The sequence below is a fragment of the Pseudonaja textilis genome, chromosome 3, assembly GCF_049901715.1.
Source record: "Pseudonaja textilis isolate UNSWEBS1 chromosome 3, rPseTex1.2, whole genome shotgun sequence".
NCBI classification, from domain to species: domain Eukaryota; kingdom Metazoa; phylum Chordata; class Lepidosauria; order Squamata; family Elapidae; genus Pseudonaja; species Pseudonaja textilis.
In genome coordinates, this window is record NC_141992.1 from 46991879 (window position 1) to 47136057 (window position 144179).

General features: G+C 37.6%; 4 protein-coding genes across 16 annotated transcripts; 3 read left to right on the forward strand and 1 right to left on the reverse strand.

The window, feature by feature from the left end:
• Positions 1–8284: 8284 nt before the first annotated feature.
• Positions 8285–60249, forward strand: LOC113446154 (uncharacterized). Of its 10 annotated transcripts, XM_087929522.1 has the most exons (24): positions 8303–8423; positions 8753–8781; positions 15860–15941; positions 22993–23099; positions 25026–25123; positions 26032–26084; positions 28621–28686; positions 29258–29401; positions 34355–34507; positions 34596–34877; positions 42425–42547; positions 43316–43459; positions 43632–43778; positions 43951–44094; positions 44267–44413; positions 47089–47235; positions 47400–47543; positions 47945–48049; positions 48568–49037; positions 49521–49672; positions 50652–50707; positions 55747–55854; positions 58050–58178; positions 59172–60249. In XM_087929522.1, exons 3-24 carry the CDS (start codon positions 15870–15872, stop codon positions 59343–59345), a joined length of 3165 nt encoding a protein of 1054 aa, XP_087785648.1. In that variant the 5' UTR covers positions 8303–8423; positions 8753–8781; positions 15860–15869; the 3' UTR covers positions 59346–60249. The 10 variants fall into 10 exon arrangements, with proteins under 10 accessions (XP_087785647.1, XP_087785649.1, XP_087785650.1 ...); XM_087929521.1 differs by lacking the exon at positions 8753–8781 and having other exon boundaries at positions 8285–8423; XM_087929523.1 differs by lacking the exon at positions 8753–8781 and having other exon boundaries at positions 8285–8423; positions 34596–34850.
• A 1956-nt stretch (positions 60250–62205) lies between these two features.
• Positions 62206–87276, reverse strand: PRICKLE4 (prickle planar cell polarity protein 4). 2 transcript variants are annotated; one of them, XM_087929531.1, is made up of 10 exons: positions 87076–87276; positions 86750–86968; positions 74819–74909; positions 73331–73502; positions 71846–71953; positions 69660–69797; positions 68472–68675; positions 67583–67769; positions 65425–65748; positions 62206–63694 (listed from the first exon to the last, which is right to left on the reverse strand). In XM_087929531.1, exons 4-10 carry the CDS (start codon positions 73484–73486, stop codon positions 63129–63131), a joined length of 1683 nt encoding a protein of 560 aa, XP_087785657.1. In that variant the 5' UTR covers positions 73487–73502; positions 74819–74909; positions 86750–86968; positions 87076–87276; the 3' UTR covers positions 62206–63128. The 2 variants fall into 2 exon arrangements, with proteins under 2 accessions (XP_087785657.1, XP_087785659.1); XM_087929533.1 differs by lacking the exons at positions 74819–74909; positions 87076–87276 and having other exon boundaries at positions 86750–87066.
• An 8142-nt stretch (positions 87277–95418) lies between these two features.
• FRS3 (fibroblast growth factor receptor substrate 3) lies at positions 95419–121384 on the forward strand. 3 transcript variants are annotated; one of them, XM_087929534.1, is made up of 9 exons: positions 95419–97833; positions 98374–98464; positions 100865–100979; positions 102005–102136; positions 102263–102357; positions 105217–105403; positions 110888–111043; positions 112340–112482; positions 113561–121384. In XM_087929534.1, exons 5-9 carry the CDS (start codon positions 102292–102294, stop codon positions 114500–114502), a joined length of 1494 nt encoding a protein of 497 aa, XP_087785660.1. In that variant the 5' UTR covers positions 95419–97833; positions 98374–98464; positions 100865–100979; positions 102005–102136; positions 102263–102291; the 3' UTR covers positions 114503–121384. The 3 variants fall into 3 exon arrangements, with proteins under 3 accessions (XP_087785660.1, XP_026571406.2, XP_087785661.1); XM_026715621.2 differs by having other exon boundaries at positions 95419–98464; XM_087929535.1 differs by lacking the exon at positions 98374–98464 and having other exon boundaries at positions 97315–97433.
• A 12250-nt stretch (positions 121385–133634) lies between these two features.
• Positions 133635–142084, forward strand: LOC113446110 (gastricsin). The gene is made up of 9 exons (XM_026715592.2): positions 133635–133744; positions 135062–135209; positions 136274–136391; positions 136546–136664; positions 138051–138250; positions 139563–139685; positions 140386–140533; positions 141094–141192; positions 141809–142084. Exons 1-9 carry the CDS (start codon positions 133689–133691, stop codon positions 141962–141964), a joined length of 1167 nt encoding a protein of 388 aa, XP_026571377.2. The 5' UTR covers positions 133635–133688; the 3' UTR covers positions 141965–142084.
• The last annotated feature ends 2095 nt before the right edge of the window (positions 142085–144179 follow it).

Here is a 144179-nt window from a genome sequence, read left to right on the forward strand (position 1 = left end):
GCAGAACCAAACCAGACAGTTATTAGAGGTGCAGATGACACTCAATAATTGCTCTGTAGAACTGTATCAGCAGCTCCTTGCTCACCTTTCCAAAATAAAAACCCCCTTTCTTGCAGCTCACTTCTTATTTCATTCATTGGTGCTGATCACATTGTCCCAGTTGGAAGGAACAAATGGAGACTTGTTTTCTTCCTACACTAGTATGGGAAGCAGCTTTGCATATGTGAGGAAACAAAGGATGAGCAGAGAAAATTTGAAAATGATGTGGCCAGTTTCCTTTCCACTGATCTTACCCACACTATTTCCAGAAAAGTGGTGGAAGAAAAACAACCCCTTACACAAGCTATTCAGAACTTGTTTCCAAATATCTACTTTGTGTAACTGCTGCTCTGTCACTTCCCTTCAGCATGGTAACTCCAACCTCTTAATGACAGGTTTGCTGAAGAAATAGATTTTTAACTTGCTAGTGTCTTCCAAATAAAACCAAATAATAGCTGTTTATGAGGCATGTCCAGTACTGTTTATATTTATTCCATTGATAAGATCTTTAACTAGTGCTATCATCAAGGGAAAATCACTAACTAAAAGAAGTATGCTGTTTTTGAAAGGAGACACATGAGAAGACGTATTTCCCGTTGGAGGGCTTTAGTTGTGCAATAGTCTATAGGTTGTTTCTGTGAATGGATATTAGGGCTTTGAACCAATTTCTTTTGGTTTTTTAGGTGTACAGAGGATAGCAGTGTTAATTAAAGTTCAGTGGAGTACCAGATGTTTCCTTTTTCTACAAGGGATTGCAAAACTGACAGAAAGCATGCTAGTTTTTAAAAATCTTGATTCAGAGGCAGAATTTGCAGCTGAGTTTGAGATAAATTAAAAAAACAACCTTCAGCTGCAGGGTCTCCTTCTTAATCTAGATTTAATTAGATTGCCCACATTTTGTGAATCTATGACCAGAAACACATCAAACAAAGAAAAAAAAAAGACTTAAACAGCTTTATAAGAATAACGACACGTACTTTTCACAGAAAAACAGTTGTTCAGTTTCTCATTGTGATAAGAAATTAGTGACCTATCACACCCTACAAACCTCAGAATGAAAATTGACAGCCTGTCAATTGCTTATGTCCTGAGTTCTTGGTGCTGAGTTGTTTCCCAGCAGACATTTCATTATCACTCTAGCTATCATAATCAGTGCAGGGGAGAGGGGAGTTTGCTGGCTATTTATAGTAGATTGTGTTATCACTCTTGGTGAGGGTATAACTTCATCTTGATGGTTCCTTGATAGGGTACTGTTTCTTCTAATTGTTTATTTGGTGCTGTGCCCTGGTTATCTGGGTATAGACTATTAGAAGGGATGTTCTAGAGCAGTGGTCCCCAACCTTTTTTATGCCATGGCCCGGTACCGGCATCACAAAATGATCTGCGGCCAGGTACCGGCATCAGCACACATGACAAGGTGAGCCGAGCGATCCCAAAGCAAGAGTCCCCCTTTTCGGCTTCATTTATTCAACTAGAACCCATCCAACAAAGTGGAAAACTTGTCCTTCCACTAAATCCAAATTAAATTTGTTTTCACTCAGTTTTTTTTTTTAACAGCGGCACCCCATCTGGCCCCACCCACCTCACGGCGCTTACCCACCCGCTTGCCTTGCAACAAAAAGATTCTCCCGCAGAAGCGGCGCAACCGACTCCCTGATATCCTCCTACATGGCCGTTTGAATTTAATCTCGCTCCTGGAGGTCACGTGAGCGACACGGCGCTGCCCGATTAGTGCAGCCAGGAGCTTGAAATTAGTCAATCAGGAAGCAACAAAACATTACTCGGCTCACTCTTTCTGTCCAGGGCTCAGCAGCCTGTGTGGTTCTTTTGAAAAATGCATGCCGGCTGTTACCATTCCCCGCCGCCCCACACTTTCCTCAGGCCTAACCGCCCAGATTGGCTATTTTTTGCATATAAAGTTTTGCGTCTGCCTATATCCTGGTCCTACCTCTCTCTTTTTTTTTTGTTCTGTAATTTGTGAGTTCCTTTTTGGGGGAACGAATGCCTGCTGTAGCAGAACTTTATGCAGTTCATTTTTCGTATTTTCATTTTGGGAGAAAGGAAAGAAGAAAAATTGGAGTCTTTAAAAAAAACTTTCTCATCGAAACAAGATGGCGGCGCTCAGCAAACCGGCGGCCTGGTAGAAAATGTTCCACGGACCGGTACCGGTCCGGGGACCGGTGGTTGGGGACCCCTGTTCTAGAGGATATAGGACAAAAGAAATATAAGGCATGTTTTATTAAATTAAATACATAGCATTGTCTTTAAAAATGTCTGATATAGGTAAAAGTTAAGTGATAGAAATAATATTATAGAACATAGAATACCCACTAAAAAAGGAAATAAAAAACTCCAAAATAACAGTGTGAAGCTTAAAAAGTGATTCACAATTTAAAAAAGTTTTCCAAAGAAAATCAGAATAGAATGTGGGAAGCCCCACCCTCCTCCTAGAAGAATGAAATATTTTGGGAAATATTAAAAAAGCAGAACGTAATATTTCCCCAAAGGGAGAAATTGAGAAACATGTTTTTAGAGGCAGGAAGCAGCCCCCAGGTTTTTCTTAATAGTCCACAGCAGATACTAGCACTTAAGGAGATAAAGACCTTATTGAAAGAAACCAACTATCTAGATGTCTCTATTCATAAGCAAAGCAAATACTGCAGGTAGAAATCTATTCAAGACAGGATATTTTGAAACTCCTTGCAGCACAACAAAGGCATAATGATAGCCCCTCATCCAAGATCCAACACAGGACAAAAGCCATTAGCATCAATTGGAATTGCCCAACACTCTTTCCGAACACAAGCCCCTTCATTGCACCATCCCCAGAGCAGTCAAAACTTCAAAGTCACAGAAACATGGGAGCTCAGATAAGCCAGAGGTTGACCAGATTAGCTAAGACAAGCACCTAGGATTTATATTTCCTCTTTTGCCTATAGAACCAGTTATGACCCTTACATGATCCCATGGGAATCTGAAAACAGCCAATAGCATATTAAGGGACATGTTCTTGAACAGGAAGCTCGAATATAAAGGCCAAAAGAAGGTATAAAAACCCACTCAATTTCAACTCCATTTTGTTCAGCTGCCCAGAATCACATGTGGTTCTCCTTCATCAATAAACCATCTTTCAATAAGCCTCCATGTTTCCAGTGTCTTTCTCCCAACTTAGAACTGAAGATGGATATTTGAATGAAAAGAATTTGAATGAAAAAATAGGTCCAGATGAACAACCCTTAGAAAGGCATTTCAGAGGCCTTAAGGATCAATATTTAATACTTAAGGAATTCTAAATACTTAGAGATTCTAAATACTTAAGAGGAGCAACTATATTTAGTCATTTTTATTGTAGGTAAAACATACATCTCTTTCCTCCTTTTGGTCCTCCCTCCTTAAGAACAATAAAACAATTGGATTCACATGTCTTATATTAAGTCTTAATGCTCAATTACTGGTTAAAATCAGTGACTTTGTAGCAGGAAAGCTGTATTAATTAATGGTAGCAAAATATCATAAAGAGTCTGCTCTCATTCTTCCTTTATCTAACCTAAATTGCTTAGTCTGAGGACCACACAAGATGGACTTTGTAGTACCAAAAACTTTGAATTTGTAGTATTGTTATACTTGCTAACAAACATAGTTATTTTGTATTTTAATCTGACTTATTTTTCTCTCTTTTAAATGAAGTTTTCAAACCATTACAGACTGCATTGATTGATAGCTTCTAAAATTCCTAAACTGAAAAGATAAGATATAGGATGGGATACCTGGACAATGTCTCCTGATAAGAGAAAGCTTGTTAGCACTAATTATTATCTGGTCTGTCGTGAACTCCAAACAAACATTTTCCTTATTAACATCTTAAAATTTATGCCCCTTCTGTCATCAGACTTCATTTTAATGAATGTGTGGAAATATATGACCACATGTAACCGATTTTCCACAAAAAGGGGAAGTTACTTTTGTCCTGTCCAATCACCTTTTCTCTTGCATTTTCTTTGATGTCTTGCCTATAACAAGGAATATAAGATGGGTCTTTTTGAATGAGAGGAATCCATTTATCAGAATGTTCATTTATCACTTTCTGGAAAGAAGACACAAATTTATAGCTGATGTAACTTTTTGCACACTCCTTAGATGAAGTCATTGAGCTAACAGGCTGCATCTAGCACTAGTATCCCCTATTTTTAAGGCAGACTCACAGGTCCTTCACGTCTAACAGAACAGTTTTGCAATTCTCTCCACAATTTCCTTCTGTCTCTTTGAGATGTAATCCACTTAGTGCTGGATAGGTTTAAATTAGCAATATAATCTTTCCTTATCTATTAAAAAAAAATGAAGTTTCCTAATTGCCCCAGCAGTGTAGCAATTACCTGAGTGTGAGAGAGTGAAGGAGGGAGGGAGGGAGGGAGTCAGTCAGTCAGGCTAACTAGCTGTCTGCTGCCATCTTGCTGCATCTGTTTCTGTTGAGTTTCTGAAAGAGGTGGAAAAAATGTAAGTTCTGCTTTTTCACTACTGTATTACAAATTGGCTATTTTCTCCTCACAACAGACCTACATTTTCCATTTCTACCATAGCTGAACTATTCCCTTAGTGCAATGTTTCTCAACCTCAGCAACTTTAAGATGTATCAACTTCACCTTCCAGATGCTGGCTAGGCAATTCTGGGAACTGAAGTCCACACTCCAAGACGGGTGCCAAACTAGCGGCCTGTGGAGTGGATGCGTCATGCGCAGGTCACGCTCACCCCAGCTCCACAAAGGGAAAAAAATGCTGTGATACCTCATGTGATGGCAACGTGGCGAGTTTGACACCCGTGATTTAAGATAAAAATTGAGAAACAACATCTTAGTGTTTCTTTATCCGGGTCTGAGATATAATATAGTAAATTGTAATTTTCCATAATGTAGACTAACATATAGTTTATATACCATTTATATAAGGTTTATTCTTTATTCAAATTACTTAGAACAGTATTTTGAAGTATAGCCACATGACTACATATCCAAGGCCAGACATGTTTGCCCAATGTATGAATCCTGCTAAGGAATATATGAACAGCTTCTGGCTTGAGATATGTGCCAGGTACTGCATAGTATAGAAAAACAAGAGGGGCTGAGTGCTTGTGACAGTATGGGCATAATTAATTTTAACCATTTAGGTATGGTAATAACTTATAGGCAGTTAGCATGTGACTGACCTGGGCCTATCAACTGGGCCTGGGAAGGATGGTCAAGAGGTCGGTGATAGGAATGTATAAAATATGCTGAGATCTGTAACTGGTGTCGTCTCTTGCCTGTAAGTATTGAAATCCACCTATCTTTGCAAACGCTCCAATAAAATTGTTTTGTATTCTGACAACTTTGGAGTTGAGATTTTACTCCTCACAAGGCTCTTCCTGTTCTGAGCTTCTGACATTCCTTAGTTTCTAGAAACTACCTCGAGTTCTTGTTGGGTTGTTAGGCCTGAATGATAATGTACATTGTAAGTGTGTGGTAAAGTATTATTACTGTGTTGAAAGGCTGACAAAATGCCTTTCTTCTGAGGATTCGATTTCCCCGCTGGGAGAGCTCCGGTGCAAGGATACAGACAACTGCTTGAAAGCTGGATCTTTTTTATTTTTCAGGAAGGCGAGAGATAGCAAGAAGTCTGCGTTCCTGGGCTAGCTAGCTTTGTATGATAAGTCCCTGATTTTTTATACCTTTTCTCCTTTTGTGTGTGTGTACTTGTGCTTGTATTTCTTAATGTTTTAAATCCTGTCAGGGGTTGTCTTCATGTCTGCTGGAGGGTAAACTCAGTGGGGTGCAGAAGGCAAACTTTGCGGGGTGGTTTGATTGGATTATCGGTTTCGTCCTAATCTTTTTTTATTGCTTAATGGTTTCTTATATTTGTTTTGTGGCAATCTCCTGTCTGTCTCCTTTGCAATATATTTTGTGTCTTTTGTCTGTTTGGTTTGCTGATTTGGCATGTCTTGTGTTTGTAAGGGTTTTCTTTTCTTGTTTCCTTAGTTTTCTTAATTATTTGGGCTTTTGTTTAAGGGGCTTCTTTAATACCTTTTATTTGATTCCTTTTCCTATGCAAGTTTGTTTTATGGCTGGCTTGATGTTCCCTTTGGGCTTTTCCTGCTTGGATGACACCACTGTCCTCGTGAAGTTCCCTTTCCACAACTGCAAAAGGCTGACCTTTCCCTGACACTGGCAAAATCTTTTCACTGAGAGATCAAACATTTCTCTCCAAAGTTCCAATTCAAATGATTCCCTTTTTTATACAGCCCTGTACCAGTCTCCACATCCCTCCTCATTCCCCATTGGCTGAGGTACTATAAGGTTACACTCTCTTCTACTGCCTTCTACATATTTGTTTCTACATACTAAATCATACAATGCATGTGCATTTAAATTAACAGACAATATATGCAAAATGTGTCAAATAATATTCAGTAGGATTTTGAGCATGTTCTGTTGCCTTATTTTTGAGTTCCTGGTTATTTGATGTTTTTTTTAATTCAATTCAGTTTTGTCTTTCCTGTTTTTCAATTGGTTTTGTTTTCCTTTAAGATAGTTTATTCCTCTCACAGCTACCTCCTCTTACAATTTTTAATTTTGAAGACCATTTGTTTACTCCAGGGGTGTCAAACTTGTTGGCCACATCAACGTGTGGCAAACAGCTTAGCAAAGTGTAGAGCTGTAATTGCAGGAATGTTCCTATCTTGGATGGCAAACCTCAGATAAAGAATATTTCCAAGCAGATACAACTCAGACAAATGAAGTCACTAATCTAAAGGAGGATTAGAGAGAGGAAGTAAATATATGTTAGACTTTAACTAGAGATAATTAATTGTGTTATTTACTATGCTAAACAGTAACGGAAGTTAAGCAGTGACCAAAGTTAACCAATGATTGAAGCTAACTAAAAATGTGTACAAATGCAAGACTAAACTCCAATAAAGTTCATCATGATTCAGTTGATCATGATCAAACAACTCGACTGCCTCGTCATTACAACAGCAAAGGGGGGAAAAGTTGTGATACGTTACATGATGATGCTGTGACAACATGAGTTTGATACTCTTGGTTTACTCCTATCATACCCAAAACGATATACTTGAATATTGTTTTAAAACATTTGAGGATAAACTGCAAAGAGCTTGAATGACTTGTCGTAATTTTCATCTCCCATTCCTAATTTATTGTAATTTTTTTAAAAGCCTCCATGCCTGTGTGGGAAGTCCCCCACCCCAGAAGCATGAAATATTTTGGGAAATATTTAAAAAGGCAGAATATTATATTTCCCTAAAGGAGAAATGGAGAAACATGTTTTAGAGGCAGGAAGCAGCCCCCAAGTCTTAATAGCCCACAACACATGCCAGCACTTAAGAGATAAAGAGCTTATTGAAAGAAGCCAACTATCTAGATGGCTCCATTCATAAGCAAATACTTTAATAATCATCCTACACCCCTCAGCTTACACCACATCATTCCTTTACAGGCCCAGTTGATAGGCCCAATCTGATCACATGCTTTCCAACTGCCTATAAACTACTATCACACTTAAATGTTTAAAATCAGTCAAGCCCTTAACCTAACCTTGCTAAGCATTCACTCCTCTCATGTCTCACTTCTTTGATACATTTCTCAAGAATTGCAACATAGTCATATAAAAGAATGATGCTCAAGTGAAATAAACATTTGAGGAAGAAAAATATCGAAGTGGGAACCGGGTTGGATATATTCTCAGCCTTCTCAAGGTTAGACTTAATCATTTTCTTTGTTCATGGAAACTTAAGAACAGCTAAAGTGGTGTCTACCAATGTATACAATTGAAAAGCAAAGGACAAACCCCATATAAATTATATAGTATTAAAATGGACAATTACAACATATCATATCATAACCCACACACCCCTTTATGCATTTGGCATAATGCGTAATACTAGATTATATTGAATTAATGGGCTAAAATTTTTACATGCATTTTGTTATAAAAGAGAAAGAAACACACTTGGTCCTTCTGGTTCTTTTTCATCATAGCCCGTTAACTCACAAGTCTCATTTTCCTGGGCCAATTGCCAAAGGAAACGTCTGCAATGAATGTTAGGTCCCTCCTTGCTCTCGAAAATGCGGGAGTTCTTGTGCGCCGTCTTCTTGCTTGCAACTGCAGAGCTTGAAAAGAAGCGCGTCTTAAGAAGGTTGTTGCGTGGTCCGATATCTTTATTTTCCGCGTTGCTCGACTGCGCTTTCCCTTTGAGTCCGCAGCGCGGAGACTTCAACGTTATTAGCGCGCATCTCAAATCTGGTCTTTAGTAAAACTCCAGTCAGCCCTTAACATTTATTGTGAGCGGTCGAATTAGACTTTAAAGAAAAGCCGAAGTAGACGCGGGCTTGGTAAGTTTTCCAGGACTGGTTTGCTTACGTATCTGGACAAAGGATGGGCATGCAAGCCTGCCCTGAAATGAAACTAACTGCTATGGAATATTGGCATTATTTAAAACTATGACTACAAGATTCTGAAACAAGGTGAATCTGTTGACTTTGTGCAATACAAGCCGGGAGGGGAGAAGGGAGAGCAGGCTTTCTCAAGAGTGGTTTAATTATATTTATGGTTAAATAAATGTTCTAGAATGTTTTATATTTTTTATGAGTTGCTATAATAGCCTTGTTATCAGTGTAATTATTTATTGATTTCTCTTTTCCTTCTTCCAACTATTTTGAAGATACTTTTTCACTTTGGTGATCAGAAAGGGTAAGTTATGGGTCTACTCGTGTGCAAGTAGTGCTGCTTATTCCTTCAGCCCTATTTCAAAATGTGTTTAACAGAAACCATGGTGGTGGGGAAGATTGATATTTGTTTATGCCTCTTTTTTCTCGTGTATCCCCTCGACAGTTGCTACATCCAACTATTGTCAGCATTATTAATTTTAGTCTCTTGACCTGCCCACTAAATTTTTTACTGGAACTTTGCTAAGATTTTATAGCCTTGTTTACTTCCTTACTTCCTTTACTTCCAGCTAACATTCTCGCACAATTCTACATACTTTCCCATCAGGGGTTTTTAGGTTATACAGAAGATAAATGTGGCCTTACATTTGCTCTTTTCTTTACAGGAATAATTTTCATTTCTCTCATTTGTAAACAGCTTCCATTATTTAGAGTCCTTAAGATGGAAGGTATGAATGTAAATCCTCAGTTGTAGCTCGTAGAGAGATTTGAGAGCACTGAGGTAGAGAAAACTATTTAAAGTCATCCTCAGAGCATAATCCTGAGAAGAAGTGTGTTAGAGTTAGTCTATGCTGTTATTCATGCTGTTAGTTTTCTTTGGGTTTTAGTATTATCTCCTCCCCTTTTCTCTTCCACCATTTGCCTCGCTTTTTAAAATTTTTATTAAAATTTAAAATGAAAGGATAAAAAACTAATACAAACTAATAAAAAAGAAGTGCAGAGAAAAAAAGTGAGGGATAAATTAAAAATATATAAAGAAAGCAGTATAAAACTTTATCTTTGTATTTTTACACTACTTCCCTCCCTTTAAAGGCTGATTGTGCTGCTTTTGCTTTTGAAAATACACTTTTAGCCTTCTAGTGTAAATCTTTTTTTAAAGGTCTTGAAAAACAATGTGCTCCTAGAAAGATAACTGAGTAACTTTTGTGCTGAAACTTTAATATTGATATTTCTACTCCTGAGTATTGTGTCAGTTTTATTTGCAAGATCTTCATCAGATGGTGGCATATTACAGTTTTTCTTTTGTAAATGAGATGTGTGGCAATGCACTTGATTTCTATAGCTGTTAGCCTATAGTAGTGACTTTTTTTTCTAAGAGGACTCCTCATCTTTTGTCAATTTTTATTTTGCCATCTTTTTAATAGATTTTCTAAATCTAAATAGTTCAGGTTGAAAAGTTTTTGGAATTGTCTTAAGAACCCTTGCTGCTGTAGAATATGATGAAAACAAGCTTTCTGTTCTAAGTCAATTTTACATTTCTATTTGTAATTTCAAATTCAAGCATTTAATTCTCCAATGTAGTCTGTTTTAAAATATTTCTAGTCCATTTAGGCAAGCCTTCCATTGCCCTCCTAAATACCATAGTAAAATCTGCTCAGCAGAGTGATAAAACTTGTTCATGGAATTCTTGAGTAAGCTATACTCTATACTACTCTATACTGTAGAATAATAACTACTTTTGCAAATAGTTTTTACTTAGCTTGCCTAAACTTTGCATATTTAGTCAAGGCATGACATCTTTTCAGTGTTGGTCCTTTCATAAAACTTCCTCCATAGGCAGGAATATTTCTATAGTTACAGTTTGGTTTATTAACTAGGAAATTTAGCTTGATAGTATCAGGGAGGAGCATCAATTCTGGTCTATGTTGTCATCAGGGACATTTGGAACATTAATTAGCTAGTCCCGAAACCCAAATTCAGGTTGTTAGGTAGCAGATTGAAGTCTGGACTACCTAGGTGGTATTTTCAGAAAAGCTGCATTTTCCTTAGTCTTAACTGGTTAGATGAACAGATAGAGCTTAGAGCTTTCAAGGCATGGAAGAAATAGGAAAGTTGTTGTAATGACAAGGCAGTCGAGGTGTTTGATCATGATCAACTGAATCATGATGAACTTTATTGGAATCTAGTCTTGCATTTATACACATTTTTAGTTATCCTCCAACATTGGTTAACTTTGGTTTCTGCTTAACTTTCATTACTGTTTAGCATAGCAACCAACACAATTAATTATCTCTAGTTAAAGTCTAACATATGTTTACTTCTTCTCTCTAATCCTCCTTTACATTAGTGACTTTGTTTGCCTGAGTTGTATTTGCTTGTAAACATTCTTAATCTGAGGTTTGCCATCCAAGATAAGAATATTCCTGCAATTACAACTCTACAGAAAGTAATCCTCAATTTACAACCACAACTGGGACCAGAATTTTCACTGCTATGACCTTTTCTGACATAGTTGGTAAGAAAATCACTGCTGTCATTAAGTGAATCCCACAGCCATTAAACAAATCCGGCTTCCGCCATTGACTTTGCTTGTTGGAAGCCAGCCAGGAAGCTCACAAATGGTGATCTCACAACCCAGGCACATTGCAACTACCATAAATACATGCCAGTTTCCAAACACCTGAATTTGATGATCATGGAGATACTGCAATGGTTGTAACTGTGAAGACCCATCATAAGTCACTCTTTTGATTGCCATTGTAACTTTGAATGGCCACTAAACAAACAGTTGTAAGCTGAAGACTACCTGTAGGTAGAGGACTTTAGATTTGTTAGAAACTGGGAACTTTGGGGACAAGAAGAAAACTGTTGAACTTGAACTTAAATGCAAACAGTTGCTTGTGCATAACATCAAAGTGCTAGGCAGCATCCAGTTTGGGTTGTGTAGATATTTTGGAAATTACCATAAGGGAAAAAGCTAATATTTGAAGTAGGTTAATGGATGTCAGGCTTCCTGACCAGGAATTGTCAGAAAAACTCAGACCTGGTCTTATACAAGTCTGAAGACAGGATTTGACAGAACATCCACAGAGATAGTTTTGACTAGAATATATTATCTAGCTGTTAGATAATAAATGTTACAGCAAATAAAAATGAAGCCAAATGTAATAGTTGATTGTGAGCATAGAAGGAGCTATTTCTTTGCATGGTAACCTTGAACTTTAGCAGCTGAGTGTTTCACTATCTAATTCGGTACAGAAAACAATTGGTTTTCAGTGCACAGGGCAATGTAGCAAGGGCTGTATAGAAAACTCAACACCAGCAATATTTGAAAACGTGCACAGTGTACATATGTGAGAGGGTCAATGCTAAGTAATTACAGAATTAGGCTATGACCAGGAATATATGATGGAAAACTGATGGTATGGAAATTACCAGTAGGACATAATCATTTCTGGATACAAGCATTGGGTCATGCTTGACTCGCTATGCGCACACACACATACTCCCTCACAAGCAAACAACAGAAAACGGAGGGGGATGGGTAGATTTGGAATGCAAGGTGGGGTGGAATTGTGGAATGAAAACAAAAGGCTTGTACGGAGAAAGTTTGCTATTTATTTCAAAGAGATTATAAACTCTAACTTATTTGAAACTTTGGAGGACCAAATTCCTTCATTCTGCCACAAATGTAAAATAGATTTAAGGAAGTTCTATTGCACTTGATTAAAATGATAATAGTGATCCTGACAGGATCCTGACAAGAGACCTGTTAAAGGCTCAGGAACCCTTTGCAGGTGTTATGGCTTAATTAGCTGATTGTGGGAGTGGGACACTTGGAGCCTGGAATTTTGAACCTTTTCACAATCTTCTAATTTTTTGAGATTGTGGATCTGGGGTTTTAATAAGCTGTAAGCCATACTCATCTCAATTATGACAAATCACGGCTTGAACTATCTTGCTTTGCATGTAATGAGTCTATCTCATATATTAGGTTCACGTTTTAAGTTGCATTACTGAAATAAATGAACTTTTGCACGATATTCTAATTTTTTGAGTTTCGCATGTATGTGACCCTCCTGAGACTGTTGGTTGTTTTGGGAAACTTTGAAGCCATCAGTCAAGATTTACTTCTGGTTAGATGTGAAGATTGGGAGGGAGAGGGCATGGTATTACAACATTCTTTTTTCTAAGTGGCTTATTTCAGTTGTGTTGATTGCTGAGATAGATCAATTTCTTGGTTGCTCTAGTAAGGGGTGCTATGGGGCTCATTCCTTTCTTCTTGCTGTTTAATATCTAAATGAAGGTCTATTAGCATGAAGTAAGGTATCCAGTAATGCTGTAGAAGACATTCCCAGACTGGATAAGAGATAAAGTGAAGGTCCTAACATAGTGGGACCTTCCTAAGACTTAATGGGAAAAATAGGGTTTCTACATTCCAGATTTATCACTGATGAACTTGGGAGTAAGAAGGGATGTTTGCAGTATGTGAGATGTTTTATCTCACAATACAGAGACAAGTCTGATTCATAATTCAAGGTTTATTTCAAAAAGTGTTTGCAAAGGCGGCCTCCAAGTCTCTTCCCAAGTGGATTGAGTACGAGGAAAGCAAAATCCAATATTCAAGCAATACATTTTATACTCTCGATATAAGGCAAGCCAGGCCTAAGAAGCCTTCCCCACTCCCCTTATTATCTCTAAGTCATAAGTCAACTAAGGGGTTGACTTGACAATTTCTTCAAGACAACAGATACCTTATCTTGTTTTGTTGTTGCTTTGCCTGGGGCGGATGCTTCCTATCTTATTTGCTTGTGACCTTGTTTCCGGTGAATATTCCTGTTTTCCAAGAAGATTGTAGCAAGGCACCACCTAATATTTACCTGAATATACTATGGAGTTAATATACAATAAGAACAGCATAGCTTAATAATACACTAGATACTTTTATAAAAGAGTAACTTATTATTTATTTCCTTCAAGAACAACACTTGATGGACATTTGTGTTATCTATGGGGAACAGTCTCTACTAATTAAAAAGAGTGAAGAAGAACACAGATTAAGACAGTGCACCTGAATGTATTTGCTAATAAAGGTATTTCCTTTATCTAGATTTTGTTTAAGATTTTGTCACCTAACCCCTCTGAGAACTTAATTTTCTTACTGCTTGGAGTGACAGATTGCTTGCCCAGTTAGCTGGACATTCCCCTGTTGTGCATCCTGGAGGATTAAGGAAATTGTCAGGAAATTGTGTGGTATTCTTAGCTGTTATTGCTCTATTGTGACAAGGATTGTGTTTAACCCTTGATGGTATTGGGGAACTGAGTGGCATAAAATCTGTGCTAAATAAATAAAGATAATTGAACTAACAGCAGCATTATTCTTGGACAACTTGAAAGACCTCAAAGTCACTTTAGGTAGTATTGGTTAGTATTGAAAATAACCAGGTGTCAGAAATCTTTGCAACTGAAATATATAAAGTGGAATATAAGGATAAGTTGATGCAAAATTGAGGAATTGTTGCATGCCAGTGTGTGATATATATATATAGGCAGCTTTTGAATTACATAATCAAATGAAAAATGACCAGCAATATGCACTACCATGAAACTCATAGAAAAAAATTGTATTGCCACTGTGGTTTTTCTTAAGGATAAACTCAGTTGTGGCCATTGTATGCATTTATAATCTCTATGGACAATTAGGTGTAGCTATGCTCTGGAGTTTTAGTAATTCTCATTGAAAGCTGTTTGTGGTTATGTCTTCGTTCTCATTGAAAGCTGTTTGTGGTTATGTCTTCGTTCTCATACCAAAATTGTAAAACGTGAAGTGGGTTATTCCATTCAGGAATACATATGTCCATTAGACAAACAGTGTCATTTCCTGCATATATTTGTACTTCTCTGCAAATTATGATAAAAATCTGTATTTGGCAACCCCCAGTCAAAAGGGATTACACAACTGGAAAACTTTTATACTTTTTGGGGTGCTAACAGTGGGGCCAGCTTAATAATACAAAATGTGTATGCAGTAGTTACAATGCCTTTGCATTTTTATTGTTTTCTGGTTTTACCACATTTTTCTGTTTGGTGTTATAAGCTATTGTTGGAAGGAAAATCCATCTGGTTCAGTTCCAACCCTGGAGAAAGACGCTGGAGATAAAATGGAGGCTGGAAGTTGATTAGAAAGAAGGTCCGTTTATTGATGAACAGAACCACCGGGGTTTGTGATTCTGGGGCAGCTGACCAAATGGTTGAATGAGTGGATGGATCTTTATAGGTTTCTGTGACTTTGAAGTTTGAACTGCTCTGTGGGTTGTACAATGAAGGGAAAATGAAAGGGGGTTGGGCAATTCCTATTGTGGCTAATGTCTTTTGTCCTGTGTTGGATCTTGGGTGATGGGCTGCTTGTTCGAATCCTACCATTCTGCTTTGGTGAGCTGCCAAACTTTGCTGCAAGGAGTTTTGAAATATCCTGTCTTGAATGGATTTCTACATGCAATATTTGCTTTGCTTATGAATGGAGCCATCTAGATAGTTGGCTTCCTCTTTCAATAAGCTCTTTATCTCCTTAAGTGCTGGCATTTGCTGTGGGCTATTAAGAAAGACTGGGGGCTGCTTTCTGCCTCTAAAACATGTTTCTCCATTTCTCTTTTAGGGAAATATAATATTCTCCCTTTTTAATATTTAATATTTTTAATATTCTTCGGGGCGGGGGGCTTCCCACAATATCATGAATACTGTCAAAGTGTGGTGTTAGTTGAGCACAAAATAATAGATACATTAAATGTGTGGGTATGTGCATATAATGAGCTAAAGTTATTGCACGATGATAAATACATTTGATTATAATTCCTGTGTGAAGCTTCTTATGTACCTTGGTAGGGGCTCCAAGCTCTTGACATCTGAATTCACCAATGATTAATTATCAAGAGCAGAGCCCACTATCTGTCTCAGTCCCCACCTTTCCTTACCTGTCTAACTGAGCTAGCACTCACTCTCTGCTATCAGGTTTCCTCAAGAGGCAGAAATGTAATTTTGAATTGACTGTTTTGATACAAACATTTAATTTAAAAAAGCTTTTTAAGATGGAGAAGGTGGCAGGGCATGCTGCACACAAGTAAACATTATTTGCCAGAAAGTATAACCCCTGCTCTTGAGGACAATATGTGGGGAGATGGATGATTGTTTAATTTGGGGATTCTCCATTTTTTAAAAGTTTATTGGGCCATGATTGCAGAATGTTTGAGAAACACTGGTGTAGAAAGAAATTTGCATAATGACATCGGCCATACATTCCTATGCATTTCTATTTAGAAGACTTCTAAAGAGAATGTATCTAAATATAATGCTGATACACTTTATTGTTTTTTAATTCCGCACAGGCCTTGAAATATGGACAGGGGCTTTTTCCCACGAAGGCAGAGGTTCCCCAGAAGACACCATGATCAGTGGTTTCAGCAGAATGTAAGTTTTTCTGTTTAATTCTTCCCAACTCTCAACTAGTTTCTTATTCAGACATTAGATACACACACACACACGCACATACACACACGGGATGTCAAACTTGATTTAATTGAGGACTGCATCAGGGTTGTGTTTGACCTCAGCGGACTGGAGGGGAATTGGTCTGGGGGTGGGGGTGGCCATGGTGGGTGTGGCCAGCTCAACATCACTCGTGTCAAGGACACCTGTGGTGGCCAAGTGCTAAAGCAGGACTTCCCTAAGACCCTCCCTCACTCTCATTATAATCTCATTCCTTCATTTCTTCTCTTCTTCTTCCTTCCCTCTTCCTTCTCCTTTCTTCTTCCTTCCCCTCTTTCCTTATTTTTCCTTCCTTGCTCTCTTCCCACCTTTTTCTTTATCTTTCCTCTTTCCCTTTCTCCTTTCCTGTCCCTTCTTGCATGCTCAAATGGAAAAGAGGAAACATTTCTCATTGTGTTTTGCTTTTAGTTTGTTTTGATAGCCCTCCTGACAGCAAAAATGGAGCCCCCCCCCCACACATGGTCCCCCCAGGGCCCCATTTTTGGCCATGATGTCCTCCAGCAGTCCTCTGCCAGAAAAAAACAGAGGGGACAGCGCGGCCTCCCAAGCTCTATTTTCGCTTGTAGAGAGCTTCAGGACGCCATTGTGGCTCAAAACAGGGCATGGGGGTGCCACACATGCACCCCACACTGCTGGGCAGTCCTTTGCTGTTTCCAGGTCGGCCCCATGGGTCAGAAATAAGCACCCTGTGGGCCGAATCCAGTCCACGAGCCTTGAGTTTGATACCCCTGTTACACACAAACAACACAAAATTGATTCTTGGAGAATAAAGGTTATTTTTCTTCAGAAAATAACCTGGTTCAAAAATTCCACTGTTTTATAAAATTATTTTTTATGAATGAAATGAAAAGAATTCTATCTAGAACCTCAATACTGTGGCTGATAATTTGAGGAAATTAATGTGATGTTGGAAGAATGTTTTTAAAAGTGCCCATTACCTCTTACTATTGATTGGAATGGTAATGGCCTAATACTCAGACAAGGACGACTACACTGGCAGATAATTTCAGTAGCCCAGCAGCATACTGAATCTAAACAACAGAACATCTACACATTTTTTATCATAAAGTTCTTTTTATTCTTACTGCTGGTAGGTATACATATAACCTCACTATGTTTGGCATTAAAATTTGAAAATTTCTTCCACTGGTAAACAAAAATTCTTAAAAGTGAAAGGCTTTTGCTGATAGAGAAGAGAAGAGAAGAGGAAGCACATGTGAGAACAAAGCCAGAAGAAGAAAGAAAACACCCTGCAGGTGTAAATGAACTGTGGTCAGGAGAGGAATGGATGAGTACATAAGAAGATCCAACACTAGAAGAGGGGTAACTGCCGGAATCCTGACACTTACAACTTTTCGTTTAGTGACTTTTTGAAGTTACAAGAGCATTGAAAGAATTTACTTACAACTGGCCCTCTCACAAACATTGCAGCTTTCCCATTTGGATCCTTGGCAACCAACTATGTACCAGTATTTACAATGGTTGCATCATCTCTGGTCATATGATGGCCATTTGAAACCTTTCCAGCCAGCTTCTGACAAGCAAATGAACATATACACTGAACAAGTGCAACAATTTACAATTAAGGCAAAAAAAGTTGTAAAATTGGGCATGACTGGTTTAACAACTGCCTTGCTTAGACATGGACAAAATGGACATTCTAATCTCAGTTGTGGTCATAAATTGAGGACTACTTTTATGTGAGAGCAGTCAGTGTCAAAAGATATGAAACTTGTTGTTCTTCTGCCATGGAGAAGGCTTCTGGTGTTTGAAATGGCAGAAGTCCGAGATGAATGCATTGTTTTCTTGGGCTTCATCTTTAAGAGGGAGAGGAGGAAGTAAAGGAAACAGAGAGGTACAGCGAGAAAAGAGAAGAGAAGAGAAGAGAAGAGAAGAGAAGAGAAGAGAAGAGAAGAGAAGAGGATATAGTTGAGGCTCAAAGACTCCCTATCACTGTTCTAACATTTGGTGGAATACAGGGCATTTGTTCAACATTTTAAGATGCTTTCTTCCCCCAACTTTCAGAACAGGCATGAAAATAACCTCAAATCCGTTTATTTTGAATCTGACATATTTTGTTGATGTTGGCTTCTGAAGTTCAACCTGCTAGAGGAGAAAGTTCTCAGAATCTAAGCTGAGATGTAGCATGAAAACTGTATATTTTTGATATATTATAATTTATTTCAGGTGTACCAGTTTTTGTAGAACGCACCAACATAATTGTTCAGTAGTTCCAAGCCATTATTTCCAGAAATTCTGGCTTATTATTATATGTAAGCCAGCTTTATTATTATTATATGACTTTGGGCCAGTCACTCTCTCAGCTCAACTCTCTTCACAGGTTGTATATTAGAGAATGTATAATGTATCCACTTGAGTTATACAAATTAATGATGATGTACAGTATAAATCTGTAATAATACTGCTATTTTGTGATACCAAGTGCTTTTTTATTTAATGTTTGGAGTGCTGTTGGCTCCTTTTAAAAACACTGTGGGAGTGGGCAGCAACATAAGATAAACATTACCTCTTCTCAAGGTTCTTTTAGATTTAGATAAATATTTGGGTGTACCACCCTGCGTCAAGCTGTGCTGTTGATAAAAACTATAGCCAAAACAGCTCCACTGCTGTTTTCTCACTACTTAGCAAAGAGAAAATTATTTCTGGAATTCAACTTGCTTTTATATTAGTATGAAGACAGCTGTACATCTATGCATTCCTCTCTTTTGTGTTTTCTTTCTCCTGTTAGTAAGTCCTATCTTTTTGAGATAGTGAGAGTAGAGAATATGCTTCTTGTTATGCCACATAGGCTTCAGATATGAAATGGGATTTCAGTTACGTTCTAACATACACAAAGCAAGGGAATCTTCTGGCAATTTTTCCGAGCAAATGACACATAACTACAATGTCTTCTGAACAGTGGATCAATTTATTTCAAATTCATCAACAGATCTATATGATTAAAGTTCTGGGGAAATTTAAGAAATCCAAACTAGGTTTTTGGTTTAATTGCTTAAACTATGTTCTCTTTGCTTATAGTGACCAAATGCTTGATTGGAGGCCACATTAAGACGTATAGTTTTCTAGGATTAAGAATTTTTTTTACTTGTCCAGTGCTCTGATAAGTGGAGAGGAAAACCATTCCCTATATCAGTTCAGAATTACCAACGTTTTCTAGGCAGGGCTTCCTTGGTTTTACAAAAATCCAGAGTCTAACCAAACAATGTTTGTGTCTTGAACAGAAATCAGCCTTCAGTAACATAGCCCAGTGACTGTTTATTACATAACTAATGGTCAGGTAAATGAAAAAGACTAACACAAAGATAGAAATTACAGAATGATTCCATTCCAAGACCAGTGACTTAATTATTGGCATGAAGTTACTGAGAAGATAGGAGAAATGAGATGCAGTAATAAAAAAAAAAAAAAACCCTCATCCTCATAGATGATGACGTAATGGGATATTGTTATTGGAAGACATTATTATGGAGAACTAAAGAAAATTACCGTTTCAGTGTCTCCTTCCCCAGTACAGTACGGTAATGACAAATACACAGTTGGAAAAATTAAAAGACCAAATTAGGGGCAGATTATGACGGATAAAATTTGTATGGTAACTAAAAATCGTCCCCAAATTGATGGCATGATCTTTTAGTCAGTTATGAGCCTCCAGAAGTTACAAAATTTAAATGGAACAAAGCATCCTTTGCTTTTACTTTTCCTCATGCTCATTCTTCTGCTCACTCACTTGACTCTTATAACTCGAGTTGGCCACTATCTGACAGAGGTCCTCTATCTGACAGAGAATCTCTACTGGAATGTTTTGTTTCACATCTTTTTTAGTTTTCCAGTTATTTGGTTAAATTGCCCTACACAACACTAATTTAAAAGCTGTCACTTTAAATGTTTGTCTTTCCAGTCAGCTTCCTCATTTTACAAGGGTCTGTTTTTCTAACTCCAGGAGTTTGTTTTCCTGTTTGCAGGAGTTTGATATGCCAGTGATAAGATGTGAATGTCCAAAAAATTGTTTCTTGAGTTCTTTCATTGATGTTGGTTTTGTTTTCTACCCTTATTTTCTAACATTATATATTATAAAATATTAACCATTCAGTATGACTGTGCAGCAGGGAATATTATGAGTAATTTTAATAAAATTATACAGTGCTAATATTGATGATACCATGCTTAATTAAATTGCTAATGGCACTGTATCCTGTTGGAAGTTAATTAAAATATAAATTGTTCATTAAATTTTGCAAACATATCCAGACAAGCAACAGTATTCTCTCTTATTACTATATGCACAATACAGGTGACACTCAAAAAATTAGAATAGCGTGCAAAAGTTCATTTATTTCAGTAATGCAACTTAAAAGGTGAAACTGATATACGAGATACTCATTACATACAAAGCAAGATAGTTCAAGCTGTGATGTGTCATAATTGAGATGATTATGGCTTACAGCTCATGAAAACTCCAAACCCACAATCTCAGAAAATTAGAATATTGTGAAAAGTGTTCTATTCTAATCAGCTAATTAAGCCATAACACCTGCAAAAGGTTCCTGAGCCTTTAAATGGTCTCTCAGTCTGGTTCAGTAGGAATCACAATCATGGGAAAGACTGCTGACCTGACAGTTGTGCAGAAACCCATCCTTGACACCCTCCATAAGGAGGGAAATCCTCAAAACGTAATTGTAAAAGACGTTGGATGTTCCCAAAGTGCTGTATCAAAGAGCATTAATAGAAAGTTATGTGGAAGGGAAAAGCGTGGAAGAAAAAGGTGCACAAGCAGCAGGGATGACCACAACTGGAGAGGATTGTCAGGAAAAGGCCATTCAAAAGTGTTGGGGACTTTCACAAGGAGTGGACTGAGGCTGGAGTCAGTGCATCAAGAGCCGCCACACACAGACGGATCCTGGACATGGGCTTCAAATGTTGTATTCCTCTTGTCAAGCTGCTCCTGAACAACAAACAACGTCAGAAGCATCTTACCTGTGTAGAGTTGTAATTGCAGGAATGTTCCAATCTCAGATGGCAAACCTCAGATAAAGAATGTTTCCAAGCAAATACAACTCAGGCAAACAAAGTCACTAATCTATGGATAAAGGAGGATTAGAGAGGGGAAGTAGACATATGTTAGACCTTAACTAGAGATAATTAATTGTATGGATTACTGTACTAAACAGTAACGACAGTTAAGCAGTAACCAAAGTTAATCAATGATGGAGGATAACTAAAATGTATATAAATGCAAGACTATACTCCAATAAAGATCATCATAATTCAGTTGTTCATGATCAAACAACTCGATTGCCTCGACATTACAATATACCTGGGCTACAGAAAAACAGAACTGGTCTGTTGCTCAGTGGTCCAAAGTCCTCTTTTCTGACGAGAGCAACTTTTGCATCTCATTTGGAAACCAAGGATCCAGAGTCTGGACAAAGAATGGAGAGGCACATACTGCAAGATGCTTGAAGTCCAGTGTGAAGTTTCCACAGTCTGTGTTGATTAGGGGAGCCATGTCATCTGCTGGTGTTGGTCCACTGTGCTTCATTAAGTCCAGTGTCAACGCAGCCGTCTACCAGAAGATTTTGGAGCACTTCATGCTTCCTTCCGCAGATGAGCTTTATGAGGATGCTGACTTCACTTTCCAGCAGGACTTGGCACCTGCCCACACTGCCAAAAGCACCCAAACCTGGTTCAATGACCCTGGGATTACTGTGCTTGATTGGCCAGCAAACTCGCCTGATCTGAACCCCATAGGGAATCTATGGGGCATTGCCAAGAGAAAGATGAGACATGAGACTGAACAATGCAGAAGAGCTGAAGGCCGCTATTGAAGCATCCTGGTCTTCCATAACACCTCAGCAGTGCCACAGGCTGATAGCTTCCATGCCACATCACACTGAGGCAGTAATTGTTGCAAAAGGGGCCCAAACCAAGTACTGAGTACATATGCATGCTTATACTATTCAGAGGTCCAATATTGTTCTATGTACAAGCCTTGTTTTATTGATTGCTTGTAATATTCTAATTTTCTGATATTGTGGATTTGGGGTTTTCCTGAGCTGTAAGCCATAATCATCACAATTTTGACATATCATGGCTTGAACTATCTTGCTTTGCATGTAATGAGTCTATCTCATATATTAGTTTCACCTTTTAAGTTGCATTACTGAAATACATGAACTTTTGCACAATATTCTAATTTTTCAAGTTTCACCTGTATATCCTAATAGTTTATTTCAGCCCAATAAACACTTTTCTGAGAACATGTTCCTGCTGTTAGTTCATTCTCTTTTCTGTTACAAAAGTTTATCACTTACACTGTTAAGTTTGTAATTTTTCCTAAATGAAGAAATAAGATTCCTTATACAATATGGCATCTTTTAGCACTGATTTGGAGAGGAAATATTAGAAATTCAAGAAATTCTACTGGCAGCCAGAAGCTATTTTGGGAAAGAAATAGAAGTTTGCCTAATTTTTTAAAAAAGCTCTCAACCCACCAATTTCTCTTCAAAATTTGTACATCACTTCCTCAGTTGTGTACTTTTAGTTAATATTGTAATTGATGGCCCTCAAGTAGCAATATGATTTTGGGGGTTAGCTATTCAAACCAGTTAATTTAATACATTAAGCCTGATCCATAAGCATTGCTTATTGAATATTTGCATTGTGCCACAACACTGTCAAGCAAATAAGAAACTGCTACTTTGTTGGACAACCAGAAATAATGATCCGCCTTTCTCTCAATAATATGACTTTTGTTAACTGTTTAAAGCAGGGGTGTCCAACCTTGACAACTTTGAGACTTGTGGACTTCAACTTCCAGAATTCCTCAGCCAGCTGAGGAATTCTGGAAGTTGAAGTCCACAAGTCTCAAAGTTGTCAAGGTTGGACACCCCTGCTTTAAAGGATTTCTAGATTAGTCACAATTGTGAATAATACTTATTTTTTAATTACCCAGTATATACCAAATGAAAACTTTTGGATGGATCCTTGGGACATGCCACAGAATCAGTTTCCAGAGAGACCCCCTCCATGGTGGAACCATCACTATCCAGAGCAAGAGAGGTATGTTACTTCCTCAGCTTACATTATTTAGTCACATCTTTTATTTGCTAGGTAGCTTTGCTTATTGTTGTTTTTAAAAAAGCAGGAAGCTACTTTCAATTTCTTAAAATAGCAGAATAAAAAAAGAAATAAAGCATGAATAAATAAAAGCCATATAACACTATTTATTGAACAAGCATGGGCAAATAATTTTTCACCTAGGGAGTATCTATGGAGATTCTCAGTCATCCAGGTCATGGTTGTCCCAGAGGAGCTTTTTCAAGAGGCAGCTAGACTTTCTGAATTTCTTTGAGGACATTTCACTTCTCATCCAAGAAACTTCTTCAGCTCTGACTGGATGGTGGGGAATGGAAGGATTTATACTTCTTGCAGACAACTGGCAATTTGGATTTTCAGCAGTTCATTAAGGTCACCTGGAGGTTTATCTGTGTCATCAGTGTCACCTGAGTGGTGCAAATGGGTGTGGAGCCTTCTTGGAGCTGTTGAAAGGACTATGTTGTAGATTGGAGATAGATGATGTTGTATCCCTCCCTCCCTCTCTGTTGAGAGAGAACTGTTCAATTTTGACATAGATGGCCTCTTTGACCCTTCTTTCAAACCAGCAGTCCTCTCTGTCCAAAATATGGATTTTGTTGTCTTCGAAAGGGTGGGCCTGTATCTTTTAAATGCAGATGGACTGCTGAATCTAGTCCTGATGTGTGTGTTCTCCTAAGTTGTGCCATGCATTTACGAAGTGGTTGTTTCGTTTCCCCAATGTACAGATCTGCACATGGCTCACTGCATTGTACTGCATATACCACATTGCTCAGTTTTACCACATATACCACGTTACTCAAACACCCAGACAGAAACTGAGCAGTGTAGAAACTAAGTTCAAGAAACATCATCTCTACCATATAGAGAGAAAACCATCAATCTGGTATAAGTATCATTATGTGTCAAGTGGAAAGGCATTATTTAGTGAGTCTCCCAGGAAAAGACGTTTAGTTAACATTTATGAACTTCTAGTTTTTACTTAGTAGCATACAAACTTGAGAATAGCAGTAAAAGTTTGGGCACAAAGTACAAAAATGATAAAAGAGAAATTGTAAGGAATTTTAATAATTAATATAAGAGGAACTGTGAACCAAGTCATCTACACGGAGAAGATCCTGTAGTTCAAAGGCTTCACAAACTCTACAAACAGGAGACTCCCTAAAAAGGAATCCCCTATAGGCTCACCAAAGTACTACAACCAAAGTACCTGCTTGTAGAATAGCACAAAGTTACCATGAGGAAGGTGGCATCTGTGATAAAGCTGAGCCTTGCACCACATCAGCTGGGCGCCTTGGTAAAAAACAGAAAGAAAAGTTGCTTCTGAGCCCTGGAGCTAGCTGAGCAGTAGGCCAAATCCTGCAAATATTTGGCTGGCTGGCTGGAAAGTAGACCAAAGTTTATGAGCTGCAACTGCCCTTTGTTTCATTAGAGTCTGCTGCCTGGCTTTAGGCTCCCTTGGAAGCTAAGTGTCCAGGTCGGGAGAAGCCTGAAGTCTGTGGGGAATCTGAGGGACAGAAGGAGACCCTTGGATGGCTGGATCAGAAGTATGCTGAGGCCTTTAAGCTACAACTGTGGGCTGGGAGCACTGTGTGCTGGTAGCGCCTGCTGCCCAGCTTTGGTCTTCCTTGTTGGCAACAGACCAAGGCCTGGAGGAATCAGTTGGGATGGATGGGTGAGATAGATGGGGGGACGCTTCAGTGTCCCTGAGGTCAGTCATATGAGTGAACAACTGCGGAAGAACTGCAGTGGTCATAACTTTGAAACTGGTTTATAAGTCACTTTTAGTGGATCTGTCATAACTTCAAACAGTTGCTAAGCGACTGGTTATAAGTCAAGGACTACCAGTATTTTCAACAGAAATGAAGCCTATGTTTGTTTGTACTTCTGCAGGCCCTACAACGTCGGTTTTGATAATAACACCCGGGGTTCCTACCATAGCCATCCTTACCGTGGTCGTTTTTGTACAAGATCTAAAAAGACCTTGAAAGGTTTGTGAGAGTAAAAGACTGGTATGTACTCCAAGCAAAAGAGAATGAAAGAGCAGAAAGCCTCCAAATGGTACAGAAGAAAAGTAGCTGATGAATAAGTGTAATCATGTAACAAAACATATAGTTTTATTTGGATTTTTGGATTTCGGTAAGAACCCTTGGTTTGAAAGGTTGGTAACCCATTGTAAAGAACGTAATTTTCTCGTGAACTGATTCCAAACCAACTTAGCTAGAAAGATTCATTTGCCTGACTGAAACTTCAAAATATAAATTATATAAACTATGATACTGAACCCCAGATAAAGCAATCACATTTTAGTTAGCATATTGCCTGCCTGCCTGCCTGCCTGCCTGCCTGCCTATCTATCTATCTATCTATCTATCTATCTATCTATCTATCTATCTATCTATCTATCATCTATCTATCTATCTATCTATCTATCTATCTATCTATCTATCTATCTATCTATCTATCTATCTATATCTCGCGCCTTAAAACTGGCAGGTGTTACAGCACATGCTCTAATGGACAGTCCATTATTATTATTACTTCCATGATTTCTCAATCCAGCACTGAATTTTTAAAAAGTGCCATCAATCTTCTGTTCAGGGAAGCAGCATTTACATTTTAAAGGAGGAACTTTCCTTTTCCTGGTTCCAGTATAGTAGCCAAAACCAACAGCAAAATTTAAATCTGTTTCTTTTAACTTTTTGGATGGTTCCTCTCCTGTACTATATTTAACTTTCAGCACAAGAATATACATGTGCATGATTGAATCCCCAATATTCTTTCAGGTACTCTGAAAAGAATAATACCGTAAAACAAAGCTTTTCCAAATTTTTGTCTCCTATCTCATGGAATTCATTGGAAACTTCTTATTTTCATTAAACTGTTTCTCTTTCTGCAGGAAGAGGTAATTTTCAAAACCAATCAAGTTCTTCCTTCTCAATCAATGTGCCGGTAAGAAAAAAAAAATCTTAAGGAACAGTGGGTATTTTTTACAACAAATATATTCAGACAATTTCTCATATGTACATTCATGGATATTCGGGTGAAGCAGTTGAAAAAGAGCATATAAAGCACTTTTCATATAGAGTATATAAAGCACTTTTCATATAGAGCATATAAAGCACTTTTTGTATATTTAGCACAGGTCAACAAGTCATATTTAGCAAAGGTCCCTTCCCATTACGTTGCTTAACATAACATTGTGTAAACCCACAAAACTGCTGAACTCAGGAACTTGAACTAACCATGTTGCTGTAAACAAGAGTGAACATGGAAAATAACTGATGGTGTAAGATACGTGAGTAATCAAAAATATACTTGTTATCTCTTTCTTAATAGACATGTATACAGTATTATCTTCCTTAATAGACATGTATACAGTATTATCCTTATTTGGTAAAATGTAGTGAAAGGAACGCCCAGGTCGGAACTGAGGTCATAAAGAGTATAGAACTATTGTCTCAGGAAGAACTGGGGGTTCAGAATTTGCCATGTTAATGCTCTGAACGCTTTGCGCAAATAAAACCTGTATTCTCCAACCTTTTGTGGTCTTGTGTACTGATTTGGAAGCAAGATTTGCTGCAACATGGGGAGGTATGGGGTGGAAATACTGAGATATGCATGATAATACCACACTTTTGGCATGATTTATATACATATCTCAAGTCTCATTAAGCAATTATATAATTGCAGTATTTGTACCTCATTTTGATCTAGTGCAGTTTGTTGTGGATCGTTGTATGCCAGTTGGAAAACAAACACAATCTTTTGCTCTTACATGAAAGGAAATACAATGCTGGTGTTTCAGTGGGAAATACTCAAAAAGCTACAAATGAAGAAAAATGCAGCTTAAAGATACATACAGTATTATAATGGTAGCTTGTGACCATTAAATAATTGTTTAGAGCAGTTACTATTGCTTTCTTAACTACTTCCCTGTTTCTGTGCTCCAAATAATTATGTGTCTTAAATGTTTGGAAATTACAAGCAAAGCCAAATAGCTATTTCACTTAATGAAGCTAGACATAAAGGCCTAAGCAAAATAGAGTACAGGTAGTCCTTGACTTACAACAATTCATTTAGTGACTGTGCAAAATTACAATAGCACTGAAAAAAAATGACTCGGATCAGTCTTTGTACTTATTACCTTTTCTCACCTGTTTTGCACTCTTATAATTGTTGCAGTATCCCTGGAGTCACATGATCAGAATTCATTCACTTGGCAACTAGCATGTATTTAGGATGGTTGTGGTGTCCCAGGATTATGCGATCACCCTTCTTTTGCAACCTTCCGACAAACAAAGTCAATGGGAAAGCCAGGTTCACTTAACGATCATCTTACTAACTTAACAACCGCAGTGATTCACTTAACAGCTGTGGCAAGAAAGGTCATAAAGTGGGACAAAATTCTTTTAACAACTGTTTTAACTATGGACATTTTGGGCTCAGTTGTGGTCATAAGACATACAACCATTCATTTAGTGACTGTTGGAAGTTACAGTGATCCTGAAAAAATATGACCTGTGATTGGTCCTTGTACTTATGACATGACAGCATCCCCATGGGCAAGTGATGAAAATTTGAGGACTTGGCAACTGGCAAGGATTCATTGACAGTTGTATCCTTAAGGGGTTGTGCCACCTGCAACCTTCCCAGCTGGTTTGCAACAAGCAAAGTCAATGGGGGAAAACCAGATTTTGTTTAATGATCATGCAATTCACTTAATTGTAGTGATTCATTTAACAACTGTGGCAAAAAAGGTCATAAAATCGGATGGGCTTCACTTAACCTCCTGGTTTAGTAATGGAAATTTTAGTCCCAATTGTCATAAGTCAAAGACTACCTCTATAGTTGTAGTGTTTACGAGAAAGTAATAGTGTGGAGGCATAGTGGTGCGACCTACTTTTTCTCTGATACCTTATATAAGCTCTGTATTATCCTATATCACCCATTATTGTTTGCCTTTGCACTCTGTATTTCCTTTGCCTACCTTTCAGTAGCCTTACCTTGTACTGACCTTGATACATATGTACCTTATGTCCTAGATTTATGTTGCTTATCTTGTCCTTATTGTTATGAACACATGTGTGACTCCAAAAGGAAGGATGAGTTGATAGATGCAAAGAAAAAAAAAAAGGAATGTTCTTGGCAGACATTTCCAGATGTAAATCAGATTAATCTCCCTCACTTACAAAAACATTTGTAAGCCAAGAGAAGCTAAGATGGGATGGGAATTCCATTGTAGAACTACCTGGGAAGTGCAGTGTTCCAGCTAGTATGAAAAGGGGGCTTTTCTGCAATCTTTTTTACAGTTCCTGTTAGCAGAAAGGACATACGGGTATACATTATCTTTAATCAACTTTTAAGCACTTTGTTCTATGACTGTGTTTATTGTCTTGAAACCTAAATAACCTGTCTGGTCATTAGGTGCCAAGGCAGAATGCCTATATATAATAAATGTCCATCATGTGAAACTCTTCTGTTACAGCCAAAGAAAACATTTGAGAAGGTGAAAGAACAGCCAGAAGATTCCAAGGAATTTAAACAGGACAAGGTAAATACTGCAACTTCACTGAATAATAGGAAAGGATTTAGAATATTTGTATAATAAGATGATGAGCTTCCAAACCATAAAAGGGTGTTGGCAATGCTACCTTAAATGCCTTGTTCTAAAACAATGTTTCTCAACCTTGGCAATTTAAGATGTGTGGATTTCACATTTTAAATGCCCGGGCAAAGTAGACTTCTGTGCATATTATAAGCTTCTGGGATTTCCAGGTACAGTCATAGGAATAACATGATGAAGAAAGAGGAGGGGGGAAAGAGGAGGGGGAAAGGATTCAGTTTAAATCATAGTTCATATTTAACTATATGTAAAGTTGATCAGCTTCCATTTTTTGAACACTTTTAGCATATTAATGACAGGTTGATGATATAATTTCCATAGAAGATTTCTCAAAAATTGGTCATACATCTTGAAGTTTTCTGCACTAGTGATTTCAGTTTTAATTTGTTTGATTTGTTTGATCCACTCTCTTTTCCTAGTAAAAGGATAGCATTTTGTTCTTGGGGTGGGGGAATGGTTTGCTTTTAAAATCTTTCTATGTTCTAAATAAACGTTGCAGGTCAAACCAAAAGATAGTCAGCCTGACGAAGAATCTCTTAGCCAGACTGACTCTGTTGTTTCTGCTGAAGTTGTTGCAAAAGAAGAATCACCATCTGGAATTACAAAAATCCCTCTTCACACCCAGAATGAAGATATTGTATTGGTATGAACCATTTCTTCATTTTATATGTTCTTTTGATGAGATTCCCTGTGATAACACTGTCATTGTGTGTCACTAAATATGGTTGCATGCTTTTTTTTATTTTGTGCTGAGTATTTGTATTTTGCTTTATTTCCTCAGTGTTTCTGACAGAGTTATTTAACTTCTTGCAGATATAGATTAGAATAAACATTAGAACTTTCTGATTCTCAAAAACTTATTTGATTTTTAGCAGTTACTATTGTGGCATACATCTTCATTTTCTTTAGAAGAAGATTTCTGATCTGCAGGTGTAGTTTAATTAAGCATAAACTGTCTAAAATTTAAACAACAATAGTCATTAATATTGGATTAGTCATTGTTTAATTTGTATTAAGCATAATACTTTCATTTTCCAAAGGTATAAAAATGTCTGAAATATAGAATTTAAATAATACAAAATGTAAATCATGTTGCTATTATCTAGTGATACTTAAGATTCATGGTATTTATTTTCTTCCATGATTACCTCAAACAATATTGTGTGTAATTGTGTAGCAAAGAATCTTATATGAAGACAGATCATAAGTTTTATAATTAAGTGAAGAAAAGGAATACATAATCAATTTTCTCAATTCATAAGGCTCCCTAAATTTTAAAACACGTCAAGTTTATGTTGGATATTATGGGTCAGGGTTTGCTAATGATATCCTTATTTAGAATAACTATAAAATATAAATGTGGCAGTTGTTTTATTTGAGTTCAGAATAGTCTTCTAAATGATGATGATGAATTAGTAGGGTTTAAGAAAGTAATTGGTCTGGTTTTTTTTAAAAAAGGTCATAACAGATATAGTATACTGAAAATAATGAGCTACAAGAATTTTAGGTACTACTAAAATATCGTAGTCATTTCAATGTATACATTCAGTAATCATATAATTCTTTAGTATTAAACACTTTAGTATTTCCCAGTCAAGGTCTTCTATTCCAGCACTGAATAGCCAGCCTCTTTGTGAAAAATTTTCAGATTAAAATAGCCTCTTAAGGCAGCAGCAAAAAGAAAAGCTGAGTTTCACGAACAACGACAAAAAAAAAGAGGAAGAGGAAAGGGGGCTGCTTTGGAGGGAGAAAGAAGGAAAAATAGGCTGACACAGGAAATGAATGAGAGGGAGGCAAGAAGAGAAGAGTTTAGGTGGCTGATAGATTTACTTAAAGAAATACAGTCTCCAGAAGACATTCATTCAATTCTAAAGTTTTCAGACCATGTGGAGCATGGAGGTGGTCCTAAAGACATAAAAACTCCCAAGTTGTCAGAGGAAGAAGACCCAGAAGCCTATTTTATCATGTTCAAAGAGTGGTTACCTTTTTTAAGTGGCCTGAGAGTGAATGAGTGGGTCAGGCTAGCCCCATGTTTGTAGCATCCTGCAACTAGGTGACCACTATTTATGATGGACATTCTGGGCTCCATTACAATCATAAGTTGAGGACTAACTGTAAATGCTGATTGATACGGATGTATAATTCTGTCTATAATTAATCATAGACATTTGGCTAATAATTTCAAATCATTTGTATTGTCTGTGTTTAATAATGAGGTAGACTATATAAACTGAGTGTCAACTCTGAGGCTAAGACACAACCTTCTCCCGATGAACTTCCAAATTCTCCAAGTCCTGGACTTAACAATTTTTGCTGTCATCATAGCCTTGGTCCCATCACAAATCTCTGGTTTTCACTGCCATTTAAAAACTCTCATTGTTTAGACAGCGCTGGATGTACAGTGTCTTGTACATAGACTATTCTGGAGACTTCAGGCAAACAGCTGCTGTACAAATAGAGTTGCTTATTGAAGTATTTTGGAGCATGTCATGGGAATGAAGTTCTTCCTAATAGCAAAGTAAAGTTCCTGTCCTCCTATGTTCAACAGTCTTAGTTTCTTTGAGAAAAGTATTTTCCTGTATGATTTATACATGCATAATGCTTGGATAGGGAGACACTCCACTCAGTCATTCATGCCGTGGTCATCTCATTTGGATTATTACAATACACTGTATATGTGGCTACCCTTGAAAAGTAGCCATAAGCCCAAGGAAGGATATTGTAACACCTGTGCTCTGCATTGAGTGCCAGTCTGCTTCCGAGTCCAATTCAAAATGTTGGTTGTGACTATGTGGCATAGGGCTAGGCTACCTAAAAAAGATCCCACTCCCATTACACCTTCCTATCCCATCTGATCAGGCAAGAATAGTATGTTGCAGACCCCATCAGTTAAAGAACTCTGAGTGGCTGGATGTAGGAAGAGACTTTCTCTACCATTGCCCCCTGTGGAATATTCTTTCCCCAGAGATGAAGCAGGCCTCCACTCTCCTGGCCTTCTGAAAAGGAGTTCAAACACGTGAGAAGTCCAGAGGAATACACAGCCATGAAATTAGACCTTCCTTTGCCATTGATTTTAATAGTTTTTAATCACTCTTTCCTCCTTCTAAATTTTTAACTTTTACATACTGTGTTTTGTATTTTATTGTATATTGTCCAAAGTCCCTCTGGGCATTTTAGAAATGCAAAAACCAAAGAAATAATGTATTGAAATTAAAACTGATCTCAAACTCCAACTGTGCTTAGTTGACAAGCAAAATAATCCATTACTTCATACGAAAATCTCAAACACAGCTTGCCTCTGTTGTTCCTTGCTGCCCATTTTATGCCATCCTCCAAGCAATAGCCCCCTCCCCCCATGGCTGCTGCTGTTACGTGAGCCCTCTTGAGCTCTTCCATCACCAGATGCTCTTATTTCATTGTTTCTAAAGCCCATAGGCTTCCCAATTAAACAGTTTTTCCCTCCTTCTTAAGATATAAGCTGAGGCAATACTCCTGAGTTTATTTCTTCTGTTTTTGTTTTGACATCTCTTCTTAAATCTCTACAGGATTTCTCTCTTCTCAGTTTTTGTTGTCTGCTCTATCTTCTTTCTCTCTTCAAATCAAATCCTTCTTGAGAATGAACATTCCATTCAGATACGTTTTAATTTGATAGTAAAGTTGATTTACCAAAGAAGTAAAAAAAAGTAATGGTGGTAATGGTGAGACAAAGGTGTTTTGCTTTTCCATTCTGTTTGTATATTTGTAACAGAAACTTAGCTCTATAAGCTTAGTTTACAGGATATGCCCATTTAAAGCCATGGAGATTGAGAATGTGAAGAACTGAAATCTTTCAATAATACATATAGCTTTCTGTTTAGAAATCTCCAAGCACATACTAACAGCTCTGGGTATGGGGATTTGCAATCCTAATCTATCAAGTAATGAGAGCAGGTGCATTTACCAGCATATTAAATGCTGATTGGGTAAGGTGTGATGTATCCTCTTCTTTGCTACAGCTGGCTTAAATCATATTTTTCTCAGTAACATTTCTTGAAGAATTACTTAACCATTTTATCCCATTCAAAACATTTTTGGCATCTTCACTTAGGGGTTTAGATGATTGTTTTAAAGAGTTAGAAAAACTGCAGTATGGCTAGTGATGGAGTTATAGCTTCAGGAAACCCTAATAAAAGTTAAATTAGCTCCTCCCTGTTTTTTTAATATTATGAGAGCATAATATACCAAACTGAGTTGTATATTTCTTTTATTAGGGAGATGCTAGTATAATGTTCTCCAGATTATGAACATCTCATTCAGGAAAATATTCTTTATTAAGTTATGATTTTTGACTATTGAGGATATATAATGAGTCTATCTTCTTTCTTACTTCTGTCTCAATCCTTGGCGGGCAAAAGCTAACATAGTGAGGTAAGCGAATGCTGGCAAATGGGAATTCCACAGGCTCCTGTTTACTCTTAATGCTAATGGCAACACTAGGAAGGAGGGAGGAGACTTGCTAACTGTTCTTATATGCCAATCTCTACCCTACAAATTGTTTCTTCTCCCCTCTTTCCTGTTCTGACTCAGCCTAAACAGAATCACGAAACAGACTCCTTGTCCCCCCCAAATTCCTGGCATTCACATCCAGAAAAGTCCCAGCAATAATCCTTCCAAGGTTTAAGTGCAAGAACAGACCTTATCGGTCCTTAGATAGTTGCCAGGCTGAGTCACAATGCTGTAAAAGAAAATACTTGGCAAGGAGTCTCTGTGAGGCATAAACTCAGATAATCAAATCTTCACAATAATAAGCAAACTGGTTGTCTCCTGCAAACACCCCTCCCCTTTTGCTTCTATTTATTCCCTGGGGGTGGGGGGCATTCAGCATCCACTTGTGCTTTTTCTTCCGAGTTGGCCTCTGTTCCTTAGTTGTTCCCTTCTCCTGACAGCTCTGTGCATACGTACCTCTGGAACAGGCTCCAGCTGTTCTTCTTCCCCACTTATCTCTAACTATGAAGGCATCTGATAAATGTTGGATTGCCCTGGCCCCATCTCTGCCTGCAACACAGAGCATCCATCAGAGTTGTCATAGCTTTGAATGGTCACTAAAAACTGGTCATAAATCAGTGATTCCTTGAATTCCACAAGGTGAGGGCTGCCACAAAGGAAGACCTGCTGACTCACCCACATCCTATGAATTTCATTAAGGGAGACCTCTTTCAACACATTTGCTTCTGATATTATATACAGGCTGCTTGTATTCTGACAAAACATTATGTCCTGGTGCTGTGACATTTAGGGCTTTAAAGAAACAACCAACACCTTAGCTCCATATAGAGTAGACTAGAGCATTCTGATCCAAGTGGCATCATAGTTAGAATACCAGCTAAACCTGAAGAAAGGTTTCCCTTAACCATAACTTCTAGTTACTGTTCAAGCAAGATTTTTACATCCAGGAGTGCCTCCAAGTCTGCATTAAAGGGTAAAAAGAAAAAAAAAGAATTTCCAGATAGTAAATGTACCCCGTGGTATTGAAATAGTTTTTCTTCAAGTCTTCTATGTTAAACTTGGTTAGCATTAAACTGGTTCTTATTTTTTTCCTTTTAAAAAACAACAACAGCAACTTCAAGATAAACAGAAAGATTGTGAGGTCACTGAAGATCATCTCAGTCAGGCTGTCTCTATATTGTCTCCTGGAGTATCCACAGAAGATAAAACATCATCTTGTAGCACAGAAGTCTTTCAAAACATTGAGGAGAAAGATTCTATATTGGTATGGATGCTTCCTTTATTTTGCTAAGGAATTGTTTTTTCATGACATATTAGTCTAAATAAGTAACATAACTTTTCTTTGTTGTCAGAGATCATTTTCATTCAGACTTCCAGTTGACATTGCAGCAACATCAGTGGCAGGAATCGCAGATCTGCGATCCCATGCTGAACTCTCCCCATCGAAGGGTTTTGTAAGGAGCCAAAACCACCCTGTAGGGGAGGTGAAGGACACAACTCTCCTGCTTGACCCGGGGAAAGCCCTCTATCCCAAAGGCGAAGAGCAGCAGTGGCCACCATGCCTGCCACAAAGCTGGAACAGCCAAAGCAACAAAGGCAGTGCAGGAGTGAGTAGAGGAACAGTGTGTGACTGGGTGGGATTAAGCCTGATTTCTGCCTAAAAATTATCCTCAAAGAAATGATCTTGGAAAAAAAGACTTTCAAAAGATTAGTTTTAGTGGCTAATGGGCACTTTGAACTATTGATTCAGCCCTGGAAAAAACTGGAATAGGAAAGAAATAAGAGTTTTTATTTGAAAGCATTGAATATTGGATTTTGAATTGGCTTGGGGTTATTCTGAAAAGGCATTCTAAACGCTAGAACTAGTTATTGGCTAATTTAAATGCTGGACCTGGCTCATCTAAATAATTGACTGTGTTTTGAAATAAATGGATTCTAACGGTAATTAACATCTGCTGGAAAAAAAGGCAGCATTAAAATTTGAGACAGGAGCGCTATCTGCTGACAATTGAAAGATAAACCATACTCCTGAGCTCCATTTCAGTGGGGGTGGAGCTGGAGTCTCAGCGGTACAGTGTGCGATCTTGAAGCTCCAAGATCTCCACTGATATCTCCGTTGCAGGACGGTCCCACCAGACCTAAACCATCCCGTAGAGACGGTGATTGAGGAGGGCACATCCTGTCGATCCCAGGGACATCGCAAAGTCCCTGGTTGATCCAGGAAAAGCCCTTTTTGCCAGTGGCAGAGGTGCAGCCTTCCAAGCTGCTGAAGCTGGGACAGCTCCGGAATGGAAGAGATTGGAAAGAAAGTGTGTCAGTTTGGTGAGATGAACTTTTACTTATTATTTCTTGGAGAGAACACCCTGAAAAAAATTAAAGTGGACTAAAAGTGAAGAGAAAAAGAATTTAAGCGGCGTGATTAATTGTCAAAGTGAAAGTTTTTTTTTCTTTTTTCCCTTTTTATTGCAACTTTGAATCTGACAAAGCTGTTTAACCTTTAGCTAGCTGGACTGGTACTTTTTAATCTTTTAATCTTTATTTGTATTTCTTTGTCCCTTTTTTTAACAACCCTTTTGAAAATCCCTTTTTGACTAAGATTCATCTGCTTGACTCAAGATTTATTTTTCTCCTTCAAAAAAAGGGGGAAAGACTTTACTTTTTTTTTTAGTTCCTGGTTGTAGATTGAGGAGGGGGAAGTGAAAGTGAAGGAAAGTAAGTAGCATTGCCACCCAGAGGCTTGGATACATTGTTTCTTTTTTCTTTCACTAGTTTGTGTTACAATCAAGGACTCTGAGCTGTGTATTGGAAAAGATAGAGATGAGCATGGCAGTTTGTTTATTCAGGTACTCATTTCTGAACAGATAGCTGGAGTTGAAGTTGAAAGAAAGAAGATTGAAGTGACCTTGAAAAACTCTGAGTTGACTTATCAAAGAGCCTTGGATATTTGGTGGCAGAGGCTTGTTTTATATTAGAATTGCTTTTTACCTTTTGCCTCCCTTTCTCTCCCCCCCCCCCACTAGTGGGGCTCTTTTTTTCCTCTTTAATTGGATTTTAACTTTTTAAACCAGGAACTAGAATGTAAACCTTTTATTTTGGTTTTCTTTTTGTTTATTAAGAGGAAGATATAGAATATTTTTCTTCTTTCTTTTTTCCTTTTTTATTTTTTACTTTTTACATCTACCATTGCAGCTAATTGTATTAAGGTATACAAGTGCCTGAAGATTTACTTTTTCCTTTTTTCCTTTGGAGTGGCAATTGCTTGCCTTCGTTTTTTTTTTCTTTTTTCCTCTTTTTTCCTCTTTTTTTCCTCTTTTTTCTCTCTCTTTCTTTACAGATAAGCATTACAAGATGAGTGGAAAGACAACAGCCCCAGCTTCTTTGATACCAACTCCCTCACCATCTGGAGGACAACGATCTATACAGACAATATTACAACAGGAAAAAGAGAAAGAGAAGGAAGTGACATTATAGATAATTGTGCAAGGAATTCAGAAAATTGAGCAAAAAATTGAAAAGGCAGATGAAAAAGTGGAAAATATTCAACAGATGATGATGAAATATGAAGACAGATTCAAAAAAATTGAAGAAGAAGATATTCAAAGAAATAAGAAAATTGGAGATAGTGATATTCGTTTGAGTGATGTCAAGAAGGGCAGATTTGAACCACTAGGATGGGAAATAGACAAATCAGAATTTTATCTAGATTTTCAAGATATAGAAGAAGGAAAAGGTGAAAATCTTGCTGAAATAATGGCAGAAATATTGGCAGAAGCGCTGAAAATAACCAAAGAAAAGATGATGGATGGGATGGATGAAGTGTTTCGTGTCTACACAAGATATGCAGTGAGGAATAAATTACCAAGAGAAGTTCACATTAGATTTACTAAGATGATTATTAAGACACAGATACTCCAGGTGGCAAGAGAGAAAACACTAAAATATAAAGATGAAATTGTGGTGCTGAAACAGATACCAAGAAGAGTAAGAGAGATGAGAAGAGAATATTTATTCTTGACTAAAAGAGGAGTAAACTACAGATGGCTAATGCCAGAAGGCCTCTTGTTCACTTGGCAGGAACAAACACACAGAATTGACACAGTTGGAAAAGCTGAGCTATTCTACTTAGAATACTTTAGAGAAAAGGAGGAAGAAGAAAGAAAGGAAGAGTCACTAATTGAGTTCCAAGAGGAGTATATAGCAGTAATTGAAAAAGAAAAAGAAGAAGGTGCAGGAGGCGGTGAACCAAGAGAACAACGAGAATTGAGATCTATAAGAGCAATAAAACCCTCTTATAAAGCGTAACATGGATGAAAGAAAATTGATTATGATTAACATAAATGGACTTAATTTGGCTACTAAAAGAAGGAAAGTATTTCATAACTTAAAAAAATTAAAATTTGATATAATCTGCTTAGAGATACATATTAAAAAACAACACGAATATATACTAAAACAAGGAAAACTAGGGAAATAACATCACTGGCACAATCTTAAACAAGAAGCGTGGTATTATATATTAAAGAAACAATTTTGGCAGAACTAATTTACACAAATGATGATGGAAGGATTTTGATGGTGGAAATAATGGATAACAGCGTTAAAACACTTTTAATTGCAATTTATGCCCCGAATGATAAACAAGAAGAATTCTATAGAAAATTACATACAAAAATAATTGAATTGGACTATGTTAATATTTGTATGATGGGAGATTTTAATGGAATAATTAATGACCGGTTGGACTATAAAACACAGAAAACAACAAAGAAAGTTAGAAAGATACTACCAAAATACTTCCTTCACATAACAGAAGAATTTAATTTAAAAGATGCATGGAGAGAGAGAAATCCTGAAAGTAAGCAATATACTTTTTATTCAAACAGGCACACATCCTGGTCTAGAATAGATATGATATGGATGTCAGCAGAATTATTGACTAATGTAAGACAGATTGAAATAGAAACAAGAACTTGGGCAGATCATAATCCAGTGTCAGTTATTTGGAAAGGACACAAGAGGAGATCCAGATGGACTTTAAATAATATGATACTGAAAGAGAAAGACTTTAAACAGAAAATAGAAAAAGAACTTGTTTTCTTCTTCAAAGAAAAGAGAAAAGAGGATACATCTTTACAGAATGTCTGGGACATGATGGCCTACAGCAGAGGTTTGGTAATAGATTATACTAGGAGAAGAAACATAAAACAGAAAAAGACATTTAAGACATTAGAGGATGACTATAAAAGACTGGAAAAAACTTTACAGATGTTCCTACGAAAAAGGACATTAAAAATAAAATGGATATAATTAAACATAAAATGGGACTAATGGAAAAAGAGGAATTAGCACAAAAATTAAAAAAGCTAAACAGAATTACTTTGAAGATGCAAATAAACCAGGCAGATGGCTAACTTATAAACTGAGAAAGGAAAGAGAAGCAAGAAGAATTATTCAATTGATAAATAAAGAAGGACAGGTCTACTATGGAAATGAGAAGAAAAAAATTATACAAGACTACTATGGAAAACTGTACTTTCAAGAGAATATTCAAGAAGAAAAAGTTAAACAATATCTTCAGAAAGCGGACCCACCTCAGATACTCAAAAACATTGAAACAATGTTAGAAGGAAGTATAACAATGATGGTATCAACAGAAGTCTTAAAAAAACAGAATGCTGGGAAAGCACCAGGTCCAGATGGTTTGCCAGCAGAATTTTACAAGACTTTTCAGGAAATATTTAATTTTCATCTTTTAGAAGTTATGAATGAAGTTATGTTAAAGAAAAGAATACCAAAAACATGATCAGAAGCATACATTACACTTATACCGAAGGAAGGTGCAGACCTACAGCAAATTAAAAATTATAGACCTATATCTTTATTGCACTCAGACTATAAAATCTTTGCTTCAATTTTGTCAGAAAGACTAAAAAGATACTTAAATAATTTTATTCATACTGATCAAAATGGATTTCTGCCAAAGAGACAAATCAAAGACAATGTGAGAATCATTTTGGATACTCTGGAATATTATGAAGCTCATCCTGAGAAGCAAATGGCCTTGATGTTTCTAGATGCTCAAAAAGCCTTTGACAATGTGAGTTGGCAATTTATTTTACTGCAATTGATACAAATGGGCTTTGGTAAGAAATTTATCCAAACCATTGAAACAATATACCATGAACCAACTGCAAAGGTGATGATGAATGGAGAATTAACAGAATCCACAGATATAAGAAAAGGGACAAGGCAAGGCTGTCCATTGTTGCCTCTGCTGTTTGTGTTAACATTGGAAGTCTTGAATCGGAATATCAGAGAAGAAAAAGAAATAAAAGGAATGAAAATTAAAAAGGAGGAGTATAAATTGCAAGCTTTTGCAGATGACCTGGTATTTATATTAGAAGACCCATTAGAAACAGCACCCAAATTAATAGAAAAAATAGAAGAATATGGAAAAGTAGCAGGTTTTAGAATAAACAAAGACAAAACAAAGATATTAACAAAGAATATGTTAGCAAGACGAGAGAAAGAGTTTGAAGAAATTTTAAATATTTAGTGATTCATATTACACCAAGATGTAGCACACTGAAGGAAGATAACTATGTTAAACTCAAACAGCAGATTGTGACAGATTTGATGAAATGGGAAAAACTGCAACTATCATTGATTGGGAGAATATCTACAATTAAGATGAATATATTGCCTAAAGTTTTATATTTATTCCAGACAATTCCTATTTGATTAGGGAAAGAGTTTTTTGAAGATTTAAATAGAATTGTGTTGAAATATATTTGGCAGGGTAAAAAAGCAAGAATAAAATTAAAACTGTTACAAGATGCAAGAATAAGAGGAGGGTTTGCCCAATTGGGAGCTGTATTACCAGGCAACAAATTTGATGTGGGTAAAGGAATGGATAACACCAAGGAACAGTAGATTATTGACTTTAGAAGGCCATGACTTGTTGCTGGGATAGCATGCCTTTCTCTGGTATAACTAAAACTAAAACACAGGGGTACTTCAGAAGACATATTCGTGAGGCATTGTTTTTGAACTGGGAGAAGATAAAAAGACAATATTACTTAAAAATTCCAACATACAGGTCATGGTCTCGTCACCTGTATGGTCGGGCTCTCTCCTCTTGCTCCAGCTGACTGAAACCTCCCCCCCCATGGACCTTTCCCCACTCTTTAAGTTTTCTTTATTCTCATTCCCTCCATCAGGTCCCTAAGAATACAGACTGGCTGGGCAGCTTCCTCTTCTCGGGTGGGGGATGGTTGATGATTCCTCCCCCCCTCCCAGTAGTTTTAAAAAGGGAATTATCTATCCATTTTGCCCTTCGAGCAGAGGCAAACCTTCCAATCCAAACATAAGAGAAAAGGAATCATCATGGGATTTGCCAGGAGAAATCCAGAAGGTGGATTTCCATCCTATTTCTATCCTTCAAGGAGATGAAGATGAGGAATGCATTTAAGGGGGTGCTACGGGTCTGTAGGATGATTCTCTTTCTATTATGTTTGGATTGGAAGTTTTGCCTCTGCTCAAAGGTCAAAATGGATAGATAATTCCCTTTTTAAAACTACTGGGAGGGGGGGAGGAATCATCAACCATCCCCCACCTGAGAAGTGGCTGAAACGCTGCTGGCTGTGGTGTGATGTCCAGCAGGGACTCTGGGCTCTGTGTCTTGCCCACTGGCAGCACTCCGAACGCGGCATAAGTTGCGGCGAAGGCAGAAGGGAAAGCAGCAGCGGCAGGTGATGAAGTTCCTGCAACGTAAAGTGCCCTGCCACCACTGGGGCCAGCATCCACGCCGCTGCCGCCCGCCTGATGACCCAGCCTGCAGCCAGCACCATACCCGGGTCTGCAGCAAAGGCGCTTGGCAGGGCTAGGGAACTCTCCATGCTCTGTCATGATTGGCCGTTAGGAGTGGCTGCTGACGAGGCGTGGCTGCCTGAAGGCCACTCCTAATGGCAAGTTTCCCCCCCCCTGCCCTTCCCCCTATTTCATAAGTTTAAATAGGCCCAAATTTAGGGGGAGGGACTTAATTTCACCTCATGACTATAAAACATGCTGGGCCTTCCTATTGGTGGGCGTGTTGGAGAAACACGGTATCTATTTTTTTAAGTATGCATCCATATTATGTGTGAACAGTATAATTCATATTAATCCAATTTACCACAATATTAGTATTCTTTATCAGATTTATCAAATTCAAATAATCCTCTTATATTATTTAAACATACATTTTAAAAATGCCTAACATCTATAAACCTTTAATCTTTATATTTTTTTATTCTATAGAAAAAAAAAAATCTCCTGTCTGTCTGTGTCTGTCTGTCTGTCTGTCTGTCTGTCTGTCTGTCTGTCTGTCTATCTATCTATCTATCTATCTATCTATCTATCTATCTATCTATCTATCTATCTATCTATCTATCTATCTATCTATCTATCTATCTATCTATCAGGAGCTGCTGATCCAGTTCTACAGAGGAATTATTGAGTCTATCATCTGCACCTCTACAACTATCTGGTTTGGTTCTGCAACCCAGCAGGACAGACACAGACTTCAGAGGATAATTAGGACTGAAGAAAAAACAATTACTATCCACCTGTCTTCAATCGAGGACCTGTATACTGCACAAGTCAAAAAGAGGGCTGTGAAAATATTTACAGACCCCTCACATCCCGGACTTAAGCTGTTTCAACTCCTTCCCTCAAAACAACGTTATAGAGTACTGCACACCAGAACAACAACAGTTTTATTCTGAAAGCCATCACTCTGCTAAACAAATAATTCCCTCAACACTGTCCAACTATTTACAAAGTCTGCACTTCTATTACTGTTAATCTTCTCACCACTTCTTATCACTCATCCCTTCCCACTTGCGACTGTATGACTGTAACTTTGTCACTTGTAATTCTTATGATTTATACTGACTGTTTCCTAGTATGATTTGATTGCTTATTGTACTCTATGACTATCATTAAGTGTTGTACCTTATGATTCTCGATTCTTGACGAATGTATCTTTTCTTTTATGTATACTGAGAGTAGTTACACCAAGACAAATTCCTTGTGTGTCCAATCACACTTGGCCAATAAAGTATTCTATTTTATTCTGTTCTATTTGGTCAATGCCTATGTTATCCCAATTCTCAAACTTCAACCTTTCTTTTTCCTGCAGCTGCAAGCCAGCCAGTCGGCACAAGATTCCAGCCATGGTTTTTCAACCACAGCTGTAGAAATATCATTCCTGTCAGAGAATGCTAATGATGATCAGTGTGAGAGAAGAGAAGAAATTGAGCTGGTATTAAATTATTGTTTTCTTCTTGCTGCATAAATATTAATTTTAAAAATGAATAAGAAATTACATTCTACAGCTGTAGCGTTTCTGCATTACTTGTAGCTAGATTTCTGAGTGAGGGATCTCCCTTGAACTATGCCAATGAATACTGTATTTGTTGAATCAGAATAAATCTGGAAGGGACCTTGGAGGTCTTCTAGTCCAGCCTCCTGCTCAAGCAGGACATCCTAAACCATTTCAGACAATAGTCTGTCCAGTCTCTTCTTAAAAACCTCCAGTGATGAAGCACCCACAAGGTCTGAAGGCAAGCTAAGCTGTTCCATTGGTAAATGTTCTCACTTAATTGTTAGAATGTTTCTCCTCAATTCCAGGTTGCTTCTGTCCTTCATTAGTTTCCACCCATTGTTTCTTGTCTGCCCTCTAATGCTTTGGTTGACCCCCTCTTCTTTGTGGAAGCCTCTCAAATACTGGAATACTGCTATCATGTCCCCCCAGTCCTTTTCTCTACCGGTAGATTAGCTAAATATAAATCCTTCAACCGTTCTTCAGAATGCACCCAAACTTGATGCTTCACTCTAGAGAAGAAAGATATGTAGTTGAGGTTGAAAGCATTAAGGAATTGAAAGAACATACAAAAAAGAAAATTCTTAAAGGGATTGAACAATGATCCTCAAAATGAGCAAACTGATGATCCAGGTCTGTGTAGTAACAGATCTATTCATTCTGCTTCCGAAAATGCTCTAATCTCCATTTTGTTTTAAATTGTCATAGACTGAAACTTCAGCCAAGCAGAATGATACAGATGACTCTCAAGCTTATGTTGTTGCTCCAGCTCTTGATTCTTCCAGCCTTCCAGGCACCCTCAATGATATTTCCCATGAGTCTGTGCTGGTCAGAGAAAAAGATAATGAATTGGTAAGTATGGAAAAAATCTTTCTATATATTTTCCTTGGAAATATAAGTACATTCCATTTGGAATCTGGAATTTATGTGTGACTACAGGAATTTTGATTGTTCAATTCCATTTATGTCTAAAAATCTACTTCCAAAAATGTTCTAATCTCCATTTTGTTTTAAATTGGCGTAGACTGAAATTTCAGCCAAGCACCAGAATGATGCAGACGATTCTCAAGCTTATGTTGTTGCTCCAGCTCTTGATTCTTCCAGCCTTCCAAATACCCTCAATGATATTCCCCGTGAGTCTGTGCAAGTGAGAGAAAAAGATACTGGATTGGTAAGAATGGGAAAGCCCTCTGTATATATTTTCCTTGGAATTAGAAGTATGTTCAATTTGGAATCTGGAATTTATTTATGATTATAGGAATTTTGGTTATTCGATTCCTCTTGTGTCTGAAAATCTGCTTCCGAAAATGTTCTAATCTCTATTTTGTTTTAAATTGTCATAGACTGAAACTTCAGCCAAGCAGAATGATACAGATGACTCTCAAGCTTATGTTGTTGCTCCAGCTCTTGATTCGTCCAGCCTTCTGAGTACCGTCAATGATATTCCCTGTGAGCCTGTGCTAGTGAGAGAAACAGATCCTGGACTGGTAAGAATGGCAAAAATCTTTGTATATATTTTCCTTGGAAATAAAAGTAAATTCAATTTGAAATCTGGAATGTATTTGGGACTGCAGGAATTTTGGTTATTCAATTCCTCTTATGTTTGAAAATCTGCTTCCCAAAATGTTCTAATCTCCATTTTGTTTTAAATTGACATAGGCCGAAACTTCAGCCAAGCACCAGAATGATACAGACGGTTCTCAAGCTTATCTTGCTGCACCAGCTCTTGGTTTTTCCAGTCTTCCAAGTACCCTCAATGATATTCCCTGTAAGCCTGTGCTACTGAGGGAAAAAGATACTGGACTGGTAAGAATGGGAAAGCTTTCTGCATATTTTCCTTGGAAATATTGGTTGACTTCTGGTAGCACTTCCGTTAAAGATGGATCAGAGTGCGCAATTGTGCCCCACTTTGATTCGTGCTCTACCCATTAGAGTGCCGCAAACGGGGCCAGAGCCACCTTGTAGGGATGGTTAAAAACGGGGAGACTGCCTGCCAGGTCGAGGGAAGAGCTGCATCTCCCCTCCCTAGCTAGGAACTCTCCCTCCTAAGATGGGCTGTAGCAGTGGTCTAAAATGGCCACCCTGAAGACGGAAGGCTGTCTGCGAAATAAGGTTGGGCTGGAGCGGTGAAGCTGTGAACAGTGTGTGGACCAGGGCAAATATCTGGATATTAAAAGGTAACCCCGGAATTATAGGGAAGAGTTATTATTAAAGACTGTAGAAGTGGTGACTGAAGAGAGAGAGGAAAATTGGAAATTCAAGAAATTGGACTTTGGACTTGAAAAGAATTAAATTGGATGTGGAATAAACTTACAAGGAAAGCGTGTAACTATAACAGACTTGGAAATTGAATTGGATAACTATTTGGATTTTGGCACTAAATAGGTATTTTAAATGCTGGAATTGACTGTATTAAAAAGAAATAATAGCTAATAATTGGAATTAGTGAAATTAATAAAAGCTTAAAAAAGGAAAAAGTGAAAAATAAAAGGTGGAAAGTGGAACTGAACTAAGAGCACTACCTAATGGTAAAGGAAAAATTTCATTGACTTTTTGAAAAGTGCTTGGTCTATTTAAGACTAGAGCTTGAAATGAAATAAGAAGGATTTTATTGTAACAAAAATCCAGAAAAGTGGAACGTTAAAACATTACTGTAAAGGGATGTATGAAGATTTTACTCTGGAATTGATTGTTGGCTTTGAAAAGGAGCTTGAAAAGAAGCAAATTGAATAGAACTGAGAAATAAAGACTTATAGACATTGACTGTTCGAGTTAAATATAAAAGATGCTGATTGAAATAAACTACCGGATGATTGGATTGGATACCAACATTAAAGAAGGAAAAGAAGAAGTGCACAAAATGAATGGAATATATATATAAATAAGGTCAAAATTGCAAAGCGTGAAGAAAATGATGAAAGAAAACTCGGAACTATGGAGTACTATATTAGAAAAACTGGAAATGGTGATGCAAATCAAAAAAGAAAAAGAGAGCTACAGGGGGAGGAGTTAAGCAAAGAAGAAATCAGCCTTTAAGAACAAGTGGAGCAACAAACATTAAGACAAGATAAAAAAAGAATTAAAATTAAAATTTTAAGGTTTGATGTGATAAACAAAGGGGGAATTGCTTGGAAGGTTAAACAAAGGAAGAGGAAACAACTCTTGAAGAGGGAATTGCAGAATAGAGAATTACAGAGGAAAGATCAGAAGAGGGAGGGGGAACAAAACAAATAGCTGGAGCAAGAAATTAAGGGAAATAATAGGGAAAAGAAGGGAAATTAAGGGAAAGGACCAAAAAACAATAGAAAATAGAAAGCAAGCTAAGATGAGGAGAAATTATATAGTCGGGGGGGTTAGAGACGATGGGTAGTAGACGATTAGGAAAGAAGATTCTGCATGGAAATGTATTGTGGTATTTATGAATATAGATATAAAAATGGAAAATATTGGAATTGACATTACATTAAGAATTATTGATAAACTAGATAAAAATCTAACATGAAATAGATATGGAAATGAGAATTTACTATAAGAATATTAATTAATATTTAATAATGTGATGAATAAAGTAAAAAGAGAATATGTGAATTGAAATTGATAAACTACTATTAGCCTTTAAATATAATTGAATGGATTAAAATGGCTAAAGTAAATTTGTTATGTAAAGGTTTTTTGGAATAAATATATGACAGAATGTAATAGAGTAAAGGAAATACCATGTGGAACCTGATATATGCATATGTATATGATTTATAGTAGTTAAGGGACTATTATTAATGTAGAATGTAGTAATTAAAAATGTCTATATTATAAATTTTCATAATGGATCAAAGAGAGTAAAATGGGGAAAATGTATAAGGTAAAGGGGTGGCAAGCTTGAATTGACAATAAAAGGGGAAAGCTTTTGGATAATAAGAATTAACATAAACATTATCGAACAAGGAATGGAATAATAGCATTTGATAAAACTTGCAAATGTGACAGATATAAGAAAATGTGTGTAACTAATAGAAATTGAATAAGAATATAGATAATATTGTAAAATAAGGCATGAGAATATTTAAAGAAAAATGAAATAAGCTATAATATGAAATGGAATTGGATAAAACGAGAGTAATGAATATATAGAAATTGAAGAAGAATATTGACAATATTGTAAAACAATGTATGAGAATATTTAAAAAAATGAAACAAGTAATAATATGATATGAATTTGGATATGAAAGCTGAATATGTAATCGTGGTCATGTTTGTATTGAAATGTAAAAACCTGGAACCAACTTGTTCACCTAAAGAGATGTTTTTTAAAATATAAACATAAAAAAATTACTGCAAAAACTAAAAAGGAAATATAAATATGTTCCATTTGGAATCTGGAATTTATTTGTGACTACAGGAATTTTGGTTGTTCGATTCCTCTTATGTCTGAAAATCTGCTTCCCAAAACGTTCTAATCTCCATTTTGTTTTAAATTGGCGTAGACTGAAATTTCAGCCAAGCACCAGAATGATGCAGACGATTCTCAAGCTTATGTTGTTGCTCCAGCTCTTGATTCTTCCAGCCTTCCAAGTACCCTCAGTGATATTCCCCATGAGTTTGTGCTAGTGAGAGAAAAAGATCCTGGACTGGTAAGAATGGGAAAGCCCTCTGTATATATTTTCCTTGGAAATATAAGTATGTTCAATTTGGAATCTGGAATTTATTTGTGACTACAGGGATTTTGGTTATTCTTATGTCTGAAAATCTGCTTCCCAAAATGCTCTAATCTCCATTTTGTTTTAAATTGTCATAGACTGAAACTTCAGCCAAGCAGAATGATACAGATGACTCTCAAGCTTATGTTGTTGCTCCAGCTCTTGATTCTTCCAGCCTTCCAAGTACCCTCAATGATATTCGCTGTGTACCTGTGCTAATGAGAAGAAAAGTTATCGAATTGGTAAGAATGGGAATATTTTGATATATTTTCCTTGAAAATATAGGCAGATCCAATTTTGAAATATAGGCAGATCCACAATCCAATTGTGACTACACAAACATTGGTTATTCAGGTCCTTTTATGTCAGAAAGTCCCCAAGAAAGCTAATTCCCTGGGAAAAGTTGAAGTTTAAACATATTTGGAAGGCAGCAAGCTGTGAAAGATTATTCTGTGTGTCCTCCACTTCCATTTTTTTGTCCTAATCCGTGTGTTTTATTTCATTTATCTCTATTTGTTTACTTGGGAAAGTTCTCCTTTTCGTTCATTTGTTCAATCATTCATTCATACCCTGTCAAATACAAATAACTCAAGGCAGTGAACATATCCAACACAACTTCTTCCTATTTTCCCCACAACAACAGGCTGAAAACCAGAAAGCATGGGCACCTGAAGATTATCAGGAGCCATCCTGGAATGTGAACCAAGCTGACCAGTATCTCAATGTCTCTGAATGTTACAAAGACTCAGTAAGTTGATTCTGGTCATAATGAAAATAATTGTTAGTTTGGCGGGGGGGTGGGTGGACAACGACTAGGATATGAGTGAAGAGTGAATGAGGGTTATAGAGAGGAGGAGAAAAAGTTACTTCCAAGAAAAACAAAGTCCTGTTTTGACACTTTAAAGCATCTCCAACTTGGTTCCCCATAGATATAGCTATAAATATAACTCCTATAGTTCACATAGTCTGTTATTTGGAAAAATTAGAGGATGATCTCAGTATGTTTCAGAATAGAAAAAGAGAGAATTCTTACATTCTTAAACTTGAGGTATGGGTGGCGGGAGGGGAGAAACATAATGTGTCACAATTATATAGTAGAATTAGATAACGTAGCATTCAGAGGCCAGGATGCTGAGAGATTAACATTTTAGCCTAGAGTTTAGTATTAATGACATTTTGAATTTTTATGAGTGGTTCTGAATTTGAAATTGGAAAAAGATGGATTTCTCTTGATTTTTTTATTAGATGGTTTCATTCTCTTTTCAGGTGTCTACTTCTATTTCTTCTAATGGAAATCGTAATATTGAAAGCCTGGTAAAATCCAAGTCTTGTTCTCCAAGGATTCGTCACAGCATCAATTCCAAGCATTCTAGTACAAATCAGACCTCAAGAGACTTATGTTGTCAAAGTCCAAAATCCTACGTCAGGCAAGAGTGTAGCTCAAGATCTTTTGGCAAGCGAGAGCTGTCCACTGAAAGACAGGACAGAAGTTCAAAATTATCCTGTAGGCGAGAACGTAATTCAGGATCTTCCCACAAACAAGAAGTCTCTCCTCAAAGAAAAAAGCATACATCAAAATCTCCTTACAGTCAAGAACATTCTTCTCAGAAATGGGACCGTAACCCAAAAACCTCTCTCATGCAAGAACATAGTGTGAAATCAACGCACAAGCAAAAGCATAGTTCAAGTTCTCCTCCAAAAATGAAAGAAAATTCAAAATCTCAGAAGCTGGATAGGTACTTTGGATAGCTAATTGTGTGTATTTTTTAAGGAATCAGGCAAGTAAGAAAAAGTAGGGCCACACAGGTAGGACAAATTAAGAAAAGGACCATGAAAAAACAGAAATTATCATAATAAAAAGGAAATAATAGGTGGATATACTCAGCTCATAAAGAATGTTCTAATGGACATCAGACTGAGGTACAGACATTTCCACATAAGCACTAGCTTTGCCCTCAGACTTTTTTTCTTTCTTTTACTTCATTGCTGCATCTTCACTGCATTTTGACCTCTCAATTGAGCTATTAGTACTTCATTCAGGTGGCATATGTCTTTAACCAATGCATATGTACATTTTAATTTGTGAGAGTAAGACTTAATCTTACATTCTTAATCAGTACTTTGAATTTTAAGTGTGATATATTAGTTGAGTCAGATTCCTGACGTTGAATTGAGGCAGAAGGTTTCTGCCACTCAAGTGAGTCCTTGTCTCCCTTCAGGTGGAAAGAGAAAAAGTCTGGAAGAAGTTGTTGCTGCCATTGTAATTACCATTGTCAACAGAGCTGCAGTCCATCCCGAGAGAGTTTGTGGCATAGATGTTGCTCTCCTTCTTACTTAACTTGCAAAATAGAACACCTCAATGTTTCCAAAGGTAACAATAGCAAATTCCTGAGGATTTATGTCAGAAATAGCTCAGAATGTGACCTATTCTGTTCTTCAAAGGACTGAGTTTTAGTACCTTTAGGATAGTTACTTAACAAATTATTGCGACTTAGCTTTTTCTCTTAAGCTTCAACCAGAGGTTATAATTGAATGCGTTTTTCTGGATAATGTGATTTCCAGAAGGAAAACTATGGTGGAGCTTAGTATTCACTTAATGGAAGTGGCCAATAAGATGCCTATGGGAAGCCCAAAAATTATCAAGCAAACCGAAAGGCATGTGCCATGAGTTTATTGAAGTGCCTTTCAATGTTGGCAGGAATAACTATATCTTGTAATGAATTCAATAGATTGAGTAAACTTTTTATACTTCCTTCCATGAGAATATGATTATATTTTGGAAAAGAATGTTTCCTAAATTAAGAACAAAGCTAATAGTTGGGCCCTCTTGAATATCTTTTTGGATAGAGATTTCCAAAATTATTTGGAAGGATATACAATTTAATTTAATTTAACTTATACCATGCCTTTATAATTTTTATAAATAACTCAAGGTGGTGAATATATCCAACACAACTTCCTCCTCTTATTTTCCCCACAACAACAACCCTGTGAGTTGAGTTGGGCTGAGAGAGAATGACTGACCCAAAGTCACCCAACTGACTTTCATGGCTAAGGTGGGATTTGAATTCACAGTCTCCTGTTTTCTAGCCCAGTGCCTTAACCATTAGACCAACCTAGTTCTATACCAGTATATTATTATTATTATTATTATTATTATTATTATTATTATTATTATTATTATTATTATTATTATTATTATTATTATTATTATCATCATCATCATTCTGAAATTGTTTTCTCCTTCATTGTTTGCATTTGTATTGTTTTAGTCTTTGGAATAGAAAACCAAGCATCTCTATGAAGAAAATAATAATCTGTTTAATAATAAATTTGTTTTTATTTCACAGAAATAGGAAATGTCTATGGAACGCCATACCACCTTTCTCCAGAGAAGTCCATTGTGGTAAGAGAATATGATTTTATCCTGCTTCTGACCATGCTAAATGAGGGTGAAGAGAAACTAGTAAATTGTATCATACCCGAAGAGATGATGCAAAGATGAAAGTTATATTCCCACTTCTTCCATTACAATGAAAGGAAGTTCAGACTGTCTTCCTTAGGAATTAACATAGAGATTATATTATTTCTTGGGTATCCAGCCCAATTTTTCTCATTTTCTTCTCTCTTTCCCCTAGGAGAGGCAAAGCTGGTATATTCTGGTTTGCCTCCTGATATAGGAGAAAGCTACTAGGCAGCAATTAATATTTCATTATCAATTTAGTAGTCTACATTCAGGAATCTCCTGGAAACTTATTTGATAACAATCACATATATTGTTTATATTTTGATTTGTCTTTTGGCATTTAAGTCCTATTACCAATTTTCATGTGTCTATTGTATTATTAGTAATACATTTAATATTAAGTATGTTTGTTGACTTTTTTCTACATTTATTCCTTATGTTTGTAAATTGTTCATTTAATCTTTCAGGAAATTAACTCACCATAAAAATCATTCTAGGAAATTGGATACTTAATTATCTATTATGTACTTATAATTAGTATAGATAAACACTAGGCTTAATATCGTTTTAGTTTGCTGTTATTAACTAAGAATATCTCCCAGTGGAATAACCTGCGTCCCAATGCTATCCAGATGTCTTTGGACTGCATTGTTGCAACTATAGTTTGTTTAATTAACAAACAGGGCAGAGTTATTCTGCTGTGCAGCTGTAGGATTTGTACAGTATCTGTACTGTACAAGTGCTGTTTAGTCTGCCAGTGGCAATTGGTTGCTTACAACCACTCGCTATAAATGTCTATTCATTCTTCATTCGCATATTATGACAATTACATGATCCCAAAGTCTATATAATTTTTTTTGTAATTTTTTTGTTTTTTTGTGTATATAAATTTTTGTCCACATCCATACAATTGGCCATGTAAATTATTATAGCACTGGTAGAGAGGGCCCAAAGTTCAATAAAAATCCTCAATAAAAATTCAACAAAACTTGAATTTTAGAATAAGGCATAAGTGCTTAGCTTGTGAAAATGTAACCCCAAATGTAGTATGAGACAAGGCATAAGGCACAAATAGGAAAGGTTTGCATATATTAGAGCTAAAAATGGATCCCACAAATGGACACTCACTGGAAGAAGTTATGGAATGTGTAGAAATGTGGTTAGCCTTATGTACATGTTAGGAATAGTTTTGCTGAATACAGATAGTCTTTGATTTACAGCAATAATGGAGCCTGCCCATTAAGGTGTGGAGGTGATGGCCATTAAATGAACCACCTCGTTTAATGATCCCCATCCCTGCTCTCCCTAATGCAACATTAAACAAATATGCAAGTTGTTAAAGTTGGTTCTGGACCACAGACATGCTGTCTAGGGATATCAAGGGATGGGGCAGCTTACTCTCATTCCCAGTGCAATCTGCAGAGCTTCCAGAAAAAGGTGAGTGTGAAAAGATAAATGAGCAATTGGTGATGGAAACAGGGAGGAATGTGTGTGGGACCTGTTGGCATGGCAAAGCAGGCCCAGTGACAATGGGGACCAAGCTGGATGGGATGGATGGGGAGTTGTTAGGGATATACCCCTAGCAAGAATCTGCAGGGCAGTCAGGCAGGCAGGCAAAATATGTGAGATAAGTGTTGTGTAGCTTACACTCAGTAAAAGCAGATACAGTGCCAATTAAAGTAGTTTTATTCCAGCAAGAATTAAAGCATAGTCAAAAACAGTCCATATGTCATACACTTATTTCAGTCCGTCCAGGGATTATCAAGTTGCAAAATTCCAATGTCAGAAATGGTCAGTACACTTACAAAATAACAGTCCGGTAATTTATCTCTTCGCAGTAAAAAGAGATATGCAACAAACTCAGAAACTCCTCTCTTCCGTTTGCAACTCCAGTAATTGTCAGCAAAGCAGCAGGGAATGTCAGCTTCTCATCAGCGTCTCAAGCTGCCTCTTATGGTGTTTTCACACCACACCCAAAATACATGCTTTGCATTTAAAGTAACACATACTCTAAACTAAGAATCATAGCTTATATATTATTTTATCTTACCCAAACTAGTTAGGTGACCAATGTTATACCTAACATTCTCCCCTTTTGGGTAATATAATAATATATATAGCTATTTACAATCTTAACCCATAGTCATCACAACTCTCTTTGTGTTTCACTGCACCTTGGGCTTTCGTGAACTGATCAGCAATATTTTGCTCAGTCATACAATATTCCAATCTTATTAAATCATCTTTTACAGATTGTCTTACATTCAGATATCTAAGATCTGTATGCTTAGATCTCGTTTTTACAGCAATATTTGTAGCCAACTGTATGGCTGCTTGATTGTCCTCATACACTACAATGGAATCATTAACAGTTAATCCCATATCTAACAACAACTGTTTATACAGAATTAAATCAGTACATAATAAAGATAGACATGAAAATTCTGCATCCATTGTGGACATACTTATGTGTTGCTGTCTAATTGACCTCCAACCAATTAATGCTTTTCCTAATATTATAGCCATTCCTGAAGTTGATTTCCTAGTGTTTATATCTGTTGCAAAACTTGCATCAGCATATGCACTTAAAATCAAATCATCTTTTGGCTCCAAATACAATGCATAGTGCATTGTCCTTTTAAGATATCTTAAGATACGTTTTGCTGCTTGCCAATGTCGTTCATTGGGTTCAGCGTTGAAACGAGCCAACTGATTAATGCTATAGGCAATATCTGGCCTTGACCAATTACTAATGTATGATAGACTACCAATTAACGACTGATAGATAGTCTTATCGAATTTTGAACTCTGAACATCAGTCCGGCAAAATTCCTGACTCATTGGAGTTTTTGCTGGTTTACAAAGTTCCATCTTATATGTTTTTAGTAATTGATAAATCTTATCTTCTTGAGATATCTTATAGCCACTATTGGTTTTATTTATTGTCAATCCGAGATACTGTTTTATCTCTCCTAATTGCTTTAATTTTATCCTCTTTCCTAATAATGATATTATTTCAGTAGCTTCATTATTAGTTTTTGTAATTAATGCAATATCATCTGTAAACAACAATAATAATGACACTATTCCATTTTTCTCTCTTTTGAATAAACATGGATCAGCTAAACCTGCTTTAAACCCTATATTGTTTAACTCCTTAACAATATATTGGTTCCATTCATAACCAGATTGTTTTAATCCATAGAGACTCTTTTTAAGTTTCCAACAGTCATTATTAGTTTTATCATCCTTAATCCCTACAGGTTTCTTTAGGTATATAGTGTGCTGCAATGGTGCATGCAGATAGGCAGTTTCTGCAGGGCAGTCAGGCAGGCAGGCAAAATATGTGAGATAAGTGTTGTGTAGCTTACACTCAGTAAAAGCAGATACAGTGCCAATTAAAGTAGTTTTATTCCAGCAAGAATTAAAGCATAGTCAAAAACAGTCCATATGTCATACACTTATTTCAGTCCGTCCAGGGATTATCAAGTTGCAAAATTCCAATGTCAGAAATGGTCAGTACACTTACAAAATAACAGTCCGGTAATTTATCTCTTCGCAGTAAAAAGAGATATGCAACAAACTCAGAAACTCCTCTCTTCCGTTTGCAACTCCAGTAATTGTCAGCAAAGCAGCAGGGAATGTCAGCTTCTCATCAGCGTCTCAAGCTGCCTCTTATGGTGTTTTCACACCACACCCAAAATACATGCTTTGCATTTAAAGTAACACATACTCTAAACTAAGAATCATAGCTTATATATTATTTTATCTTACCCAAACTAGTTAGGTGACCAATGTTATACCTAACAGGAGTAGATGGGGGACATGCTGCAGGAGCTTTGCAGTCAGTCATAAGGTTGAACAACCATGAGAGCACTACAGCTGCCACAACTTTGAAACGAGATTGCAATTAACTTTGACAGAGTCCATCATAACTTTGAACCATTGATAAATGACCCATTGCATGTTTTGGATAACCTGTATTGCATTATATGTATGTAGAAAAGCTGAGGTGTTGGTGTTAGGACACAAAAAACATTTTGTGGCCCTGTGACATGAAATATGCTGTAAATTGGAGTAGATGCTGTATAAAATCCAGCAGTGGGCATTGAGAGGATGTACAAAGTTTAAGAATGATCTCTTTGTGATCTTTCTTCTGCAGAATAAAGTCTAGTTTATAAATCCCACTTTGGTGTGCTCAAAGACACATGAGTATTGGATTGGGACAACAGGGTGAATAATGTGTACTTTAGTAGTGTTGCAACTCCTAGAATTTCTAGCCACAGGAACCTAGCTGCCTTTCTTCACATATTCCTTATGCTTAAATGCAAATAACTGGGTGAAATTGGTCATTTCAGTAAATCTGTAGGTGAACATATGCTGGCTAATTTCCATATGGTGCATACTGTAGTTAACATGATATTTTTCTGCTTAGCTACATGCAAACTTGCTATTTATGTGCAATTGTTTAGAAAAGAGAGAATGTAGGCACAAAAGTCTAAACACCCTTTATAACATCTTTTTTGGGAGAAGTATTAGTTTCTAAACATTTCTTACAACCAGTTAAATGTCGTTTTGTTCTTCCTTTGAAATGTTTATGCTTATCTTCATTTTTTGTGCCTTTTTAAAAAATCTACTTTTTCTTAACAGAACAAAGAAACTCTTCTAGCTCAGAAATATGCCTTATGTCTGCTGCATGTTTGAAATCTGCCCACAAGTTGCAGTAATATTCAAATCTGGGGACTGTGAAGTCTATTCCAAAACCTTTATCTGAAGCATATAGTTTAACCAGGGATATCTAAATTTTATAATACAGCTAAATATCTGTTAAATTTTATTTACTTATCTTTACTGGGCAATAAATGTTGGTGGAAAATACACTGCTCCATTTAAAAAAAACAACCATGTAGCTTTCTGGCATTTTCTCAGTACTTCCCTTTCAGATCCTGACACAATCTTTTCTCCTTCTGGGCCTGTAGAATAAAAAGGAAATAAGAGGGAGCAGACAAGTGGTGGCACCTAAGATACCGGTAGTTGAAAAGAAAAGAAAAAGAGCAAAATCAAGGACTGGAAGAAAGCCTTTGAAGGTAATTTATAATACATATTTCCGTATGCTATGTGAAATAAGCCATATCTTAATTATATACATGTTTTTGGTTGTGTGAACATTCATATGTATGCATAGATATCTGTGGGGAGTAAAGAAGAATGTTGTCACATGTCATAACGTCATCACAGGAATGATGAGATTTAAGTGTTGTACATCATTCTCATCATGCAACTGACACAAATTAGTTCATTTGCACAATTGTCAATGAAAGTTAACATCCAAAAATTCCCTTTATTTTACATCTAGTTTCTTGCACTACAGGTCCTTGACTTACAACTAACTGGTCATTTAACGATTATTCAAAGCTAAAACAGCTCAGAAAGGATCTTTTCAGTCCATAAAGCATTTCCAGTTCTCATAAAACATTGTGCTGCTCCCTCCCTCAGGTCACATGATTGCGATCTGGGTGCTTGGCAACCATTCACACTTATAGTCGACTGTCAAGCACCCCACAATCATGTGATCTCCATTGAACAATCTTCTCTATTGAATTCCCTAGAAAGTCAGTGGGGAAGCCAGCAGGGTAGATTGCAAGCTGCTGCCATCCACAAAAGGATTTCTCCTCCATGCATGGAACAGAATTCTTGTGCTGGGCTGGAGAAATGAAGCTCAGAAAGATTTGAGCTTTGTTTTTCCAGCCCGCAGCAAGCTCTCAAAGGTTAGGGAACTGTTTTTTGGTTTTTTTGCACCAGAAAGGCAGGGGCAACTTGGCAGGACAAAGGGCTGTGGCAGAGTCAAGAAAGGCAGGGGAGCCCAGTGTTTTCCTTCCCCATTGTTTCTTGCTGGCAAAACAGTTGTTCGGTGGGCATGTGTGACAGCTACTTGAGAGATGGAAAGCAGAACATGGGGTATCTTGAGATGGGGGGAAGCCTTGGGAGACCTGAGGCAAGTGGGTTTGAGCCTGCACTAGGCCTTCAAGGATATCTCCACCCCGACCCCACCCCCAGGCACCCCGTGCTGCACTTAAAGAACTGTCTGTTCATTTAACAAATGCATTGGAAAGAGCGGAGATGGCTGGTCATTACTTGAGGCAGTTCATTCAATGTTTGTCCTGCCTGTGAGAAGTAAAAAAGAAGAAATAATTATTCCTGTAAAAGAAAAATGTAAAAGTATCAACATATTTCTTTTCTATATGTTTCTCTTCTGTATAACCTTAAAAAACCCAGTGAAATATTAACACAGACAGTTGTGCTGATGACATAAAATCCATTCAACAGAAGTTTAAGCAGTAGTCTATTTGAGGATAGTTGTCATGCTGACCCAGAAGAGAATCCAGTTAGTGTAAACAGAGCAGGATGTAGCAACTGCTGAACTAATAGTAACTAAATTATTAATTGTTAAGCATGTCACTATGGCTAGATTGTGAACCCAGGCATAATTTTAAAAATCATCCTAGAATCATCCAATATTAATTTCAACAATTTTAGCCAATGGGGCAGCAGAGAAGGTGAGAGGTGGTGGGTCTTTGTGTGTATAAAAATATGTAAAATTGTCTGTTTAATTTCCTTGGTGCCTCTACCCAGAAGGGGATTAAGTGCCGTCTTTTGTGCAAAAGTCAATAAATCCTGGAATTGTTCACAATATACCCTGTCAGTTTTTTTAGCTGAAACTTTGGAGTCTCACATGCCTTTCAACCCTAATGGGCAGGCTTCATTACAGTCATAATTTGAGGACTACCTGTACTGGAAAGTTAGGTCTAGTTTGCAGCAAAATTATTATATCAATAAAGGAGAATATTTGTAGGTCAGAGTTGAAATGAGGGGTCCTTAGTACTCCCTGATCTTGTTTTCTTGCAGATGTTTCATTACCCTAACTAGGTAGTATCATCAGAGCTAGTAAGGAGTGCTGTTTGCCGTCAATTTATACTCTGGTGTCTTGCCTGTCTGTGTGGGTGGGGTGGTTTTAGGGATTCTTTGTGGTTAGGCTGTTTACTGATGGCTGTTTGGCAGTTTTTTGATTGGCGTTTTGTTTGTTTGATTGTTGGTCTGAAGGAACCCTCATATTATTATAGACCTCCTTATTATAGACCTCCTTTTTCCTAAGTATTCAAAATGTGAATATTTTATACAGTCTATTTTTACGCAGTGCTTTGCAGCAGGAGTTTCTTTAAATTGGGGAGGCTGTTGTTAGCCTTGTTAAATACCTATCTCCTTGTGAAATTTATTGATACAGTCATCAACCAAAAAGAAGAGGACAAGCTCTCCTTGCCACCTTAATGCTGAAGAAGAAACTTCAGTCCCATCCTGGACTCCTAAGGACCGATCTGCAGCAGTGCTGGCAAGAAAAGAAGAGCTTGAACAGGTAAGGAGAAGCTGAGCTTCTTTCCCACTGGCTCCCAAACATGACTGATGAAGATAACAAAAAGAAATGGGAGAGAGGAAAGAAAGAAGACCACCTCAGAAAACTAGTTTTAGAGTCAGAGGACTTAGTTTGTACATTTCATCTGCCTGCTTAAGGATTGGGCTTCTTTGCATTCGTTTATTTATTTTCAAGCCATTTGTAGCTGACACTATAATCAAGAACTACAGAATCAGGGAACATAAGCACACGTTATGAACCCCAAATCTTAATTTATAAATTAGAATTTGAGAATTCGTGGTTTGTTTATCATGAGTATGAGGAAGATGACCCTGATGAAAATCATGCAAGTAATATTGCATGTTTCACTCAAGGTCATCTTTCTTACTCGATACACCTGCCTTATCTAGAAGTAGCTGAACAATAACCATCAAAATTCCACAATTGGCCATGAACTGTGGCTGCTAGAAGAGATTTTCAGAAGGCCCAGCTTTGCCCCTCACCCCTACTTTAAAGGAAAAACTTTGCTTTTCAGTACCTAGTTGAGTCTTTGTTTCAAAGAATGTATCTTCTCTGCCCAATCAGCATACATTCTCAGTGTTACATACATAGTTGAGCTCAGTGATGTTCCAAATGTGGATAGGGCTGTGACACAAGGGAAGCATTACTGAATTCATTGTGGTTCAGCACTCATGTGTATTGTAATCATTTGAAATAATACTGCTACTATCCACATGCATGCCATAGCCAGTTTATTCCAGGAAAAAACAAGGACAAAAATTACACATATGGATGTTTTGTACATTCTCTACTTTGATTTGTTTAAAAAAGATACATATTTATGTTCATATATTATTGGGTATCCCCCCCCCCCCGCTTTATGCTCTTCTGATCATGGCCACAGCCCCAATAATTATAGTTGGAGTATTCAGTAGTATGGTCTTAAAAATACATTGCTTGTTCATTGGCCTGATGGAACTTGGTCTTTCCCTTTAGGCCTACCTGCAGGTCCTTCTCAACTTTGGAGTAATAGCCATCATGCTGGTGGAAAAGGAACCCTGCATGATAGAAGCAATGAGCTCAGCACTACGAGCTAACCTGAGAAAGATTGGTGACTACTATGAATGCCTGCTAAAGAACTACATTGACAGCTTAACTGAAGCCAATTGAGAAGACATCACACTGGCAAATCTACCTACTGTACCTGAAGCCTTTTCTAAGACAGTTAATGGGAGGAAGCTTTCTGTTCTTCAGGCCCGGGATAAATGATGGCCTTGGAGAAAGCCTCCTTTTGGCCGTAGAGCTGAGAAACCCCTTTCTCCCGCAGGGCGCATAAGTGACAGCTAGAAGATTTGAAAGTATTATTGTAATATCAATCCAGGGACTTTGGAAGAGAAAATTGGGAGGAGGGAGGCACAAAGGATAAACAGAGGAGTGTGATGCCTAACGAATTCTGAATGGCTTTGGTAACTCAGGTCAGGTGGTAACTGGAAATATGAAAGGAATCTACTAATCTACACAATGAAAGGAATCTACTAAGATTTATACTTTGAGTTACATGGAAGCATCGCATGTTCTTGGTAAGGGGGAAGAAGTTCTTAATTTAGATTATTAAAAATATTGTTGAGCAGTTTTGAATGTTGGACTTTGTGCAGAAGCAAGCTGGAGAAGGTCTCTGTTCTGTGTGGTCCAGTAATACTCAAGAGCAGCCCTGATGAAAATAGTATTTGTTCCTTTTAAATCTACGAAGTAATATTTTTTTAAAAAGAATAATATCATTTTGAAACAACTTATAGAGCTGCCTTTATTGGTGAGTTTGCCTTCAAGGTGTTGTCCCTATTCAGACATATTTTTTAAACTTCTGGTTGAGGTTAGCAAGTTAAGTATTCAAATAAGATAATGAAGGTAGGCTTTCGGTCGATTTTTCTTTAGCATCTTTTCAATATATCTCTATGTGGAACTTTGGACAGTTAATAAAGATCCACCACAGGGTTTTAAAATTTTATGTGGACCAAAGAAAGGGGCTATTATTTACATTATGTTTCTCATTCTCTGCATTAAAATACAGAAAGTATGTTGTTCCTTCTTTTATTTCACGTGGTACAACTACAAATGACCTTCTGCAATCTTGCATCTGCAAGATACGTTGGGCTGGCAACACGGCTTAGAGCTAAAAATGTCTATCTCATTTTTGGAAGAAAATTGAATGGCCTACCATAGCTCCCTGCCCTGATTTCGACACATCGGCTAAGGGACCCTTCACACAAGGAAAGATAGCAAAAACAAATGTATAGATGATAGGTGAGACAAAAGGACAACTCCCCAAAATGGAATAGCATCGAATCCATATTCAGCTTCTTAGCAAGACCCAAAGTAAGTAATAATTGCTATCTAACCTATCTTATCATCTTCCTACTGTTATTCCCATAGAAGCAGGGTCTGCTTTTCAAATCAACAAACGCCATCTTGCACAATCAAGTGCAGCTGGGTCATATTTGCATTTTGATGGAGATGGCTGTAAATCCATTGGTTGCAACAAAAAACCTAGACTTGACATTGGTTTGGTCTGTGTTCAATTTAACACTTCCTTGATGGGCAGGCAATATCCAATAATGGCACCACTAGGAAGAGCAGACCTCACTTCCTGCTGTTCTGCAATTGTTCTCCACCTTCCCTTAAATTTTCCTCTTGTCTTACAGCAAGTTTGAAGCAGTATTAAAAACTGATCATATACTGACCATAATTTAGCTCAAGAAGAATCCGTTTCTGATCCTTTTTTAGTGGAACAGTTGACTGCACTCTTGATTTGCCTTCTAACTCACTGTTGAAATAATTGACTATGCAAATGACTATAGGAGAGATGATGAGAGCTTTGGCCTATATAGAATATTATTTCATGGCGTTTATATCTCAACGACAAAGGATTTGTCAAGGAGATACTAACCATACATGTTGGGAAAAGATAGTCCACAATCAAAGGATAATTTCTAATTTGGCAAAAGCACTGGAAAAATGTTATTAAAACCCAACAAAGATGCTCCACGATTTGGTATATGGGCTTCCAGAAACATTACCATAATAACTCTGTTAATGCTTTCCATCTCTGATTATTGCAGATCCTGTCCAAGGGGAGAAGGTTTATAAATAGCTATAGAGATTCATCAGATAGGTTATGTATAGTATTTATACAGAAGTTAATTTTCTCATACTGAATGTGACATAAAAAAAATTGAATTTATCTCGATTTGTATGCAAATTTATCAAGCCTTCACATCAAGAAAGCATTTTCTTAAAATAATGAATGAAAATATTGATCATTATGCTACAAAATCACCATCCTTTTGGCTTCCTTCAGCCTGGCAAAATTGAAGCAAAACAACATTCCTCCTTTTTTGATTCCTGACCACTTCTCAAATCCTGAAATGAGAATTTGGTTTTGATTTAATCGATTTAATTCCACAAGAGAAGTATAAAAATGGCTATCAACAATTGGCTCAGATGAAAACCCTTCTTGCTTTTTTTTTTAAATTCCAAGAAGCTGCACCAGCTTCCAATGCATTAGGGATACACCTTAGCCTAGACTTCCAAAGGAAAGGTGATTATTTTCCTAATTTCTGCCTCTTCTTTTTCAGTTAAGAAATCATCTTCTCATATTAATCTTCCCCAAGCAAAGTGTTACTATACAAAAGGTCCTCCCTTTTAGTAGAATAAATGTGTATGTGGTGTGTATGAATGTAAACATTGTGCCTTCATGGTTGTTGTAACAATCACCCTTGATACATTTCTCCTTCCATGGTCTGACAAGAGGCCTCAATGCCACATCTGATGTTATTTTTCTATCTTTCCTGTCTATAGTTGAACGCTGTATGCTCCACCAAAAGTGAATCATATCTCCAAACCACTTATTTCATCCACATTTTTTTTGAACTCGCTCTTAGCCTGTCATTGATTTGAAGACATTAACATCTCTAGAGACGGTTGCTTCAATTCCTGACCCACTAATTTCACTGAATGACATTAACCTCAAGTCTCATTTGAGAAATTGTATTTTATTTCATGGTTTTAACTTCCAGAACATACAAATATGTGTCATAACATAGTAAGCAACATCCAATCAGAACTGCTGCTACAGGAAGCCTCAGTTTGTTACAGTGACTTAATGTTCCAACCACGTGTGTATTTAATTACAGTCTTGATGGGATGTGGGAGTCAGCTGCAGACATTCAAATGAGGCTGTATGCGATGCTGAGATAGGAAATCTGAGTCAACATGAAAATAAATCCTGTAGCAGAATGTTTTGGAAAAGTATCTTAAGTACAGAAAACAAGTATAAGATCAAATCTGTTTCCGTGACAGGTAAAAGAGCATTAAATGGTTATTTTCTTCGGAGCAAACATGGAGTAATTATCGTGTCAACCTGAAATACTCCCAGTACTTGGCAGAGCCAAAGTTGAATACCGTAGCTTTATATCTTCAAAATATCATCAAAACTAAACACATATATCATCAAAACTAAACACATATATCATCAAAACTAAACACATATAGTCTGAGAAGCAGATAGTATTTGTTTTTCTTCAGCATCTAATGTGATGAAGAAAATTTAAGAATTAATTTTAAACTCTTGAAGGATCCAAATAAAAGTGGTTTTGGAGATTTTCTTATAGCTAAGATGGAAGCTATCTTTATTTGATTTTAATAAAAATGTGCTGACTCATTAGAAATAATGAGCATCCAAAATTATAAAACAAATGGTGACTTTTTAATCTGCTTTTTGGATTTAGAGTTATCAGCCTTGCAGCAGGAAAATAATGAAATATTTATGCATGCACGCATGCATCTTTAAGCAACTTCTGATACTAATTTTAATCTAGTCATTCCAGAAGATGATCTGCTTTCATTATTGTCTCTTCCCCCTTTGCTTTCCCCCTTTTGCTAATCATTGCCTGTCTGCTAGGATATACTACAGTGTTTGCTGTTGGCTCTTGCTCTGGCAGTCCACCCTATTCCTTTCCCAAGTGTTTCCTGCTCCATGTTGGCAAAAGCTACACATCTGGAACCAGGCTTTGGAATTGGCTTCCCAAAGAAGAAACCTTCTGGCTCAGAGTCAGAAGAGGATGAGGATGAGCAAGTGAGATACTTGGAATCATCTAGTTCCCCAGTAGCTTCCTGTTCCTCGGTGCTGCCTTGATGTATTCTGTCTGGAAAATCCATAATTAATACAGATGCCTGTGAGGCTACCGAGTGCCTGCTTTTGAAGTGGAAGTCCGCTTGTGGCTGAGATGTTTCTTGAAAATAAGTTTTCAAGTTGCAATTATCCTTCAGAACTGTGGTGCTCCAAGCTGTGTCCATAGAATGAGAGATGGAGATTCGCACATCCTCTTGAGGTGAAACAGTCAATGAGTCAAATACATGAAGCTGTGGGGTGATTGTTCTATTTCTGAAAGAAACTGATTCCTCCTGACGGTCAAACTCGGCATACACTGAGGAATTCCCACATGAGTGAAGCCTTTCAGTCACTGCAAAAGGAATTAAAGGTTAGCATTTATGAGAAGTGGGAATGATCCTGATTACTGAATAATTCCTAGAAAACATTCCAATAACCATTTGCTGATAACAAAGAGTTAGCAAGACGTTGAAATTTCCATACAGGCTTGTTTACACATTACTTTAAATTATAGTTGTTGTTTTTTACCCTGGTTTGTTGTATTAACTATAAAAGCTTGATTCACAGAATCTGCTAAGACATAAATCATGCCTTACAAACTACAGTGTCTAGGCTCATGTACCACACAGAATCAAAATCAGACATTATGGCTTTGCATTTTATAACTCAGCTAAAGTTTCCAGTTATTCTTTGAAGCCATTTCACAGATTCATTGAGTTGGAGTCATTTAAGTTATAGTCCCGCTCATTGCAGGAAAGTCAATATAAATTGAAACACAGTCAAAGGAAAACTCACAAATTTTTCCTCTCTAGTTTAAACCGGTATTAAATTTTGATTACCATTCAGTTAGAATCTACTAATGCGACTGTGTAATCTGCCGTAGGATTTTGCCTGGTCTGTAGCTCGCTAGCTTCTTCTTTCTTCAGTTTTTCAAGATAGAGATAACTACCCTTCTGTAGCCACGTTTGCTAAACTAGTTCTGCAGGATTTCTCAAAGAGAATGTATAATCATATAATACACAAGTTATGTTGACCAGACCATTTGCAAAGTGCTTTGTATTCCAGTTGAATTCATTCAAATTCAGTAGGCAATTCCTTATATTTTTATCAAGCTAGAACTGGAAATCTGTTCCTCCAAACAGCTCTTCTCTTAATTGACTGAAGAAGATACTGAGTGAAAATAGGAGTCAATTAGTTCCACCCTTTTTGTTGTTATTCTGTTAGTTTTATCTACTATTCATGGAACTGGAACACTGCTTCTTTTAAACATAACTGATTGATTGTTCTTAGCATCTTTAATTATGGTTTTCTCATCTACTTGTAGTCTTCCCTGTTTGCAAGCCTCTCTTCCTTCTCTCTTAATGAGTGTCCTTTTTAACTTTTCAAATCTTCATTAAGCTTTTTAGGAAATTATATTGGCTTTTTCTGCTATCTACATTTTTTCCTCATTGGAATTCTTTGCAATTGTGCTTTTAAGAAATTGGGTTCTATAAATTACTTATCTTTCCCAATTTCTCCTGATATTGTTCTGAATTCATTAAAATCTGCTTTTTTGACATCTAAGATATGTAATCAACTACACCCAGTATTTGTTTCCACTAATTTCAAGAATTCCAGTATTATATGGTCATTTTCATCCAAAGATACAATTTCTACTATTATTGCCATTGTTGTCTGTATTAGTCCAATGATTGGTTGGCTATTTCTGAAGCCCTAGAACACGGTTATCAAACTCGCCATGTCATGTTATGTTTTGCAATGTTTTCACCCTTCGTGGAGCTCGGGTGTGCATGGGCTGCACACGACAATCCAGCCATGGGCTGCCAGTTTGATACCCCTAGAACCTCCTATAATTGATAATAGTTGTCAGCTGCCTTCTTCTTACAATACACTGGCATAGACTGCCTTCAAATGTGCAATGATGATAGATGTTAGTTGGAAACTCAGTGGAAGTATATTGAGATTATATTACCTACGGAATCTTAAAAAAAACTGCAAGAGAAATTCAATAATAGAAAATCTTCATCTGGGCAAGCATCTGTTCCACCCAAAATTCTAAAGGGTGATATTCAAGACCCTTACCAACTGCACTTGCCCTTTCCTCACGGCCATCCTTTTGAGTTCTCGCAGTTTCAGAGGAGCCATCAGGGCTGCTGTTTCTAACTCTTGAAATTGGGGTGGAGTCCGGGGATGGAGCAGAGATGAAAGCAGAGTCAGAGGAATCTGAGCTACTAGAAGACAAAGCTGATTCCTTTTCCAAACTACAGGCCTCAGAGCAGAAGAGAAGACCATTGCAAATGGTGATTGGCTGACCCAGCAGTGTTTTATGGCAAAGGCTACAATAGAAACACGAGTCTTTGCTGTGCCAATGTTGACCTTGTAGTACGATCTGTTTACTGTTGACACCTGTGAGACGAGAGTAATCAACAAGCATTTCACCACCTGCAGTGTTGCTGGAATACTATTTATGTCCTAACTTGCTTAAGAACTGTCTGCCCATTATGTTGCAGACTTTTAAAAGACAGAATAAAAATTCAAGTTTCAAAATGTGTAAATAAAAGACAACACAAGCTTAACATTAAATCACAATTTTTTTATAAACATAAAGTGGCATTGCATACTAAATTAAATTTTAACATTGTGAACCTTGTCCAAACTTCACAAAGCTATATAGCAGCACTACTGCTATTGATTCTATTTTTTTTTTATTTTTACTTTTCTTGGTTCATATCTTGGGATAGGAACCTCTGGCCTTCCAGCTGTTGTTGTTGAACCACACAACTTCCAGAATTTTGTATTATCAGGTGGCTTTGAAAACAGATTAAATTCCTACGGTAACACTATTTCACATACAACCACTCACTCATAACCAAATATTTCAATGGAACTTATTCTTAGGCAGTAAAAATAGGATTCCAGCCACAAACCAATGGCCAACACCCACAAAATCCACTGAATGAACCCCAGTATCAGCATTTATCAAACCCAGAGAAAGCTTGGTAATGAACTATAATTTAGGTAGTCATCACAAGCAGTTAACCATTTATTTATTTATTTAAAGGTACAATAAATATAACATTACTATATGCTTGACACCTATAACTCTATTTGAAAGCTCCTCAGTGATATTTTGAGTTTACTGAAATTTTCATTTGATCCAATGAAGCAAAATACATGTTTAACGTTGCAACTTTTGCATTATCTAAGATACTTTCAACATCTTTATAATTCTGATGACTACTACTACAACCGTTATTATTTTTGCATAGAATATGACCTGATCCTAGCAGCTATAAATGAAGCTAACACCTTGAGCTGCAAATATAAGAATGGAAGATCTTGTCATAGTAAACTGTAATAGATTTCTATATTTGCAACTATAAGAATTGTAAGAAGTTGACCTAATTATTAAATTAGACACAAACTGTATCTGTTGTGGTGATAAAGGGCATATTAAAGCTTATTAATTTCCTTTGTAAAGGTTTAGTTTTTTTGTGTAGCTTGGTAGCAATAATTTGAACTTAGAACATAACACCTAGTGGTATGGTCTTAAAATGGAGACAGCTAATATAACACAGATACTTGCCCTTAGATACCTAGAGGTAAGTCACAAGAAATCAACACTTAAACACTGATGTTTATGGTACATGCTGATAATATCATGAAGAATATTAGAAATGTGAAAAGTAACAGTAAGGGCAATTTAATAGCTTATCAAAACATTATCAAAACATTCCACAGGAAAAGGTGCTGTATAATTGCATTAATGTTTTTATCTCATCTCAATACTGATATAATCTGGAGAATAGGGTTACTGCAGAATCTCTTCCCCTCAATTTGTTGGCAGGGAGCCCAGTGATCACCAAGTAATTTCTAATAAAATATGCTTTGTTGCTTCTATCTCCAAATGCTTTGGTTCTCCTTTTAAGTGAGCATTTTTCTCATAACACTATGAACACCAAATACATATACATATACATATACATACATACATACATACATACATACATACATACATACATAAGATAGTCCCAAGTAACCTTTGGGTGACATTCAGGCAATCTTTAGGCAAGTTGATACTTCTGAAAAATGGGAAAGGCCGTAAACTCTGTGCACATGTTTTGCTTGCAGGAACATGCCAAATTCACTCCTTATTAGGCAGCACTGATCTAGATGGAGTGATGATCTGAGGCAGGTTCATACTTTTCTTCACAAGTCTACAGAAGGATTCTGGACCTACCAACAATCTCTCCACAGGCTTGACAGATATCTGCATAAAAACTCTCAAAGCAAGCACAGCAGTAGGGTTGTCCACCCTTCATCACATATTGCTGAACGCGCAGGGGCAAGTCACACTCGAGACAGCAAAAGTGTTCTTCATGCCAGCGCATGCCTTCTGCCTCCACGCACTCAGAGGTGAAGATCAGCTGAAGAGACATAAGCGATGAAAGTTCATACTGCTATGAACTAGATATGAAGGTGAAGTATGCAGTGTTCCAAGATCAATTTTCTTTCTAAGGTAAGAGCACAGGCTACACAACTATTATTTACTCAACCCTTTGCAGTGACCTTATTCTATAAATCAAGCTTTCTGCTTAAAAATACACCATATTTATCCAACTGATAACATTCTCTTCATATATCTCAAATAAGTCATAATCTATTCTTTAAATATCTCCAAAGCTATCAGGCTTAACGCCTTGTTAAATATGTACACTTTGTTTACTTTTGCCTGTTTTATTTTGATATTTCTATGACAATTATCACTACCCAGCTCTGTCAAGAATTCTGAAACTCCACTAGTAACACATTGGTCTCTGCATATTTTAAGTGTTTTATCTTCCTATACCATGTACCTAATTATCTTCCTATTCCCAATTACAAGATCAAAGAATTGAAGGAAGTAAATTTAGGAATTTCTACAGGGGATAAGAGCGATATATGGTTAAATCTCCTCCAAAATAAAATCTCTCCAATTATGATGGGAGAAAAAAATTAAAAATCCCATTATATCATGAATGCTCTCCTATGGGTAACAGGATTCTAGCTCCAGTCTATCAATCTGCATATGGAAATGGCCAGGCTAGATATATCAGTTGATTTAGTTACAAGAATACAAAGATACCTACCTGATCACATGAAGCACAGCGAGGGCGGAAAAATTCTGCATGGTGCCGACCACAAAAAATCTTCTCATCTTGATAGAAGTAAATTAGATCTATGAGTGGTTGCTGGCAAATGTGGCAGACAAAGCAGGCAGGATGCCACCAGCACTGTTTGCCCAGCTTAGAGACAAATACACCTTGGTCTCCTCTGATTATATTCTTATCACACTAAAAATCAAGCAGAAATAATTTATTTTATCTAAGAGCCTTAATTATAACTTTCTTCCTTCTGTAAACTATTAAGACTGCTATGCATGCTTTACTTTAATAATTAAAATCAAATTATTTTACCCAGGCAATTTAAATTGTGAGTGAAAGGAACATGCATAATGCAACGTTAGCAAATTGCATTTGTTTGCCTAGATGTTTTTTCCAGTGTATAGTTCTATAGTGTTTGCTGTTTTGTCTAGTACAAACACGCAGTGTCATGTTGTCACATGACGTATTGTGACTTTTTTCCTTCGCTAAACCGAGAGTGGGTGTGGTCAGCATGCAACACATGCAGGCTTTGGGCCGCGAGTCTGACAACCCTGGTCTAGTATATATTGGTTTTCATAACAGGATTCAACCACTCTCTGTTTCTTCAACCATTACAAATATTGTATAGTCGTTTCTTGCATTTCTAAGATTTCAGTAAACATTGCCTGTATCTTTTTCAAATATACTTTCTCCGACATAAGGACCTACAACTTCCACCTGCACCTGTTACCCAGTGGTAGGATTCAATTTTTTTTTTACTACCAGTTCTGTGGGCATGGCTTGGTGGGCATGGCTTGGTGGGCATGGCAGAGGAAGGACACTGTAAAATCTCCATTCCCTCCCCACTCCTGGGGGAAGGTTACTGCAAAATCCCATTCCCTCCCCACCCTATTAACCTGCTTTCCAGCTCCATTCTCCCGTGCAGGCCAAAAAAAGAACACCCAGCTGATCAACTGGGACTCGGGAGGCAGAGAATAGATGGAGGTGGGGCCAATCAGAGGTGGTATTTGCTGGTTCTCCAGAACTGGTCAGAATCTGCTGAATACCACTTCTGCTGTTACCATATCCAAAATCAGTATAACTGCAAAGATCACACTAAGCAGGAAAAACAGGGCTAGAGATCAGTCCAGACATCTGCATAATATGTCCAATATCATGGTAAGAATAGCTCACATTTCTGCATAAGTACTGCTCAGCTGTGAGAGGCAGATGACGTAAAACTCCCTGTCCCAGGGATTCCTGTCGCCGCCATGCAGCAAAGGTACGGAGTTGTTTTCTTTCCTCTTCCCCGATGAATGGACAATATCTCTCCTTAAATTAAAAACAAGCAAAAATGGTGCCAAGATCAAAAAGAAGCAATTAGATAAATATGTATATTTGAGAGGCAGGAACAAAACAGAGATAGGTGTTGATCAACTTGCAAATATTTTTGAAGTTTTATGTAATCCCCAAAGATACTTTTCAAACTTTCTTCTTGTTTTTTGTTCCTTGAAAACATTTCATTTCTCATTCAGCTTCTTAGATGAGAAGCATCTTGTTTTCAAGGGAAAAAAAACGCAAGAAAGTCCAGTTGCCTTTTGAAAAGCACCTTTGGAACAACCATGACCTGGATGATTCAGAATCTGCATAGACATTTATTATAATAACATAATTTTCTTTTTACATTTGCATTTTATTCAGCTTGGTTAAAAAAAATTGGCTTGTAAATATATAAATGAAGCTCTTGCTGAATATAGTTATTTTATTAGTCAAGACCGTATCATGTACAGTGTATGTTAACAATAAATCTCAATGCTATATTTAGTTGGCAGCTCATTTCTCTTAGCTCTTTTTCCCCTTAGCTCTTTTTCTCTAACATGATTCTGGAATACTATGCACATCTACTCAGATGAAATCCTATTATGTCAAATGTGGCTAACTCCTAATTGAAAAGACAAAGGATTACAGCTTGGCTTTTCTCTAAATCCTATTTTTGTCCAATACACGTTTGGAAGGAAAAGTTTTTAAAAGCCTGGGCAGTGTGTTGCAATTTAGTGATTTCTTTAATATCCGAGTACTAATTTTGACATTAATGTTAGAGTCAGTCCTGCCCATATGGAGGGTACCAAATTGTGGTAGAAAGTGCTAGGAGTTGGCTAGGTCATTAGAACAGCATTGCAACAACAGCTTTAATCAAAGCTGGTTACTAGTGGATGTGAACCCAAAGAGGTTATTTGTAAAGATAGCATATTCTGGGTAGACAGAAAGAGACATTAAATCTATCTTCACTTCAGTGGGCCAGAAATCTCTTTCAGTTGTTTATTCTTGGGAACAGCAATAAAATCCTAAGTCAACTTTCTGACTGGAGTATCCTAGAGCAGGTGTTCCCAACCCATGGTCTGTGCACTGGCACTGGTCCACAGCATGCCAGAAACCAGGCCACACAAACAAGCAAAACCCCATCTGCGGATGCAAGCATCACACGAAACCACACCCTGTCCAGTCCGTGGAAAAACCTCTCTCCACAGAACTGGTCCCCAAAAGGTTGGGGGGCGGGGGTTGTCCTTCATGGGGACATTAGTTGCAAATAAGTTTGGTAATGGACACAAGGGGCCATAGGGGCCGTACAAAGGTATCTTCCAAATCACAGTGATGTCAAAATTACAAAACATGTCATGATATGCAATGCAATTTTGCATTGCATGTAAGAACATGAAGAATAAAATTGTGTTACTATGCACATTTCATCACTTGTCCCCTCTCTGTTAATCTACTCATCACTCCTTATCACCCATCCCCTCCCACTTGTGATTGTAGGACAGTAACTTTGTCGCTTGTATCCTTACGATTTATATTGACTGTTTCCTAGTATGATTTGATTGTTGATTGTACTATCATTAAGTGTTGCACGTTATGATCCTTGATTCTTAACAAATGTATCTTTTCTTTATGTATACTGAGAGTATTACACCAAGACAAATTCCTTGTGTGTCCAATCACACTTGGCCAATAAAATATTCTATTCTATTCTCTTTTCCAACAGGCACTTGAATCACCAAGTTAGTGCATTTTTATTATTTATTTATTAAATTTCTATACCATCCATCTCACTTAAGTGATTCTGAGCTGTTTACAACGTTTGTTTGGTTACCTTTTCTCCTTGTTACCATATAGATTCTCCTACTGCTGTTTTTTTTAGAAAGATCATGAAACTACATGACTAGAATTTGAAAATAACGGACAGCCCAAATAACTTTTTCAGTGCAAACAAGGGTCATAAGAAAATAGTTTTAGCAGGATTCTTCAATCACGTGATGCACTAGTAAAAAAAGACCCAGCAAACCCTGGGTAAGGTTTGGGTAAGGTTTTAAGAAGCTTACATCGCAGTCTTGTGGAGGCAGCTGGTAGAGGAGAATTTTGATTCGGAGCTGATTGTGAATAGCAGCAGGTACCACAGCTGATGAAAAAGAGCTACTGCTTTGTAATACCTGTAAAAGTAAATGAGATGGAAATGAAACAGTGAAATTTCTATGTATTGGGGGAAAAGAGTTTCCTGCACTATCCTTTGTTTTACAGGTCATCTTCTTTAAGCTTGATAAAAGAATCTGAGGTCCTTCCCACATTAAGAGATGAAGGGATAATTAAAACAAACCAACAGGAAGAAGAGAGCTAATTTACTTTCCATTATTGTATAGGACATAAACTAGGAAAAGTTTGACAAAGGCTACACCTATCCTCCTGCATATGAATTTGATCAAGCAGTTAAGAGTTGACATGGGAAGTCTCTTCACCAAAAGAACAGAAAAATTGGGCAAAAAAGTTTTTTTTTTAAGTTTGTTTCCTGCACTTTTCCTTAGCCTTTTTCCTGAAAATTAAAAATACTGAAAAATATATTTCCTAATACATTTATTTATATTATACGATAAAATTGTTAAGATGAACTGAAATAAGTTTATACAAACAGAAATGTTTTTTGGAAATACAGCAAATTAAGAAATAAGTGAAGACACAAGGCCAAGTGAAGCTTTCTTCTGTATAGTTTTAGTATGAAAATGATAAATTATCAGACACAGAAAATACTGATAATTTCAGAAAAGAATTCAGAAAAGAAGACTGGTTAAACAACATTTCATAATTCTGGAAATTATGAGTAGTCTGTCTTTCTCGCCTTTTAATTAAGTTTAATAAATCAAATTATACACGAATCATTTTATAGAGCAATAAAATTGTTTTATATCTATAAAGAGCATAAGTATTACACGTATTTCAATTTCCCTCCCTATTAGTGTTTCCTCCCCAAAATGGAAAGGGGATCTTTGTTTTTTCCCCACTCCTTCAAACTTGCCAGAGTGTTTACTTTACATCTTCAAGTGATTTTATCTTTTCAAGTTGTAATTATCTACTGATTACATCTGTTTTCAAATTCTTTTCTTTCTCTGGAATCAAGCTTGAAAATAACAAAAGGACATGTGTGCCATTTTGACATATACACAGATTCATGTGGTGTAGGCTTGGTCCCAGATCCAGAGGCAGCAAAAGGCAGTAGCCAACCTTGTTATTGTCATAACTCCAAATGATTGTCAAATGAAAACACTGTTCACTAGCCGACATGGAAAAAATCTCAGCAGGGTTAAACCTTGTGAATATTTAAATAGGAAATCAAAATAAAATCCCTGAATTTTAAACTTGTCTGTGAAATTGAGGGGGAAAAACATCCTGGAGTAAGGAAGTGACAAACCATATTGGTTGAAGAAGACAAAAATGACCTTCTGCATATAGTCGTCAAGGAGTCAGACCTGAGGGAAATTTTACCTCATACCAAAAATAATATATCACACAGAGATGTAGATCTGAAAGTGTCTTACTGGCTCTGATGGAGGAAATCCAGTGGTTGGACCAAGATAATCTTCCAGGGCGCAGCCAGAATCACTGTCTGAAGATGAAGCAAGTGGTAGAGAAATTACAGTTCTATTACATGGAGACCTCTCTCTCTGGGACCAAATATGGCTTGGCTGGGACATCCGCAGAAAGGAAGTGCTGAAAAAAAACACCCAAGTCTATCAAAAAAAAAAGGCCAATTCTTTCTCTTTCCCTTACAGTCTACCAAGAACACTGTTAAACACCAGCATGGCACCTCTCAGATGAGATAGACTTTGGCTACCAATGTCTCAATTATACAGGATTGCTAACATATGTTTAACATAGATTACTAAGATTTTCTACTATATCTATGAGACAGAGGAGAAACAGAAGCAAATATTAATTGAAGCAAGTATTTCACAGGATCATTGCAATGTGGTGGGTGGGCGGGCATGAGATTTGTAGTCATGTGGCCTTTTAAACCAAAAGGATACTTACTGTGGGGGATTTTCCTTTGGACCTACGTATACTATATTAATCACATTAAGAGTTCTTGTTAAAAGAACAAGCATAGTCACGTCCTATAGACATAAATTATACTGCTAATCACTTTGAATATGACTAATTTCTCATTCACATATGGCTAAGGGGTACAGGTTTCATTCTGCTCTATTGCACACTTTATATTAAATGTCTTATATTCACAAGAAACCCTGTTATAATTTTTAACTTTTGCAAAAAGGCTATAGAGATTCTCAGTCATCCAGGTCATGGTTGTCCCAAAGGTGCTTTTGTTTTAAAATGGTTGCTATAGCCAAATATACTTGAAGTATGTCCTCCTGCTCTAACAAGACAGGGAAAAGATAAGTAGTATCCTATGAAGTTAGCTTAAATGGGAAGGAACACCCACACCAAATTCCCTTCTGATATGGCTATTTTGTGAATAGCTATGTCAACCTTTTTGTGAGACTACCCAAATCAAAAGTGCCCATCATTTCCAAAATCTGGGGATTTTTGCTTTAAACAACTTCCAGACTTACAAAAAATATTAATACAAAAGTACTAGAAATAAAAATTACTGGGTCGCTTAACAGGGCTGAAATTGAAAGGTTTAATGCAACTTGGTATTGTTTCCACACTCCTGATCCCACAAAGAGCAGGCCCAAAGAGCCCAGTGAAGTAGCTTTGGTGAAAATTCTGATGGTAATTGATACTGATGTTAATTCTAGGCTTCTTTCATTCCAAAGATGCACATTTGTATTCCAACAACTTTTTAAAGCAAAAAAACCATAATTCTTCCATAAAGTACTGGGATACATCCTAATTTATACCTCTGGAAATGACTTCAATCAAAATATCTAAGTGCAATCTTTCTAATTCCTAACTTTATTTTGTGAGTCTGGATTTCTGGAGACAAGAGATCTAGATCACAATATTTTCATTATCAGCTAAATTGAATTTATCCCCTTTGTATTTGGCTCCATTATACTTACAGAATCCTATCGTCTAACAACCACGTTAGATGTATGGTTTCTCTCCAGAAGACCTTCTCGATACCAGGATTAAGGAGTGGCAGAGTCCCCTCTAAGCAAGAAATAAGGGATATTTCATTGATTACAAGTGATTGCAATTTGAATGGAATAAGTTGCTCTTTGAAGCCCACTGATCATTTTTTAATAAAACAATTCACAATTATAGAATAGCCTTCTTATTAGTAAGATTCAACCTTGCTCTTGATACTTGTATTTGGGAAAACATATTATGTGAGAGTTCATTCTTACAAACAGAACATGTCTTTCCAAGCTTATTGTGTATTTTATAAAGATACTTTGTCCCACTTTTCTCATTTTCCTGCTTCTACAGTACTTCCAATATTATTACTAAAATGCATTGAAACCACATTTTTCCTTACCATCAGATCTAGACACACACATAAATATTACTTATTCACTCAAACTGCCTTTATTTTTCATTGTGAGTCACATAAAGCTTGGATGAAACACAGTGGCAAAGATATGCAAATAAACAAGGAACCGTACCAGACACATGCTTTTTCAAAGACTAGTAGATGATTTCACATAATCCCTAATTTGTTACAAATTGCCCACAGGTGCTTGTTAACTGGAAGAGCATTCATTTTCTCCTCCTTCTTAAGGCCATGACTATTTCATAAATGGTTGACATAATACACATTTAAAGTCATGCCTGTTAGTATAAAAGTTGGCTCTTGTTCCATTTATGTCTACCACTAGTTAAAAACTCATATGTGAAAAGTTTTTGCCAGCCACAAACATAATCAACTAGTGTGATATCCTTGTTGTGATGTGATCATTGTGTGGGTGCATAAATTGATAGCAGTAACTATCAATTATTAATTGATAACTCTAAAGCCTAACCCATTTGGCAGGAAGAAAGCACATTAGTTGAAATAAATGGACATAACTGATTGGTGCTTGAAACTTACTGAGGGCCAAAACGTTTTGGTGGGCAAAAATAAAAGCCCAAATATTTTATCAGCTAGTGCTAGCAAAATTAACAGTGTTATTTACAACAATGCTTTACTCATTTTCTGAGAAAATTTTCTCTATACACCTCTTATTGAACATACATTCCAAATTTCCAGAGATTCTGGAATGAAACAACCATAATGGACAGACATCTTCTCAAACTAGCTGAAGAAAACAGAGGCTTTGTGGTTTCAGCAGTGAAGGGCATTGCTTCAATTACTAACCTTGTAGGCCACACACTATTATATATGCAAATAAATGTACTTGCATTTGAAGTTAAGTAGCGACTATTGCCAGTCAAGGAATGAAGAACTGTATCTGCTATTTTGCTGTCCCTATTTCTGATCCCTATTCTGACTCTACTGTATTTGTTCTGAATCGATACTTAATGATGTTGTCCTCATTATCTCCGTGTAATGCATAAAATACAGAGTGTGATTGACGATTCCCCCAGCCTCCGAAAACCAAGTTTCAGATTACTCTGGGTTCTGTTTGGGAGGCAACAGGAAAGATTTGGGCCTATCTTGCCCCTTGTTACACAAAACCACAAAGGACCATGGAATTAAAGCACTTGTAGCACTGCACTATTGCATCATTCATCTAAAGCATTCACATTCAAAAGTGAACCATCTTGTATCAGTGAAAATAGCAATGCTTTAGTGGAAATATCTCAGAAACTATGCTGTAAATGAGACCACAGTAAATGTCCGTGAGAAATGGACAGAATCAGAATCCAATGGCTCTGCTGATACCATCCCATATTCCATGGACCATCCCATATTCCATGGCACACATTCCACATTCTATGGCTGCATTGTTATAGTCTTCCCTAACTTGGTACCTTCAGATAGATTGAACTTCAACTTTAATCAGTTCAATCCAGAAAGGGAACACTTATCAGTTATTTGTTATAAGTTAAGGTATTATTACTATATAATTTTAAAAAGTGGATTAAGTGTGCAAGTATATAATTAACAACTAAAAATAACTGATACAAATGAATCCAGAAACTACCATCTTGCATGTTGCTTGAATTTTAATTTCAGAATTTGGGGAGTCTTAACTATGGATTTTTCAGTTATAACATAACACACACCCCTGCAAACTATAAAAAGCAGAACATTCATTGGATCTTCTTAAATAACTTGCATGAAGCATTGTTGGCATTGTTTTTAGGGGAGCCCTTTTCTAGTCTTCGGACCCTGGCATATGCCCAACTTTGCCACCACACAATTGAGGACTCACACACCCTGTCTGTGAGAAAGCCTGACAATGGCCTTTTAGTCTTGCCCTGGGCTTCATTTCCTTCCTGACTCTCCTGAAAGCATTGTGGAGATTTGCCATTTTAGATAAACTTTTCAAAATGTCACCCTTTTATTTTTGCTACTTTACTGAGTTTAAATATAATTATGTTGTTTAATGCTGTTTTTTGTAACTTTAAAAAAAATGTTTCAAGGCTTCACAGCTTTAAAAAGCAGAACAGACATTTCATTCAACACACTTAGAATGTTCATGTTGTGACTAGTTGAATTAATAGGCTTGGCATGTGCCCAGATTAGCAGCAAATCCTCTGCCATTGTGTGCAAATTGTTATACAGTTACTGATACATAAGCTGGCACTTGGGTGTGTGGCAAACCTATCAACACTACCCCAGACTTAATTCAAACTGAGTTGATGTAATGAGTCCAACTTCCTAAAAAAGTTATGAGTCAACTCCATTTTCCAAAAAAACATTTTCCATTCACGCAGCCATATATTTACATGGCAGGGATGCAGATATTGTTCAACAGTTTATTTTCAGAGATATGGCAATTTTTTGGTTCTGAAGTTAGACTCAGTTTTTATCTACACTGGCTGTGGGACATTGATTTTTCCCTTCACGCCTTCATAAGCCTGCAGCGTTAATCATTCCCAGATGCTTGGGCAGGGGGTTCACATACTGGGCAACTTTCCTGGTTAATGGTTATGGAAAGAAACAGGCTGATTTTATAACTCCCCTTTTCCAACTCTTTCTTGCTGACTTCCTTCCTCTTGTCCGTTTCCAAAACAAAAGCGGTTTTGATGGCAGTTTGATAGCTCAGTTCAACTTCTGTAACGACTTGGATACCTTCCCAGAGACTAGCTCTCTCTTGTTAACTTTCCTTTTCCAATACTAAAGTGAGCAGAGAAAAAGGGGTGGCCTTGAATGGGACTGAGGAAGAATGAAGATGCAGTAGCCTGACTCTATTAGGAACCATCAGTGGTTATAGTTTTAGTGGCAAGGTGGTGATCCAATCAGATGCTGTTTCAGCATTGTAGTTATAAAAAGCTTTTCTGTTCAACTGGCAGGTAGCCAGAGAGCAAGTACACAAGTTCTACCTGATTCATTTGGGACATTTCACAATTTCTGAAATTCACCTCAGAACAGAACTACTAATATAGAGGGACATATAGTCAAAGTCAAATATAGCATAAATTACTCTAGCATCAGCTACCTATGTTTTAGGTTGGGAGAAGAAATGGACACTTCTGTACATTGCCATTAGATTGCAAACAGCTCTCCCCAAATCAAACTTTCTCTTCCTTAATTTCTGATTTTCAACACACATGGCTGGATATTATTCGTACCTCAGTACAAAATGGCAATTACACAATTAAAAATCTTCAGCAGATAGAAGGCAAGGCAACTGGAAACTGTAAACGTCAGCAACCAATGACCAATTCTTTTCAAGTGCTTCAGAAGCATGCCTCATTTTTGGTTTTGTGCAGTTTTCTTAAATATAATTAGCAAAGAAAGCACAAGTTGTTTAGTTTGCATCTGGATCAATAATTACGGTAACTCAGCAAATTAACTCAGCACATTAGGAGGAAAAATAAAAACAATACAAGTAATCCTCGAGTTATGCATGTAAGGCTTACATTTGTAACCCAAGGATTCATTGGAGTGAATCACCTCAAACAAACATGATCACTCCCTGCTTTCATCCACCCATTTGCTAATCGAATGCGCTGGTCATTAAGTGCACTTGAGGTATCTCCAGGTGGGGAAGGCCATGGGCGGCAGAGCTAACAATGGAACAGGACACCTGCTTCAGACCCACCCAGGCCTCCTCTGACCCACTGAGATACCTCATGGTCCCTCCCCTGGAGCCCCCACAATTGCTCCTTCCCCATATCCTGCCATGCCAGGTCCTTTACCCTGTGAAGATCTACAAGCTGTCTCCTCTCAGCCTCTCTGCTGCAGGTTTTTTGCCTGTTTGCACTCTTGGTGCAAAAAGCATTTGCAAGCTGATGAGACTTGAGGCAGTGAAAATGCACTGCTTCAAGCTCCCATTGGCTTGCAAACGCTTCTCATGCCGAGACTGGAAACTTCTGGGGGCTGTGATCTTGCACTACAGTACTTTAGGCCTCTGTTCTCTACCAATGGAGGCCTGTAGCAGATCTGCAGCAAAAGGCTTTGCAAATGTAGGGAAGGCCTTGTGCAGATCTCTGGCAGGCTTCGGTGCGCAGAGAACAGAGTCCTACAGTACTATAGTGAGAGAACATGCAAGTTCGGTAGTGTGAAATCACACGCTACTGATCTCACATGATCTTGTGCTACTTTAGGTCTCTGTTCTCTGAAAATGCATGGAAGCAGGCAAAGGAACTGATGGCTCACTAAATCGTCACAAAGTAAATGACTCTCCACAGGCCCAGTTCCTGTGGGGACCTGGCAAGGGGTGGATGGGGTGAAAATAGGCAGAGTAAATGTTGCAGTACCTCTGTGGTCTTTCATAAGTGTGAACAACTGTCATGGTGCAGCAATATTCGTAACTTCGGGACTGTGACATAAATACATGGGGGGGGGGGAATAGAATGTCGTAACTTTGAATGATCGCTAAGTGAACTGTCATAACTCGAGGATTACCTATAGTTGATTTTACCAGATTCCAATACCTTACTTCCCAAATGTAAGACAAATATAGATAACTAGTACAGATAAACATTGGAGGAGAAGACTATTTCTTTAGCAAGGTTTCCAAGAACAAATGGCCAGGTGAATAAAAATTGTGTAACAGCAGAGGGGTGGGAAGGAATTTTTTTTTCTTTATGGCCTGTACAAATTAAGAGGTTGAATTAAGTTCAACTTTACCAGTGATATCTAAATGGACTCACTATCATCTAAAACAGATGAAATGGATCATGCAAGTGAAACAAATCCAGCACCAGAAAATTCCTACCTAGTGAGGATTCAGGAGGTCTAGGTGAAATTCCATACTACACATATGATCAAAACACATATGATCACTATTTTAATTGAATTTCACAATATTTAATTTATTTGCATATTAGCACAGATTGAATGAAGGCAATAAAACTTAACTGGGTTCTTGTGAATCCTTAAGAATTTGTACAAATCATAACTTGTGGATTTCAAAACCCTAATCTATTGTAATCTATTCAACAAACTGTGGTTAAGATTATAGTAATTTAAATTGCATTGAGTAATTCAAATTCCACTTAAGCTGGATCTAATCTATTGCATTTTTCTCTGCAAACAAAATCTTTATAGAAAAGAGACTGACCAAAATGAAATGCTGAGGATACCTATTTCAATTAAACTAAAAGGATGCAAATGACTTGAATCAGTTTCAGATGTCTTGTTTTTAAAGCAACATTTGTACAGTATGCATGCTTCTCAAATGAATTATTGCAAGAGTGTCAAAAATTCCATACTGTATAGTATGGAAATTTTTCATCCAAGTTGTTGTGCGAGCCTTCACTTTCACATGACAGGTAGACTACTTGCAGTAGTACTCCAATTTTAATTTTCATCAGTATATTTAGGTTCAAAAGCCAACAGGTAAATTAAACAACAATCTATAAGCAATAATTGGGATAGTAGTATCTAGTAATATATTTGTGGTTTCCCTAGAACATCTTTTACTGGAAATTTCCAGGCAAGAGGACCTCAAGACCCCTACCTATAGCACTGAAAAATGCATGTTTTCAGTAAGCCAATTATATCACAAATTATTTCATCAGAATAGGTAACCAACTACCCCATCAGATGACTCAAGCCAGAGGTGATGACTGAATAACACAAAAACTGTCTCTTCCAAATGAGAAGCAGCAATCCTGTTCATATCACTGCCTTCATTAAAGACTCTGTTAGCAGCCCTGTCAAATTAGCTACTGCATGGCCGCTCACATTAAAAACAACCTTTTTCAAAACGCTGCACAAATACTATGAAAATGAAGCTATTTAGATTTGCAAGACGTTTTAAAAGCCCCACCTGAAAATTACTGGCTGTCTCCCTCTCTTCACGATATACTGTTTTGGCCTGACTCCCTTTCCAAATTAATTGCTCTTGTGAGGAGAGCTGGCTTTTTGTGCCTCAACATCAGGTATGAAGGACCAATTCTTTGCAATATAGAAAGTTCTCCTCAGTTGAGTTATTCTCTAAATATGCAGGGGTTCATCTCCCATAATCCCTACTATCAGTGGAGAATTCTGGAAGTTGTGGTCTCTGGAGTACAGCAGCTGAGATAAAAATCAGTGTTCTTCCAATCAGGTTGGCTCCTGGTGAATGTATCCACGCAGTTTTCTTAGCAATTTTAAGTAGTTCCCCATTTCCTCTTCTACAGTATTTCCCCCAAAATTTCATCAGAAGGCAGGCTGCAAACAAAGACATTACTACAGAGCCACTAGCCTCACCCCACTGACTGCTACACTTTGTGCCAACGTGAAGATTTCCGAGTCTATTTCTTAGGGCCTCCATGAATGAGAACAAACAATGCCAAGGTTTACAGGACTGGGGAGACCTAGACTCAGTCTCGAAAATTCACTGGGTGTGTCACTCTCTCTACCCAATGTGTCCCAAACATAATTGTTGTAGGAAATTGGTTGAAAGGATTACTGTGGAGGGAAGATGGTCTAGATATCAAATGAATAAAGGCCAGGCTGTTAAACAGTAGGGAAATGGAAAAGCCAGTGTTCCAGCCAGGGACCTCTTCTCATTTCCTCATCTGTTTTCTTTAGCAGTCAAAGAAAAAGAAGACCGTTATCTAGGGGTAGAGACAAAAGCTCTCCATAATGGCTTGACTCCGGACATGAGATTGGAAATCTGGGAGGGAGAATGAGGCAACCATATCTGCCACTAGAGAATCTGTCTATAACCATAGTTCCAGAAGTGCACAGTGTTAGATGTTACAACCCTGTAGGACCCTGAAGTAAGGGTGCAAGAAGCAGCTCCAATCAGCTTAGACTGATACTAACCCATGGGTGGAAGAGACCTCAGACTGAAACATGGCAAAGCAGGAATGTCTGTAGCATTTTCCTGCATCTCTGGCTATTACTGAAGCCATATAACGGCTGTCCTCATTTGTGTAACCATGGATGGCTCAGTAAAATGCTGTATTTAGTAGAGATACTATTAGAATGGATTGTCCTTACTTTTATTCATTACGGATCATTGCAGAGCCATATAAGAGTTATTTGCTAGGTCATAGGAAACAAGAAACTATTTGTAACTACATGCACTGGAGGCTGTATGCTATGCCCATTGTCACTTGCAACATAAACATTTAAATGAAAAAAAAGGGTACTTTAGAGCTGAAACATCTGCTTTCACCTTTATTCATGTGGGACCATGAACCTAAGATTAAGCTTCTGGCTTGATAATGTGGATAGCAAAGTTAATATCCACCATAAACTGTATCTGACTTAGGACCAGCAGTGTTGTATTTACCCATATCTCATGCATCATTTCAAAAAGATCCACACAGTTACAGCTGCAATTAGCCTAGGTGTGGTATTGAGAAAGTCTTATCTCATGCCAAACTGTACCTCTTCAAAGAGGAACGAACTTTTCCCAAGGCACATGGAACATATTTGTATAAATCAGAAACAATGATGTCTGCAATTAAAAATAAAAGCAGAGTGATGTACTAGTAGAAGGAAACAGGAATCTACATCAAACAAGAACTGTTGAAATTTTTTACATAACAAACAACATCTGGCAGCTCATCTGCTACCTAGGAATGAAACTGGAGCCATGAGGTAGGGGAGGAGAGGGAATCTGCATTTCCATGAGATTATGAAGTTGCAACTATGAAAATAATTATACCTTCAGGGATCTTTCTACATTCACAGCTGTTTCGTGAGAATAACCTCTGATCACGTTCTAACATTTATTTTGGGAGGGAGGGGGGAAATACTTATTTAGGCAATAGATCAGATGAAATTACTTTGATGAAAGAGAAGATGTAAGTCCTGCTTATAAAAGGCTTTTGATTCCTTTCCATTTCAAGTGGATTTGTTTCCCCACCACCAATTCCACTGCTAACAAAAAGAAAGCAAGATTATGTCTTTTGAGAGCTCACAGTTACAAAAAATGGAATATCAGTTTTTAAAATTATTCCTTGATTAACAAGACATAATCTCCCACCATGCATCCTGTTCCCTCCCTGGACATCTTTTCATATTACTGAATTTTCAGTGTTTATTGTTTCATTGTTTTATTTGTTATGTTTACATTTTTTTAATTTTACATTTTTACTGTTGTAAACTGCCCAGAGTAACCCCAGGGTGAGATAGGCAACTAAATAAATAAACAAATAAACAAGCAAGCAAGCAAGCTGCAGAAGCAGGTAGACTTGTAATTCTGTATCTGAAGTATGTAACAAGACGAAGGCTTGGAATTATTATCTTTGAATTCTAATTCAGTGAACAACCAGTAGAGGAGCAGTGTATGTCTGCTACTAATTAACTGCAGTGTTTGAATACATAGTACTGTTAAAAGCTGATCTGGAGAACAAGAGCTAAGGCTCTCTTCTTTCTCTTTTTAAGACCTCCCTATAGAAGAAGGAAAGCACATCCAAGAGATAAGGTATCTTTCACAAATCCTGGAACACCAGGGAATTACCTGAGGACTGATTCCCATCTTCAAAAAAAAGGGGTGGTGGTGGAGCGGGGACAGATCCAGGAAACTACAAAGCAATCAGCCTAACATCAATACTGGGAAGATACTGGAAAAAATAATAATTAAAAAACCCAGATCTTTGAACCTCTAGAAATAAATAAAGTTATAACTAAAAGCCAGCAGGGATTTATTAAAAACAGATCATGCCAAACTAATCTTATTTCATTCTTTGACAAAGCAATTCAATTAGTAGCCCAGTGAAATGTTGTGGACATAGTATACATAGACTTCAGCAAGGCATTTGATAAAGTAGACCACAACCTTCTTGGTAAGCTAGAAAAATGTGGCATAGACAGCATCACCGCCAGATAGATTTGCAAACTGGCTGACAAACCATACTCAGCGAATCGTCCTTAACAGTAATACATCTACATGGAGAAAAGTAAGCAGTGGAGTACCATAAGGTTCTATCTTAGGCCCAGTACTTTTCAATATCTTCATAAATGACTTTGATGGGGAAATAGAAGGAGAACTCATCAAATTTGCAGATGACGCTAAGCTAGTAGGAATAGCCAACATCCCAGAAGACAAGCTCAGGATCCAAAAAGATACTGACAGACTTGGACAATGTGCCCTATCCAATAAAATTAAATATGTGGAGAAAAGCAAGGTTTTACACTTTGGCAGGAAAAACCAAAGGGCAGAATGGGCAAAACCTGACTCAAAAAGAGTAATTGTGAAAGGAATCTTGGAGCCCTAGGGGATTATCACTTAAATATGAGCCAACAGTATGCAGCAGCAAACAACAAATGAATACAATCCTTGATTGTATAAACAGAGGCATAGAATCAAAATCATGGAAGTATTAGTACTGCTTTATAAATCCTTAGTAAGTCCAAACCTGGAATACTGCATCTAATTTTGGTTACCACATTAAAAAAAGGATGGGAAAAAGTGCAAAGAAGGGCAACTAACATGATTCAAGGCCTGGAGATTAAAACATATGAAGAACAGTTTCAGGATTTGGGTTTGGCTAGTCTAGAGAAAAGGGCTAAGGTGGACATGATAGCCATATTCCAGTGTTTGAGAGGCTGTCACAAAGAGAAGAGGGGTCAACTTATTTTCCAAAGCATCAGAAGGCAGGACAAGAAACAATGGATGGAAACTAATCAAGGAGAGAAGCTACCATTAAAGAGAAACTTCCTAACAGGGTGGAGAATTAACCAGTTTGCCTTCAGAAGTTATGGGTGTTTCATCACTGGAGGTTTTTAAGAAGAGACTGGATGGGCCTCTTGTTTGAACAGGGGTTTGGACTAGAAGACCTCCATGGTCCCTTCCAGCTCTGTTCTAACTGAAAGTATATTATTATGTGTACTTCAACACAATCGGCCTCTAAGACAGAGCATAATATTCATGGCCATAATTGTGCTGTTCATTATCCCTGCTTAGCACTGATACCACAGATCTTGCCAGACCTCACAGCCATACAAAAGCATAACATGTCAATATTGTTCCTTCTTTGCTATAAAGTAGAGGTCCGCAAACTTGGCAACTTTAAGACTTGTGGACTTAAACTCCCAACTCCTATGCTGGCTGAGGAATTCTAGGAGTTGAAGTCCACAAGTCTTAAAGATGCCAAGTTTGAGGACCCCTGCTATAAAGTATTTGAATCGTGAGGGTGTGAAAGAGAAAACGCAGTCTCTAGAACATAAAAGACTTTCACCAGCACTCTTTTAAATGTTCTTCCTGTAGGCAAATTTCACAAAGCACAAATATTCACATGAGAAATCAAATATATTAGGGATACCAATTATGGGCTGCAAAAATTCAGGAAATTCCACACACCAGCAAACAGATATAGAAAATTCTAATTGTTGCAATTGTCTAGCAATTGTCTGGATTTTGCAGTCCAAATCTGATAACACATGTTTCACATAATTAATGACCTAGGTAATGTTTAGAGCAGTAATAATTTGAAGTTACCAATTAACCAGCCTCTAATTGTAAAGATGCTCTCTATACAGAATTACATATGACAAGATTTATTTTATTTATCAAATTTAGACACCACTCATCTCGCTCATGAAAGTAGAAGCAGGTTCCTAATTGCTCAGGTGATGAAACAAATACAGTTCAGTTAGAATGTGTGTGCACCGTTTTGCAGATTCGTAGAAGAAATGTAGTGGAACATGAAGTATTTTTTTACATGTTTATTTATTCAGAGGATGCATCATTAAGAACCATTTTGCTCTCAACAAATTATCATTAACTGATTCCAATTTCAGTATTTATTTACAACAAACACCCTCAAACATCTAAAACAAACACCCTCTCAACTCAAGACAGAAAGGTCCTTAATGCAATGTACCATCCCTATTTTAATCTATGAAAGATTTCCAGTGGACTAAGGTTGTTTGTAATCAATCCTATGCCTGGTTACCTAAAGAGGAGGTTCTGTTTTTAACAGGTTATTGTACCTACATGAAAATGCCGTTTTATCCTCATCGGGGATTGCAACCACAAAATTAAAGTAGGAGATAACAGACCTTAAGAACTACTGGCAGATTTTTATTTTATTTTATTTTTTGGAAAGAATTGTCTCACCCTCTTTGCTTTTCTTCCGTACCCACAGGGGTATTGGAGCGATTGGAGCGATTCAGATTCCGCCAAGTCAACAACCTTCGCACTGATTTGAAGGCAACTAATTATACCCTCTTCCTGCAGCAACGAGGTATGTGTGGGGTTGGGATGGCTGCAAGGGGAAATGTGATTTTATTTCCCCTCCTCTTGCTGCATGGCAACAGCACTGGGACCCTCAAATTTTGGGTTGTGATGGGTTGTCTACTCCAGAGGTTTCCAACCTTGGCAACTTTAAGACTTGTGGACTTCAACTCCCAGAATTCTCCAGCCCAGCTGGCTGGAGAATTCTGGGAGTTGAAGTCCACAAGTCTTAAAGTTGCCAAGGTTGGAAACCTCTGGTCCACTCAAAGAACCACCCTCTACTTCGCTGAAAAGCAACCCGAGATCACTTACCTGCGGTTGGTGCTCCTACTTTTTCCCCCACCGTCAGGAATTCCCCGGCCAACTTTCTTCCTTCGCCTGGCGAGCAACTTTTCAGGCAATGGGGCGCACGCTCCTTCCGCCACTGCCCAGGGTTGTCTCCCCCGCTTCTTCCTCCTCCTCCTCCTCTTCCTCGGTGTCCTCCACCTGCCTCGAGTGCAAAACTCCGGGCTCTGGCCGAGAAGAAAAAGCCTGCGAAGCGAAACCAACTCAGCTTGGTTTAAGGCGGCGAGGCTGGCGGCGCCCGTCGTCGCTTGGACTTTGCCTTCTCTCTCCCGACTTCCCCGCTATCTGCTTACCCAGGAAACGGGATCCGTGTCCGCCCGGGTCCTAATTAGAGCGCTTTCTTGCCCTTAAGACTCCAGGCAGCCAATGAAAGGGAAGCAAACCAGAAGGCAGGGAGGGGAAGAGAGCGGCCGCGCTGCGGGGAGGTGAAGGTTAACCCTGCGGGGAAGGCCCCGCCTCTGACTGATCCTTTCCCTCCCCTTTGTTATCTCGAGCTGTTATGGAAACCCGCAAGGGACCGCAGGGAGGCCTTTTCCACATTACGGACGTTTATAGCGTTGAATGTCATCCAGCCGGTGCCGTAATACATCACCAATGAAGCCAGGCATGCCATCGCAGGGATGGTTTGAGGCCAGGCTCTACGAACTACTCAGTAATTAACCAGGGAATGGCACGGCAGGTATTCTGGCACGTGCTTTTGTGGGCTCCGTTTAAGCAGATGCTTGGCTCGTTAATCTCTCTCTCTCTGATATGAAATGGGCTTGTGCAATAACGAGGCTGCCAGTTCACACAACCGAGACCTAAACACCGACCAATGGCATTTTAGCTTACCCTGATGTGTAACTAACAGACTTGAGTAACGCAATGAAAATTGGGTTCAGTTAGTGGTGGATTTCTTTATTTGTATGCTGTCCCTCCCCAAATCTCTGAAGGAATACACATTTTGAAAAGTCATTAAAATAACCCTTCTGAAAAAATAAAAGCATTAAAAATATCCAAAATGTATAGCCAGCGTTCATAATATGCCTCCTTTCGGGGCTAGATACTAGAAAAGCCAAGTCTCAAATGCTTTCCTGAAACCCAAGAAAGAAAGGGTACACAGGATTTCTATACAGTGGGATTAAAAATACAGGTAATCCTTGATTTACAACAGTTCGTTTAGTGACCATTCAAAGTTACAATGGCACTGAAAAAAGTGACTTATGATTATGACCGTTTTTCACAGTTACGACCTTTGCAGCATCCCTGTAATCATTCAATGAAAATTCAGAGGCTTGGTAATTGGTTCATACTTATGACCTTGTTGTGTCCCAAGATCATGTGATCCCCTTTTGAGACCTGACAAGCAAAATCAACAGGGAAAGCAGATTCACTTAATAACCAGGTGACTAACTTATCAACTGCAGTGATTCACTTAACAACCGAAGGAAGGTCATAAAACAGGGCAAAAATCACTTAACAAATATCTCACCGAGCAACAGAAATTTTGGGCTCAATGTGGTCATAAGTCAAGGACTACCTGTACCTGTAAGTCAGGTGGTATTTTTGAAGAGACATGACCTAAAGGGAGGTCATCTTATCCGATCTGATTGTACAGGCTGATGATTTCAGGAGAAAGTAGTGTCATAAATAACCTGGTCCAGCAAGGTGCAACCAACAATTTGAATTGCATTCAGAAGACAGCCAGCAACCAATAAAAGCAAATGAAATCATGTTGGCCATAAACAAGAATCCCAAATCTGTACTCTGTGTGTGTGTGTGTGTGCACGCATGCTCTATCTTCAGTCTGCCATTACTTTCTGGGCAGTACTGTCCTTGTTTTGTAGCAAAATGGCAGAGCTTCAACTATATGGTGGTAGCTATGATCTTGACTTTTTGGCCCCTCTATAAATTCCTCTACTCAAGTAAGTTTGCAGGAGGAAAACGATGATGCTTCTACTTGACAAAAGTGCCATGATATTGCAAGCTCTTGGCTCAAACAGAGTAAATGTGTAGTCATTGTTACAAAGGCTTCTCTGTTGTAGGCATTTGTATGAGTGTCCAAAGGAGATCTTCCTCTAATAAGGAATCAGTGGAGATTGAGGCATTCCTGGAAAACATTCACTGTAAGAGTTCTCAAGTAAGAACACCTGAATACTGTGAGGTTAAATAAGTTCAGTTGTGTGGACTTGATTCTGATCTTCACAAGGCGACCTAGTATTTATAGTATCCAGATTACAGAAGTTACTATGTACTTATTGTTCTGCCAAATAAATACTTTTTAAATTACCAACTCTAAAATGTATATTTCTAAGTCCATATACTCTCCCCAGTGTTTTTTATCCTCGTGATTTTTACCTAATTAGATCTACCATCATACAACATTTGTTATATCTTGGCATCACATAGACCATCATATGACCACATAAAAGCAAATTCTGACACGTATTAACAGAAGTGCATATTTTATTTAAAAATAACTACTTTTAAGCAACCAATAAAAGAAAAAGCAAATACCTGATGGTACAAAATTTATCATATATTTTCACCACCTTAATAAAGGCAAGTGTGGGTATGTTGGCCCTAGGGAAAAATCCACAATCAGTACTATGATATATATTTTCTGCAGGTTTTTTTGCAAGGATTTTTTGTTTGTTTGCCATTACCTCCTTCCTAGGGCTAAGAAGAGACTGGGGTCAAAGGTCACTCAGTGGGCTTTGTGCCTGAGATAGAATTCACGGTCTCATGGTTTCTACCTGGATGCCTGTAACTGAATCTATCTATCTTGCTGATGATCATCCTCTTTTCTCTTTCCTTGCACCTTTCCTAGCACTAAAGTGAGAGAGTTAGGTCTTCCCAAGATGTGTCCAAAGTAAGGTAATTTGTGCCTGTTCATTTGTGCCTTGAGTAAGAATCCTGAGTCAATTTGTTCAATGATACATTTGTTCTGTGGCCCATCCATGTGTTTTCAAGGATTTTCTGCAACATGAAAGTTAAAAAGCATCAATACTTTTTCTATACTGTTTTTTTCAAAGTCCATGAAGTCCTGGACTTCTGCTCATATGTACAAGGCTCCCAAGAAAATATCACAGCTTTGAAGGACAAACAGATATTATCATTGACTTTTGCAGGTGTGCTGACTGTGGGACTCATTGACCCCTTTATAACACAGAACAATTGTTGGGAGTCTCTGGACACACCAAAGGAGTATGAGAACTCATTAATTTATCCACAATTGTCTCTTTAAACTATTAGGGTCAGAGTTTGAAAGCAAGTATTGACTCATTTGAAAGCTTCAGTTTGTTACACTATTAATCAAACTGTAATGTTCAACTATAATGTCCAACTAAAGAGATAAGTCATTGTGACAGCAACAATAGGAAGATTGGAAATGCCAGTTTCAGCTGAGAAAATCAGCTGTGAAAAGGTTTAGGGAATTTTTTTAAGTAACTGGTTCCTTTGCTCCCTACTTGGTGTTCCTCATGCCTCTGCCATGGAAATGAGCTCTTTCAGAGCCAGATTTCTTGAAGGGTTGGATTTGAAGTCCAGCAACAGTGTCTTCTTGCCTTTTACTTTCTCTCTGTAATCAGCTTAAGCTTCCTATTTCTCTTATCCTTTCTTTTCCTGCATCTTCAAAAGCTCTTTTCTCCCAGCCTTCCAGTTGTTCAGGCTCATTCATAGAAAGTATGAAACTACGCCCTCCCTGATAATGAAGTTTACTCCCAAGGAAGCTGCCATTTTCCTTTCACCACACTGATTAAGTAAGGTTTTGTAGTTTAGCTCCTGGGCAAAATGTATTAGTGGGGTAGGATTCCTGGCATCTGTCTCATGTTTCCTGTCAGTATATGTTTATGTGTATGCATGTTCTTATTCTATATATACTGTATAAATGCGAAATACCACTCACGCATCATCACAAAATCTCCAGAACCGTAATGCCTACAAAATTGAAATTCGGCACATATGTTCCTCTTGGCTTCTAGGTGCTCACTAAGAAAGGATTTTTCGAAATAACCATCACAGCATTAGTATTTTGTATATTGTTATTAACACACTCTGATGCTAAGGAGTTCTACTCCCCCTCCCCACCTGAAAAAAAATCTGTTCCAAATGCAAAACACAAGCAGAGGAGAGCAGTTTCAAGTTTCAGTTTTAGTTTCACAGCACCAAGCAGCTTTAGTACAGAACAGTTGAGCTAAGCCACGCCCAGGCTCCTTGCTGTCTTCTTGCTCACACAGCAAATACTGTTTCAGTTTCCAAACAGCCCTCATCTCTCTCACACACTGACAGGACGCTAGCCAGATGAATACCGATGGATACTGGTAGGCAGAGGCAGATTTTCCCCCCCCCCTTATTTTCCTCCCCAAAAACTAAGCCTGACCACATAGTTTCATAGCGAAACATGGGTGTCGAGCTAGTGTTCTTATATATATGCTTATGTATAAATGTAAAAGTCTATTTAAAATTGTAACAGTTGCAGACGAGTAATCTTGTCATCTTATGGTGCTTGAACCCATAGAAAACCACTGTTTTGCTGTCTCCTCATGAGGGGTAGCTGTTCAGAGCAAGGGCCTCCAACCTTGACAGATTTAAGCCAGCTAAGCTGGCTGGGGAATTCTGGGAGTTGAAGTCCTCCAGGTTTAGAGTTCCTAAGGTTGGAGACCCCTGGTCCAGTCACCAAGAGCAATTTGCCATCCTCTTGGGTCTACTCTTCAATTCCTTGGTCTTTACTACATGGTCGACTCCCCTTTCAGAGTCATCTTCAGTTCATCATACCTCCTCCAGAAGTTGGAATACTCTGAACTTAGTTTAGATTCAGGTTCTTCTTCCACTTCTTCCACTCTTTCAGATTGCCAATTATGTTTAGCTGCCAAACCAGCCATCTTATGCCTGATATAGTACTGTATATTACTGTCATTGGTACTACTTGTTACTGGGATCCCGTTCTAAAAGTGCTCTGCATTAGTTAGGACAACATGCAATGTAACTGTATCCCGCACTTAGATATGTAGACTTATTGTTTTAATTTCCTAAATGATGTAATCTAAAAAGGATATTTGCATGCCATATTAAATCTCTGGAACATTCCATAATATAACTTTGCAGGGACTTCTCTCCATGTTTAGCAGAATAAGTCAATCCTACATTTTGCTGATACATGTATAGCATGGTAAACATACAGCAATTGTGAATGTAACTAGATAATGCATGGGTGTCAAACTCTCATCGTCATGGTGTCATCATATGACATATCGTGACCTTTTTCCTCTTTGCTAAACCAGCGTGGGTATGGCCAGCATGTGACGCATTTGGTCCTCCGGCTGCAAGTTTTGATAGCCTTGAAATAATAGATGTCTTATTTTTTCTGAAGCTATAAAAACCATTTCATTTTAGTTTGAAGTAGTAATGTACACCTGAAACATAATGCTTGCTGTGCCATGAAGATTTCTATTATTTGCAAGAACCTTTCATCCTTTGAATCACTTTCAAACTCTCCTATCTCATGTTTGCCAGCATTCTTATTGATAACAAGCTATTCAATGAATAGCTATTAATACTGCCAACTGAAAGACATTATGCTCTTTTATAATCCCCTTGTTCACTGATTTATATACATGTGTGGTTAAAAATATTTTAAAGCTTATGGGGAAAATGAAAGAATCACAAATAAAAATGAAGCCTCCTCAATATCCATTGTTTCAGATTCATTATGGTCACCAAGGAAGAGTGCATCACAATAACCAATCAAGAGTAAGGACAAGTGGCCATGGGCAAAATGCCCCAATCCAGGATCATGTGCAACTGGCACACAAGAAGATGCTATGCGAAGGCTGCCCTGGTTACAGTTTCCACCTGTTCTTCAAGCAGGAACTATATGTCTAGTATGCCCCAGCTTGCACATAGATTCTGAGTGAGGCAGTGCAACTCCTCCTAAATTCAACAACATAATATCCAGTTCTGGGAACTGTGGGGCCCCTACAGTCATTCAGTGAAGTTCCCGTTCTGACCCCCACAGCTTTTAAACAGTGGGATAGAATCTTGGTGGCCTCTCTTGGATAGTCAGGGTTAGAAATCTAATTGATCAGTCAACTTTGATGAATGCATGTCATTAAAAAAAGGTCAGAAACTTTAAATAAAGTCCTCAACATATTGAGGACCTTATTGCCAGTAGAATCATTTGTCATTTTAAGGATGCCATGGCAGCATTCTAAAGACAAGTTCTTGATAGAGCCTTGCCCACTAACTACTACTTTGTTGTTTAAATATTATGTGCTGCTGGAGACGTAGCATTATTATCTCAATTATGGACTTTGCTCTTGCTGTTGGTGGACCTCTTTCTCTCAATATATTTTACACCTGAGTAGGGCTGTTGTACTTGTTATAGATAAGTTTTCTTTCTTTCTATTATTTTACTTCACACAAGCAGTAAATTGTATTTTTTGTATTAACTAAATATTACTATTAGACTAAAAGTATGTATTTTACATACTTTTACAGAACACGTCATTACTCAACAATAAGCAAATATTCTTATTACCATAGGATTAGATGTGTCTGTATGCACTTAATGTTTCTAGACATTTATATCTTTGGACAAAAAGGGAATGTTAATGTGTTTAGGGGAGAAGTTTAAAACCCCCCTTTTCTGATCACATATTAGGTTTTCTTGTTGTACAAGTTAGGTTAAGGAAACATAATGTCGGCAGGCATCAAAGTACCCATGAACAATTTGTTTGATGCCTGCCAGGCTTCATGTCACATCTGTCATTTTTTAAAAACACATTTTGTTTCTAAAAGTGTGGGAAATTGTCATGCTTCTTGCCCACAGACATTTTTAGTATATAACACCAGAAAGTAGTCGTAGCACCTTGCTTTCTTTGGAAGTATGCGCACCACCTAGAAAGAAGACAAAGGTAAGTTTGAAAGGATTGTCTAAAAGAGTTGGTAATAAGGAATTACTTTGCTTATTTGTATGTTGAATGCCCACAAAATGTTTTTAAATTTCCAATAAGCTTATCAGCTCCAGAAGACTACCAACTGGACTCCTGTATACTAGTCAGTGCACAAATATGGAAATTAAGATATTTTATCTTTTATGATTTATATTACCAAGTTCTAAATTCTTTCTTTATAAGTTCAACATTACTATACTGTGAAGATTAAGCTGAGAGTCATGATACCAAACTATATAATTCAAAAGTATATATAGAATGTCTTGGAATGACAAATCCAAAGGTGCTTTTTTATGTGTGTTCTTACTGGCAATTGTCTGGCTAATTTGCACCTACTTGGAAAAAGTATTTCAAACTTACATTTAAGAAAATAATAAGCATATTCTATATAGTAAGTTTGGGCTAAAATGAGGCAGTATACTTTAGAGAAAAAAACTAATTCTTGGGCTATGATGAGATCTGAATTATTTATTTTAAAAGGCCTCCACATTTATCTTTAAAATTTGGCACATGTACAGCATTAGAAAAGTCTCTGTAAAGTTGGCCTAAGATATGGTTTTATATAATCTGCTTTCTGGAGTGTGTGAGTGAAACACTGTATCACTTATAACTTGAATTACAGTAGTGCTAAAAGCACATATGGAGCAGGAAAACAAGGGCACACCTTATTTTAACAGAATTCAAGGATGTGGAGCTCCCCCTCCCCCACCTTAAAAGGAAAAATAAATATTTTGCCTGCACGAATTGATTTAAGTGACAGCCCAATGTAGCAATTGGCAAAATAGCATTGTTTGTGTTGTGCTCATGTGGCGCTCCATCTGTGTTGGAAGAATTCATGTCAGTTATTTGACAAATGTTTTGGTTGGAACTGAATGTATTATGCTATGAATCCTGATGAAGCTTCCAAGTATCTTTTTGTCATCCCACAGAGTTAAAATTGTATTCATATGAGCCATCCGTTTTGTTTTTTTTCTGCTGGCAACAGGTGTTTTAACTTGGAGTCTTAATGAGATTTTCTTGCAACATAGAAAATGCCACTGATGTTTGTAAAATACAGTGTAAAGGATCTCTTCCAATCTACTGACTTCATATGTGTACCTGCAAGTTAAAGTCCAGCAGGTTCTTGCTGATAATCTCTCTTCCTTTCTTTAATGCTGTCTTTTACCATCAAGAATTACAATACTGTACTTTCTTTCAAAATAATTTGGAATTGTTTCTTAGAGGTAGCAGGAAGGGCCAACTTGGTGTAGGCAGGGGCTCATTCTACCCCTCTTTTGTGTTCCTTGCCCTCAGGGGCAGGGGTAGGACACAACTTCAGGGGTAGGACACAACATTTGTCAGAGATCCTACTAGTCATTTGATAGTGCTTTGAAATTTAAGAAGAAGAGTACCTTTCCTAGGCAGTCTATCTTGGATGCTTAAATGGAAAGTTTTCAACACAAGAAAATGTGAGACACTACAAATGTATACAACAACTTGCCTCATAAACGTCATATTACATATTTTGCTCTGGAAATGTTCTTTGATCTAAAGCCAAGCACTTAAGAAAGAACTGTTTAGGGTTTAACCTTATTCCTTGATGATAAGATACCAGGGTGTGACCCCAGAAAAACTAGTTTGGAATTCAAAAGATCATTATGATAGGATATGTGTTTTACAGATCTTCATATAATCACTGAAATGTGATGGCCATTAGATGCTAAACGCAAGAGTGTTTTTATTTGTAGCTCTATTTGCAGTTAACTATTTGCCTTCCAACCAACAATATATGGAGAGAACCCAAACCCTAATCTGAGGATTGTCATGCATGGTCTCAGTATCAGGGGTGGGATTCTAGCGGTTTGCAACTATTTGCTAGAACCGGTTGTTAACATTCTAAGCAGTTTGGAGAACCAGTTGTTAGAAGAAATTATTGGCCTAATCCTGTAAGGAAGGCAGGAAGGAAACATTCTGGTGTTGCTTACAGAAACTGCCTCTCCGTTAACCCTTATTACATTCTTGGCAGGACTAGACTTCCTGTCTCTGGAACTTCTCTGGAGTTTATTTCCCTCCTTTGCTGGTACTTTGCTTGTGTGGAGTGACCATTCAAAGTTACAATGGCACTGAAAAAAGTGACTTATGACCATTTTTCACACTTACGACTGTTGCAGAATCCCCACAATCATGAGAGGCCAGGCGAGGAGATGCGTGCCTCAATGAGTGATATTGAGTTGGCCACGCCCAGCCAATAACATGACCACCAAGCCACACCCACCAACTAAGCCACACCCACAGAACCAGTTGTTAAAAAATTTGAATCCCATCTGCTCAGTATCCATGTATGAAAGGGGAAAGGAAAACTAAATACAATTAAGTGTACAATCTTCCAAACCTACACATAGATATACACAGGTCACTCTGAAAGCAGAGAAAAAAGAAGGTACTTGAAGAGAGTAGACAGATAATTGTCCCCATTCTTTGGATGGCTTTGGAGGTTTTTGCAATCTATTTTATTTTTTTATGCAGTTGGATAGGAAATGTTGGCTAAAATGGGAGGATTGGTCCAATTCTACTACAGTACTTGATCCATTCTAGCACCAAATTCTGGAATTCTGAGTCAGTCTGCTGTTGTCACATTGAAATCAAACCCTTCATCGAGGATATGAGATGTGCAAAAGGACTACAATTCCCAAGATTTTTTGCATTGCCTATTACTCTTTAGTTTTAACGGACACCGACCACCTCGCTTTCTGCATGCGGTAGTTGGGATGGGCGCCTTTTTCGGAACCAGCCCGCGCGCCGGGACCCACCAGCTCGAGCCGTAACGGGCCAAGTCAGAGGCGCGTAGCTCCACCTAGTGGGTATGACGTGAACAGCCACTTCCTATCCCGTGCAGTTTTGTTTTGTTTTTTCTTGCACCTACACTGGGAACAAGGCATCTACGTGCAAAGATGTGAACCATTCCTTCGGGTGGTGGGAGTGGAGATTGCTGCATTTGCTGTTGAATAACATTTGCAGCTGCGCCCAGGCTAAACGGCGCCTGAGAAAAGCCACTAGCGCTTGACGTACAACCCATCCATCCGTTCCGCCACCTGCAGGAACTCAGCGGATGCACTCGGTAACTTCTCTGCGACCCACAGGTGCGGCACAAGACAAACTGCGGCGTCTCCAGCCCGGAAAAGGTTACCCTTTACCCGATGGAAGCGGTTAGCAAACTGTGGGTCACGCTTCATTTGCAACCGTGGGATGCCGTGGACTGAATGGGTGTTGGCCTGGCGATGCATTTGGCTGCTCAACCTTTTCAAAACCCTTTCAAAGGCATGAAAATTAGAATGAACACGTTTCCCCGTCTTTGGTGACGGAAGGCTGGCGGACCCTCTGCTGCCCGATCAGACCTCCGTTAAAATCTAAATTTACACCCCTCTTTGGAGGAAAGCAGCCGTCCCTTTGGCCGCTTAATGAAGTAGGGAAACAAAGAAAAAAAGCCATTGAAACAAGCCCCCTCGTTCGACCACGGCTATCTACCAATCATAAAGTCTGTGGTTGCGGTCCGCCGTCACTTAGCTCCTGGCCCGTCGAAAGCCGAGTCCTCCTGACGGTGAGCGACGCTCTAGGCTGCCTCGTGTGCTCTTCGCTGCTCCCGGCGGTCTCAGACCCGGGCTGGACTTGGGCGAAGGGACGCGGCGGCAGCGGCTGCTTCCGTCATTTCTATCCCGCGCCGCGCCTGGACGGTGCCGCAAGTATTGACCTCTCAGGCTTCCCCCTGCCCAAACACGCGCCGTCCTCCTAAGACCCGGCGGCCAGCTTATCTCTTATCCTGACTTTGCTTTCGCCGTCCTCTGGCCTCCTCCTCCTCCTCCTGGCGGTCTTCCCGTGGCGCCGGCGCTTGCAAGCCCAACCCGCTCCCACCCTTTCCCCGACCAAGGACGGCAGTTCTCTCCCAGTTCCTTTGCACCCTCGTATTCATTGCCGTTGTTATTCGCTTGTTACCCATCAGATTCTAGCAGTTTCGTCCCCTTCCTATTTTATACATTGAAAATTATTTCCTTGTCTTTTAGTCTGCAGTCCCTCCGGGGTGGTGGTTGGGAGAGCAATAGTCTTTCGTCGTGATTTTCCTTTTCTGGCAATAGTTTTGGAGAAGTAGCCTTTGAATCCATTGCAGTAAAAGCAAGCGATTTTGGTGGCACTAAAGACTAAAATTATTTATTCGGATGTTGGCTTCTTTAGATAGCCGTTACTACTAGATTGCAGTGCTGTCACACACATAATTGGCCAATCTAATTTTGATCATGTGCCAGTAAGTGAACATAATTTGTATGCTTTGTGATTAGCTTTAATTCTCTGTAGGCTTCTGTTTTCCTAGTAGTAGTAAATGCCTTAGGAATAATCACATTGTACAGAACTGCAGTGTAGCCCTTTTTGTGCCCTTTTTGCTTTACTTGGTCCAAAAAGACTGTAATTGGAATAGTTTGCATTGTCTTCATTTGTCATTTATAGAAAATTGGTAGATTTGTTCATGTGTTATGTAGTTTTTGTATTTTTGCCTTAGGTGTATTACTGACCAGTGATAGAGATGTAGAAAGAATAGGAATTGATTAGAACTGAAATCTTTCCCAAACCTAATATTTTTCAACCATTTTGAGCATGATGTAGTCCCTAACATCTTGGTTTTAACCACAGCGAATGAAAATTATGTTACAACAACAATATATGAAATTATTTGCTGCCAGATAGAAAAATGATGTCCTAAGTGAAATTGCTTCAGTTTTAGGTATGTATAACACAATAGATACAAACTCAAGGTAAACCGCACCAAACTTGATTGCAAGAAATACGATTTCAGCAACAGAGTGGTCAATGTCTGGAATACTTTACTTGACTTTGTGGTTTCTTCCCCAAACCCCAAAAACTTTAACCTTAGACTGTCTACTATTGACCTCACCCCTTTCCTAAGAGGTCTGTAGGGGGCATGCATAAGCGCACCAACATGCCTACCGTCCCTGTCCTACTCTGTTTTTTTCTTATATGTATCCATTTCATGTATTCATAGCTATGTTTATACTTATACCTGTCATCTTCTAATTGCTTGACAAAATAAAAAAAATAAAAATGTATTAATATAGATAATAATGTAGGACCTGATGTTGGATAGCATGTTTCAGAAGAGTCTTCCTGATGCTTGGATTAAAGGCTATCCAGGAGCCCATGAGCTGGCAGAAAACTATAACCCAATAAAATTGGCTTTCCTCTGTGGCCATTCTTATGCTGCTACAGGCATGATAGCAACAAATGCTACTGCTCTTAATGTGACCTTGGTGCAGGTTTAGCCATCTGGCAGAACTTGCTGTGGTTTTGCACAGGTGTTTTGTGGAAGGGGCTTAAAGGGAGTCTGACTATCAGCTGATGTCAATTGGTAAATGGACTCATTTTAGGCATTGACTAAAGTGCCATTTAAGAAGAGTACTGAACTTGTGCTCAAAAACTGATCAACTGACAAAGCATGGGGAAAGTTGCTCCTTTTCTCCTGCTTTATTGACAGACATCACTGGTGTCAGCTCAGAGATCTGTCAGGTAGAAGAGTTTGATTTGAAAGAACCAGACTATCCTACCCAAAGTGGAATGGAGGACAATGCCCAGGACTATATTTGTACTAATCTCAATGGGCCAGTGGGGTCAGTCTAATCTACTGCCCCCCCCCCAAGGGATTACCTGAGTGTACCAATTGTATCTTCAACAAAACCTACAGTATGTTGGGATAAAGAGGAAACTGTTTTAACAATAGTACAGCTAAGGACAACTCAAGGCTGCTTCAGATGTAGAAATCAGATAAAGGCAATGCCAGAAAAAATGGTTTCTGGAATGTGTTTATGCTATAGTTAGATGCAAGTGAAGAACAACTCTTAAAATATAATGTTTATTACATATTAGTAAGCAACAGTAAGGCTTAAATTGAAGGACAGATAATGCTAGTTCTGTGGAAACAAATGTTTGTAAGTATCTAATGTTATGAATACTGTATGCTTCCATCTTTGTATTTTGAATGACTTCTTCCTTTCCCTATATCAGCTATGATTTTGCACTAGCATCTGTGCTATCTTAGTTTCCTCGAAAATCAGAAATTTGAAATTTGTGCACAAAGAGAACTTGTGCTTTTGCTCTTTGTTTAATATACGACTATAATTAAATGCATGTAAGAAAAATATTGTTCTGAAATGAGTGTGTTTCTGATTTGCAAACTGTAGTTTGCAATCTGCAGCAGTTTGCAGTAATTCTTATGGTATTGAGTTGAAGTATTTGAAGGCAAAAACAATAAATATTTGTGCATCCTCAAAACAAAAATTCATCAGTGTTGGATAAATGTTCTGTGATCTTCTGCTTGAGGCCTGTTTGCTTATGTTGTTATTTAGCCTTTTCCCCTAATCCATACCTTGACTATGCATTACGGCTCATACAAAGCAGCAACTTAAAATCCATGGAGTGCATAGCATATGTACATTGAAATCATAATACAGATTTCATTAGTCCTGATTGTTTTTTGCCTGTTCATTTGTTGCAGTCATATTTATTGCTTCATGCAAGAAAAATGCTCAAAGTAATGATAAACATTATCACTGAAAACAGGCATAATTTATTTTAGAATTGGTTGAGTCTTGATGCTCCTTACAGAAATAATAAATTGCATTTGTTTTAATTTAATGTAAAATGGGCCTTCAGCTTTGGGGCAAGCTATTCTTTAATTGTATATCAGGGAATCGGGAATTGTATCATGGAGGAGAGACTGTTGCCTAGGTTAATAGTTATTGCTATATTGATACAGTTGCAGCTTTCTTCTGTACTGTTTTTGTGAGAAGAAACAGTCAGACCCACTTTGAGAAATTTAGAAGTAGTACAGATTTTGTGTAGAAGCACCTTAAAAGCTTAAATAATTCATTTGGATAGCTCTTGGTTATCTTTTATGGTTATTCTGCTGCCATATAATGTTTATAGAAACGAATTAGCTATTCCTGTTCAGAAAAATTGTTAATACATTGAAATGACTTTTGTATGTATTTTTTTTCCATTCTGCATTAACAATGAGCAAAATTTGTTTTGTATAGGTTATTCCTGTAACTATACTATGGCGCAATTGCAAGTTTTTTTCTGTAAATTATTGTTTGTTGATTAATTGCAGAATGTTTGGCACTCCAGGCCTGCAGAAACGAAGTGTGATTTATAGCCAAGCTGGAAATAGCCAGCAAAACTGCCAAATACGACATGGAAGACAGGTGAACTTCCTGAGAACTGAAGTATGTTAGATTTCTAATAACTTTTTCATTAATTAAAATGGTTAAAATTAATCTTTGTGCAAGAGAAGTAGGATTTTTCATTCACTGCCAGGGAGAGAGACACTCTGGGAATATCTGGAATTCAGAATGTTTTAAAACAACAATAGTTGATAAATAGCTAAAGAATTATTGGTAGCTCTTGAAGATAGTTTATATTAATCTTCTCGTTTAATTTTTTACACTCTCAGAACAACTCCATTGTTCATTAGTTTTATTACCAAATCCTATAACAACCTGGGAAGTGGACATTTTCTACCTCTCAAATATAATCAATATTCTTTTAAGTAGATGTCAAAATTCCTGTCTTGAGCAATCATTTTCTGCACAAATTTCTCTGAAGGAATCCCTGCACTGATTCCTTGGATGTGTTACAAGACACTGATTTCTTGGATGTGTTACAATTTCAGATATGCCTGTTTAAGCCCTCACATTTAAATTCATGTACAATGAGTGCATGTCTTAAACATCTGGATCTGCCTTTTGGACAACAATGTATATAGTACTAATAAGCAAGATGCCTTTCAAGGATGTTTGTCATTAACTTGTTTTCTCACTAGGTAACACAGGAATACCCACACTTCTCCAAAATGGAAAACTTAATTTTTTTAGGCTAAGGAATCTTTATTATCCAGTGTCAAGATATATAAATTATTACCATTGTTTCTTTGTTGATGAATTATGTTAACTTTTTTACTTTTCTGTTTTGCAAAACGGAATACCAAATTATCCTAGAAGGCTGTAAAATAATACTTTAATTAAACTTTTATGAATTGAAGCTTTCATTTTAAAGTAAATTTCTAGTTCTCCTTGTGACATAGATGAAGAATAGACTTTCTGCTGTATTTCTGCCAGAGAGTTAATAAGTTTAAAATGATTTGTTCATGATACTTGACCTATATGAGTACAAAAAGAGACTGTAAAATACAGTTGATAATTTGAGGGGCTTAGTCATTTTGAGTGTTTTTATCTATCTCTCTTCTTCATAGGTGAAAGTTGACATAGTTTCTATGAAACCATAAATGACTTCTTGGCATCTTGATTGCCATGACACCCAGCACAGGATTATGTGAAGAATGTGGGAATCCTCCCCTTAAAAAACTGCTCACAGCCATGGCTAAGTAAGGTTTAAGCAGGAGCATGATGGTTTGTCTGAAATCCCATCACTGAGTTTTTGAAACATTGAAATATTTTGTTAGAAAGATGCTGTTTACAGTTTGGTCTTCAGTATTCTGGTTTTCCTTAAGTTCCAGGGTTTCCCTGTTGTTTTGACACCATGGGAACGTGCTGCAGTAGCCCATGCCGAGACAGGGTTCCAGATAATCACCCTACCAAGTTTAAGGTAAGTTATATGTTTTTTTTGTCTTTTATAATGTGTTTTTCTACTAGTATTGATCACTGTGAGTTAACCCAAACAAAATTTCATCTCAAGACTGAAGTCGGATTAAGAAACTCCTTTTTACAGATTTTTTTCCAGTCTTCTTGCTGTTTTCTTCAGTTAAATATTACTGCCTTTAGCTAAGAAAATTTATCTTCTTTGTATATTTCAAGGAATTCTATCTCTCAATAAAACAACTAAATGTCCTCCCTTTTTGCTTAACATTCAGTCTGGAGATTTGAAATATTGACAATTTTCTGTCAATTTTCTTTTGTGCATGGTTGGTAAAGCATGAAATTCTTTCAAGGTGAATCATTTAACTTGGGTCAATTAGTTGATGAGTGGTGCTAGACAGTAATATTATTCAGCGAATCTTAGATAGCATGCCCAAAGTAGAAGCACAGCGATTAATGCATTCTTAGTATTATTGCATGCTAAGGCTAAGAAAACACTCCTTATGTCACCAGAGGGAGCAATTTCCTGAATAGCTGAGGTCTTGTTGATGGACTAACACTGACTTTAGGTGTACCTGTCTGAAATATTTTTTTCTGGTAAGGAAGTACTTCTCTTATGCAATGTTTCTCAATCTTGGCACTTAAAGATAGAGTAGAGTAGAGTAGAGTAGAGTAGAGTAGAGTAGAGTAGAGTAGAGTAGAGTAGAATAGAATAGAATAGAATAGAATAGAATAGAATAGAATAGAATAGAATAGAATAGAATAGAATAGAATTCTTTATTGGCCAAGTGTGGTTGGACACACAAGGAATTTGTCTTGGTGCAAATACTCTCAGTATACATAAAAGAAAAGATACATTCATCAAGAATCATAAGGTAAAACACTTAATGATAGTCTTAGGGTACACTAAGCAATCAAATCATACTAGGAATCAGTCAATATAAACCGTAAGGATACAAGCGACAAAGTTACAGTTATACAGTCACAAGTGGGAGGGGATGGGTGATAAGGAGTGAAGAGAAGATAAACAGTAATAGTAGTGCAGTCTTTGTAATAGTTGAACGGTGTTGAGGGAATTATTTGTTTAGCAGAGTGATGGCTTTTGAGAAAAAACTGTTCTTGTGTCTAGTTGTTCTGGTGTGCAACACTCTATAGTGTTGTTTTGAGGGTAGGAATTGAAACAGTTTATGTACAGGATGTGAGGGGACTGTAAACATTTTCACAGCCCTCTTTTTGACTTGTGCAGTATACAGGTTCTCCATTGAAGGCAGGTTGGTAGTAATTGTTTTTTCTGCAGTCCTAATTATCCTCTGAAGTCTGTGTCTGTCCTGTTGGGTCATTGGTATATAGGAAGAAGAGGAGAAAGCACACAGCCTTGGAGGGGGGGCTGTGCTAATTGTACAGGTATCAGATGTGATTCTGCCTAGCTTCACCTGCTGCTTCCTGTCTGTTAGGAAGCTTATGATCCACTTACAAGTGCGTAGGTATTTGGAGATTCAAGGTGTTGTAGGATGTAATGCAGAGCCATGTTAACAGCATCATCTGTCAATCTATTTGCTGGGTATGCAAACTGCATGGGATCTAATAGTGAATCCATGATGGTTTGCAGGTGGGACAGCACGAGCCTTTCAAAGTTTTTCACAACTACAGATGTTAGAGCAACTGGTCTGTAGTCATTCAGTTCCTTGATAGAGGGCTTCTTTGGCACTGGGATGATAGTAGAGCACTTGAAGCAGGAAGGAACATAGCACATCTCTAGTGATCTATTGAAGATTCAGGTGAAGATGGGGGCCAATTGGTCAGCACAGACTTTTAAGGAAGAAGGAGTTATCTTGTCTGGCCCTGGTGCTTTTCCTGGCTTTTGTCGGTGAAATAGATCTTGCACTTCTTTTTCTGTGATCACCAGAGGTTGTGAGCCCAATGGATTGTGGCCAGTTGTAGGAGGCTTGGCTATTGTTGGTGTGTTTGAGATGGGGGTTGTGGAAATAGGTGGCTGTAGTTTCCTTTCAAACCTGCAGTAAAACACATTCAGGTCATTTGCTGGTTGTTGATTTCCTTCTGCCTGGGAAGAAGGTTTGCTGTAGCAGGTGATGTTTTTAAGAGTTTTCCTCATGTTTGCTGGTTCATTTGTTGAGAACTGATTACTCAACTTTTTAGAGTAGCTTCTTTTTGCTACTCTGATCTCCCGTTAATATATTTCTGGCCTGATTGTATAGCATTCTGTCACCTTTTCTGGAGGCTTCATCTTTGGAAGGACATAGCTGCTTAAGTTTAGCTGTGAACCAAGGTTTATTGTTACTATATATTTGCAGGTTCCTTGTTGGTACACATAAGTCTTCGCAGAAGCTGACATATGTTGTTACAGTATCTGTGAGCTCATCTAGGTCTGCAGAGGTATCTTCAAAAACATTCCAGTCAGAGCAATCAAGGCAAGCCTGGAGCTTCAGTTTTGCGTCATCAGACCAAGTCCTCACTGATGTAATTGTTGGTTTCAAGTCTTTGTAGGCAGGTACAAGGGGAATCATGCAGTGGTCAGCGTGTCCCACAGCTGCTTGTGGTAAAGACCTATAAGCATCTTTTACTTTTTTACTTCTTTTTTAAAAAGATGTGTGGACTTCTACTCTGAGTCCACTAACTGGGGAATTCTGGGAGCTGAAGTCCACACATGTTAAAATTGCCAAGGCTGAAAAACATTGCTCTAAAGCATTTCACCACTGAATAAGAAAAAAAATGACTGCCTCATGGAGATGTGATTGGGCTGGTGTACCTTCCTGAATAAGCCACACTACTAGTTTATAACTCCACGGTGACTATATGGTGTTTAGTGTTTATACTAGTAGCTCTTGACAACTGGCTTTGGTTTCTACAGGTGACAAATGTTGATGATGAGGGCAAGGAGCTGGGCTCAGGGATTATGGAACTGACACAGAGGGAGCTTGTTTTGCACACTCATAAACGCGATGCTGTTCGGTGGCCATACCTTTGCTTGCGTCGCTATGGCTATGATTCCAACCTCTTCTCCTTTGAAAGTGGACGTCGCTGCCTAACTGGACAGGGTATGTAAATTTCTCTCCAAGTAGCAGGACAGCTGTTAACTTGGGATAATATCTAGTTTCTCTCCTCATAGGATGTTGTAAAATCTGATTCAAAAATAGAAACAGTCTTCTAATATGACACTTGAGAAAATTCACATTTTTGTTTTCAGATAAATATTAGTGAGAGAGCACTTTTTAAAAGCCTTATTTAATCCAGTATTCTGTTTCATAAAAGCCAACCATATATTAATGGAAAGTCTAAATACCTTGTATTCATGTTTCTAACATCTTTCACATTAACAGCATTGCAACAATGTTCTGGCCAATATTCTCTGATAGTTTTTTAAATCCATATCACTTTGTCTGTGGTGAGATGGGCAAGATTGGGAATAACTCTGAGATCATTTAAGTCTTTGTTGCATTAAGAATAGTTAGACTATATTAAGAATAGTAACATTTTTAAAAACAGAAGTATTTTAATCCAGATTAAAATTCCAATCTAAATCTAACAGGGTTGGAATTAAAGTTCTAGCTAGATCTCTTGAGCTGATATAACAAAATAAATTTTATATATTTTTTTGTTTATTTTGTTATTAAATTTAGGTACTGCTGCATCTTGTGGAACAATATGGCGTTAACTTTCTCTTATAACATTATAATGCAATTTTTTCCATTATCTATGCTATGCATCATTTCACCTTTGTAGATAGTCCTCAAGTTATGATGGCTGTTAGGACCAGAATTTCTTTCACTAGAGATACAGTTTGTAAAGCTCAAGCTTTAAGTAATGCAGCCATAAAGCGTGGGCCCATTCCTTTGCAATGGCAGTCCTAGCGCTTCCTATTGTCATGGTTAGCAACCTCCACTTGTTAGCCAAGGACCTATACCAATCCAAGCAATTCCCAGCTTCGTCCCTTCCAGCCCCAACCTTTGGTTCTTCCAAGGTAAGGGAATGCCTCCCCTTCAACTCCCCCTAACTGCCTATTCCCCCCATTTCTGCCCTTTTGGCCCTCTGTACTCTGCCTTGTAAAGCAGCAAGCCACCCTAAAATTGCACGGTTGGGGGGCTCTTGTCATGCTGCTGCTCAGAAGTTACTTTGCACACCACGGCTCTGGGGCTGTAAGAAGCCCCAACCTAAACCAGCCCCAGCGACTCTTGCCCCCCCCTCCATTCTGAGACCCTTACTGCTCTCACTACCCCCGACTGACCTTCTCTGTCTTGCTCCCAATTCTGATGAGGTTTGCCTGGCGCCTTTGCACGGCAGTGCTGGCCACATGAGGACTTCTTCCCCCAGGTCCTCATATGAGGAAACTGCCACATATTACCTCAGAAAGGAAGCCTTGTGTGGCCAGCAGCTGCCTTGCAGAGCTGTGGGCAAAGATAGGGAAGTAGGCAGGGGAAGGAGTAGACAGGCAGGCATAAATACCATTTGTTCAGTGCCACTGTAACTTCATGATTGTTGAACATACGGTCATAAGTTGAGGCCTATCTATAATGTGACTTTGGTAGGAATATTATCTAGCTGGCTGCCTATTTGTAACCCATGGTTTGATCACCATTGGCATTAGTTTGTGCCAGCAGTGTGATCTTTTATGTTACCGATGAAGTAGTAAAAAAATACAAAAGGCCTTGAGTCAAAGCAGTGTGGATAAAAAAGGCAGGTTTGATTTTCAATGGTTGTAAGTTTCATTATTTCCCTTGCATTATGTGAACGTCCTTTGATTATTTTCACATTCCTTTCTCTCATGGATTTTAAAGCTTATTTCACTTGAATGATCATTCTTAATATCAGGAAGTTAAGACAGAAAATGTGTAGGATCTATTGACGTGTGTGTGTGTGTGTGTGTGTGTCTGTGTGTCTTAGAATATTTTTATTCAGAATTGCAGCTGTTGTTGCCATGTTCTTGTCCTTGTTGCTATGGGTCTTTGATTTATATCTGTGCATGCCGGTATCTGATTGGTTAGTTCAGAATAGAGAGTCAATTGATAAAAGTATTTATGGGTAGTGGGCAGGTGTTGCAGTTTAATAGAAAAGCAAATTACTGTGCTTCCCAGACATGTACCAGTACAATCCTGTTAATTACTGATGATTTGCAAAAGAGGGTCTAACCTCAACATTGAGCTAGCAAATTTAAATGGAAACAGCTTGTTAGATTCTTTATGCAGGCTCATGCTGTTGCAGGCTTACTTTTTTGCCCAAATAAGATACAGATAATGTTTTCCTCAAATTTCTCATGGGCAGCATAGTTGAACATTTACCAAGTAATACTAGTAACAATAATAATAACTTGTTCTTTTTCAATTCCTATTTTGTTTCTTACTTTCATTGGAATATGGAAAGTGCAAGTGAATAACAGTGGAACTGTAGAAAAAAAATCAATTTCAATTCTTTCTCTTTATAATTATTTCAAAACACAACAACAATAAACAGTAATGTAAATGTCCTACCGGTATTTCATGGTTAGCAGTTCTAAGTTATGTTCTAACTATGTATATCTATACCACCTGGATATGTTGAAATGCATTCAAATTATAGAACACTTTTATTCTTGGCCAGAATGTTGCACAAATGAAACCATAATTCCATCTTATGTATAACCCAGTAGATGAGGATAGCTGCATGACTGAGAGACTTGTTCAATAACCAAATATCTTTGTTTTGATTTTGAAGTCCTAAATAGTTTGAGCTCAACTATTCTTCAGAAATTATGGTTTCTTGCTTCCGGTTTGCCAGGCTTCGGCGACGGCAGGGATTCACGACTCTGCGCGATCCCTGCCGTGCTAGCCGTCTTGGTGCTTCTGATCCCGATGGATCTGGAGGATAAGGCTGCCCTGTTGGGGTAGCCGAAGATAGGGGGGATCCGGACAGGGGTTGAGGGGTATCGCAGACCCCCTCCCCAGCCGGCAAAACCCCCTTTTCTCAAGGCGGCGGAGCGGCGGTCTTAATGGCCGCCACAAAGAAGCCGGCAACTGGCTTAAGAATGTGCAGGAGGAAGAAGGAGGAAGTTACAAAGTGAAAGTTTTTTTTGGCTGAACCAGGACTTTAAGGATATATTTAATACCTTGAAAACTATTATTTTTTTGGATGTTACAATGTTCCCAGTGGAGGTTTCTTAAAGCAGCGGATGAAAGTGCTGAAAGGGAAAGTTACTCTCCCTCCCTTATGGAACAAATAAATAGACATGGAAAACCTGCTTTTTAACAGAAGGTAAAAATTTAAAGCCCTTTGTTACAAGTGGGAAGGGAGAGGTTTGGAAAAAAAAATTATATTAAGACTTTGTTGGAGGAGATGCCTTGAAGATTAAGAGACTAGAAACTAACTGTAAAAAGGCTTTAAAATACAGATTGGATTTTTTTCCTAACTGATATTACCCCAGGAAGAGAAACTGCAAAGGGAAGAACTTTGTGCTTTGCTTGGACTGTTTGATGACTTTGGGACTTTTGGGAATTGTTTTAAGTTTGGAAATATTTTGGTTGGCTTAATAAGAAGAAGAGGATAAAGAAAAAGAAGAAGAAAAAGTTTATAATGGGTCTATCTCTTGATGAACTAAGAAAACAATACGCAAAAATAAGGAAAGAAGGCAAGGACGCTATGGGAGAAGCCTTTTGCTTTTTAGAAATGGCACTTGCTATTTTTCAGCAAATTCAACAACAGCTGGAAGAAGCAGAGGAAGAAGAAGCCATTTTTAATGAACTAAAAAGTTTGATCAAGAAAGAAAGGAGAAAGAGAGGAGGGAAAAGGAAGGACTTAAGACTTAAAAAAAAATCTATGAAAGAGAAAAATAAGATGCAAAACCAATATAATGTTAGAAAGCAAAAGGAAAGAAGAATACAACAGAGAGGGGAAGCCAAAAAGGCGGAGGTTAGAAGAGGAGTGAGTAAAAAGGCTAGGAGGGTCAAGAAAGAAAGTGTAAAGGGGGAAAAAAGTCACAAAGGTATAAAACAAGATGGGAAAAAGAAAAAAATTTTTAGGGACAAAGGGTAATGTATAATTTAAAAAAAAAGGATTCTGCAAAGTACATATGATAGTATTGTAGTATTTGTATTAAAAATAGAATTTTTATAAGATTTTTATAAGATTTAATAAAAGCTTAAAATATTAAAGTATAATGTTAAAATGTTTAATAATGAATGACTTTAAGTTTTAATAAAATATTAAAGGAAATGTTTAAAAAATTAGTTTAATTATAGAGTTTAATGGGCTAATGTGTCGATGTTATTATAGATTTATTATTGTAGTATTTGTTTTTGAAATAGTAGAATGTACTAAGCAGAATCAGATTGGGATTTAGGTGCTATTTTAAATGTCAATTTAGGGGGATGATAGAAAGGCATCATACTCTGATTAGTGATTTCAGGAGAAATTATCTTTTTTTATTATTGAGAATGAGATAAATGTTTAAATGGAAAAGAATGGACAAAAGATATAAATATATTGATTTAGCAAGATGAAATATATAAAACAGAATTAAGAGTGAAAAGCGGGGAGGAGTTATATAGAAGATATAGAATGGTAAACAAGATAGGTAACGATATACAAGAAGAGCATGAATTTAATTGAAGTCCATACAAAAAGAGGTAATCTGGGGCCAAGCTACTTTCTAAAAGGAAGTTTTATGTTTTTGTGTTTTGTGTGTGTATATTCGATTGAGAATTAAAATCTCGGAGGAATGTCAGATGAGAATAATTGTAAACAAGTCAGAGGGAAATATAAATATGATGATTTAATAGTAGATAAATATAGAAAAGAAATGTGATTGAATAAGAGAAATAATGTGAAATTTGTTAAGGGAATTTATGTGTCTATATGGAAATGGGGTAAATTAGAAGTATGTGATATAAAATAATGTTTTACCTGCCTTGTAAAGATTTATAATGGAAAGAGGTTTTATGTTTTCAATGTTTAATGATGTTTTGTTTGTCTTTAAAATTAATAAAATTTGTTTAAAAAAAAAAGAAATTATGGTTTCTTCTTCCCAGCTTCTTGCAAATGAGGGACTTGAAATTTCAGTGGTCCTGAAGCTCTTCTCTAAAGAGACAGTTTCTTTCAATAAATGCATCATGACAGTATCACCTTTCGATTCATTTTTTCTGCTTCCCTTATTATTAATTTGTATAACTAATTACACAATTAGCATTTACAGTAATATTTATAATTTTGAAGACTTGTCCTCATGTCCAAAGATATAAATTAAGTTGGTAAGCAGTCAACATATTTCTAAGGGGCTCCTAAATTAAGGTGTAATCTCAGGACCAGACCTTTGGCTTCAGTGTGCATTAATCACATGTTACAGCTTAATCCTATCCTTTTGATTTGTCCAAATGTCTATGCAATCATATTGCTTTCATTGTATTTAGTAATCTGCTAATGTTTAGAATAGAGGTATATGGCTGGAGTAATGGTGCATTTTGTTAGCGCTGCTTTATCTTTATTTGAAATGCATTTCTTGTTTTAGAGAATGTGAACATACTAGCATTAAAATAGACCTTCTCTTCTTCGCCTAGGAATTTTTGCATTCAAGTGCTCAAGAGCTGAAGAGATATTTAATTTGCTGCAGGATCTGATGCAGTGTAATAGTATCAGTGTGGTGGAGGAACCTGTTGTCATTACAAGGAATGCAGCTGAACTGGAACTACCCCGGACTCCCCAGACACCCGAGAGTGAGACCCTCTTACAAACTGGATAGGGGAATGAGGCCTATGTTGGCCTTTACTCATTTCTTCCTGGTGTCTCAAAGGTTCTTTTTTCTTCAAAAGACAACTGGACTGTTTTTTCCGTGTGGAAGAAGAAGAAAAACCTTTTGCTTTTCATCCAATGAATGCTTTTCATTCATCAGTTCTGATGGTGGCGGGATGGAAGGATAGGTATTGACAGTTGAGACTGGATAAGGGAGGGAAATCGATAGATTCTGATAGGATGGCGGGGGATGGAAGGATTGTATTTCTTTGCATTAGCACTCTCTGAGAGCTGTAGAGGCCACTTGGGAGTTTATGTGTGCCCTCAGGGTCACTGGTTGCAATTGGTTGTGGAACCTTCCATCCCTTTGCCATCAGAACTGATGAAGCTTCTTGGATGAGAAGCAAAATATCTTCCTCAAGGAAAAAAACAGTCCAGTTGCCTTTTAAAGAAAAATGCACCTTTGAGTCAGTTATGACCTGGATGACTGAGAATCTCCACAGACATTTCTTCTTGGTTAGAATATTTTGTTTTGATAGGAATTTGAATATTTGTATGAGGTGAAACCATTCTTTAAGCATGTGCCAAACATTTATACCCTACTTTATATAAAATGTTATCGGAATTTGGCCTTGTTTTGAGTCAGTGTTGAGTTGCCAACATTGTCATCTCACAGTTGAAACCGTAATCCACTTTTATAATGCAGTTGTAATATGTTTATAATATTGGGCATTTCTAGTTTATGCAAGAGAATCATTGCCTTGTTTCCATATACATCTTCTCTGAACTGGGGATACTTGTAGGGCTCAGTACATTTGCAACAGTTGTATCAACCTATTTCATCTCCAAGTAGATGTTGTTAATTACTTAATCATCTGGTCCCATAAAATCAGCTCTACTTTTCATTCATGTCTTTTGCTTATTGTAAAGTTTTAAGTTTTATGTGAACTTGTTGCTTTATTTCTAAGGCAACCAAACACAATGATCAGATATGCGTAAGTTTCCAGTAAAATATCGCCAGAACTACTGTAGAAAGTATACATGAGAAGTAGGAAGATTATTATTTGATTTGGTTATCTTGACTTTTGATTTATTTTGCACTTAGATTTGAGGTACTTTAGCGTAATTTTTATAATTGTTCTGTCTCGTTACAGTAGAGAACTTCCATCATACAATCTGGGTCCATTGGTCTACTAGCAAAGTATTTGGGGTATTTTTGCTAAATGTTTTTTTGTGTAAAGCTAATTGTGCTCCCATTTCTTCATTTTTTGAATACATAGTCCCAGGCTTTCCTAATGGGTTCCACAGCTTCCCTATGGAACCCTCATCTTGCCCTGCAGCCTGCCATGCCCCCATGAGCGGTCTAAGGCATTCTTCCATTGGGGAGGACGGTACACATGCTCTTATTATCCCTGATGGGCAAGTAAGTATTGCATATGAAATAGAACACTGCGCACCAATTAATATGAACCGTGCCAATCAATTTTAACTATGCCAGTTAATGTTGTTCTAGGAAAATAGGCACCTATTCTTTTTTTACTTATGCATTAACTTTCTAAGTTTGATTTTCAGGAAAAATTGCTTATTGAGAAGATGTATTCATTTCCAGTTATGAGAAAGTCACAGCAACAACAGCAATAATAATAATAATAATAATAATAATAATAATAATAATAATAATAATGCCTTCTTATTGCACCGGGTATTGATCATTTTACCTACATCTACCCTCAAATAAAAATAAAAATAAGGCTAGGGTGGGTTTTTCATAACTCTGTACATTTTTTTCTTGATTAAACAAGAATTGTGGTGGTGTCTTTTTTCCCCCTGCATACAGGTAGTCCTTGTCTTAAGACCACAATTGAGTCCCAAACTTCCACTGCTAAGTGAGACAGTTATTAAGTGAATTTTGCCTCATTTTACAACCTTTAGCACGGTTTTTAAGTGAATCACTGCAGTTGTTAAATTAGGAACACAGCTGTTAAGTGAACCTGGATTGACTTTGTTTGTCAGAAGGTCGCGAAAGGGATCACATGTCCCAGGGAAGCCGTCATAAATACATGCCAGTTGCCAAGCATCTGAATTTTGATCATGTGACCACAGGGATGCTGCAACGGTTGTAAGTGTGAAAAACTGTCATAAGTCACTTTCTTCAGTGTCATTGTAACTTTGAATGGTCACTCAAACAAATGATTTCAGGTCAGGGACTGATTGTACAAGATTTGATTATGTAAAATAATATCGTGTGATAGGACAGGTGTTATCTGATAATGATAAGGATTTGTAAAAAGTATTTTCAATCAGGGAACATGTTTAGAATTATTAATAACAGAATCCAAGGTTAAGATGGGACTATATTTCTTTTTAATATTGTTGCTGTTAAAGATTTATGCATTTTTAAATGCTGTACAGATTCTTATTAATCCTATGATTCATAATAAATAATGCAGGATTTCTAGACAATATTTATTCTCAGCACCTGCTAATATTTTTTTTTGCAGTCCCACACCTACGTAAACACAGCCAGTGGTGAAGGTGAAATAAGGGGCCATCATTGTATGCACTCCTTACCTGAAGTTCATCCTCCGATTGCTCATTCCAACCATAGCTGTTCCCTGGAGGACCGGAATCCCCAAGTTTACCTTCAGCCAGGAGAAGTGAAGTTTGTTTTGGGCCCGAACCTGGGTTATAGGCACAGGATGAAATGTGAAGGCTACTGTCGACCCCACTGGGAGTGCTCAAGACATTTCTGCACCCCTCATAACAACAACAACAACGATTACAAAGAAGAGTGCCTCGCCCCCAAGTGTGTTTATGAAAACCTCAATGGTCTTCTGCCTTCACGAGGAACCTTACTTCGTCAGGGTAGCGGGCGCTTGAAAATTCCTCGTGAGGACCTGAATCCTGCCAGTTGCTCCCATCGCCGGACCGCCCTACTGCACTATGAGAACCTACCATCATTGCCTCCTGTGTGGGAGTGTCAGCCCCTAAGACGGGGCCAGGATGATGAGGACTCCAGTGATGCAATGACACCTTCCTCTGCTGGTTATCCAGAAATTGAAGAAGACGACCCTTTACGAAGTTACATGAATTCAGAAAGGGTTGCCCTACCTGGAGGCATGCACAGGGGAGGTTGCTTGCAACAGCGCCGCAGTTGTACCCCGAGTGTTTTCAATTTCGACTTCTGCCGGTCCTATTTGGAGCAGCCAAGGCAACTCAATTATATCCAGGTAGAACTGCAAGATGATCCTTGTAAAGGGCGCCAAAGCATACCAGTCCCCCATGTCCCATGTGCGGTTGCCCATCCTGCCCACAGGACCAATTCCTATGCGGTCATTGACCATAAAAAGACAGCAGCCATGTCCAGCTTGCAGAGAGCACTGCCTAAGGACGATGGGACTTCCAGGAAAACACGACATAACAGCACTGACCTGCCTCTGTAAGAAGAACATTCAACCCAAGCACCTCATTGTGGCTTTTGTATCTGCTCTTCAACAAGTCATGTTACATAACTGCCATTTTTTCATTGTGCTCCCTGTTACTCTGTGTGAGTCACTGGAATAGTTTCATCAAGCTAATTTAAGAAATGTAGCCTATCTGTGCCTCTTCCGAGCCTCCTATTCCTCTACCATGTACTTTCTGAAGCCCTGCCATGTGCTTGATTACTTGACGGGGCTGATGACAGGGTGGGTAATGGTGCAGTTGGAGTGTGAAGGCTAGGGAAACTCTGTTTAATATTTATTTTTGAACATACACAAATGATATTTATTTTCAAATTTTGCATTAATTTATTTTTCAGAGATGCTGGTATTTGTTTGTTTATTTATTCATGTGAAAGTGCCCAGTAAATGTAACACTGAATTGCTTTGCAATTAATTCTTTTCTCCATGAGAATCAGGAAAGCTCCAAGAGGGGAGGAGTTGAATCATTTTTTAAAAACAAATGCAAGGCTAGCCACCAAAAGGCAGAGCAGAGGAGGAGATTCAGACTATCAGAGATAGTAATGCATGCAAGAATGGTTCTAAACCCATGTGGTCCCAGGAATGGCTCAACACGCTGGCAAAGCTGATCTTCCCAGCTCCAATTTCTGACTGTGGTATATCTCATAATATGCCTCCCTTCACCCTCAGAGTAGGAAAAAACATGGAACTATAAATTCCTAAGAAATCCTTGGTAAATGTTTTTAATCGTTGCTGTTTGCCTAACAGTTTGGGATAGTCTCTAAGATAGAGGTCTCCAAACTTGGCAACTTTAAGACTTGTGAACTTCAACTCCCGGAATTCTCCAGCCAGCTAGCTGGAGAATTCTGGGAGCTGAAGTCCACAAGTCTTAAAGTTGCCAAGTTTGGAGACCCCTGCTCTAAGAAGTTAATATTCTGATGTTATGGTACTACAGTAGTTCGCTAGAATCACATAAAAGCTTTCCTTCCTCCATTTTACTTTATTGCCTCAAATCCAACACTCTAATATTGTCCCAGACATAGTTCAATATGTCAGTGAAATCCAGGCCATTATTTGCAAATAATTGATTTTGGGGAAGTGGGGAAAGAGGGAACTGGAATATTTTGAGCAACCTTAAGGACAAGCAAAGCTTTACTTATTTGGGACTTTCACATTTATGTTAGGGTTAGTAATAAACCTACACTAAGGGAGTATACATATGGCGGACATTATTTATTTTGCATAGCTGTTGGCCTTCTCAGGGATTAGCCCTTCCAGGAATAACTATATTTGACCTAAAGTTCAGTCAGTTTATTCTGAAAATCTGTTCCACTGAAGCCATTTTTAAAGTTCACTGTATGCAAAACAAGCAGCATAGAATTGGGGATTAGGATTTGATAGAAAGTTATCGTTTCTTTCCTTTCCTTTCCAAATCTGTTAAGAGCTGTCCTTATCTAACAGTTTTACAAAGCGCTTTTTGTTATTTATTTATTTTTTGAAAATAGAATGTTTACCTGTTTTGCTTTGAATTTCTCATGTAATTCCACCTCAAGGAGTCCAAATTAGTACTAGTATTTCAAGTGATAAGCTCAGCAAAACCAATCTAAAGTATTCATAATTTGGGTAAATATTAATTCTAACTTTTACGTATGGATCCATACCATTAAAACCTTACCCAAACAATGTAGTGCAGAAGTTTTAAAACCGCTTCAAATTATGTTTATTATTGTTAATTATTGCTCACCATATTGTCGTGAAACACATGTTTTGCATGTAGAATATCCCAGATTTAAGAGTAAGAATTTCTCATCTGAAATATAAGGTATTACTTATTAGCATAGATGATAGAGACTTAAATGATGAATACCATGCTCCAGCATGTCCTTTATTTTTCAGTTTCCATTCCACTATTCCTTCATAGTTCTATTGTAGACTCATAACTAAAAGAGAGAAAAAATGCACTGAAGGAACAAGAGAAGAAATGGTTGCATATATAATTAGTCTTGCTTCCATTACATGTATTTCATGTCACAAAGGAGTTAATCAATTAGTGCATTGAGATTTAAGATTGACTTTTATATGATAACTGCATATAGGATGTGACTTGGAAGGTTTTGAAAGTGGCTGCTATTCTATATGGTTTCAGTATCACAAGCAGGTATAAAAATGTCAAATTTCAGCATTTTTTCCTCTATTCCTTTCACTGCAGTCTTATAAATCATGTTCTAAAATTCATAGCTGGAAGGGGAAGATAGACAGATTTGGGTAGACATCAAGATTTCCTCACTGTGGCTCATTGTCATATAGTTAGGATTGTCAAGAAGGCATTGATTTGATGAGTGATCTTATATCCTTGATGTATAAATTGGGCTATTTCTGATTTTAACCAGTTACTATAAAATCATTTTGCTTATTCAGCACTGCCTTTTTAATTGTTGTGCATAATATGTTGAAATTTATTAGTAGACGTTAAAATTAGGTGGTCTTTTATGATCATTGACCTTTGTGGTGTTCCAGTGTCTAATCAAAATCTATTAGAATTAATAGAAGAGTTTCTCTGTCCTCTATTTGTACTTTAAGTCAACTCAGTCCAAATATATCATCATATTTTTATTCTTCAATTTTTATATATAACTCAAGCAGATGTGGTATTCAGCAGGTTCTGACCAGTTCTGGAGAACCGGTAGTAGAAATTTTGAGTAGTTTGGACAACCAGCAAATACCACCTCTGACTGGAGGTTTTACAGTATCCTTCCCCTGCCATGCCCACCAAGCCACGCCCACAGAACCAGTAGTAAAAAAATTTGAATCTCACCACTGAACTCAAGAACTGATGCTCTTGGCTTCTAATTTTCCTGACAACACAACCTGTCAGATGCATTGGGCTGAGGTGGAGTAACTGGCCCCAAAACACAAAGCTGGCATTCATGCATAAGGGAAGACTAGATTTCTATTTTCTAGCCCAGTACCGTAACTGCTACACGAGACTTGTTCTTGAGCCATTATGGGCAGTTTCAGTATGCAGAATTCTTCCAGTGTCGTCGTTTGCCTTGTCATCAGTTTTACTTCACAAATCCACAGGTGGTTCATTCTAAAACAGGGGTGTCAAAATGGATTTCCTCGAGGGCTGGATCAGCATTGTATTCATGGGCTGGCAAGGGTGGGGATGGAGACCGGAGGGAAGGGTAGATGGGATTTCCCCTGTTTTTGGCCGGCAGAGTGCTGCAGGATCTGGGGAGGCCTCCCCGTGGCCTGTTTTGGGCGGCAGAGACACTGTGGGCCAGTCCTTTGGTATTTCCATGCGGGCTCCACGGACCAGATTCAAGCACCCCATGGCCCGGATATGGCTCGCGGGCATTAACTTTGACACCCCCGTTCTAGAACATCAAGTGAAGGCTTCTATGTAACTGGTGATGGGAAGGCTGGAGTCCAGAGGACTCGAGCAGCTTCTTGTCACCATTCAGTATTGATCACAAAGCTATGTATAGGTGGTCTATTGATCTATCTTAGATATTCAGTTAAGATGGAAAAAAATAGTTTACTTTTTAGGTGTAATGGAACCCAAAGGGTAATTAATGAAACAACGTTGATTAAAAAGAAGGACATGGGATTAAATAGGGAACACTCTCGTTCAAGGATTATGTTTACTCTGAGAGATACTTAATAAAAATGAAGGACTTCGAATACTTTCTGGTTGCTGTTGTCTCAGAGTCAGCTAAAAATACACTTTTGTATGATTCCCTAAAAGTATGGTTTAGTTTTAAGTGCTAAGAAATGTGTTTACCATGGTACAATTAAATCAGTGCCAAAAATCAGTGTTTTATCTAATTGAGCCACTTACATGGTTTCACTGTTTGACTTTGGTTTAGTGTTTGGATATAGCCATTTTGGTTTTTAAATCAGGTTTATGGCTTAGTGTACTCTATGAATTCAACCAGTTTCGTATTCCGTATTTAAACAGTAACTTATTGTGTTATGTGAATCTATCCACTGAATGAGATGCGATGAAAGATATGAAGCTGGTTGCCTGCTTAAGTCTTTTTGCAGTTTACATCCATTGCTCATTTAACTGCTAAAAGGGTTCAATGCACTTTTATTACTATTCATTACTGTTATTTTTCAGAGACCTTTAAGGAACATTTTCTAATGTGCCAAGAATGGTGCTTTTGCCAAGCCTTTGTAAAGGTTAGAAAAGTTCCAGCTAGTAGAGGCAGATGAAAAGCAGAATCGCACTTGGTGTACTAGCTTCTCATAGAGTCAGACTGATAGCCACCATCAACCTTCAGGCTGATTGAATTGGTCCGCTGCAAGCACCTGATGGGTCTTTTTGGTTTCTAATGGTGTTTGGGTAGTGACCTAACAGGCAGCTAGCTCTATGGGGCATTTATTCAAATCTGTCTAATGGTAGTAATAGGTTTTTATTAATAATTTTGTTAATTGTTAATAGTATTTATTAGTTTTAATGGCTTGGGTTTTTTTTGAGTATTTTATACGTGTTTTATTGTGTTTGTGGTAAGCTACCTAGAGTTGTAAGAACAAGGCAGCATACTAATGGTAAATAATAGTGGTAAATAAATAGATAAATAATCGTTCAGCAATCCAGTGTCTCCTTTACAGGTGGTGCTTGCACTGTTCCTTCATTGGCTCTATACCCCCATGGATTGCACCTTGCCTGTATTGGGGGAGACAGAGCTGATTTGATTCTGACCTCAGCAGCAGGGCAGGAAGAAGTGCTGCAGATGCTGAAACTGAAGTGATAGAGCTGAGAGGTGGGGAATTTTCCTTTAATGGGAATTCTTGCCCTCATCCTGGTTCCTGAGTTTTCCATTCCCCCTGCTTGGGTTAAGAAACTATGGCACTACAGTGCCTTTTTATCAGTCTTAAAATACATAAAGGAGCAATTTTGTAGCCGCCACCCTTGTAGCTGATCTTATTTTTGTATCTCAACAGAAACATTGTAAAGTTTGAGGGGGTAAGTGCATTGCGTGGCTACATTTTTTTTTGCAGACTCCTATTGGTGGGGAACACCATTGCCAGAATTCTGGCCATGAATTGCAGGACACTGAATTCCTTGGAGTGAGGATGGTATACAGAAACGATTTCTGATATTCTCAATAGAAGTTAGCTCTTATTCTCACTTGCTACATGTGTAACATTAAATTTAATATTGGCCAAGCAATCAAAAGTGAAAATGTGACTTTTCTGGCACTAGTCATAAGTCTCACAGAGTTGGAGAGTTGATAAACATGATTCTTTCCTATCTCTGAATATATTGTGCTCAGCATTGCGCAAAGTTATTTATTTGCTTTTAAATGTGCAACTGGAAAGAATTCAGTGCAATTGGAAAGAACGATTCAACAAGTCCCATAATAAATTGCTATTAAAAATAACTACATTTAAGAGATTGTTACTTTTTACTTGTTTTATTTTTGTTTTTTTAAGCTATAAAAGATCAATAACGTTTATTTAAAAAAAAAAACTACATCCAAACTAAGTTGGGTGTCACCTTTTTTCCCCTCATGAAAACTCCAAGCCATTAACAACCGTGATTGTCAAAAATCTAGCACATTTCTAAGCATAGCTGTGTTGTTATTGCACTAGCTACTGGTAGTAGCTACATATTGAGCTGTTCTAGAGGAAAAAAAAAGTCAAATTAAAGTAGATTCATGTTTTATTGCATCCTTAACAACATTTCCATGTTAGTCATCTTTTAGGATCAGCACATTAAATATAGTTTGCAATCAGGGGACTGCTGTAGCCTAATTTTCTTTAGGCTTTGCTGTCAAAATGGGGTATTTAGTTCTCTTGGATAGTTAAAGTAAAATAGACTAGTATGTACTTCATAGCCCCTTTTAAAAACATTGTCAATGAGTATGTCTACAGCTACACTGCATCCAGCAGCTTTTAAGAGCAGGTACTGTAAACTCACTGAATGGAATAATGTTAGTGGAATACTTTCTCATGTCTCAAGGGCATTATGAAGATTAAGATTTGAGTATCATAAATGCCAAGAAACATTAGTACTGTACTGAACTTACTTTGCACATCAAATGGAATCCCATATTAGTTGATGTTGTATTTAGTGTGAAAGGGCATTATCTATAACCCAATTCCCAATTCCCCATCTCATAATAGTTATCTGTGTCTTCTGATTGGTCTCTGGGGAATCTTGTTCTACATAAGATAATAGGTTTTTATTTATGTTTTAATATTTCTTTAAAACTTTTCATAGTTTCAAGTCCTTTCATGAGAGTTCATCTTTTCAAGCATTTTGGATTCTATAAAAGCAGGGAACTGTTGCCTCTGTCTAGTGATAGAAGAATATGAATCTGCCTTCATTTTCCCATTAAGGGAGGTAGGGAAGAGAGAAGAACTCTAAATATGAAAAATGTAACCAGCTTATGAGTTATTTTCCTGGAACATTCAGTCCTCAGATGTATGAAATACTTGAAATGTTAGAAATGGTCCTGTTCTTGAATTAATATTAAAAAGTAACCAAATTGGAGTCTGGGATTGTGAGACAACAACTTTCAGTGGGTAGATTTTTTTCTGTAATTCATTTTGAAAAGCCTGGCTATAGCTAGGTAGATCTCAGTGTCTTACATTGTGCTGTTTACTTCATAGTTATTTGTACTGATGATTTTATTTCTGACCTGGCAGAAAAACAAGGGTATGGGGATGCTCAGTTGTTCTGGCCATAGAAGTTGCTTTGTGATTTTTATTCAGTGGTTTCTGCTGTGTACCTCTGTTAATTCCTATTTGTATCTTATCCTGTGTAGCCTTCAAAGTGAAGAGCATTAGCAGTGCCATGTGACTGAGGAGCACTAATATCTTATGTTAATGTGCACAAAGAATGTATCTAAAATAAATTAATTCTGATGCTTATCTTATGGAAAGTGTGGTTTATTTGATAACTTGTAAACAAAAACTTTGTAATTACCAAGGTACTCTGATCTCTGACAATTTTGTTTGCTCAGCAATCTTGAATTTTTTGCATAATACCTATATTAATCTCCAGCGTAAGATCCTATAGATGTCTTGAGCTCCAGCTCTCAATGTGTAGCAACCATGATTTTGATTGTAATTCTGAGAAATTAATTAAGGTCTAGGAGATGTCAAGATAAAATTGCAGAACAGTTTCCAGACCATAAAGTTGGTGCTTTATTGATTATTCATAAAATAGTGGCTGTGTGAGGGTCAATAATATAAAAAGTATTCTTAAATAGAAGCTTCTAATGGGAGATGTTTTTTCATACTAAAAAGTATATTATATATAAGAATAATATTCCTAGAAAATGTGGGTTCGTTGCAATGAAGGATACAATGGCCAAACTTGTAAAACCCAAAAGTCAGTCTTTTGATTATGGCAAACTATTATTCAATGTTGAACACTTTACTGAAAAAGATATAGGCCTTTTAACTTTAATTTGAAATTTTTAGAACCCCATCAGATAATGTGTGAGAATCAACTATTACCCTCTTATTTAATGATAATACTCTAGGCTTACTTATCTGTTGCATGAAAGTGATTATGAAAATTATGCTATAAACTATTTTATTTTATTTTGATCAAGGAAAAAAAGGGAATTTGGCAGAGTGTTTCTAAAATGTGAAGTACAACTCTTGTTTGTTCTGGTCCCTCTAAATGTATTCCTGACTTTAACAAAACAATATTGTGTTTATACATGCATACATTGATCAATGTATGTTCAATCACTTTACCAAAACTTGAGGTTGTTAATAATAAGTGCAATAATAATAAACAATGAGTAAGGTGCTCTGAGACTTTAGAGTTAAACATGCAAGCACCTGCCTGATAACATCCCAGACTTAATTGTTGGTAAGAAATACAGAAGTCTTGATGGTGAACGTTACAGTTTCTGGAGACAGCAGAATAAGAAGCTAAAGAGCTGGAGAGAATCACAAAATAGAAAGACCTGCAAATAGAAGTAGAATCACTATGGCAAAAGAAAGCAAAGATTAGTAACTGGTACCTTGGGTGCAAACACCTGGAGCACCATTCAAACACCATCAGCATTGATAAAATCACCGTCAGTCAATTACAAAACGCACTTCACTTGAAACAGCTTACTTTCTGCAATGATTCCTCTTACACCGCCATTTGCCTATCCTAGGTCCTTGGGAAGGACTTGATTGGTGAATACAATTAAGCTTAAACATCTGGCTGACTGTCACCAAACATCATAATAAATGAACAACCATCCAGTCTAAACTAATCAGGCAGCCTAAGTAGCATTAATGATCAAAAGCTTAGTAGAACAAGAGCTTTCCCAAGCCTTCAGGATGTTTTGACTCGGGGAGCAAGGTATTCCAAAAGATCAGGCTCAACCCCAATCAAGAAGCAAAGCAAAGCGTCTGAGTCTTGGCTAACAAGCCCCGCCCCTTTGGCTGTAGCTTAGGAAAGCAGATGGTGTATGCCCAGTCTGTTTTTAAGTGTAGGTGGTCTTTTTTTTTTTTTTTTTTGCCCTTTGATACAATCACATCAAGTGTCAATGAACTCTTAAATTTGTGAAGCAGCGTTTAAAAACTCCTATTATGGTAGTTTACATGAGCAGTGTCTAGGTCACTGACAAGTCTCTGTGCCTGGGCATCTAAGTGTAGAAAGGACTCTTAATTGGTGGACCAATTAGAACTGATGAAAGATGCCCTTCCACATATCCCCTATATCTGCTGCAGGAGCCATGAGTTCAGGAGGAGTGCCCAACAAAGAACTAAGATGAATTAGAATAGTGAGATATTTCTTATCTGTGAATAGTAGATCTGGACTCTGTAAGAGACTAGATATATTAAAACAAGCTCAGATTAAATCTTTAGACAACATTACTTTTTGTTGGTATTGATAGAGATGTAAATACAGATTTACTGATGATTTCCCCAGCAGCTTCATGTAGATATTAATCAACCTGGGAGAAAGAACTGTCTTGTGTGGAACCAAGTGAAATACTCTTAACTGTGTAAACCTCATTAGTTTACACAGTGCCTCTAATCAGACAATGTTGATTATACAACACGCGGGAACAGACTGAGCCCTGTGGAACCACCTTGTGTTACCTTAATATATTTTTAATTGCATAAGCTTCATTAGTAATGTTGATTAAGATCTGAATAGCTGAGCCCTTGTTAGTTCTAAATGAGTTATTTGACTAGCTAATGGAGCACAATGCATTAGCATCCAATATCTTGTTTCCTAAACCTGCCCTCCTGCTTCCTTATTTAAATTGGTTCTGAAACAGGAATGGAGAATTTCTGGCTTGTCAAACTAATTCAGGTTGCTGAGGTTTCTCATCTGGTCCCTAATTTGGTCCACAGCTCTCATTTACCTATATAAGGCTTCTTAAAGCTCTCTTTGAAAACAGACACTACTAAAGAGAGAAGGGCCAAGTAAGGAGTTCTTTCAGTCCCATATCCCCAAATCCCAGAAGTAGACTTCATAGAAACTCTTAGCTTAATTCTGTATAATTTAGTAACAGTTCCTCGAGTACCAAGAGCCACCTAGAGTCTCAAGATTGGGGTGATAAATAAATACATAGAAACTTGAATGTAATTACAAAAGCCCAACTGTATCAGCACTGAACTGAACTCATGGGGAGAAAATACCATTACCATGTACTTGTTAATGACACAAAGTCGTGTTGGGGTAGAAAGGTGAGAACTTTGCTACAGTCTAAGAGCAGACATATCTGCTGGTTATATAAGCTATTTTTTTAATTGAACCCAAACTGTCATAATAAGGTAATGTAAGTTATATGGCAACATGGCTGCAGTCACTATTTTCATTTTTTTGTTTGCTTTTTAATGAGCAGGGAAAAGGAAGGATAAAATACACAAGAGAAGGCAGGAAAAGAAAATAATAACAGCAACAGCGAGACAGGTCCAGACAGATACACGAGCTGCAAAAGAAAAATGGCATATACTTGGCTCAGAGGTGAATCCTGATTTTTTTTTAAAAAAAAAACCTCTACAGTATTAAAGTAATAGATATATACTGTAAAAACATTTCTAAACCGCTTAAGAAAATATTTGTTCTTCAGTATACTGGATGAGTCCAGAAATATGCAAGATGTAAAGTGGGGGATGGGGGGTTGTGGGGAGTGAGGAATTGGATGAGAATTCTTACAAATATCAGAAAAGAACGACTAGGTCCTTTTGCTGTTGCACAGAGCAAACGAGCACAGCTCAGAAATTACCAAAAAATAAATGTTAGGGTTCAAGTGGGGAATGAAAAGAATTGATTTAGAACTCCATACAACTTGGTAACAAAGTAATTCTTTCAAGAGAAGCAACCGAGAGAAAGATGAAATTGCAATGTGTGTTAAAATATTATCCACAAAGTTGGAAAGCCAACTGAATAGATTTGACAATAATGTTGACAGGTTCTGGACAGAAAAAGAAAGAAAGACATCAAAGAAGAAAACATGGGTGAGAAAGTGGTGATTAGTAAGAGCACTGAAGGAAAGTAACATACTGCAGTTTATTCTGAATGTAAATGAATTCTGTTTTGAAGAAAAAGACACATTTTAATAAAAATCTGAGCAATAGCAAACGGGATTTTACAGCAGGTGAAGCTAATGTAAACAGGAGGTCAAGATAATTAATAGTTCCTGAAAAGAAAATCCAAAACAACTTTGCAAACAATTTTAATGAAGGGGGAGGAAGAACATTTCTCTCTCCCCCCCCCATTTCAAAACAAGAATTCATGCAGGAGATACAAGGATATGTCACCAGGATGAGTACTGTACATACAGTACTGAAGTGGAAGCTTCCGTTCAATAAAGATACTGCTAGAAAAACTAGAGCTCAGAATCTGTGGTTGGTGAAAGATGTGACATACAACAAAAATGCCTTCTATAGGTATATTTGTTTAGTTATTTTACAATTTTAGTAACTTGTCAAAATCTGGAAATTCTAAAGAACATATAACATAACAAATAAAGGAGAAAAGAACTGGTATACCAATTGCTCAGTAAAATATCTTATTTCAACTAACATTGATAAAGTGCCCCGTAATATTCTAAGTAATATACCCAGTTAAATGTGTGCCTGGATAGGATAGGATGAAGATGGCTGACTTATCTATAGTACTTATGAAAACAATCTTAGAACAGCAGTTGGTTATCATTTCTATACTACAAAATCTGCCAATGAAGTTGATAATTGATCCATTAAACATTCACCATATAAATGCAATTAAAATATCCATGTTACCTAAACTCAAAACATTTAAATGTAAGCATAGTTACAATAATTTAATATAACATAAATGCAATGATCAAAGTCCAAAGCAATAATAACAATCATAACAAAAACATGACATGATGGAAAAACTACATCATCATTAATGCCCCATAAGACTTCATCTTTGTCATCTTCTTAAACATTAAGGCAGGGGCTAATCTTACTTGAAAGGCTCACTGTAAGGGACATTTCCATAACACTGGGACCAAGAAATGATGTTTAATATCATGGAAACAGGGAGGAACTGCTAGACCCTTTTAGGACAACTGTACAGGATTGGCCACTTCTGGTAGAAGACTATAAGAACTGTGATACAGCATCAAAAAGAAAGACAAATACAAATATTTCATTAATAGGAATAGAGTTTTCAGATTATTCAATTCAATTTTATCCTGCACTGGTTGGGAGATACCTTGAATATTGTATCAACATCTGTGTGCCTTATTTTAAAAAGGATTCAGGCAAATGGAATAGGTTCAGTGAAGGGTAGCATAGATGATCAAGCACTTAGAAAGAAAGAGCACATCTGTGCTTACCATTTATTGTATGTTGCTCCAGACTTATGCGGAGGCCAGCTTGATTCTGAGCCTGTTCAAAAATTCCTATCTTGACTGAGATAATTTAGCAACAGCTTGCAATGTATTCAGTTCAAATTGTACCCAACCAAATCCTCCTGTTGGACTTTCCCCCTGATGCTGTGCTCTCCCCATTTTTCTGTTCCAGGAAAGCAATTGCTGGTTGCTTTTCTTCTCATACTTTTGTAAGTTAAATACATATGCATTTATATTGCTCTTATATATGCAACATTAAAATGTCAAAATGCACAAATATATAGGCCCATCTTGCTTAAAAAAAATTAACCTCATTCTTATTGCACTTCTTTCAAATGCCCTTCAGACCAGCTGTGGTATTCTACCGGTTTGGCCCGGTTCTGCCAAGCTGGTAATGCTGATGAGCAGTGGAGACTGAATTGACGCTCTGGAGTTGGGCCCACCTGCCCACCCGGACTCCCATACTAATCTTTATGTCCTGCTTTTGAAGCACAGCTGCTTTGCGTGGCAAGCAGATTGCCACACGGTAGCTGCTGAAGCAACAGGGAGAGTGCAGGCTTGCATGAGTCAGAAAACCTCTGCGGCTGTGCAAAGTGGGTGTTTGGTGTGTGCACATGCAAACTGTGTGCGCGCGCACACAAAGCGTGCCCACCAAACCACGCCTACCGCATTGGTGGTAAAAATATTTGAAACACACCACTGCTTGAGACCTATCCTTACCATGAGCAAGCATAACTGCTGCCTTGTAAAAGGAAGGTTTGAAACCCAATAGTAAAATGTTATGATTTTTTCATTACTTCCTAATTTTCTTTGTCCTTTAAAAAAGCAAACGCAAAGCAAAACAAAACTCCAACAGTGGTGCACCACATTTCATCTCCTCTATCACCTTAATACTTTTTTTCTCAAGTTCCAAAACAGCCCTTAGTTTTTCAGCTGTTTTGGAAGCTGAGAGTGAAATCACTATGGGACCAACAAGTACGGACAGTGACACATATTAGCTGCACCTTCACATGATCTATGCTGTCATCTGTCATCAGTGCCCTACTGGATTCTATATAGATCAAATGGGACAAAAGAATAAATGAACGTAAGTTTAACATCGTGACTCAAATCAAGGAGAAAGTAACATCAGAGCATTTCATCCTTCCAGGATAGTTTATTTTATTTTATTTATTTATTTGTCAATCACTTACAAGTTAATAGGTATAAGTATAAACATGGTTATGAATACATGAAATGGATACATATAAGAAAAATAAAAAGAAACAATAGGACAGGGACTGTAGGCACATTGGTGCGCTTATGCACTCCCCCTACAGACCTCTTAGGAAAGGTAGGAAAGGTCAATAGTAGAAAGTCTAAGGTTAAAGTTTTTGGGGTTTGGGGAAGAAACCACAGAGTCAGGTAGAGTATTCCAGACATTGACCACTCTGTTGCTGAAGTCGTATTTTCTGCAATCAAGTTTGGTGTGGTTTACCTTGAGTTTGTATCTGTTGTGTGCTCTTGTATTGTTATGGTTGAAGTTGAAGTATTCATTGACAGGTAGGACATTGCAGTGTATGATTTTATATACTATACTTAGATCAGACCGAAGGCGGCGTAGTTCTAGATTTTCTAGGTCTAGAATTTCAAGCCTGGTGGCATAAGGTATTCTGCAATGAGTAGAGGAGTGGAGAACTCTTCTTGTGAAATATTTCTGGCCTTTCTCAACTGTGTTAAATATCAGATACGTAATGTGGGTTCCAGATTGATGAGCTGTATTCAAATATTGGTCTAACAAATGTTTTGTATGCTCTAGTTAGTAGTGTGATATTCCCAGAGAAAAAGCTATGTAGGATTAGGTTAACAACTCTTAATGCCTTTTAGGCTATGTAGTTACAGTGGGCTCTAGCACTTAGATCATTAGAGATGAGTAGTCCAAGGTCCTTGACAGAGTACTCATCTCTTCATAACAGACATCATTCATATTACTTCATTACTTCATAACAGACATCAAAGTGAATGTTTCAAAAGAGCATGACTTTAACAGCACCATTGCATAAAAAAATTATTGAACACGTATCAAACCATTTCAGGCAACCTCTGAAGTTCTCAGGAACTATGATGGATATTTAACATACTATTAATTAGTAAGCTACTGGTAATCTGTGACATGTGTAACCTGCATAACCACAACTTTCTCTTCCTTCCACCCTCATTTCTTTCCACCTCATTCCAATTTAAATCTTCCATCAGCTTAGCCACTCTTCCACTTTGATGAAATAAACTAAAGCTTACAAAATCTTTTTAATAAAATCTGTTAGTCAGAAAAGTGTTACTAGATTTCTGATTTTTGTTACCATAGACTTAACACTTTTTTTCTCCTACAAAAACATGTGTCTCCAGTGAAAGAAAAAAACAAAACACACTGCTGGAGTTTTGGAGGGGTTTTTTTGTGTGTGTGTATGAAAGGGGGCTTAAGAGAAAGAAATAATATTTTTTTTAAATCTACATTTCTACCAGGTTTCAAATCAACAACCTACTATTTTGAAAGCAAGAATTCTACTTATTGTAGTGCTATAGCATTGGTGATAAAAGGCAGTTTTAATAGACTGTCACAGACTAGAGTAAGCTTTGACTTATCCAGAAAATGATTTAAATTTATTCTGTATTGTTTCAGAGTGTAACCCACATAATGTATGGTTTAAGATACAAGAAGGCAAATTAGTTTTAAAAAACAGGAAGATCAATTTCATTTGCTAGAAAAAGAACACTCCTAAGCAGTAAAAACAGTGAAGGATAATGAGTTCCTCTTCACTGAATGCATTCAAGGCTAAACAACAGGAATACTTTAATCTGAAGGGGATTCGACCAGATGGCCTATATAGCCTCTTCCAACTTATAAATTTAAGAAGATTGCGAATGTTCCATTGGTTATACTGAAAATCTTGCAAGTGTCAATAAAACCAGAGCATACATGACAGCTTTCCCATGCAAGTTATATTTTATATTCTGTAACTAAGAACCTTGTAGGGCCTCTTTCCAACTGTTTATCCAGTATGATAAATCTCTGTTAAGCAAAAAGTTGTTAAATGCCCTCTTTTATGTAATTAAAACTGTAAAGGGCATTTGATTTGCTACATGACATTTATTGGTGAATTGAATTGCCACATTCTGTCCAGATGAATTGGGTATCTATAGTTGCTTATCAGTCACTGCTTTTGGCGGATCACTCAGTCCCTGCTTTTGGCTGACTTTACAAGGTCAAAATGCAATTTGTTATCCACCAAGATAAGATTTCTAATTTTCATGAAGGTTAATAAAACATAAGTCTATGATGGAAAATGGCTCTTTGATCCAATAGCTGAATTAAAAACTAATCATATACTAAAACTGACAAGTAAAATTTCAGAAATAAGGCAGAACCTAACTGGACCACAAACAGCCTTTGTCCTACCCACAAAAGAGGGGAAAAAGAAGTTCAGAGAACAAAAGTTCTCTCAAGGTAATAGAGTACAATTAGGAGCATGAATACTTCTAGAGAAGTGGTATGGTTGCAGATTCCCTTTATTCAGAGGTAGATACTCTTTGGGCCTTAGTATCCCATTTCATGTTTTCAGGGTTCCAGTCATTAACAGCTGAAAGGTAGGCTGAGATTCCCTTCATTTGGAGGTAAGAAACAAATGAAAACCTTCTTATGAATCCTACAGAATGCAAATATACTCTTAAGTCAATTCCTAGTGTCTTCACCCGTCGCAATTTTTTGGTCAGCATTGGGGAAGTAGGCTCTCATTGTCTTCTTTTGAAATGTTTTGAGACTTCCCAGGTTCACAAACCATTCCTAAATTCATGTTACGTTGTCCCAACTATCTGGCAACCAAAAATATTAGTTGAAGCCTTTCCCTTCAAAGGTTTCCAGTATAAAGGCAGTTTGTCGTTAGCATTTATTTATATTTAAACCTGAACATAGTATAACGGAATGTAGAACTGACCTTGGGGAAATATGAGAAATCCATAAAAGTGGGGAACAGGGGATCATTCCCAGAAAATATTAGTCTGGGGATAGAGGGGAGTGTGAGAAAGAAACTTCAAAGAACCCCACCAAAAAGGGACATGGTCCCCCAAAATATTGTTGCTAGCTGGTTATTTATGGATGTGATAAGAATGGAGACATAAACCCAGGGATGGGATTCTACCAGTTCACATCTATTTGCTAGAACCGGTTGTTAACATTCTAAGCAGTTCGGAGAACCAGTTGTTAGAAGAAATTACTGGCCTAATCATGTAAGGAAGGCAGGAAGGAAACATTCTGGTGTTGCTTACACACACTGCCTCTCCATTAACCCTTATTACATTCTTGGCAGGACTAGACTTCCTGTCTCAGGAACTTCTCTGGAGGTTTTTTCTCCTCCTTTGCTGGTACTTTACTTGTGTGGAGTGACCATTTAAAGTTACAATGGCACTGAAAAGAGTGACTTATGACCATTTTTCATACTTATGACTGTTGCAGCATCCCCACAGTCATAAGAGGCCAGGTGAGGAGATGCGTGCCTTGATGTAAGTGATATTGAGTTGGCCACGCCCAGCCAATAACATGACCACCAAGCCATGTCCACCCAGTCACATGACCACCAAGCCATGCCCACCAACTAAGCCATGCCCACAGAACCGGTTGTTACAAATTTTGAATCCCAGCCCTGCATAAACCTGTTATTGTCAAAAGACAAATCCTAACAAGAAAACCAAGGAGGTACCTGGGATTCACAAACAAAGAATCTGCACAGGAACAATTTGATCCAAGGCCATTGTCACCTGCTCAATCCAAGCTGCAATTAAGTTTTCAATTGGGCCAGGCAACAGTGCTTCAGGAACAATACCAAGTTCCCTTTGGAATTCTGATGGGCTGACCAGTCACCTCAAGAACAGCTGCCCCCTGTTTTTGACATATTTCCTTTTGCCCTAGTGTTCCTGCTGTTCTCTTCCCTCTAGCAATATCCAATCACTTGCCTTCCTTTCTGCCCATATCAAAAGGACCAATTCCAATTTCACTAAGAGCCATTTGGCTAACAAATTCCAGAACTTGAGTGCTTCTGCCTAGCATTTAGTAGCTGTGATATAAGGAACCTATTCACTACCCACTCAACATCATCCCCTGGGTATCCCACTCTCACCTAGATAGCCAAAAAAAAAAAAAAAGCTCCACTTTCAATATGGCAGATAAGCCAGATTCACCTCACCCCCATTTCTCACCCAAGAATGAAAGCTGTTACTGTTCCCCCTAGGTCCCTTTTCCAAACCATCTTGAAGTCATTAATCCAATCCTCAACTCTATTTTATTTACTTAGTTTGTCAAGCATGTATGAGAAAACAAGTATAAGTATGAACATAAACAGATATAAGTATGTATATAATAAATGAGTATGAATAAATGGATAAATGGGAACAGTAGGACAGGGATGGTAGGCACGCTGGTGCACTTATGCACGCCCCCTTACAGACCTCTTAGGAATGGAGTGAGGTCCACGGTAGACAGTTTAAGCTTAAAGTTTTGGGGGTTTGAGGATGTAACAACAGAGTCAGGTAGTCAGTTCCAAGCATTGACCACTCTGTTGCTGGAGATGTATTTTCTGTAATTGAGTTTGGAGCGGTTTACTTTGCGTTTGTCTCTATTGTTTGCCCGTGTTGGAGTTGAAGCTGAAGTAGTCATTGACAGGTAGGATATTGTAGCAGACAATTTTGTGTACTAAGCTTAGATCAGACCATAGGCGGTGTAGTGCAAAATTTTGAGCCTGGTAGCATAAGGTATTCTATTGTGAGCAGAGGACTGGAGTACTTTTCTCATGAAATACCTCTGGATTCACTCAATCGTATTAATGCCCATTATACAGTGTGGATTCCAGGAAGATGAGCTGTATTCGAGAACTTTCAGTTCTCTGGAGGCACTGTCTATGGCGAATCTCAGTCATCCAGGTCATGGTTGTCCCAAAGATGCTTCTTCAAGAGGCATGAAAGGTCCAGTTGTTTTCTGATCTTGCACTTTTATTTCGAGTTTTTCTGTGCTCTGATTGGTGTCACTTTGATAGTGTTCTTTGATCGCCTGGTTTCCTTTTACCACTAACTCTTCCAACCATAATTGCTTTCTCCAGTGAATTCTACCACATGACATGAATGACATGACATTCTTATTACAGGGAATGAGATGGTGTGGTCAGAGACCAGAGAAGGGAAAAGCTGGGAAATGGATGAATCTGTAGTCAGGTGACCCAAACTCAGTGGCTTTCATCTGAAGTTAAAGTATTCAGGTAATAACAGACAATCGGGTGAACTCTTCCTCAGATGAGAAGAAGTGTTGACAATAAAGATAAACAATATTATGTTATAAATTAGATGCTTGGATAGTCTGATTTAGAAGAGGAAAACTTCCTGGGTCTCCCCACTCCACCCCCACTATCAGCTGCATTACAGTATAATGTTCTATTCACTCTCCTATAACTTTATTATGGCTGACTGAATCCAGGGATGGCCAACATTTTTACCCAGGCTAACATATTTTGCATTTCTTTATTTCAGCTGCCAAGGATGACAGAGAAGGGGTGCTACTAGTTCACTAGTATGTGTGGTTTGAAGGTTTCACATTTAAAAGAAATGAGTTTGATTTTTTGAATGATAAAAATATCAATTTTTTTTAATAAATTGTAAAAAATACTATATTTTCTTTATTTGTAAATTACTGTACCATGGATAATTGCCATTGTGATGCTGGGTTTTGGATTATTCAGGGTGTTGCCAAAATAGGGTATGGATTCTGCTTGCTTATTCCAGTATTTCAAAATAGATCTTCTCTGAAATAAATGTAACCCTTCCATTTAGAAGACAACAACATGGAATTGCTGGGCTGCTGATATGCTGTAGATAGCCCTTGGATGGAAACAATATACTGTAGATTACTTATCTGATTTCAGTGTGACCATGTATTTTTCCATTTTAAATTCAGATTTATAAGCAAAAAGTTTCCTTCAGCTTATCTTTCAAAACACACATCAAAATTATTGTCACATGTACAAGTGGAAATATTGTAATTAAGAGAACTGAAGATATGATGATAAGAACTAGTACCAATCTCTGCCTTTAGAACATTATTTAAACTTTAGTATTTACTTTACTGATTAAATAGGTTTACATGAGATAAATTTTTACATGTTTTTGAGAAGAATCCTGATATGAAGTATTATGATCCATTGATAAGGACTCATATATGACTTTGTAGAATATATTCATGAAAAAAAGCCCCAATTCAGGGTATAAAAGAAAGGCACCAAGCACAGCCATCCTTACCCAGTGTTCCAAGTCCTGGCAGGAGCTAAAAAATTCAATTTAGCAATTGCCTGTGGGAAAAGAGGACCATGAAGTGGCTAATTCTTGCTCTAGTGTGCCTTCACCTCAGTAATGCTATCGTCAAGTGAGTATAGCATAATTAAATAATAGTTTCAATTGCCTTTCAGCTTCAGTTGCTCTCTTAATAAAAAATCTGTTTCAGTTTTTCTCTCTCTCCTAATTGTTTTCTTTCTTAAATGATGTCTGCTTACCTAGTTCCAAAAAAGGTTTGGATTGATTTGTGGAAGTCATGGGGACTGTAGACATTACACTTGATGTACCTGCCTTTGAAGACCATCTGGTGGGAAAGTCATGGACTTCCTTCAGCAGTTGGTTGGACACTGCTGGACTAAATGAGTCAGGGATTTGATCCAGCATTTCTTGTTATGTTTATGCTCTTAAGCTCATTGCATTTCTGTATTAGATGGATGTCCTTTTTCTAAAATATTCAGACATTTTAATGCCTTTTGGCCATAGTTTCTAGAACAATGTATGCCTTTACTATCTATATGCCTTTGGGTATGCTACCTTGCTGTACAGTATTGTTATTTTTTCATAGCATTTTTGCTGAAGAATGGCACCCCCAAGTTCAGAAGTCTATGCTGAAGAATAACTGGATTCACTTTATGTTTTGGCTCAAAAGTAGACAATTAGGTAGCATTTTCTTAGGACTACTGCGAAAGATATATACACTAGGATAAGTCATTACAATTCCTAGGAGACCCTCAGATGCACTGTTAAAATTAGGAGTAACAACCATTCTGTGTAGCTTTGATGATAAATAACACCTCTATTTCCTATGTGGATATTTTCAGGATGATGTAATACATTTTTTGTGTTGCATTAGGTAGATAATCCATTCCATTCCATTCTCTCTTTGCAAAAATAGTGAATCAGATTCTCTTTTTTTTGAGGGGGGGGCATTTAATTAGCTGGAATTATGCAGGTACAGACTCAGCTTCCAGCACTTGATAGAATAGAACAGAGGTCCCCAAACTTGGCAACTTTAAGACTTGTGGACTTCAACTCCCAGAATTCTGGCTATGCTGGCTGGAGAATTCTGGGAGTTGAAGTCCACAAGTCTTAAAGTTGCCAAGTTTGGAGACCTCTGGAATAGACAATATTAGAGCGTTGTTATTATTCAAATTTGTAATGCTGTTGTAGAATAGTAGATTTGATAGGAGGACATTGGAGTCCCTCAGTCTGATTTCCTGCTCAATAAAAAACATATATTTAACCCTTGAGAGTATCAAACAGGAGTTAGCACAACTAATTAAATGATACTGAGTTCAGTCCAGGTAACCCCTTAGATCATGTACACAATCTCAATGAAAAAAAAAATCAATATGGGATGTATCTAGAGCTGCCAGTTTGATTCTCTGCTTAACTGCTTACCTCACAGAGTACCCTTAAAAAGATTCAAGTCTATGCGGGAACTGATGAAAGAAAAAGGTGTCAATGGACCTCTCCTATACAAGTATTATGATCCAGCCAGCAAATATACCAACAGTTTTGCCACTGCTGATGAGCCACTTGCTAACTACATGGATGTGAGTATCTGGCTAGTTAAAGGCAAATTATCACAATTATGTAAATAAACACTGTACTGCAAACCAGGGCATACAAAACCTTCACCAGACCAATTCTCGAATACAGCTCGTCTGCCTGGAATCCACACTACAATTGAGTAAGTCCAGAGGCATTTCACAAGAAGAATACTCCACTCCTCTGCTCGCAATAGAATATCCTATGCTACCAGGCTCAAAATTTTGGACCTGGACAACCTAGAACTACCCTGCCTACAGTCTGATCTTAGCTTAATACACAAAATTGTCTGCTACAATGTCCTACCTGTCAACAACTACTTCAGCTTCAACCGCAATAATACATGGGCAAACAATGGATACAAACTCAAAGTAAACCCCTCCAAACTCAATTGCAGAAAATATGACTTCAGCAAAAGAGTGGTCGATGCCTGGAACTCACTACCTGGCTCTGTTGTTACATCCTCCAACCCCCAAAACTTTAACCTTAAACTGTCTTCCGTGGACCTCAGTCCATTCCTAAGAGGTCTGTAAGGGGTCATGCATAAGCACACCAGCATGCCTACCATCCCTGTCCTACAGTTCTCATTTATTCGTACTCATTTATTATATACTGTATATACTTATACTTGTTTTCTCATACATGCTTGACCAACAAATGTCAAGATGAAAACTGGACAGGAAAAGTTTACATTAATTGAGAAAATCATAGGCCTGGTTCCAACTGCAAATGTGTTATAATTTGAAAATCTTGCTAATATCAAACACAGTTACATGTACCCAATTAACCATGAAGCAGGTATGAAAACCTAATTGAATTGTAAGTGTACTTATGTGGCTATACAGAACCTACTAAAAAAAAAACAACTATTACGAATCAGTTTGAATTCTAAAGCCACGTTTCTGAAATTTTTATTTCTTCTAAATTTTTGCCTATAGATATTCCTAAAAGATATTGAACAATATGTTTTAAGCGTGTACAGAATGTTCTGTGGGATGTGTTAAGTCTTTCCATTATCAACATTCAAGTGTGGAAGCCCTGAATGATGACCAGGTTTTCCTTTTTCTAGCTGACCTATTATGGACAGATCAGTATTGGAACTCCACCTCAGAACTTCATGGTTCTCTTTGACACTGGGTCGTCCAATCTCTGGGTGCCATCCGTCTATTGCCAAAGTCAGCCTTGCAGTGAGTATTCTTTCTCATTCATTTAAGAATAAAAAATACCCAATTTGTGGAATGCCTTTTTGTCCTTCACACCTATTATATTGTTATTAAACCAGGTTTTGTTATTGATTCAAAAGTAAAACCTTCTCTCTCCCACTCTCGTATCTATCACCAGACAACCATCCATTATTTAATCCCAGCCAGTCTTCTACTTATTCCAGCAATGGACAAACTTTCTCTATGCAGTATGGAAGTGGTAGTCTCACTGGGGTCTTTGGCTATGATACTGTAACGGTAAGTAGCAGTTCTCTCCAAGTGGAAAGTATTTGTTTGACATGATACTCCTAGCACAAGGCAATATTATTGATATTATACAGTGGACAGTATTGCTTTGGTCAGTGACTGAAATCAAAATGATTATGATAGTAATGAACTGAATCTTGAAAACATTCAAGCCTGCAAAGACTTAAATCTCATAGAAAGAGTTTGGGGCATTTTCACTGGTCTTACCTTCTGTTGAAGTATCATGGGTTTAGCTAAAGTCCTCATATTGCAGCCTAGGGCTTTGATGGATGAAGAAAGGATATTTTTAGTATTTAGTATTTATTTGATTTGTCAATCGCTTACAAGAACAGGTATAAGAATAAACATAGTTTTGAATTCATGAGATAGATACTTATAAGAAAAAGAAAAAACAATAGGACAGGGACGGTAGGCACGATTGGTGCGCTTATGCACGCCTCCTACAGGCCTGTTAGGAAGGGGGTGAGGTCAATAGTAGACAGTCTAAGGTTAAAGTTTTTGGGATTTGGGAAAGAAACCACAGAGTCAGGTAGAGTATTCCAAAGATTGACCACACTGTTGCTGAAGTCGTATTTTCTGCTAGCTGGTTGATCAAACACCTCCCGATCCTTTCCAAAGATCAGTGGATAGTCGCCTGGGCAACACAACACCTTCACTGTTGTGAGAGGGGAAAATAGTAGGAGCTGGTGGGGATACAGAGTAGGAATTCCTAAGAGGCCCTTAAAGATCCTTAAAGGTGGCGTGCATAAGTGCACCAGCGTGCCTACCTTCCCTGTCTTTCTGTCCCCATTTATCTGTATTTTAGTTTAGTTTACTTTATTGTCTCGTACAATGCACCTCGTACAATGAAATTAAACACTTCTTTTGTTCTTGTTTATGTTCATACTTATACTTGTTATCTTGTACATGTTTGACAAACAAATAAAATAAATAAAATAAGATAAATTCAACCAGTGTTAGCTCCCTGCTCTGAGATCCCCAAATAACTAGCCTTTTCTCTTTTCCACATCCAAGTATCTATTTTGGTACTCCTATTCCTTGTGAACACCCTTCTCATAACATTAGCTCTTCCAGTTGACTGCATATTTATGTGTTGAACATTTGAGAATATAAGAAAGTCTGAATGAGAGGTTCTCTTGTTGAATCTATCCGTTTATATAAAAAAGGCTAACATTTTGAAAATCTTTTTAATATATTTCATGATCAACTGACCATAATGTTAGACAGGTTTCCCATCCTCAAATACTCTGCACAGTGAGTTATTCTTCCATCACAACCAAATAGATTAGCTATCCATAATTTCAATTTTCTGAACTTCTGTTAGGCTATTGTGCTGTATACTTTTCCTATCTTATGACGTGTCCTGTTCCTTTGTAGATCCAAGGCATTCCTATTACCAATCAAGAATTTGGCCTAAGTGAAACTGAGCCTGGCACTGCTTTTCTCTATTCAAAATTTGATGGCATCCTGGGTCTGGCCTATCCCTCCCTTTCCGCCGGTGGTGCCACCACTGTAATGCAGGGAATGATCCAGGAGAATCTGCTTGATGCTCCTGTTTTCAGCTTTTACCTGAGTCAGTGAGTATGAAGTCTTTTCTACCTTTCTTGTTTTTAATTTGGCGGTTTCCACTCGCTACAATGATTATTTCTCAATTGTCGTCTATACTTTGTACACAGCTTACAACCTATGTCAACAAGAATTATGGAGAACATTTCTATGGTTGGAATTTTGAGATGGACAACTTAAGATCACAGGGCCTTTTTAACCTTTGGATTTGCACATTGCGTAATTGTTTTAGAAAGCTATCCAGTTAAAGTTTCTGTAAGATAGTAGATTCTCTTTGGATTACAGATTTCAGATCCAAGAAAGCACTTCACATTAATTTAAAAGGCAGACAGAGAGAGGGAAGTTTTTAAAAATATCAACTTTACATTGTTACGTAGTACCAATATTTAGGTAGGACTGAGGAAGAATGATTGTTCTAAAAACATTCTATCAGTTTATGGCAGGATAGATATTTGAACACATAGCCTTTTGGTAGCGCTTACTAAAATCTCAGCCTCTCTAAAGTATTACTGAGTCCTAGCTATGAAATGTTGCCCAAACCTTTCTCTTAAAATTATGAGAAAAATGCTCCTCCGGTTGCTTGATATTTTTTTTCCTGTTAAAATGTTTTTCCTGTGGTTTAGGATTTCTTTAGAGTTTTAAAAATGATTCTTGAAATTACTGGTATAAGATAGAGAGTAGTATTTTTACCTTATCATATTTGTCCTTTACTCTGTGCACCTCCTGATTTGCCAGATGATCTCACCGGCCTCTTTAGCACTTTTCAGGATCGACACAAAGAAATGAAAAGACCTGTTACCTGTCATCCTGGACAATAGATTTAAGATATCAGACACAGAACCCAGATTAGTATTTTTAAACATTTTTAAACATAGAAGAGCAGTTTGATAGTTAACCAAATACCCAGAGAGGTGCTGTGCTCCTCTTCAACAGATTTGTTAAAGAAGATCATAATGAGTGACCATTCATGGCTGGTTTAAACCAATGTTTTTGACACTTGGCAACTTTAAGGTGGGTGACTTCAGTTTCCAGCATGCTAGCTGAGGATTTCTGGGAAGTCTACCCAACAGAAATTGCCAAGTTTGAAAAAAACCTGGTTTAAACTGAATTCTACTCCAGATAGTGAGAATGGATTATCTAAACGGCCGCTTTTGGGGTTGCATAATACTGAATTTTGACACTAGGCAGCCCTTCAAGGTGGGTATGATTTCACAATGAAAAGGTCCTCACACAGAGAACCTTCAGTCAGCTAAAAAAAAAAACACTGGTATGAACCAGCAATATAATCTCAATAAGATTGTCCTTCTCCATTGATCTTATTAGGCAGCCAAGTTTCCAGAATGGTGGTGCACTTATACTTGGAGGAGTCGATTCCAGTCTCTACACTGGTCAGATTTATTGGAGTCCAGTTACCCAAGACTTATATTGGCAAATTGCGATTGAAGGGTAAGGCTGTTTTCAGTAGTAATATTTACCGAAGAGCCTGATGGAAAACAAACTTAAGTATTACATGACGAATAGTCTCTTGGAGATGGGATTTTGAAATCTCTACGTCAAAGGACACTAGTGGGGCCTCAGAACCATTCCGAATGTTGCAATTGGTAGTTTTTAATATGACAGAAGGCAAAAATATTAAATGGAGAGGTATCCAATTGAATGTAATAGTAACAGTGCTTAGACTGATATACCGCTTTACAGCCCTCTCTAAGTGGTTTACAGAGTCAAAATATTGCCCCCAACAATCTGGGTCCTCATTTTACCAACCTCAGAAGGATGGGAGGCTGAGTCAACCTTGAGATTTGAACTGCCAAATTTCAGCCAGCCAGCAGTCAGCAGAAGAGTCTCTGGCTTCCTACACCAAGGCAACTCTGATTCTACTAGTTGCAGCTGGTCAGCAATCATTAATTTACAAATATGCCTTTCCAGCTTGCTTTTATTTCTGGGACAATAATCTTTTTTCTCTCTTCGGAAACAGCCCCTCCACTTAACTCTGGTGGTCCAATGACAAAACCAGGGCAAGAAAACAATCTGATTTTATATGAAAATAACCACAGCTGGTTCCTTTTCGGTGATGCCATTGAATATCTGTTGAATAAGTGTGGAAGAACAATGTAACAGCAAATATCTCTGGACTTTCTTTCTCTAGATTCTTGGTTAACAACCAGGTCAGCAATTGGTGCAGCCAGGGGTGTCAGGCGATTGTGGATACCGGAACATCCTTACTTACTGTTCCTGGGCAGTTCTTTGACCAGCTGATGCAGATACTTGGAGCCCAGCAGAACAACTATGGCGAGGTAGGGGAAACCTGCTATATGTAGGGACAGGGAATATTGAGTGTAACTGGCATGCTAAATATCAGCAAAAGACCTGGGATACTCTTATTGTGGGTATGAAAATATTTCCCAAATAAATCCAATATAAGATGATGAAAAACTGACTCCCTTAATACTCATTTCCTTTATCCAGGCAATGGGAATTGTGAGGTGGAGTGGGAGGTTGCCAGAAAATGTACAGCTATCTGGCAAGACCTACCCTAGTTGCTAGTTCTTAGTTTAGCTTTTGTCAAACTAAACCAAACAAGATGCTAGTGGAGGTTCAATTCCCATCCATCTGCCAGTATAGGGAAGAGTTGGCTTTTTCTTAAGAAGGCTAAAATACGAAAGAGCGTTTTCCATTCTAATGCATCTTGATATTGAATTAAGCCAGTATGCTTGTACAGGAAAGTAAATCAAAATGAGAAGGGAAGCAGGATGCTGTATAATCTACTTACTTATTTACAGTCTAGTTTATCCCTTAGAATATTATACTTATGGTGTTTGTACATTTTCTCTCTATCTTCTTTCCCATTCTATAGTTTGTGGTTAACTGCAATAACCTTCAGTCCATGCCGACCATCACATTTTCCATCAATGGAGTTAATTTCCCCCTGACTCCATCTAACTATGTCCTTCAGGTAGGTCATTCTTTTCAACAGCTTTTTTCATGTTGGTTTTAGGAATCTGAAATTACCTTGTATCAGTCATTTACAACTGCTGTATAGAAAGGCATAGCACAGCTGGATCTCTTCATGACATTATATTCTCCTCACTGTCCCATGGAAAAGCAGAGAGCATAACTTTGAGATGCCCTCATGGGAAAGCTGAAGAAAGGAGCTTAAAAAGTTGGCAAGATGTTATATAAAAAAGATAGGGGGCACCAGAAGGTGCACTATGGCGTAAAATATGGTGCCATTAAGAAAATAAATATTTGAGAGGCTTGGGTAATTGAAGACAACAATTTGTCTCCTGGTGGTCCACATATTGAAAATTAGATCACATTTTTTCTTGTAGGGAATTGAGTAATAATGAACTGAGCAGGCCTAAAAATGTATTCTTTAAAATGCAGTTGCAGAATAATGGATAGTTTTGTGGTTAAAAATCTTGGCAGAGTGTTATATGCAGTTACAATGGTAGAGTGTTTGAATACTGAAAGTTAAATTTTGCTCTCTCAAGTTAACTGTCTCAGGTTATTTCTGATATTTTTGCCTTAGTCCAAGAGTTTTAATGTAGTCTATATCTTTTTCTCAACAGTATTCTGGAGACTATTGCCGGATTGCCATTATGCCTACTTATCTGCCATCCCAGAATGGGCAACCTCTGTGGATCCTTGGTGATGTCTTCCTCAGGCCCTACTATTCTGTGTATGACTTGGGCAACAACCGGGTTGGCTTTGCAGCAGCAGCATAAACATATCCAACAGTCTTGTGCAGGGCTTTTCATCTGCAAAAATCTTCCACTAAAAGTGATAATAAATCAAAGTTGGTTTCCTCCCCAAAGTAACTGGAAGTAAATAAAGAATGATTATGCAAAAGACAGTCTTATGTGTGAATCTTTACTTGGCCAACTATGAGAGCATGATACAGGAGAGATGTTTGGAAGAAATATGGCATCTCAATGTTTTCTTTGAACAACAGAATTCCTCTATTTATTTATTTTTTTAATCTACCCCTATTCCAGGAGCTAAAGAAAGGCTATATAATATTTTGTTAATATTTCTTCTCACATCATCTTATAATTACATCCTTTGTGTAGTTGCCTTGAATAGACATAAGACAAAGACTGGCTTTTTAAATACAGACATAAAATTAAATATGGGTCTTAATTACTCATTTATATTCAATAAGAAAGAAGGAAAACTGATAAGGTAGCTTTCTGTGGGGATCGAATCTGGAGAGCACATACTCAGCATATACCAAGCCAAGCATCAGCATGTCATCGATTTTGCTAGAAAATTATGGCTTACTTTATTGATCTATCATTTTAAGAAGATGGCTGTACATTGTGGTCTTCATGCAACCCTTTTCACATTCTTTTATACATCTAGTGCATTGATTGCTGCTATGAAAGTATGCAATGAGAGATTATAATACTGAAGAGTCTTCAGTATGGAGAGTATTCCACATTAACACATTTTCATGAATACTCACTTAAGTGGGATCATCTCTAAAATGCTCAAGATTTCACAGAAACCTCAGTAAACATAATGCAGGTTTCCCTCCACGTAACGCAGTTCACTGAGAGTTAGAAAGAAAATAGTGAGCGATGTGCTTGAATGTACAGATGTATGACTGATTTATTACTCGAAGTGTGGTGGGAAGAAAACAAATTAAAGAATTAAAAAATGGTTATGTCAGTCTGTGCTCCATTCAAAATCCAAGAAAGAAACACTCAGACTCCAATGGTTAGAGCAAAGGTCTTCTTTTACTAAATTTCAAAGTGGAAGCTACAGAGGAGATTCTGAATCTAAAGATTTTGGCGCGCAGATCACATATACAAAAGGATGGAATTGTTCCCACCCCCCAGAGTTCAAAAGACTCTTCCAGTTAAAAGTTCTGCATATGATCATGTGGGCATCTTCAGGTGGTGATGAGGCCTCTGTCTGTTGACCTTGACATATTTTGATAAAACTTTGCAGCTGTGCAGAGGATAGAAAAAATAGGCAAGGAAATAGAAACTTAAAAAGAGGAATTTATACTCCCCCTCCTCCTTCCCATTTACAGGAATGTAACACCTCCAGCTTTCTTCCCTTCCAATTCCCCCCCCCCCCCCGTTGCTAATGACAGCCGAAAGATGGAGCAGTAAGAAAGATGCAAAGTAAGGAAAGATGCAAAGTAAGGAAGAAATAAGGCAGCACATACGATGCAGAAGGGATCATCTTGAAGGCTGACAGGTTAAGACTAACTTTATAAAAATGAAAAACATGACCGGAGGTGTCTTCTAAACTTTAAAATGATGCTGAAGTAGAGTTGCCTTTTCTCTTCTATTTGAAGCTATCTTAGGCATATTTATTTATTTGTTAAATTTATTTGCTGCCTATCTCGCTGCAGGGTTATGCTAGGTAGCTTACAACAGTAAAAACAATGAAGTATAAACCTAAGTGAAACAATGAAATGAACAGCGAAAATACAGTAATATGAGATTTAAAAATGGGAAGGAGGAAGCAGGGAATGCAGGAGAGAGAGGTGGATTTGCTACCAATCTAGTAGTCACCTCCAGTGTGTTATTCCCTCGTTGGATCCCCAGCCCATTTGGCAGAGTTAGGTCTTCAAGCTCTTGCAGAAGGATAGGAGGGTGGGGACAAATCTCCCCCCGGGAGGTACCATGTTCCAGAAGATGGGTGATAGGGCACAGAAGTGTCTTCTGAATTCTTTGACCAACAGGATCCAAAGCAGGTCATATGATGCACACACTACATCATATGGTTATGGGCTTGAATAATCTATGAGTAGCTTTCCTGTCTGGTTGCTCATAGTCCCTAAGTATTGTTTTCAGGCTCTTTGTTGTACATTTTGTCCCAACGTGAAAGAGGAGAAAAGGATTATAATCTGTGGGTTTGGTTATTTTGGTAAGCCTGTCTGTCACATTTTTCATTTTTGCATGTTGGAGACAATATACCTCCCTT

Coding starts and splice junctions, on each gene's coding strand:
- LOC113446154 (XM_087929521.1), top strand. CDS start 15,870: ATGGACAGGGGCTTTTTCCCACGAAGGCAGAGGTTCCCCAGAAGACAC. Junction 43,779..43,950: donor GAGAAAAAGATACTGGATTG/GTAAGAATGGGA, acceptor AAATTGTCATAG/ACTGAAACTTCAGCCAAGCA. Junction 44,095..44,266: donor GAGAAACAGATCCTGGACTG/GTAAGAATGGCA, acceptor AAATTGACATAG/GCCGAAACTTCAGCCAAGCA.
- PRICKLE4 (XM_087929531.1), bottom strand. CDS start 73,486: ATGTCCCAGCCAAGCCATATTTGGTCCCAGAGAGAGAGGTCTCCATGT. Junction 65,749..67,582: donor AGCCTGTGGAGAGATTGTTG/GTAGGTCCAGAA, acceptor CTCGTCTCACAG/GTGTCAACAGTAAACAGATC. Junction 63,695..65,424: donor GGAAAGGGCAAGTGCAGTTG/GTAAGGGTCTTG, acceptor TTCCTTTTGCAG/TGACTGAAAGGCTTCACTCA.
- FRS3 (XM_026715621.2), top strand. CDS start 102,292: ATGGGAACGTGCTGCAGTAGCCCATGCCGAGACAGGGTTCCAGATAAT. Junction 111,044..112,339: donor GACTCCCCAGACACCCGAGA/GTGAGACCCTCT, acceptor TTGAATACATAG/TCCCAGGCTTTCCTAATGGG. Junction 112,483..113,560: donor TTATTATCCCTGATGGGCAA/GTAAGTATTGCA, acceptor TTTTTTTTGCAG/TCCCACACCTACGTAAACAC.
- LOC113446110 (XM_026715592.2), top strand. CDS start 133,689: ATGAAGTGGCTAATTCTTGCTCTAGTGTGCCTTCACCTCAGTAATGCT. Junction 136,392..136,545: donor TTGCCAAAGTCAGCCTTGCA/GTGAGTATTCTT, acceptor ATCTATCACCAG/ACAACCATCCATTATTTAAT. Junction 136,665..138,050: donor TTGGCTATGATACTGTAACG/GTAAGTAGCAGT, acceptor GTTCCTTTGTAG/ATCCAAGGCATTCCTATTAC.